This window comes from Sitophilus oryzae, unplaced genomic scaffold (assembly GCF_002938485.1).
Source record: "Sitophilus oryzae breed Bouriz unplaced genomic scaffold, Soryzae_2.0 scaffold_1500_pilon_pilon, whole genome shotgun sequence".
Taxonomy (NCBI): domain Eukaryota; kingdom Metazoa; phylum Arthropoda; class Insecta; order Coleoptera; family Curculionidae; genus Sitophilus; species Sitophilus oryzae.
This window is the reverse complement of record NW_022146171.1, coordinates 2,220,997-2,365,175: the sequence shown is the minus strand read 5'-3', so window position 1 is coordinate 2,365,175 and position 144,179 is coordinate 2,220,997. Positions and strand designations below refer to the sequence as shown.

The following is a 144,179-nucleotide window of genomic DNA, read 5'->3' as shown; positions in this document are numbered from 1 at the left end:
TCATTGCACCGAATTTACAAGCCGATGACTGGATGATCAGAAGAGAGCAATGGCGACAAGGAACCGGAAGGCGGATCACGCTGTAGAACCGGACTTGCTCTTATATATATATATATATATATATATATATATATATATATATATATATATATATATATATATACTGCTATATATATATATATATATATATATACATTCTTGAAAGATTTTTTTTGTTCTTAAAGTGTTAATTTCGTTTATACTTTTTCAAATTTCCCTACAGTTTCAGAAAAAAATGTAAAAATTAAAAATAATCATACAGAAAGTTTGGGGCTTTTTGGTTTTACCTTATTAAGTAATTGTTAGCAGGTAGTAATTGTTAATTAAGTTTAACTTGATATAATGTCATTTTAACGGAACGTCGACGGTTTTTATGAACAACCGGCTACGTCGCTTCACATCGCGTGGCCGTGGTGTGGCTCGAAATTCGTTCGTTTTAAAAATATTATTAGATTTGGCTATAGGCGCCCTCTGTGTCATTAATAGGGAACTGTCTCATCGAAAACATGCTGTTCCGTAAGCAATGGCCATCTGGATTATGTGTTATCTGTGTTCGTTAGGCAAATTTCTATATCTGGAAACTTAACTTCTGACAAGTAGTTTCCGTTTGGATTAACGCAGAAGTGCGTTTACAAGAAAAATAACTATTTTATTTTGTAGATTTTCTTGCAGTGGCGAAATACCCATGTAGAATTTTTTGGAGAGAAAAAAATGGTAAAATCAATTTGTTTTCAAGACATTGTAAAAACAGAGATTAAGAAATATAAAGAATAATAAATCAAACGAACATAAATAATATCTTAATTAATAATAATCGAAAAAAACTAAAACTTATTCCATTCATTTTCCTCGCATCACCAGTCTCAAAAACTTTTTAATATTTAGTTTAGAGACTCTTGATACAGGAAGGTTATGATATTTGTCGTGGTGACATTTTTTGACAACCACGCGATAACTATTATCACCTCACTTTTGCACTGAACTAAATAAATTCTCTGCCCCTTAACATTTAAAACAGTCAAAAAATTAACAATAATTGAAATTAATAATAACCATCTGTCAGAGTGCCTTTTATTTTTTAGGACCGAAAAAAATTAACCATATTTTAATGTGGATTCATTTTTCTCTGAACAGGTACCTATATATAGCAATTTGACAAAGTATATGAAAAATGCATTTTTCTCAAAATGGTAATAATAAAAATTATAAGGATATAATAAGAATTACTATACACATTAATTGACTAAATTGAATTTGAAAATTATGAATATAATTTACAAACTAATACATCTCTCGATTATTACCATCATTATGACCGTACTCTTCGAAACGTTTCGACTTTTTTACCCCCCATTGTTCTCAACTGGCCTCCCTCGCTCTATATACCGCAACATTGCTGAAAAGATGATCATTTTTAAGAGGCCACGTGACCTGGCACGTGCCATACGACCGTCGGCCATTTGGCGCCCAGTGATAAACCGACTTCCTGGAAAAATTAGATTGAAAGCGTCGGGAAATTTATGGTGTTTTTTAGTGGCCATACCATAATATGGATACTGAAAGGATCAGTTAAATAATAGGATAAAGCACTTTTTATTTTGTGATACCAATTAATATGATATCATTACACTGTTAAACATAGAAAAATATAAAAATGTAGGAAAGAATCTGAAAACAGGCATATTATCCAGTAGCCAGCGTAATTCTTCACTCTTCCCTCTTGCTATAGAATCACAACTCGATGGATTGTTTAAAACGTTCTCCTGACCAATAAATACTCACATCGTCTATAGTGATTAGCGAGAATGGTCTTGGTCTTGCGGTCTTGGCCATGGTTTTGTACAAAAAGCAAGATTCAAAACTAAAACCAAGACTAACCTTTGATTTGCAAAACCAAGACAAAGACCAAGACCGAACAATGCAAGTCTTCCGCAAAACCAAGATTTTATTTCACGTTTACATGATATAAAAAATTATTTATATTTTCAAAATTATTGTTTTGATTAATTATAAATAGTGTTTTCCCGACTAATGCATAAAATTTTAAAGAAAAAAAATGCTGATTCGATATACAGGGTGCTACAAATTCGAGGTACGACCATTGGTAACCGTAATAGATACGAACACGGTTAAATTGGGGCAAAGTTGCGCTTTAGGATGTTCACCAAGATGCCATCAAAAAATATTGGTTTGGTTTTTATTTGGGTAATAAATGACCTAAATACAAAATATTTTCATGGTGTCTGTCTGTCTATCTGTCTGTCCGTCTGCCGTCTGTAACACGATAACTCAAAAACCGCTGAACCGATTTTAACCAAATTTGACACAAAAATACTGTGGCACCCGAGAATCTGGCCATTAGTTTTTGGTGGGGGTGGGGGGTTGGTAAGGGGATATGAAAGGGGGTTAAAAATTTTAAAAAATCGTAACTCCAAAATTACAGTAGCTAGCGAAACGCGCGGTTTTCAAATTAAGATTAGGAATAATATTTGCAACAAAATTTGTAATAACATCAAAATCGGTCAAAGTTGCAGTTTTCGAGATATTAACATATTTTCATCAGGTGGCTATACGTGCCTCCCGGTGCGAATTTTTTAAATACGGACCTGCATTTTTTATTTCAGGTTTTGAAAGAACTCGGTCCCCTGAGTACAATGATATGCCACATTTGTTAGTTTTTTTTTTGTTTTGGGTACCATAACAATAACAAAACTATTTAATTGGTATTTAAAATAATTTCAAATCCGGCTCTGTTTTTTTAATTTATTTAATCTGATTATATTCATCACAACAATATTGATCAGGGCTAATTAACACTGAATAAGGAAAATCAATAAAAATTGTTTTGGATATTTTAAATCAATACATTTCAACATTAAGAGTACAAAAACAATTAACGAGTAATAAAAAACAATTAAAGAGTACAAAATGCATTCGAAAGTATAACAGCGCTTTCAGATGGAGCGGACCGTCCGCGCTGGAGCGTCCGCAACTTCGATCAAGTACCATATGAGTTTATATGAACAATTTCACATGGTCGCGTATGCTCCGAACGGAGTTCGTCCGACGGCTATCTTGAAAAAACACGACGGACGGTCCGTCGCGGACGATCCGCTCCATCTGAAAGCCCTGTAAGAAGATCTGTTCAAAGAGTTTTAAATAAGATTGAACGAAAACCAAATGTGTGCATTATGGAGGGTGGTAACCCCTTCGAACATACAGAGCATTAGAAACTAGTTTGTAGAATTTGATTTATTTTTAATAACTACGATTAATATTATGCATATTATTAGATCGTTCACTGAGATAAAATTCACAATAAAAAAAATTAAAAATAATAGATATCTTTAAATTGCTGACCTGAATATTAATTATTTGAATCTTTTAATTGGCGTGAGTTTCCTTATTCAATGTTAATTAGCGTTAATTAGTCTTATTCAATGTTAATTAAAAATCTATTAAACAAAGACTTGCAAGAGTCTTGCAGCAAAACCAAGACTAAAGCCAAGAGAGTCTTGGTCTTGGCCTTGATCTGTTGCTCTTCATTAACCGTCTAACATCGCTAAACTTCGTTGATCGATCAAAAATCGCAATTTTGATGTAGCTGAGCCGTTTTGTATAAAAATATTAATTTAAATTTTAATCTTAATTCAACTACTTCTGTTCATAAATTTGAAAAAAAATTAAACTAGAAAAAATATATATGTTTTTACGTTTTTACTAAAAATACGTATTTGGAGGTATTGTTCATTGTTTCCAAAACAAGTGCATTTACGCGTATAAACGGTGGTAATATTTAAACTAAATTCAAAATATTAATTGTGCGTATCCAAATAAAACAAATAATTCGAGTTAAATATGCGTTTGGAGTGCCGCTCTAACGATTTTGCATGCGTTCCATGTCCATTTACGTTATTCCTATATAAACAAACGATTGAGAAATTAAATCTATTGTATTACAACTATACCGGGTGCGTCTCAAAAGTGGCTCACCCCTATAACTTTTTTATTTTTTCAGTTAAAAAAACGAGATTTGGTAGGTTGATATATGACATAAATTAGGATTGATTGACGTATTCAATTGTTTTCGGTCATGACATGTCGTTTTGATTTTTAAATGTCACCCTCGGTATCTTTTACTTTATTCGATACTCTGATCAACTCTGAATAGAATGACATATCATATGTCAACTTTTGACATTTTCGCATATGGTTTATTTGAAATTATAACTTGCGGTTCGTAACGAAAATTTGACTAGAAATACCAAGTGTGTGGTATCAAATTATTCGTAAAAAAATGCTTTTTCCAAATATGCTAATGAGCCACCCTCGTTCCATTTGAAGAAATTGAATTCCATTTGACATATGATATGTCATTCTATTCAGAATGTCATTTTTATCGAATAAAGTGAAAATACCGAGGGTGCAATTTAAAAATCAAAAGTTCTAGTCATTTTCGGTGAAACAGGAAGTGACCAAAAACAATTGAATACGTCAATCAATCCTAATTTATGTCTTATACTAACATACCAAATCTCGTTTTTTTATCTGAATAAATAAAAAAGTTATAGGGGGTGAGCCACTTTTGAGACCCACCCGGTATAGGACGTGTGGTAATATGTATATAGTGTTGTGATGAGTGCGGTTACTACTCTGTGGAATTGGACAAGGACGCAACAGTGAGAGCGCGGGAACGTAGTGGAGGTTAGGTGAAGTCCACGTAAAGTTAAGTTTATGCTACCTGTACATAAGTTAATAAATAAATATAAATAATAAATCAACGTGTAATTAATATCACAAATAATACATGGCGCAGTCGGAAAACCAATAAGAAAATAAATAATGGAATTGAAACCGCCAAATTTTGATGTTAGACAAGGTAATGCGGCTCACCTGTGGCCTAAGTTCAAACAAAACTTCGAGATATTTGTAAACGCATCAGGGATTGCTGCAGACGAGAATAGAAAATGCAATCTATTACTACACTGTATGGGAAGTGATGGAATAGAAATATATAATTCATTCGAGCTGAAGCAAAATGAGTTTACATACGACAATCTCATTACAAAGTTTAATGGATATTTTGTGCCTAAGACCAATCTAACGTTTGAAAGACATAAATTCTTTACAAGAAATCAAACAGCAGGTGAAAGTTTTGACGCATATGTAACTGATTTAAAAGCATTATCTGCAACTTGTGATTTTGGAAAACTAAGAAACTCCTTGATCAAAGACAGAATAGTATATGGTATTACAGACAATAAATTAAGAGAGAAGCTACTAGGAGAAGCTGATTTAAATTTAAATAAGTGTATTGATCTTTGCCACGCAGCATTAATTACTATAAACCGAACCAAGGAAATTGAGTCCGATGCACCAGTACAAATGGACAAGATACATAAGAAAGAAAAAGAGAGAGTAAAGAGAAATGATAAGAAGCCAAGCACTTCAAGCAAAAATGAGGAACAATCCACAAAAAAGACTTTATAAATCAGTGTACCAGATGTGGAAATTCGCACAAGATAAATGAATGTCCAGCGTATGGAAAAGTGTGCAACAAGTGTAACAAGAAGAATCATTATGCAAAAATGTGTAAAATGAAGGGAGTCAATGAAGTGAGGTCACAGAAACCAGAAAATAATGATATGGATGAAGACGATTTGTACATTGGAACAGTGGGAAAAGCCAGTGAGAAGGAAGATTGGACAGAGGTGTTAGAGTTACAAAATAAAGACAAAAAGGTAATTATGAAGTTTAAATTAGACACAGGGGCGCAGGCAAATATTATTCCTAAGTGTAATTTAGATAAATTGTCTGATGTTAAATTAGAACCATCTAAAGTAAAATTATATAATTTTGATGGCCAAGAAATAAATAATCTAGACAAAATTACGTTGTTAGGGAATGTAAAAAATAAATCAGGGAAAGTTAGTTTAGATTTTTACGTGGTAGATACGATAAAAGTATGTTCAGCTATTCTTGGTTTAGAAACATGTAAGACTTTAAAATTGATACAAAGAATTAATGAGGTTAAAGAAAATAATTTATTGAAAAAATATTCTGATATTTTTAGTGGAATTAGGTTCTTTAAAAGATACACATAACATTAAAATTAATAAAGACTCAACACCAGTAGTATTTAATGCAAGAAAAATTCCAATGTCAATTAAAAATGAAGTTAAATCTGAATTAGATAGGTTAGTACGTCTTAAAATAATTGAACAAATAAATGAACCAACTGACTGGGTTCATCCCATGGTAGTTGTCAGGAAACCTAATGGCAAAATTCGTGTTTGTTTAGATCCGGTTGAATTTAACAAAATAATTAAACGTGAGTTTTATCAAATACCAACAGTTGAAGAAATATTAACACAAGTAAATGACGCGAACGTTTTCAGTATTTTATATGCCAATAGTGGTTTCTATCAAATACCATTGGATGAGCCAAGCAAGAAATTATGCTGTTTTGCTACTCCATTTGGTAGATATATGTTCTCAAGGTTACCTTTTGGCATAGCATCAGCACCAGAGGTTTTTCATAAGAGATTTCATCAAATTTTTGAAGGTATTCCTGGTCAAATTTCATACATTGATGATATGCTTATATATGGAAAAGATCAAAAAGAGCATGACGAAAATTTAAGCAGGGTATTTAAAAGAGCACAAGAATCAAATATAAAATTTAACAAAAATAAATGTAAGTTTAACTTAAAGGAGGTCAAGTTTTTAGGGCATGTGATTGGTTCTTCAAAAATCAGGCCAGATCCAGACAAGATTAAGAGCATAGTAGAAATGCCACCACCAAAATGTAAACAAGATGTTGAACGTTTCCTGGGAATGGTAACATATGTATCAAAATTCATTCCACAGCTTTCAGAGTCAACAGCTGACTTAAGACAATTAATAAAGAAAGACACTGTTTTTGAATGGAGCAAGATACATGCAAAAGCTTTTTGAAAACCTAAAGAATATACTATCATCAGCACCTGTACTGCACATTTATAATCCTAAATTACCGATTACTCTTTCAGCAGATGCTTCAAAGAATGGATTTGGAGCTGTATTACTGCAAAACAATTTACCAGTAATATATGCCTCCAGATCATTAACAAAATGTGAGAGTGGATATGCTCAGATCGAGAAAGAGATGGCAGCAATAGTATTTGCATGTTTAAGATTTCATCAATATATTTATGGTAGAAAGATAAATGTCGAAACAGATCACAAACCATTGGTTAGCATTGCTAAAAACCTTTAATTAATTGTCCTTTAAGACTTCAGAGAATGCTAATTAAGCTACAAAATTATGATCTGGATATTCAGTACAAACCAGGCAAAGAATTACTATTGGCTGATTGTTTATCTAGACAATTCATTAAAGGACAAATTAACGAAGATGAATTAAATTTGAAAGAAATTGAAGCACATATTAATTTAATTGATAAAATTTTGCCAATGTCTGATACAAAGTTCAAAAATTTTCAAGCTGAAACTAAAAAAGATTTGGTACTAAAAGAATTGCTAAAAATAGTCAAAGATGGATGGCCTGAGAAAAGAGAAAATTTAAAAGAGGAACTACAGAAATGGTGGAATTACAGAGAGGAAATAATTGCAATAAATGATGTTCTGTTTAAAGGACAAAAAGTAATAGTACCAGAGAGTCTTAAACAAGAGATGTTAAAAATTATACATTATAATCATATGGGTATAACAAAATGTCAGTTAAGAGCAAGAACATCTTTATATTGGCTTAATATCAATAGTGATATTGAGAAATATATTTTAAATTGTGATACATGTTTAAATTTTCGACATAGTAATCCAAAGGAACCTCTTATATATATTTAATTTTAAGGGAAAAAATTATATTATTGTAATTGATTATTTTTCTAAATACATTGAAACATCACTTTTAGAAAAAATAGATAGTTTTTATACTATAAGATCGTTAAAGTCATTTTTCGCAAGACATGGAATTCCTAAAATCTTAAGATCAGATAATGGAACTAATTATAGTTCAGAACAATTTAAAGATTTTGTGAACGCTTGGGGTATAAAACATATAACATCAAGCCCAACGCATGCACAGTCAAATGGTATGGTAGAGCGTTGCATACAGAGTTTTAAACATATGATGCAGAAAGCAGACTATGATAATAAAGATTTGTACTTATGTCTGTTAGAGTACAGAACAACTCCTGTGGATAACGAACTACCATCACCATCAGAAATTTTATTTAATAGAGAAGTGACTAGTTTGATGCCAAAATTTTGTAATAATGTAAATTATAATAAGAATAATGTCATTAAACAAAATTTATTACAGAGACAAAATAGACAAAAACAAAATTATGATAAGCATGTTAAATTCAGAAATGTTTTATTTAAAAAGGGAGATAAGGTTAGAGTACAAAAGCAGGATAAATCTGAATGGGTGTCAGGGAAATAATTAATAACTCGCATAAGCCTCGTACTTTTATTATTAAGCTATGTAATGGTTCAGTTATAGAGCGCAACCAGATATATTTAATAAAAGATACTAGTCAAAGAAAGCAACAAAAAATTAATAACAATCATAACTTTATAATTAATGATAAAAGATCTCATAGAATTAAGAAAACACCAATTAGGTTTAGTGACTATAATTGTACATTTGAATAGATTGTATTAACGTATTTGTTAACTAGTTTAAGAGGGGAGATGTGGTAATATGTATATAGTGTTGTGATGAGTGCGGTTACTACTCTGTGGAATTGGACAAGGACGCAACAGTGAGAGCGGGGGAACGCAGTGGAGGTTAGGTGAAGTCAACGTTAAGTTAAGTTTATGCTACCTGTACATAAGTTAATAAATAAATATAAATAATAAATCAACGTGTAATTAATATAACAAATAATACAATACCCAAATTGATGAAAGCTTCCTATGTTTTGAAAGATGTTCAAAATATGTCAGGAGAACCTTTTCGTTACTACTATTCTTGATTCCTTTCCCTTTACACCAATCTTCAAGTTTTACATAGGCTTGCTCGTACGTGTGTCTTGATTTTTCGGGAAGTATATATATACAATAACCGTATCATCGGCATATCTGATATTGTTTATTGGGATGCCATTGAACTTGATTCCGCCCTGGATTCAATCCAGTGCTTCTCTAAATATAGTCTCCGAGTACAGGTTAAACAGGAGCGGAGACAAGACGCAACCCTGTCGTGTTGTAACGTTTTTAGTTCGTTACATGTCTTTTTTATATATAATATATGATGTCTGGCCTATCATCACCGGATTCTCTCTCGTTCAGGCCGGATAGTTTATTTGACGCGCTTGACGTAATTTTTACGTTCTCTAGTCAGCAACCCTGCTATCGTTTCACTGTTCTGTGAAGCGCTGTCAACATGGCTTCAAGGCGCCTCTCCGTGCTTAACTTCACTTGGCTTTGACCGTCCTACTGTCACCATCAAAAAATCCTTGCTTCGAGAAATGGCAATTATAAAAATCTTGCTGTATAATTTAAATCAGCTGCTATTTCGAAGTTACAGGTAAAAATGAGATATTATCTTTTTTGGTTCGTTATTATTACTGCGTATTTTTAGGGTAGAGTTATGGATGCCCCAACCTAACTTGTATTTGTATTTTGCTATATTGGCACGTTGGCGTCCCTTTTCTTTTGTCCTTCAGAATGTCACATGGAAGAACGGACATGTTCTTTATTATTTAGTGAGCCCTCGGAAGTAATTCGAGGTAGGTTCATTTTGTTTATTAGACCTTGTTTGATTTTAAACAAGACTTTCGTATTTTTAGGGTCTTATGGACGGACTGTGTCCAAGGTTATGGTCCAAGTTACGGACATTATCCAAGGTCTTAGTAGTGTTCCAAGGTACGGGTAGTGTCCCCATATTGCCACAGTATGGATACAGCGTAAGCCCCATGCTGCTTCGCTCCCATTTCTAAGCTTAGTCAGTAGCTACGGCTGTATTGATTCATGGTGTCCCCATTCTGGTCCCTTTTGTTGTTTTGGCCAACAGGATCGCTGACAGACAGTACAGAGATATGAGCCCACCTCACGCTGCTACTCTTCGAAACAGGATTGCCTCAAAAACAGCGTGTAGATTTTGGTTCTGGTTTTCAGTCGATTTTCAGTCTTAACGTAAATTTTAAATAATATCGTACAGACTATATTTAGTGGTTAGATTATTAAGAACATTTATGTCGATTTAGTAGTTACAATATGATTTAGATTTTAGGTTTCATTACATTACGCCTTGTAATAGTATTACTTTCTATATATATTATTATTGCGCTATATTAACAGATGAATTACGAGACATAGATTCTAGAATCTACAGGTTGCAACATATCAGATTTAACACCGCATAAAATTTAACAATTTAAATAAAGTAATGCTACCTTTCTTATATTTTCTATAACGTTACACGCATTGTATTTTTTCATAGTCTTTTCAAAGAACATATTTAATATAATTTACATACATAGCTTTTACTCGACATATAACCACTATAATAATTATTAAAATTGTACAATGCTATTTACCATCAGGATACATCATGAATGAATATAGTCACTAGTTTTAAGTAATAAGCAACTGTGTTTTCTTTCTCTGTTTATGCCTGGCGCCCAATATTTATAATTTCGAGTTATTATTGTTAATTAGTTCTTTCCAGTGAAATACCTTATCCACGACTGCTCTACCAACGAAAAGCTGCCGTTCGCAGTGGTAATGTTTAAAAAACGCTATAGTGTGCTTCATACGCGTGTTTAAAACTTCCGAACCCAATAGAGCATTTCTTGCGCGCTATTTATAATTATTTTAAAAATAGGTACAAGAGAATAAAACATCTTGAGGACTTTCAGCATTTTGTTAATGTAAAACCTCATAAAATCTTGTATCCCAGCCAGACCCCTTGGTTTTCGTTGAAAACGGTGGTAGACAGGGTTTTAGAGCAATACAACGCTCTGAAATTATTTTCTCAAGGCGAATCATTAGATCCTGATAATGTCACAAAACAAAGGTCTGAGATAATCTTCGCTCTATTCCATGATCCCGTACCTCAGTTATATCTGCAGTTTTTACAATTCATATTGCCTTGTTAATCTTAATAAACTTGCAATCTGAATTGTCACAGATTTATAAATTGTAATCCGAAATTGAACATACAATTATGAACTGGCTATATTGATATTGATGATGTAATCTTCGTGGTCCTGTGCATACAATTGATTATAAAAAGATACTGAGTATCGAATACTCAAAAATACTGAAAAATTATCACTGGAGGTTTCTTCTGAAGAGTTAAATTAGAGGATATAACGAATAATTGTTTAAAAGAGTAAAATAAGTTTATGATATATATAATATTTTTTTGTTTAATATGTTTTTGTAATATTACCGTATGATCGAAAAAAATAGCGTCCAGTTGGCTTAGAAATGACGATCGATGACAAATGACAGCGATTTTCATTTCATAGCCATCGCTGATGCCGTTTTTCTTTCGATCATATTGTAGATACTGAAGAATAAAAATGTTAAGAATGTTAATTTTTGTTATGTTTTATAATTTAATGAGTTGTTTAAAAGAAAAAAACACGTTTATGTTTAATTTTTAATTTTTAATATTAAATATAAATGTCAAATGTATAAATACGGTTTTTTTTATTCATCTACGGATATTTCGACAAACGAAATACGGGTTTTATATTTTTTCATCTGGCAACACTGACCAGCTGCGTTGATAGTATTGTTGAAAGTATGAAAAATAAAGTTTTTAAAACACAATACATCTTCGTGTACTGAGCGTATTGACTGTACTCTTCGTACACACGAATATCGGTACTTACAGTATAACCTTGCTAATCATGTATATTATTATAATAAATCTGTTTTTGTTTCATTTTTAGTAGCTACTAATATCCTTTGTTATCTAAATCCTTTCAATTAAAAATAATTATCCTTAAGTAGTTCGTGTAATTTTTTTGTTTAGAATGGATATGTATCCTGCAAGTGACTGTGACGTTAGATGTATGGAATATTTTTGAATTCTAGTATCTTTAAAATTTCATGCAAATATCACATTCTCATTTTAGCTTTTATAGATATATAGATAATAGAAAGTTAATTCTGTTGTCTTTCTATGATTCGAAAGTGCCTTTCTTGAGTGTTTTCTATTAAAATACTTTTAGGTCTTGATAGATTAGATATAAGTGCTATTCAAAATATTCTTAACAATATCTGAACACACGCACTGCTAATAGATTACGTAAAAGCAAAAATGTATCATTTTTGAACTTCCATGTTGCTCATAAGGGACAAGCGATGAAGCATAGGCTTCATCGTAACATGTTTAGAACATTGTAACATGCTTAGAAGCCCCAAATACAGATTTTTGAGACTTTTTCATTTAAGCATTTCTTAAGTTACGGCAACTATTGCTGGATCAAATTTCAGATATTTATCTGTCATCGGAAGATGGAGCTATAAAGATTAAGATGATTAAGAAAAAAGAATATAACTCTGATGACAGTACATCGACTACAGTCAGTATTGTTGAAAATTTCTATTCGAAAGAATATCAGAGTAATTATCTCCTGCCGATGTTGACAATATTCCGCAAATTTTTTGGAAAAAGTAAAATTTCAAATGAAATTCAACTGAACCTACTGTTTGACCAGCGGATCTGAAGCTACGGAAGGAATGTGAGAAAAAAAAAATCGATATTGCCACGTTTATCTATAAAATTGCAAAATTGCCAGACATGAACCATAAATTTAATATATTTTTATTATATATAATGTGTTTAGCATATATTCTGACGTATATTACTAAGGAATTTTAACGTAGTTCATATTGTTGGATATGTTTTATTTAATAACTTATTTCTTTAATTCTGTATAATCTGCTTATTACGAAAGGTGAAGATATTTCAACGATATCATTGGCAAACCGGCATCGCCGCGCATGGCCGCCTATTCATCGAACATGATTGGCGAGAGTACGTCACAGGATTTGTTACCACGCGATTGCCATGGCTTTTACGCCTTTCCTATTCGCTAGCCTTATCCCCAACTTCACGGTTACTTCTGAAAAGATTAGAAATATTGAATACTATTGAAATATCCAGTGGCGGTGTCATTCTTTTGATCATTATTACTTTCTTTCATTATTTTATACCGGTTATCCTAAACTTTATTCCTATATTTTTCGTATATTTAATAGTTAAAATGTGTTTTATTGTTTTGTTATCTTGTTATAATATTTTTCGTTCGTAGTTTTTAATTATTAATATTAAGTTTGATCGTATATTTGTGTTTTAAAATGAATAAATTTGTTAAGGGTAAGATGCTACATAGCCAGGACAAGAGAAATAATAGCTAATTTATATAGGTAAGTAGAATAATAATAATGTAATTATTATATATAAATATATATAAACGGGATTTGGTTTAAGTATTTAATACTCATTTCCAACTACAGCCTATTGCTGCCTTCCCGTTACCCTACGCCACACATCTCGATTCAGAGCGTCATCAGCTTCTAGGTTACGAGCTTCCATTTCTTCCGTAACCGTTCCGTTCCAGGATTTTCTAGGTCTACCTCTCTTTCTTCTGCCCTGGGGAGCCCATTGAAAAACTCTTTTTGGCCACCTGTTCTCCGGCATACGCAGAACATGTCCAAACCATTTTAAGCTGGATTTTTCGATTCGATCCAGTACTGTCTCCCTCGATGCATTCATGATACGCCTGACCTCGATGTTTGTCTTTTTTTCCATCCTAGATATACCTGCACTTCTTCTAAGGTAGTCCATTTCAACAACTTGGATTTTGCGCTTCGCGTCTGCACTCAGAGTCCATAGCTCTGAACCATAGCAAAGAACTGACTCCACCAATGTTCTTCCAAGTCTCTTTTTAGTTGTGGCAGATAAGTTTCGGTCCCACCAGAGGCTGTTAAGACATCCAATAACTTGTTTGCTCTTCTGAATTCGGGTTTGTATTTCTTCTTTGCCCAAACCCTCGTTGTTGATAGTAGCACCCAGGTATTTAAATTTGTCTACTTGTTGAATCTGGACGTTATCATTAATGAAGACTTCAAAACAAGTGTTGGAATTGACAGCTAAGTATTCGGTCTTCTTTAGACTAACCTGAAGTCCCCATTTGTTGTATACTTGATAAAGCCTCTTAGTCATGAACTCTAGATCGTATGAGTCCTGCGCAATCACGACCTGATCGTCTGCAAAGCTCAGGGTAAATAGTGTGTTGTCCCCAATGGGTATTCCCATACCTTGATATTTCGTCTTCCATTCCCTAAGGGCTAATTCGACGTAAGCGTTGAAGATCAGAGGAGATAAGCTGCATCCTTGTCGCAACCCTTTTGTGGTGTTAATTGGATTAGATAGCCTGTGTCCTATCTTAACGTACGATTCATTTTCTTTATATAGCTATTTTATTATCTTAAGCAAAGGTCTATCTACTTCTAAGATATTCAATACTTCCCATATCTTGCTGCGGGGAATAGAGTCGTACGCTTTCTCCAAATCAATAAATGCTAGATGGACTTCTTGATCTACTGCTATCTTTTTTTCCATCACCTGCTGCAGGACAAAAAGGTTATCTGTGAAAGATTTCCCCGGTGTGAATCCGCTTTGGTCTTCCGAGATTTGTCACCAATACTGTCCCTGAGCCTACCCTGTAGCACCTTTCCAAAAAGTCTGCTGACCGAACTGTTAATGCTCTATAACAAGTGGGGTCGTTACGATTTCCCTTTTTAAAGATGGACACTATGGAGCCACTCGCCATTCTCGGGGTAGTTTACTTTGCAGGCAGCACTGGTTAAATAGCTCTGCCAGACGCCAGCGCAGTCTTTGGGTTCCACACTTTAACAATTCCGCTACAATATTACCAGGACCTGGTGACCGTCCATTTTTCATTCATTTTTGAGACTTTGATGTACTTCTCTTTCGCTTATCATTAAAGTGCCTGCAAGGTTGTTCTCATCTTCTACTGCTTGGAATTCTGGTCGGTTTTCTGTCAGTAATTCTGCATGGTAGTTGCGCCATTTTTCTATATCCATTCTATTCAAGAGCTTGTCCGTTTGATTGGTTTTCGTTTGTCGGATTTTTCTCCATACCTCAGTACTCCGTGCGCCCCCTATTAGGCTTTCCACTTGCTGGCACCTTCTTTCCCAAATATCTGTTTTTCCTACCTTAATGGCGGCTCGTACCTCTCTATTTTTTTGCTTATAATGACTCCAGTTAGTATCTGTTCGGTCTGAGAGCCATCTTTGATTGACTCAAAGATGTAATTATTAGAATACTAAAATTAAATATTGGCTAAAATGAAAAACACACATTTTACCTAAATATTTTAGCTAAACTAAAATAAATGTAATTAAACGTGGATGAAATCTCATTTGGTTTATTTCCTTGTGTTCATAACAGGGTTTGCGACGAAGAAGCTACAGAGAGTTCGCTTAAGTTGCCGCTTAAACATAAACTTGAGCGGATATCTCTTTATACCGGAGTTAGCCGTATCGGCTATAAAAAATTCACACAGAAGATAAAAAAAGACTGGAAACTTACTCCGATAAAATGACATCCAGCCCTGGAAAGGAACGGCTACGTGAGCTCGACGACTTTGATTTCCAAGTGGTCAGGAATTTGATAAATAGATTTTATCTCGAATTCAAAGTCGTCCCCACAATTAGAAAGCTTTTGCAAAAATTGCAGGAAGATTCGAATTTTCCTTTGGCAGGGAAACGCTTAGGGGGTTATTAAAATCAAATGAATTTTTTTGGCGTAAATGTCAAAATAACAGATAAATATTAATGGAGCGGCCCATTATACCTATTGCAGAGAGAGATATAAATATATACGCGAAATTCGAAAATATCGCCAAGTATTATCTATTTGGATGAAACATGGGTAGACAATGACCTAACCTTTAAAAAGTGCTGGCGGAGCGATACCATATCTGGTGTAATAGGCAATATTGGATCTACTGGTGAGTAAAATTATGTTTTGTTTGCGCTTCTAAAGTTAACTATTTTCAAGATTTTTTTGCTAGAAATAGTTATATCTAAAATTATGTATTGTAGAAAAAAATATAGTTAGTACAGATACATAAATAAATATACCTCAAGACTCAGTCTTGATCATCTGCTGATGATGTTAACATGGTTAGCGAAACGTGCGCCCAGTGTAAAAGTAAAAGTGTTTTGGTGTATTGTGCTGATTTAGTGTTTTATTTTGCTGTGTAACACCAAAGGTTAACACCCAGCTGTAATTATTTCTTCTATTATATTAACAACACATAATAATAAAATTATTCAAAATATTTAAAGGAGCTTTAATAAAAGCTTTTAGTGTGTTTATCTGCTAACTCAACAGTAACGATTCAAACAGGATAAAGTTTTTTGAAAAAAAAAATATTAATCAGAATTTATATTTATGATACACATTATTTTCATAAAACACCGTACGCCCATGCCTATTTTATGAATGAAATTGGGCGTGTCTTGTTTACAACTGCGTTCCCCTGCCGATACCCCGTAGCTACAGATCCGTTGGTCACACTATATAGTTTAAAAGTTAAAAGGTTTTTTACACCACTAAAAAAAGGAGATAGACGCAAACTAATATCGGTGTCTGAGCTAAATTTTTATCGAAAACATGATGGGGAAAACCGCACATCGATATCTGTTTCTGTTTCGGAGTTAAGTACGGTTTTTTTTCAAAAATATGCATTTTTAACAAATCGCTGTTTTTTCGCAATTTTTTTTTCTATGGAAAATTTTGTATTTTTGCGAAAACATTTGCAAAGCACCTTTTTACGTAGAATTTAATGCTTAAAGTATAATTTTTTTTAAAGTAATAATTTAAGAGTAATCAACAGAAAAATTGATTTTTTATCAAAGTATAATATTATTAAGTATATTTTTAATTGAGTGAAAAGAACTTAAAATTACCTTTCCAAAAATATAGCACACTTGATATTTTGTTATAGTTTCTTTCGAAATACATAATTTTTAAAAGTTCATCACTTTTAACTAGTAGGCTTTGGATTCCTTATTGATGATCTGCCACTAATTGAACTCGAAAACATATTTTTCCAGCAAGACGAGGCACCGCCTCAGAACGCTGAAGTTATCAACAAATTTTTGCAGCCAATTTCGAGAATAATTGAATAGCTAACCAAGATCCCAGCCGTTGGCCGCTGGACTTTGTGACTGTTATCCTTAGTGGATTTTTATCTTTGCGGAAGAATAAAGGTGCTTATTTTTAAATTCCGTTATATCTAGGCGATTATGCGAGGGTATCTTTCACCCCCAATGAGGATTCTGCAAGAAATTTTCAAAAACGGACCCGTTTGCCCATGCATAACAGAAGCGACCGTCGCGTCGTCGAGACATGTCGAACACTTGTAGCAAAATCTCATGCCTTGGTTTGTTATTTATTTTTATTGTTATTAGATTTAAATGTGTTGATGTTAAATATAGTTTAAATTGTTATAAAATTCCGCATCTCTCATTGCAAATATTATTTTCGTTTTAACTGCCGCTCACAGCTAGATTTTTTTTGCATTCCAGCCGGCGCCGTTCAAAGCCTACTTCAAAGTGGGCGAATTTTTAAAAACTTTATATCTCGAAGAGGAATCAAACAAAATATCAAGTATGCTATATTTTTGGAAAGGTAATTTTAAATTCAATGAATTAAAAATATACAGGATCCCATATAAAAAATCAAATTTTCTATTGATAATTCGTAAATTATTAATTTTAAAAAAATTAAACTTTAAGTATTAATTTCTACGTAAAAACTAAAAAAATACAAAATTTTCCATAGCAAAAAAGTTACAGCGATTTGTTAAAAATGCACATTTTTGAAAAAAAAAACCGTAACTCCGGAACGGTAATAGATATCGATGTGCGGTTTTCACCAATAAAAATTGAGTTCCAAACACCGATATTAGTTTTCGTTTATCCCCTATAGAAAAGGGCGTTTCCCTTTAAAAGCGTCCAATTTGGCCCACCCTGTACAGAAAATAAAATAAAGAAATATTTATGTACACAAAATATTTGTGGAAAAGATAAACATGTTTAACTATTTGATGTTTACTTACTGTTAGCTTATGTTTTGAAAAAAGGTTTGGAAAAAGAAAATGGTTTGTTTTATTTTAACAAGTTTTGAGTATAAATATTTTTAAAAAAGTAAGAAATATCATACCGTTCACATAAGTTTTAGGTGAATTCTAGACATTTGGGCGAGGTTTCAAAAAATGTTTCCCCTGTGCCTCTTTTTTACCCTCTCGTCCTCTACTTTTTGTTTTGAAAGTTGACAACTCTAACTAAATATCCTCAGATAGGTTGATTCTTTTTAGTAGTCTAGTCAAATTGTATCTTTTGCGGGAAAAGTTTTGGGGTAGTTCTAATTTATTTTGTTCTGAATGTTTTTTGAGGCGCTCAATCCGAATTTTATATTTGCGATCAAGATTTCGTGATGGAACATTGCAAAAAATGCAAAAAAAACGTAAAAAATGCAATTTTTGCAGTTTTTTCTTATTTAACTCCAAAAATGTAAAATTTTCGGAACTAATACCTCTATACAAAATAAAAGTAGACAACATTTCCTACAAATTCAGTTCTTTGTATTTTTTTTTTCAGACAATCCGATTAAGCTCTAGCGCTGGTTCAAGATTAGCGTATTTTCAGCTATCGCTTCAAAATTGACATTTTTCATTTCAAAACCGAAATTTAACCGATTTTCTAGTACTTTATATGTATCCATTGCAGATTGATGTCATCGAATACATGTCTATTAAAAAGGGGTGATGTGTTTTGATCACTATGTAATTATATCGATGGCATAAGCTAAGGGCTGAAGGATTTTAACGTACTCTTCAATATATTTTCGAGATAAATTTCTTTCGTTCGTCTTTCGGGCTACAAAACGGAGTCGGGGACTCACTTGAAAGACAACAGGCTCACTACGCATGCGTAACAACACATAATCAAAAGCGGTTCCGAAAAACTTTTGACCTAGGCCTTTTATAAAAGTTTTCTGTGAACTTGCAGCTCTGACTGCGTTTAAGTCGTCAAGTACAGAATATATTTCTTGCGAAATAATATTCGTATAAATCGTATATCTATGTTAAAAAGATGCGGTAATCTCTATTTACTTTCATATATTAAGAACTTCACTATTATAAAATCTGCAATTCAAATATTAGACGTTGCAAATTCCTATATCACTAATCAAATTAATTTAGGTACATAAACTTTATTACAAACCAGTTAAAAATGGTATTTTACTATTAAAACTACATTTTATCAGATATAATTAAGAGATAATTCTAAAAGTAATAAAAAAAACCTTGCTAAATATATGCATTATCATTTTGTAATAGCATGCCGGTAATATATTAACTGTATAAGTTTTTCTACTTTTTGGTGTATAAGTTATTTATTACTATTATATATGCTCACTTTCTCTTTTTTTTTCTGTAAAGTGTGAATCCGTTATTTAATTTCGCTATTTAGTCTAGTTCTGATTAATTATACTTTTGACCTACAGTAGATCATATTTGTATTTGCTTATTAGTGGGCTCCGCCCGGGAATAAAACTTACAACCAAACTTCTACAAAATTTTAAAATTCAACTTTGCACATTCTGATCAATGCATATAAGGTCAATACTGATGATGAATAAATTCCGCAAAACGTTCGTTATTGTAGGCTTGTTTAGAGTTTGATGTATGGTGACAAGATCAGATGAAGGGTGTCGGGAGAAAACCATAGACGTCACAAAATTTTTAAAATTGAGTTAAACACTCCATTTTGTAGATTACGGCAACTAATGTTAGCTCATATATTAATATAGGAAGAAAACGCTGAATGTCTCGAGATATTACACTTTTAAAATATCCTATATAGGGAGAAAACCGGGGATGTCCGCGCGTAAACGGCGAAAACAGTGTATGTCCACTTAGGAGGATCTGGTAAAGTTAAATTTTATTTCTGTTGGCACCCCTGGTGTTTTCTAACCGGAGAACGTATGCAGTAGGCTGGATGACCCTGGGATGTGTCGACGAGTGCTGGCGGCTGGCGTCAAGTCACACAGAGAGGTGTGTTTGGTGCCATATTGGGCAATATATAAACATTTTGCGAAGCTGTATGTTTTATTTAAACTAAAACATACCCAAGTTCTCATTTCCATATGTGATTTGTTTTTAGTTGTTAAGTGTGTATGCACGTGGTCGGATCGTTTTCGTAGATATACTAAACAAAGTGATACAAGAGGTGTTTAATATTGTTTACAAATAGTTGAATTATAATGGCAGAAATCAAGGCCATTGGTTTTAAAAACGAAAAAGGAAAGAAAAAATGGGCAGGTTATACGAAGTAATGAAAAAAATCAGGCTCCAATCTCACGAATTTGGTGATTTTTGCAAATGCAAACGTTTAAGGTGCACTGACAAAGTAAGTGACGATAAGAGAAAAGAAATATTAGATCATTTTAATTCCTTATTATCCCACAATGAACAAAACGCATACTTGTGTTCTCTAATATCGTTAGTAAATATTCAGAGGCGTTGATCTAGAGCCAAAGATCAGCATAATGCAATGTTCCACGATTCGGTTTATATGTACAGGGTTAGGATCAAGTCGGATATATGAGACAAAATGCGGAAGCACTATATGAGGAAGTACAAGTATGCGCTAAGTTTTTTTTGGCAGTACATGGTATTACGGGGAGTAAACTTCAGTATTTACAAAAACAGTTAAAAATGAGTGGCACAGCTCCTAAAGATCGAAGGGGTGGAGTAAACTATAACAAGTTAAAGCCGGATGTTCTAGATACTGTCCGCTGCCATATTCAGTCTTTTAAAGCACGAAAGAGCCACTACAGCTTATCTGACAATAGTGCCAAAACATATTTACCTGAAACTTTGAATATAACGAAAATGTTTTCCATGTTTAAAGATAAATATCCGCTAGTTATAAAGTTTCTTATCAAACATACAGAGAGATTTTTAAAAGGGACTTTAATCTTAGCTTTGGATATCCGCGGTCTGATACATGCAGCCAGTGTGACGAATTTAACGCAAAAATGAAAGCAATACAAACTCACGATGGAAATGAAAATAGAGAATTTGAAGAACTGAAGAATCTTAAAGAACTTTATCTCCGTAAGGCACAAGCTTTTTATGATAGAAAAAAGGCATGCAAAAGAAAGGCAAGAAAACAAAATGATTTTGAAGCTATAAGCATGGATTACCAAAAGAATGTTTCGCTACCAAATATTACGACGAATGATGTCTACTATCGTCGACAACTCTCGATGTACTCCTTTAACGTGCAAGTTTTATCAAGTGCTGACTCGTACTTTTATACTTACCCAGAGTTTATTGCTAAAAAGGGCTCTGATGAAGTATGTTCGTTTCTTTTCCATTTCATTATGAATTATTTGCCACCAGAAGTCCGACATGTCCACATTTTCTGTGACGGAGCAGGAGGGCAAAACAAAAACTACACGGTTGTAAGATTTATTCACTATATGGTTACGGTAGTTAAACGGCTTCAATCAATTACCATAACATACCCAGTTAGAGGTCATTCGTACCTTGAGTTAATTGCCTAATTAACCTTAGAAACAGAATGGAAACACCTACCGATTGGGAGGAAATAATCGCATTTTCTTGTATAAAGCCGACAACATTCCATGTCATTTCCGTATCTCAAAGTTTGGTGAGAGAATGGTGTAATTTTTTTAAAGAGAAATATGTTCAAAAATGTCCATTTGCGATGCAAAAAATGAAAGAAATATTTTGTATAAATACACATATTCGAACTATTTTCTATCGAGACTCGTACCATGGCATAAAGTTTGAAGATCCAATCCGATCTCGTGCCCAAACCCTAAATAATAAATTACAACCTTTCGAATTCGAATTACCTAGCCAGTCTTACTTCACATTCATTCCTATAAATGAGGAAAAATATAAAGACATACTGTTCTTATCAAAATTTTGCGAATCAGAAGACGCAAAAAAACTGTATGAATCCATTCCTAGCGAAAAAAAGAAAACTAACTCAAATAAAAATCCAGCAATACCAGGTTCATCGAGGGTAAAACCACCCACTAAAAGATTAGATATTATTGGTAAGAGATATTTCTAACATTGAAAGTCTAACAATAATAATGTTTTTTAGGTGGAAAAAAAAGAATGGTAACCGCGCAAAGAAAACTGAAGAACACAGGGTTCATCCACGGTAAAATCACCCACTAAAAGATTAGGTATTATTGATAAGAGATATTTCTAACATTGAAAGTTTAACAATAATAATTCACTTTAATAATATTTTTAGGTGGAAAAAGAAGGAACCGCGCGAAGCAAACCGAAGATCTAGCAACACCGGGTTCATCCAGGGTAAAGACATTCACTAGAATATGACATATCACAATATTGAAAATTTGATAAAATTCAATTCTATATTATTTCTAGATGTAAAACAAACACCGTTCGCGGTGCAGTTATTTGGCGAAGATATAAAAATAAAAAAGTGGCACTTCTTGTGAATAAAAGCACTTGTATGGAGACGGACACTCAGGGTTTTCTCCGTTAAAAATTGAACATAACCTAGATTTTTTTGTGTTTAATTAAGAACTATGTTATAAACACGCTTAGCTAAAACTGGCATTTAAAATAAATACATGTTTGCAAACTGTGTATTTTTTATAGATTTTTAAACACATTCATTCAAAACTTATAATATATCAAACTTTAAAATTCATTTCTCTCGAAAAGAATATTCTGTGACATCCATGGTTTTCCCCTAAGACCCTTCAGATATAATACAAAGTGTAACTAAACAGATACCTTGACGACAAACCAAATGCAAGTACTTTGAATGCAGCCAAAAGAGTTCTGAGATACTTTAATTCAACTAAAGAATATGGATTACTATTTACTAGAGCAGATAGAAGTGACCTTGTTTCTATGTGCGATGACTGATTGGGGAGATAGTAAAAATAGGAAAAGTGTAAATGATTTTAGAGCTGTTCACAATAACAACACCATTGTATAGTTTTCACGCAAGCAGACAGGTGTAGCTCTAAGCTCTATGGAAGCTAAATATGTAGCAACAGCGCAAGCTGTCCAAAAACAAATTGTGAACTTAAAAGGACTTTTGAACGAATTTAGTAAAAATGAGCAAAGTTTATTAGTGCAACAGTTTAAAGTTTAAGTGCTATATTATCTACTATGAGAAACCGAAAATTCAACAAGGGACACATTGTTATATTTCATATAATTTTTTTGAATGTGGTAGATAATGATTCAATACTGAAACTAAAAGAATTTCGGACTTTTATTGTCTTTATTTTAACATATACAACACTTCGGTTGGTTGGTAGGTAGATGTATCACTGAGATATAGAAGACTTAGATATAAAAGGAAAACTATATGAACACCTTATCCTTACTAAAAAAAACTAAATGAAGAACTCGATCGAAAAGAGACTCTTGCGCGCCAATATGGTTTCCGAAAAGGTAGACAAACAACACATGCGATCGAACATGTACTTCTTATTGCCAGATAAGTAGCAGATTGTGCGCCAAATGATGAAAATTATGCGCAGTAATTACTCTAGATGTGCAAAATGCGTTCAACGGTGCTTCGTGGCAGACCATTCTGGACGAAATGCAGAAATGGGGTATAAGTTTGTCTCTGACTAACAGATGGCATCTTATCTTTCTGAAAGAACAATTTTAATTGAAGATGATACTGCTAAAAGGCAGATTAACGTCACCAGCGGAGTGTCACAGGGGTCAGTACTTGAGCCAACACTATGGAATATCCAGTACAACGACCTACTGGAAACAGTTATGCCAGGAGTAACACTAGATGACGTAGCCATGGTGATAACGACCAAATACACTCATGAGTGTTGCTAATGTAGGACTACAAAGAATGGATTGAGCGCAAAGGTTTAAAACTAGCACCAAAACTGAAGCGGTTTTATTAACCACCAAGAGGAAACTCTCTCATATTTCATTTGAGTTTCTCGGTACGACAATTGCACCAAAAAATGCAACAAGATACCTTGGAGTTTGGCTTGATTCAAAGCTTACATTCGGCGAGCATATAAATCAAGTCATACGAAAGGCAGAAAGAACTTTAACCGCACTGGGTAGGTTGATGCCTAATATAGGAGGGCCAATTGCTTCTAAACATAGAATCCTAGCCTGTGTAGCACACTCTCAACTGTTATATGCCGCACCAGTGTGGAACTTCGCAATATCAAAGGAGCCTATATTTTGCCTTATATATAAGGCAAAAACTTAAAGCTATAAACTGACCTCAAGATCTGCAGTGCATATAGAACCGCCTCCGCTGAAGCATTAAAAACCATATCCGGGGTGCCCCTATTCATCTACTTGTAGAGGAGAGAAGAGAGAGAGATACAAAGAGACATGGAGGTAAGAAGCATACTGATGAACGAATGGCAAAAGGGGTGGGATTTAGATGGATATGGTAGATGGACAGATATCTCAGATCCAGACATTAATACCTGGTTGAACACTGGCGTGGTAGTGGCACTGTGCAAACACCTTTTTGTGCCAGTCCGCGCCAGCCTTGTGGATACGTCTAAGTACGTTGTGACAGTCACTGGTGTACCTAGGTATTGGCACCAGGCGTTGGCTTACTTCCGTAGTTTGTTGTTTAATTATCTGTCTTCTATGGTTTTAATTAAATTATTGAATTTGTAGTATAATGGCCAGAAAACTATCTAAAAACGACACTCTCAAATTTATTCAGCTTGATAGAGGATAAAAATGCTTGTAGGATATTAAAATATAAAAATAAACAAATGGCGTCAGAAAAAAAATCAGGAAGAAATTGAAGGAATAGGAGTGAGTATGGATAATATTAAAGCCAAAATAAAGAATATTAAAAGTACATACTATTTAGAAACGGACACAATTTAAAAAAAATACACAAGATCTGGTGCTGGGGGACACGTCTATGTATACAAAGTAAACGCCATCCTGTATTCAACGGGATCTTCCAATCGTAATTGTTTCATGAGTAAAGTCGAACCATAATAACGACTCCCTAGTAAAAACCTTTAATAAAATCTCCAGTACTAACGTAGACATTTTATGTATATGTTGCAGTAAAAGTTGGAAATTCAGTGATTGTTAACATTCACTAGGAAATGCTAACAATTACGCATTGGACCAGTGAATGTGGTATTTTAAAGAGATTTGTCGACTTTTCCTAGTAATTTCTAACATTCACTAGTGAAAGTAACATTTACTAAAGGTTGCCAGTAAAAGTTAAGCCGGAGTCTCATGCATCCGAAATCCGATGACACGACGATCCGACGGTGCTCCTATTGGTCGAAATATTTTGACAACAATTTTTATCCGATAATTTTAACTAACCATCCGACGTCGTATAATGTTAAATTTTGTTTAACTTTTGTACGATATCGTGTGTTTTTTAACCTCACTTTTTTGAAAACATTTGTTTTTAAAAACAAGTTTAGTGGGAAGTGGGCAATTTCGGGATATTTGGCGAGGAAGTTATTTTTATAAGCGTTTCTCCAATAAAACATGACATGAATCTCTATTGAGCGCAGCAGAAAAATGTTAAAACTGTCAAATTTCGGAACGAACTTTCGGATGTATGTGACAGGCTTTTTTTATTTCACACGATAACTTCAAATTTCGGATGTCGTACCATCGGATTTCGGATGCATGAGACTCCGGCTTTATTCTATTGCACAGGGCGAGTGTGGCGAGGAAGAATGTTGGTGAAAGTTAGAACAAATAAAACTTTTAAGAATATTTTATCACCTCAACATTCAAGGTGATCCACATATTTTAAAATTACAATTTACTTTTTTAGTATGTTTATTAAAAATTATAGAAAATCACGACATAACCTTCTAAATAGTAAAAGGGAAAACATAGTAAACATTCTAAAGCATACAAAACAATTAAAAAAAACATTCATAAATATAAGATTACTTATTGGTACAATGTTTTCTTCCAAACCAAACCAAACTTATCCTTATTTACTTTTATACTTCACAACATGTGGCAACCGCGCTAATGAATCTTTTAAACTCTACTAACTGCTATCGTCCAGGGAATGTTAACATTCACTAGTAAAAGTTGGTTTCAAAAATAGCTGTTGAACTTTTACTCACGTAGTCTTAGAAAATCAGTGAATGTTAGATTTTACTTGTAAATTGTTAATAATCACTGATTTCCAACTTTTACTGTAACATATATGGAGAAATTAAAATAATTTTGGTTGCACACAATCTAAATACGACCACCAGCAAACTCCATAAGATGACGCATGGTGTCATTGATGACGTGCAACGAAAGTTGTTTTAATTTCCCTTTTACATGGAATTTTTAAGGGTAGAGTTTTTTTGGAATTGATTTTTTTAAGTGACAAGCATGTGACTCCTCACAACTGACCACCGATAAAAAAAAATCAACTAACTGAACGCGTATAAACAACCTGAGCCATCAGTTCTGCCCGAGTCAAGAGCTGGCGTACCATTGAAACTGGCATCGCCTACTGTAGCCGTGTAAAAGACATAGTCCAGCGCAGCACCAATGGAAAGCTGGTGTACCAGTGGGACAGCTACTGGATAAGTGTAAATCTGCCTTTAGATCCTAGTGACAACTCTCATACCGTGCTGGCAACTGTTACTTTTGGGTCGGCATTTACATGTGTGGAAGTAAATCGCATAGGGATCTTATTAAGTCGGAGTGAGAGAAATGCGACCGACCGACGCGACGCGCAACGATGTGCTGTTGCGGCGTTGCCGATACGCCTTTCCCTATCAAGTAATGTAAAATCACGATCGCGAACCGCTTATTTTTAAAAGACTTTTTCAAGTGATAACTAGATAAAATCATTAGACATGTTTCTGAGCATCTGAAATGGAATTATAAGGATATCGTTAGGATCGTTATCGCGATAATTTAAAAACTCAACTTTTTAACACATAACAGGCCATAACTTAAGAACCACTTTAGATATTGAAACTTTTTTTTATTTTCAAGATCGGATATTTTACAATATGTTTACTTAAGAAAAATTCGATAAGGTTGTTTTTTCCATTCAAAAATTGTAAACAATACATCCATTTACTTTTAGAGCATAGCAATTTTCAGCAATCGTGTAATTTTTTTATTGATAAAGATTTTCACATACTGTATAGAAAGAAAATACAGCAGAAATATTAACAAAGTTCTTGAAAAAACTACAATCTATTATTTCTAATAGATCTCGAGTTATCGATTTTTGAATTCAGAGTTCTAATAGCGCGACCACTATCGAACACCCACTCAATTCCACTTATTTTTACCAAAAACGCAAGTGTTTCTAGCTTGCACTTAAAAAAATTCAAGCTATAGGGAAAAATACAACGACTCGTTAATAAATAAACAATCAAGTATCACGAGACGTAATTAAATCGTGAAGCTGAACGCATGACGTACACCTTTCCCTAGAACTTTAAGTACTGACAGAGGTATTGATTGGGTCGACCGGTCAACTGAGACAAATCTGCTATATCCCCTTCCCCGTCTCTTAGCGATGTGCACAGTTTCTCGGTTTATTTCATATGTTTGGCAACGTATTTACTGTCCTCTCTTTGTTCGGTACATTATAACGCATTGTACTCTTCTTACATACGGAAATCTCGACCCAAGACTAACCTTTGCCAGCCCTTAGTATATTAAGGACATTAAGTATAGATGATGATGCTATATAGATCGAAGACGCGTTCGACGCAAATGGGTTGCCACAACAGGTGTCCGATATATTAATGGCAACACTGTCGTTTTGTATGGTCAAAAACGTCAAAAGCGGGCAAAAATCTCTAATACTGTTAAGAGTTTTTTCTTATCAGGGTTTAATAAAAAGTTCGTTTTTATCCAAAAACCTTAGCGATTCTTAAAATATGGAGTACATATTTTTAATTTTTCTTCTCTTTTAAGTATAGTTATGACTATTAAGTGATGGCTAGATTATTTCAATTGCCACTTATCTTATTCATTTATCAAACATTTCGTCACAATCAGTACTTCATTACATCAGTCTGATAAGCATACGTAAAATATTTGTACATTTTCTGCTGAACGTTTATGTTCGATAATATTGATAAAAATATATAATTTATAGTATACCGAATATTTTAATTATGAAATTACAATCTCTTAGAGTCTTAAATAAGGGCAAATATTTTTAGGGTGGTATATTTCGAGCCCAGGAATACGCCTATGAGTTTTTTCGCAAAAAAAGTTGAAAACGTGCATTTTCTTTGAAATTTTCTTGTAAATTTTAAAAAACTTTTTAGAACTGCCTGCTCACCGCAAATTTTTCCAAGGTATAATTTTTTAATCTCTGATATTACCATGGTTACGGCTTTACTCTATGGTTACGGTACTAAATGGGATGCAAATTCAGAAAAAAAAATACCCTCTTGTATTAATACATTTTTCGAAAATATTAAATAACTAACCATTATTTTTGTTATTTCATGCAGGAATCGGAACACAAGATAAAAAGCCGTGATTTCTAAATTTTTAAAATAAGGTTTAGAAATATGAATATTAATAGGTATACATACAGTATAATATTATATTTTATTGGAGACAAAGGGAACTAAGAAGTGCTTTACAAAAAAAACTCACCAATATGGGCTGTTGAACAAGTATTTAACACTGAATTCTAGAAAAATGGTATTTTTTGATATCAATGTGAAAATAATTCGTAGAATATTGACACAATTATTTATATAGAAGAATATAGAACTTTATTCGAAATTAGTTAAAAAAAATGTTCAAAACGAAATAATTTTTCAAATAAGTCTTCCACTATGTATAAAATAACACCAAACATAATTCCATCATTTATTATCAGAGACTGCAAAACACCTCAAGAACGTTTTCGTGCTTGTCACTCACTTAAAACGAAATGGCAGGATGAACATTAAAATTTAGTTAAAAATTGATTTCAGATTTATCAAAAAGGGACAAATATATGGTTGTTAGTAATAAATTAAAATGAGATAGTAAATAAAAGCTGGTGTGCGACCGCGCTATTGGATGTACAAGCTACACTGAGAAAAATAATTATTAAATGTCCCGAGAGTAGATCAATAATAATTAATAATAGTGATAAAATAATTATAGAACTAATTATATTGTAACATTTTAAAAATGCGTTACGTTATTTTTTAATATCTAATGTAAAAGATCAATCATTGATATATATCGGATATATATCATTGATATATATTTTTTTATTGAAGTAATGCCGAAAGGTAGTTCCTTGGGGAGATACTCAAAGCGGTTTGTGGAGGTTTTTTAGTCGGTAAGGTACCTCAACCACCCCGACAGTACCACTTACGGTCTCTGGTTTGCAGATTTTTCCCCCACGAAAAAAAAAAAGTAACTAATGACTGTATTGTTTTGAATTGTGTTGTGTATTTTTAATATTATTGATTTTTGATGTTTTTTATTTTTATAGTACATACATGACAAAATTTATATTTCTGTATGACACATTTTATTATTTTTTATTGTTAGTTAAGAAAGGAAAAACGAAAAATTGTGATATTTTATATTTTTTTAGAATAAAGTGCCTGAGAAAGCCCACCATGATGAGGCGAAACGTCGCATAATAAAAAAAAAGTTTCCATTTTCAATTAATAAACCCAACTAACTCATACCCAAGAAAGGAAAAAAATATATATATGGATTTAAACATAAAGAATCTGTACTGGCTAGCGACTAAAAATTTAAGAAATTTACTGAACCTTATACTAAAATTAGAACTCTATAAATCGTAGCTTCATCGACTCCCGTGATATTTGAACTTAGTTCTTTTTTCTAGTTCACTTTTAGCAACATCTTCCCTTGCATAGAATATTTAAGAGAAAAAGACATCGTTATTGAGAACTTGGGTATAGTTTTTTGCCCTGCGACAGGTCATTTGCTCTAGTTGAAAAAGGAGAAAGGAAGTTAGATCTGACAGAAGAATGAAGTCGCATGATTGAAAACACCAGTAAGAAATTTACAGTTAAAACCGTTAAACAAGATATCATTCTAAACTATTAAAGAAGTTCTTGAGTCCCCTTTTTAATGAATGACAAAACATATTAAAAATACTTCTGGCATAAAATTCACCCTAACGAAATATTAAGTTATTGAATTTAGTAATGAACATAAAGAAACTGTTACATGTTCAGAGTTAGTGAATGGTTTACTGACTGAAGATTTTGTTCTACTACAGAAATTTGGGGTATCGACTTTTCCGGGTATACAAAATAAGCCCCTAAATAATGACCCATTGCCTGTAAAAAGGAAAATATATGTTAAATGTCTTGGAATAGACCAGGCAATATGTTGGTGATGCTAGTTACCAACAAATTGTACCTGCAGAGATACAATATTCAGAAGAACAGAAACAGATGATGAAGGCCAGTAACCTATGAAGAAAATTGACATTTTATTTAGTTTATTAACTTTTTGTATCAAAATTACTTATAAATAACACAAAAATATTTTTTTTGTATATTTATTGGCAAAAAACAGGCAGCTCCAATTTTTTATGTTTTTTATTAAAATATGATATTGACAATATTTAAAAAGGTAAAGGTGTGGATCCGGTGGCTGACCTTGAAGCCCATATTTGCTGCTTTTGATCATCGATACTACGCAAGCGCACATCGTCGATGTTGCCAAATTGCAGTTTATTTTCGAATTATTTGCAGTTGAAATTTTTTTTTTCGTGTTAATCAAATAATACAAATTCTATAATTTCAGATTTATCTTGATATCCAAAATTAAGGTAAGAAGGATAATGAAGATTGTGAAATGAAAGTATTATAATATATAAAATTGTAATAATAATAACATTTATTTATATGTTTACATTAGAATTAAAATTTATCATTTACGGATTTTTTCTTAATGGTTTTAAACTTATTAGAATTATTTTATTTCTTTCAAGTTATTTAATTTCTAGTTATTTACAGGCAACAATATTTTTTTGATTATATGCATGTATTGATGTTTGAAGTACTACCATGACGGGTCTTATTATAGAACAATAAACGTCAATCGGAGATAGAGTAACATTTTACCTATTATATAATGTTACTAATATAATATACTTTGATTATAATTAATGTTTGTATCATAATTTCTTAAAATATCAAGCATAGATATCAAGTTAGTGGATTTTATCGAAGAGTGTGTTGATAAGACTAAAATAAGCTTTATGTTTATCTTTTTCTCTTTAGAAGGGAGATGGTTGTGTCGTAAAATACATTACAGTATTTAATATCGTGTACTGTTATTCTTTTCTTAATTTACTGTAATTTCTTGTTTCCTATAATGCCAAATCTTGACAATATGGTGAAGGTTGAGTTTTGATCTTATTAGTTTTATAAGAATAATAATAATAATAGAAATACAAGACTAAATTAAGACTTAGTTTGTGATTTATATTAAGATCTTTCTTATAATATTTGTTATGTCTTCATCTTAATACTATATTATGCTTGGTCTGGAAAATAAATGTTAAAATATCTTAATTTTGCATATCCTATTCATCCTTCCATTAGGAAAAATATGGTTTATAAATCATATATGCTAAGAAAATCACATAAATTAGGTGTAAGAATAGAGAAATCTTAATGTAGCAGAAAAATTAATGCAATATATGTATAAGCAGAATTAAACAAGGTAACTGTTAATGTTGCTGAAGCTGATTCTACAATTTTAATTACGGAGGCTAAAAGGCCTTTTAAGGCCTCCGTAGTTTTGATGGAATGTTAAAAAAATCTATTATGAACATGACATGGAGCTACAGCATTTAAAAATTAAAAAAAAAGAAAAAATTTGGACATATCCTTTTTAATTTCCCGAATTTTTAATAAAGCACTTTTTAAACGTAGCATAATAATCTTTTTAAACGTATCATAATTTTATAATTTCAGATTTATCTTGATATCCATAATTAAGGTAAGAAGGATAATAAAGATTGTGAAATGAAAGTATTATGAATATATAAAATTGTAATAATAATAACATTTATTTATATATTTACATTAGAATTAAAAATTATCATGTACGGATTTTTTCTTAATCGTTTTAAACTTATTAGAATTATTTTATTTCTTTCAAGTTATTTAATTTCTAGTTATTTACAGGCAACAATAGTTTTGATTATATGTATTGATGTTTTGAAATACCGTATGATCGAATAAAAACAGCGTCAACGATGGCTATGAAATGAAGATCGCTGTCATTTTATATGTAAAATTATACAGGGAATGGCATGAATCGTCATTTCCAAGCCAACTGGACGCCGTTTTTTCGATCATACAGTATCACCATGACGAGTCTTATAGAACAATACACGTCAATGGGAGATAGAGGTAACATCTTACCTATAATGTTACTAATATAATATACTTTGATTATAATGTTTGTATCATAATTTCTTAAAAATATCAAGTTAGTGGATTAATAGCAATTTTAGACATATATTTTATCGAAGAGTGTGTTGATAAGATTAAAATAAGCTTTATGTTTTATCTTCTTCTCTTTAGAAGGGAGATGGTTTGTGTGTAAGAATACATTACAGCATTTAATATCGTGTACTTTGATATTCTTTTCTTAATTTACTGTAATTTCTTGTTTGCTAATGCCAAATCTTGACAATATGGTGAAGGTTGAGTTTTGATCTTATTAGTTTTATACCTGTGTTTATACAAGACCAAAGTGATTTATATTAAGATCTATTTTATAATATTTGTTATGTCTTAATCTTAATACCATATTATGCTTTGTCTGGAAAATAAATGTTAAAATATCTTAATTTTGCATATTCTATAGACCTTTCCCGTTAATCGGATTTTCAGCGGTCATAATGCGCGGACAGATTTGGCGCCGTTCAAATCTGGTTATAAACGGAGTCTTTAAAGGCTAGGGATAAAAAGAAATGTATCTAAAGAAATGACGGAGCACGGATGTCGTAACTTATGTCTGTAGGATTTATGGTATACATAACCCTACTTATTTTGTTTTCAATTTTTGTTATTTATATAAAATTTATGGAAAACTGGTTGTTTTAAAAGAAAACAAGAGGTAGAGGAAGATCCAACCATCAGTCAAGATGAAACTGTTGAAGGGATTTGGAGTAATGCTAGCAGCGATGAGCCGTCAACTTCAAGTTTTGTTCCCGTTGCGAATAAGAAAATTAAAATTAGAAAATATTGCCCAGAATATTTATCCTATGGTTTTGCTTCCACTGGGGATCCTAGTGCGCCAAACAGCCAGTGTGTAATTTGTTTTAAGACTTTCAGCAACAGTTCATTAGCTCCAGCGAAACTTCTAAGACACTTACAAACAAATCATAGTGAATACAAGGACAAACCTGTGGATTTTTTTCAACGCAAGTTAGTGGAAATGAATAAAAGTAAAAAGAATTTATCGTCTTTAGTGGGTAGCAGCATTAATGAAAAAGCATGTAAAGCCTCATTTCAAGTAAGTTACCGCATAGCTAAGGCTGGAAAAGCGCATATAATTGCCGAAACACTTATTAAACCTTGTTTAATAGATGTTGTCGAAACCATGATTGGTGAAAAGTTTAGTAATAGTGTAAAAATGCTGCCACTTTCAAACGATACTGTTCATAGGAGAATTTATGAAATTAGTAACGAAATAGAAAATACAGTTATTCAACGGATAAAAGGTAGTGGTTGGTATGCACTACAGCTTGATGAAACAACAGACGTGGCAGGGTGTGCAGTATTGCTTGTTATTGTGAGGTACATACACAACAACTCTGCAGAAGAAGAAATGTTACTTTGCAAACCTTTGAAGACCCATACAACCGGCGAGGAAATTTTTAAGATGATCGATTCTTATATCACTGAAAAAGAACTTAATTGGAATCAGTGCATTAATATCTGCACTGACGGTGCAAAAGCAATGACTGGTAAATATTCTGGATTTGTTGCACGTGTTAAAAATGTCGTTCCAGAAATTGAAAGTAGCCATTGTATTATTCATAGACAAGCATTGGCAGTAAAAAAAATTCCTCCCGTTCTTAAAAACGTTTTGGATGAAGCAGTAAAAATTGTAAATTTTATAAAGTCCAGGCCTCTAAATTCACGAATTTTTGCTGTTCTTTGTGAAGAAATGGGTAGCCAATTCACCACGCTTTTGCTTCACACCGAAGTGCGATGGTTATCGCGAGGAAAAGTATTGGTTCGCCTGTTTACTCTGCGAAATGAGGTGATGGTGTTTCTTAATGACTCTTCATTTGAATTATCATCAAGAATAACTGACATCAAGTGGTTACAATGTTTGGCATATCTTGCCGATGTCTTTTCAAGCCTTAATGAATTAAATTTATCACTCCAGGGAACTTCTGTAACAGTAATCTCCTTATATGACAAAATCCAGGCCAAGTTAAATAAAATACAGTTTTGGGAATCGTGTATAAACAGAGGAATCTCGGAGTGCTTTCCTACACTGCATGATTTTGTGTGTGAGTCGAAGACTGCATTGTCAGCAGAAATCACTTCGGAGATAATAAACCATCTTCAGAACCTACAAGTTTCAATCAGAGAATATTTTCCAAGACGAGAAGAGGATCTTGATTGGGTTCGCAATCCATTCTCAGTCCCAGTCGAAAAGTTTCATCAAACCCTAACTGTAAAACAAATTGAACAACTTATTGATGTTGCTGCCGATGGAAACCTTAAAACTACTTTCAACTCGGCTACATTGTTGCAGTTTTGGGCCCAGCTTAGAAGTGAATATCCAGAATTAGCCAATTTTGCTGTTAAAAAATTGTTGCCGTTTGCTACAACTTACCGTTGTGAAGTAGGGTTTTCGAAGTATGCTCTTACAAAAACCGACTTAAGAAGTAAACTTAATCCTGAAGCAGATATGCGGATACAACTTTCAAACATTGAACCCGATATCGACAAACTTGTATCAAACAAACAGGCCCATCCTTCGCATTAAGCTCATAAAAAAATATTTGTAATGAATATTTAAGTGTTTTACTGTTTCTGAGTTATTAATATATTATGTACTTAATTCTTACATTTTTTTATTTACTCTTAATTTAGAAGCTCAATAAGTAGTATTAATATCGATATATTGACACAAAACCAAACATGCACTATGTCTTATATTTAAGAATATAGTGTAGGGGTTCCCTAGAAAAAAAAAGTGCACTCTAGGGTTCCTCACTCTACAAAAGATTGAGAAACACTGCTCTAACCAAACTTTATCTCCAAAACAAAACAAAATTGACAAATACGGATGACAAGCCACATGCAACAAGCTAGGACCTACGATCTTTCAGTCTAGCAAACTTAACTTCATGCGCGCGCATTATGACCGCTGTTTTCGATTAACGGGAAAGGTCTATTCCATCCTTCCATTAGGAAAAATATGGTCTATAAATCATATTATGCTAAGAAAATCACATAAATTAGGTGTAAGAATAGAGAAATCTTAAGGTAGCAGAAAAAATAATGCAATATATGTATAAGCAGAATTAAACAAGGTAACTGTAAATGTTGCTGAAGCTGATTGTACAATTTTAATTACGGAGGCTAAAATGCCTTTTAAGGCCTCCGTAGTTTTGATGGAATGTTAAAAAAACTATTATGAACATGACATGGAGCTACAGCATTTAAAATTTAAAAAAAAGAAAAACTTGGACACATCCTTTTAATTTCCCGAATTTTTAATAAAGCACGTTTTAAACGTAGCATTATAATCTAGAGCAATTAGATTAATTATAGGAATCTAGAATTTTATTTCTATTTAATTTTATTGACTATGAAAATACATAATAAGCATTCACGTTTCATATGTTGTGCGAAATATTAAAATAATAATAGAAATAATATACCGCGTACTATGATTGAAAAAAATAGCGTCAGCGATGACTATGAAATGAAGATCGCTGTCATTTTATATGGGAAATGTCCTCAATCGTCATTTCTAGCCAACTAGACGCTGTTTATTCGATCATACTGTATATATTGACAAAACACACTGAAAAGCACATATTTGTTTTCTACTGAAAATAATTCCAAAATAACTTGCAATCTGGCAACATCGAAGATGTGCGCCTGCGTAGTGTCTGTGACTATATACAGCAAAAACTCGTTTCAAGGTCAGCCACCGGATCCACACCATTACCTTTAAAAAAAAACTACGTAAAAACTTCTATTTTTAATCGAAATAATATAATAATTTTAGTCAAATGGCTGTTACCCTGGGTCTGATGAACTTAATGCAGAGAATAAGCATATATGTAGGGGTTTCAAGGCCTTAATTTTTGCTTCTTTTATTTTGTTTATTTATGTAAATCCTACCAAGCCTCAGCTCCATCTACGGTAACGTAGATAAAGTAAGTTTGTTTGTCCAGTAGGCCGCTGGTTTTATTTTTGGCGGTACGATCTGATTGTCACAGCTGCCGCTAGATGGCGTAGAGCGTCTAGCACTCGCCGTAGTAGTACGTTTGGACATAGCTCTAACAAAAATTATACTAGCGACAGCCGAGACAGCAGTTCAGTTGAGTACCGCGCTTCGTTCAGTGAACATCGCAGCCCTCACCAGTGTTGCCAATCTGTGTGGAATTCCACAAAATGTGTGGAATTTCCTCGAATGTGTGTAATTGGTGGGGAATACTCAAATGTGGGCGTTTTGTGGGGAACTTAAATACTCAAAAAGAAGAAAATTGTAAAGCGAAGCAAATAGAGTTTTAAAATCAGTGATAAAAACAAAATATCGATAAATATCGCCCGGCTCTAGTTTAAAAACGCGAAACGGGCCGCGTATGAATAGCATGTACTGCCATCTACCGTGCGTGCTATAACTATGTATAACGAAATCGCCTCGTCTCTTTTTAATAACACTACTTAATAAATGATAGAAATATAACTCAGTGCCCAATGCACCCTCTAAAAGAATTTTAAATTTTAAACGTTAGACAAAGACGTATGGTGTTTTGGACGTATGGGATCCACAGGTTAGAGCACTCTTGGTCTGTGGAGCACTCCTGCTGTGCACTCCTGTGGAGCACTCCATAGGTGTTAGGTTCTAGGTTGTACGTGTTTAGCACAGGTGTTTAGCTAAAAATTGTGTGGTAAGTGTTTTACTAGGTCCTTTATTTATAGGTAATTCTAGTTTAAACTACATTATTCCAATCGAAAAGTAAGTGAATCTAGTTTTTGTTTTATTTTTCTATTGCTATAAGGTGACGGCGCGGCGTAGAAAAAAGGGAACGGGTGTAGGCATATACTTTACTTAGCCTTTCTGCATTTTAAACATGGATAACTGGTTAATTAAGAAGCCAAAATTAACAATTAATAGTCTTGAATTAGATGCAGAGAATCAGAATGTAATGGATGTGGAGGTTAGTTTTACCTGGCATTATGGGTTAGCAATATTAGCATTGCATAATAAAGTGGTATTGGTCAATTATAATACAATATGATCGAAAAAATACAGCGTCAACGATGGCTATGAAATGAAGATCGATGTCATTTTATATGTAAATTTCTATGGGAAATATCATCGATCTTCATTACGCAGCCAACTGGACGCCGTTTTTTTCGATCATACGGTATAATAAATTCAATCTTTTAGGATAATGGAAACACTGCAAGTAGGCCTGAATTAGACGATCAAAATCTAATAGATGTAGAGGTTAGTTTAATATGGTTATTAGGTATGACATGGTATTTTATATTTTATAGTTTTGGTGTACCTACTTTTAAAAAAATTATAAACATTTAATTTGCATTGAAAAACCTGTTAACAAGGTATATCCTAAAATCAAAATAAAACAAAATTAACATTTTTTAGATCAGTGACAATGAGAAGATTGCTTCATGTAGCTCAGTAGAATCGACGTTAAAAACAACTCAATTAGAGGTGTCAAAAAATCTCATTTAATATAACAAACTTGGCTTTTACTAAACTTGTGTTTTAGGGCGAATCCCAGAATAAAAAACCTTCAAAAAAGAAATTAAAAACTGGCGAAGCAAAAAGATATTACAAATTTATTAATTCATGGTTGCAGGAGCCAAAGTTCAAAGACTGGCTTATTAAACTAGAAACCACAACCAATAATAAAAACGAGTATGCCTTTTGCAAGGCATGTAACATGTCTTTAGTTGCCCATAAAAAAGACTTATATAGACATGAGTCAACTGAAAGGCATCAAAACAATATTAGACAAATTGCGGGTAATTCCAAAATAACAGATATATTGACAAAGCGGGGAGGAGAGGCCACTAAACGAGCTGAAATAAAATTATGTGGTCTTCTTGCCTCTAACAACCTGCCATTTCTACTTATGGATACTCTTGCGCCATTATGCTCTAATATTTTTCCAGACTCGCAAATCGCTAAAGACCTCAACTTAAAAAGGACCAAAGCAGCGGCGTGTGTGAGGGAAGCATTAGGCAAACAATTTAAGAAACAACTTAGTGCTGAACTTCAGAAACCCGGCTGTTTTTTTTCCATAATTATGGATGAAACTACGGACAAGAGTACTTCTAAACAATGTGCCTTTACCATTATATTTTTTAAAGAGTCAGTTGAAACTAGATTTTTTGATATGGTTGAGGTTCCAAATGGAGATGCAGAAACTCTCTTCAATACATTAAAAGATGTAATCGCTAAAAAAGATATACCGTTTTCAAACTTGGTAGGATATTCCTCCGATACTACTAATGTAATGTTTGGAGAAAATAATTCGGTTGTATCGCGATTAAAAATTGAATTTCCAAATATTTGTTGCATAAAGTGCTCTTGTCATTTAATTCACTTGGCATCATCAAAAGCCTGTCTTAACTTACCGAGGTCTATAGAGGATCTTCTGCGTAACGTGGGGGCTCATTTTAGTAGGAGCGCATGCAGGCAAGAAAAATTTCAGGAGTTTCAAAATTTTTTTAACGTTCAATTCCACAAAATAAAACTCCTTTCTAATACAAGATGGCTTTCAATGCAAGGCTGCGTCGATAGATTCTTAGAACAATTTGATGCTCTAGAAGCCTATCTTACTGATTTAGTATTTACGGATCACTCAAGGACAACTGAGGATATGCTTTCTATCATCAAAAACAAGTTTACCCGTATCTATTTAGAGTTTATGTCCTACGTGCTTGGTATTCTAAATAATTTTAATATTTTATTCCAGACCGAAAGCCCCTTGTTACATAGGCTGAAACCCGAAACAGAGTCCCTTTTAAAAACTTTATGTTCAAATTATATAAAGATGTCAGTGGTGAAAAACACAAAAAATATTTTTCAAATTAATCATGAAAATCCACATTCTTTTGTGGAGCATGAAAACATGTATTTAGGCATACAAGCCACAGAATCTTTAAGTAATGTTAAAGATCATGTTTCTAAAGAGGACCTGTTGCGATTTTATACAAGCTGCCTCAATTTTTATATTAAACTGGTTAGTGAAATTAAAAAAAGGTTTCCTTTTGATGATAGTGTTTTTTCTTTATTAGAAATACTAGATCCGTTAAGAGCACAATCATTTGAAACTAAGAGCTTATATAAGGTCTTGGAAAGGTTTCCCATTTTAAGAGAATATGTGGACCCCCAGGAGCTCGATAGCGAGTGGAAGGCCCATGCATTATTGAATTTTGCAGAACATGGTTTACAATTACCCATTGAAAGTGCCGAAAAATATTGGGTCAAAGTGTTTGATTTAAAAAATACGATCAACGAAATTTTATATCCAAATTTGAAAGTGGTTATATCTTTTTTACTTATTCTTCCATTTTCTAATGCGTCGGTAGAAAGAATATTTAGTTCTTTAAATGACATAAAAACCGATACCAGGGTAAATTTAGATAATTCCACTATGGAAGCCCTACTACATACTAAACAGGGTATCAAATTAAATGGTGGAATTCTTAAATTTGAACCCGATAAAGAAATGTTATCCACTAACATTTGGAAAAAATAAAAATTATAATGTTACCATTTTTTATAACTTTTTTAGGATTAGTTATATATGTTTTATGTTTGTTTTTCCTAAATAAATCTTAAAATTTTTATTGCAATTTTAATACGTTGGTCATATGGTCAATACCTACTCAAGACTGTCAACTGTCATTAGTGTCAATGTTTCAAAATCGACCTAAAAATACATGTGTGGAATTGTGTGGAATCACCCTAGGTTTGTTGGGGATAATCGGTTCAAGCAGTTGGCAACGCTGGCCCTCACAGTAAATTCGCGCTCGGTTTGTACCGCGCCGGCACACAATGGATCGAAGCATAGGAAGATAGGGACATTGGCTGTTTTTGAAGAGTTCCAAATTTAAATATTTTTTTACATATTTGTGTTAAAGAGATATTCTAGTCTTGTAAAACATATACAGTATGTCTGTTTGTTATTTACTTATTGAGCATATGAGCACCATTTGAAGTAAATTGAAAAATCATTCAAATTGGTAGATAAAGAGTCTTACATTTGATTGTAATTTTAAAATGGATGTAAAAGATATTTGTTTGTTATATATAACGACTTATTAGAAGCGTTCTTGGGCTATAGTATTGGATTGTTAAGTTTAAAAAAAAGTGACACCAGAAGTGAAAAACTCATTTGTTTTTTATTTATGTCATTAAGACTTAAAAATATAAAGTTTTCTTGAATTACAAAAAAATGTAAGCGGATGTAAGTGGAGATATTACGTGCAATGTAAAGAGCCACCTTTACTAGCACATATCATAAAAAAATTGGCTGCCCCAAAGTGCCACTGCAAAAAATATAATGTTTTTAATGTCAAAATCCTTGAGTTTATGCAATGCACGCACTGTGCACCATCAAACAATTTGTAATTTGCCGATATAGGTAAGTATATTCGTCGAAGAACATTGGAGTGGGACTGAATTACAATACAATACATAAGGCATATAGGTTGAAAGGCCCAGAAATGTTTTCGTTTTGGTATTCGGTATTCGGCAATTTGTCGAGTTTGCCGTGGACGCGCATCACGCGTTGCTTTGCAGAATATATTTGCAATTTTATTTTAGATTTAGAGAGGAAATGGGTTTGATAGTCGATGTCCTTAAACAGGGACGGGGCACAACTAACGATGGAAACACTGCGAGAAGATTTTTCCGAAACTTCGAAAAGTCATAACAAATTACAGGAATCGATGAATTGATTGCTGGAAAGACTATATACATTACTCCAAGTTTTGGTTTCAGGAAAAAAAAATAAATGCCGAAAAGTTTAATAAATTTGCAAAAGAGACTGCAGAAGAGTTAACCTTTATGGATGGTATTACATGCCATCTTCTCTACACAAAATTTTGATACATGGAGCAAAAATCATCAGCAATTTTTGGTTTCCGATAGGGCATCTGTCTGAAGAGACCTCAGAGTCTAGGAATAAATACTTTCGGAAATATAGAGAATGCCGTTCAAGAAGGTCTAACAGAACTTTTTGCAAATGAAGACATTTTTACATAATCTTTTGTTGTCTTCCGATCCATATATAACTGATATGCGTAGCTGTGATAAAATTCATAGCGATTTAACAGAGAAAGCAATATCTCTTTTGTTATAATATTTTTGTTTTCTTTTTTATTTAGAGATTAGTTCTTTTGTGAGTCACCCTGTATATTTTGTTAACTATTTGGCCATATTAATTTAGATTTAACAGAGAAAGTAATTTCTCATGTGTTATAATGTTTTGTTTTCTTTTTTGTTTATAGATGAGCTCTTTTTGTAAGACACCCTGTATATTTTTTAAAATATCTGGTACAAAAGGCCATATTAATTTAGATTTAACAGAGAAAGCAATTTCTTTTTTGTTATAATATTTTTGTTTTCTTTTTTGTTTAGATATTAGTTCTTTTTTGAGACACCCTGTATATTTTCTAAATTATATGGTACAAAATGCCATATTAATTTAGATTTTTGTTGTATTTATTGAAGTGGTACATAAAAAACAGTAAAATAAAAGTATTAATTACGAAATAAGTCAATGTCCCTATTTTCCTATGCTTCGATCCATTGTGCGGCAGTGTAGTGTATTAGTGTAGTGATTTATCCCCAGGAAAAATTTTCGGGTAAGTGAATACTTTATATTATTATTATTCTGTCATCGAATAACCTCTCCACATCCCTGGACATCGTCCAGGGACCCACAAAAATGAACCCTAGTGGTTCAGTAAATTCATCCCAATCTCCCATAAATGACATTTCAATGGAATCAGACGATTCCTCTATTACTCCTTATATATCAGATTCGAGTGAACCCACGTTCTCCCGTCCTCCCAGAGAAACTAGACCAGTATGAGGCTCAATTCCTCGAGCTCATGATCCAATTAAATAACCTCCGCGAAATTCTCGAATCAAATGGCCGTATACCCCCAAAAACAAAAAACTTCGTCTGAAAAGCCAGAGGATCCTAACGTAAAGAGGAAGGTCCTTAGAAAGAAGAGGGCACGTCAGAGTAATTCTGACGACTCCCTCTCATCAATCCAAAACAATAAGAAAATAGCAGCGAGGGCTGCTTCCCCCCAACGAGAAAACTTCCCCCCACTTCCCACTCCAGGCCCATCTTCCACAGGTCCATCTTCCTCTGGTACCCCTGTGGTTGATCCTATAATTCCCCCCAGCAGTCCTGCTAGCCAGGTTCCTGCTGTAATTACTCCCTCTGCTGCTCCTCAAACGCAGCAAGAAAAACCCACAAAACAAATATCCACAAAGCCCACTCCGATAGTTTTGAGAGATACTCGACTATGGTCTAGTATAACTCGCAGACTAAAGGAGCAAAAAATTGTCATCAAAAGCTCCAAAACCGTGCAACACGGTATACAAATTAACCCAGCAACCATCGCCGATCACAGGCTAATAACAGCTTATTTTAGAAATCAGAAAATAAGCTATTATTCCTTCTTTCTCCTGAAGAAAGGGACTTAAATATCGTCATCAAAAACTTGGAAACTGACATCGAAAATGAGATGATCATCGATGACTTGACCTCGCAAGGGTTCGAAGTCAAAGAAATTCATCGACTTACCCGTAAAGGTAAGCCCCTTCCCGTAGTCAAAATTCGTATCCCGCGTAGCCAGACTCACATCTTCCAAGTCCAAACCGTGGCCGATCTCAGAGTCACAATCCAACCCCAACATCGTGGTAATGGCACTCGCCAATGCCACAACTGTCAACTTTTCGGGCACTCTGCCACGAACTGTTTCTGTCCACCCCGCTGTATTAAGTGTGACGGCCACCACAGCACCAAATCCTGCGAGAAAACAGCAGACACTGCCGCAGTTTGCACGAACTGTGGCGGTCCACACCCTGCAAACCACATCCTATGCCCAAAAAACCCCAACAACCCGGAAAATCGACCCTCTTCTAATAGGGACCGACCAAATGACACTAGTAAACCCTCTGGCTTTAGCTCAACCACCCAATCCTTTTCCTATGCAAGTGTAGCTAAAGGTAGCACAACCCCGCAGTCCGGACCTCCACCTCCCAGTCCAGATTTCCAAAAACTTCTAGCTGAGCAAATCTCAGCTCAAAACCTCTTCGGCCCCGCATTCCAGCGGCTTTTACTCGAGCAAATCCAAGGTCAAGTCCAAGCCGCAGTTGCGAACATGCTTTCCGGCATGCTCGCTACCCCCCTAAACCCCCAGCCTAAGCAATGACTTCCACTCATGCCAAAGGCCTCCTCATAGTCTCTTGGAATGCAAATTCCGTTTTTCCCAAACGGCTCGAACTTCTCGACTTCATCACTCAATCCAGTCCCGACTTAATACTAATCCAAGAGACTTACCTTCGCCCTCACACTTCCTTCAAATTTCCCAACCACCTTGTCTACCGCAACGACCGCCCTGACCGACGAGGCGGAGGCACCGCCATACTCGTCAAAAACACACATCGCCACACTCCCCTTCCAACACCCCTGCTCCGTTCCATCGAAGCAACAATAGTCCAAATACAAACATCCATCAGCCCCGTCGTTGTGGCATCCATCTACATCCCCAACCAGACCTCTCGCGAGGACACAAGACACGATCTCGAGGTACTTCTCTCCTCTACCAACTTCCCAATCCTACTTGCTGGGGACTTTAACGCCAGACATCGGCGTTGGGGATCCCGGCAAGGAAACCCCCGAGGAACGGCAGTAGCCGAACTCCTCAACGACCTCCCCATTCAGGGCCACTTTCCAAGTGACCCGACATGTTTCCCCTCGCACGGCCTACCATCGACCATAGACTTTGGACTTTCCCAAAACATAACGTCCCACATGTCAGTTTCAGTGCATGATGAGCTTAGTTCTGACCATTCCCCGGTGTTCTTTACTATCACTAATACCCACACTATCTCCACCCATAAAACACGAAAAACCACCAACTGGCAAAAATTTGCCAAAACTCTCCAAGAACACCCGCCCACCCTACCGCGCATCGCGGACGCCGCCTCGCTCGAGGCGGCGGTCTCCACCTTCACTTCAGCCATAACCCAAGCCATAGATCGAAGCACTTCAACAGTGCCAAATAACCCAAACAACCCCTTTCTAGCCCCCCCACATATCCGAGCCCTTATCCGAGAGAAAAACTGGCTCAAACGCCAGTATCGTGCCCGTCTCGACCCCAATCTAAAGCGACAGATTAACAGTCTGGTACGCGAGATTAGGAAAGAGCTCAAACTTTTCAGAGATGAAAGGTGGGAGAGCTTCCTATCTACGCTGGAGGACGATAAAAAGTCGCTTTGAAAGGTTCAAAAGCGAATGAGAAACACAAACTCACGCTACGTCCCCCCAATTCACGGCCTAAACGGAGTAGTCTATTCCGACGAAGCGAAGGCAGAGGCCTTTGCCGACTCGTTAGAACGCCAATTCCGTCCAAACCGAAACCCCGACGACGACATCGAATTCGATGAAGTCGTAGAAGATTTCTACGAAAACTTCGTAGCTCCCATTCCCCCTCTCCAGGCCCCTATCCCCCCAGCAACTCCTAAAGAAATTTCGTCCATCATCTCCACACTGCGCAGCAGAAAAGCCCCAGGTCACGACCAAGTAAACAACATCGCACTGAAACACCTCCCTGAGGTTCTTATAACCCAATTTACCACCATCATTAATCTGATAATGTCCCTTAGATATTTTCCGAACGTTTGGAAACTAGCCATAATTATTCTAATCCCAAAGCCAAATAAGAACCTCACTTTCCCAGAAAACTGGCGCCCCATCAGCCTCCTCTCCTCCCTCTCGAAACTGGCTGAGAAAGTTATTCTCTCCAGAATAAACGACTTCTTGGCTAGTGCCGAGATCATCCCCCAGGAGCAGTTCGGATTTAGCCAATCCCTCTCCTGCGAACAGCAAGTCGCACGCGTGGTGGAACATGTCACGCAGGGTCTGAACGCCAAGCGGGGCACTGGTCTTGTCATGTTTGACATCGAGAAGGCCTTTGACAAGGTTTGGCACGAAGGCCTTGTGTACAAACTTCACCACGTTCTCCACTTTCCCCAACAGATCACTCTCATCATTAAATCCTTTCTTGTCGATAGGAGATTCCGGGTCCGCATCGGAGACTCCCTTTCCACTCCTCGTGCTATAGAGGCGGGGGTACCGCAGGGCTCTGTCCTGTCGCCCACACTCTATAATACATTCACATCCGACATCCCTAAATCCCTGGAGACTCGTCTTGCGTTATTCACAGACGACACCTGTCTCTACTCCACTGCCTCGAGCAATGGAATTCTGAGCAGGCTCCAACCCCACATCGTCCAGCTGCTTGATTGGTTTTCCCATTGGAAAATCAAAATCAATGCAGCAAAAACCCAAACCTTGTTCGTCTTCGGACGAATGAGGCTCCCACTACCTCCTCCGCTAGTCATAGACGACGAAGAGAGATCCCTTTGGGGAAAACCGCCAAGTATCTCGGAGTCACACTAGACCGACGGCTATCCTGGATCCCTCATATCGACAAGAAAATTTCTGGTGCCCGTGCCACTTATGCTAGCCTTCATGGCCTCCTCAGCAAAAAGAGCACCCTGTCCCTCTCAAACAAAGTCCTACTGTTCAGAACAGTCATTCGCCCCCAGCTCCTCTATGCAGCCCCAGTATGGTGTAGAGCTTCCGACAGCCAAATCCACAGACTCCAAGTCTGTGAGAACAAAATCCTCCGCTATATCACCAGAGCTCCCTGGTATATACGAAACTCCGACATACGTACTGACCTACACATCGACCCCATCCCCAAATACCTTCGGGATCGTGCCTTGAAGTTCTACGAGAAAATCGGTACTATCCCCAATAGTACCCTAAAAATCTTCGATTACAATCCCGAGGACTATAGAAACTTCAAATACTCCCATCTTAAAACCATTCTTCTAGACAATTAATTTTGTCCTCCCCCTTCTCATAATATAGTCCTCCCATTTCCCCACACCCCCCCCCTTTTTTTTCTTCCCCACATATTAGCAGGAATAATAGCTGACCATTCTTCGGCGGCTGTTTCCTCGGAGGTGGACTTTTTTTAGTGGGTATCAACACGAGTCCCACACTGTCTAGGGGTTATTCCTCTGACCATCTCTCCCGAGATGGTCGTGGAAATGATCACTATTCGTCTATAAAAGATTTTTCAACCACCCCTCACCAAAAAAAAAAAAAAAAAAAAAAGACAGCCGAGACAACCGAAGAACTGACTTCCGATCACTTCCCAGTTGTATTCCACATCCATAACAAAATGAAAGTAAACCCACCAAGAATGATCAATAATTACAAAAAGATAGACTGGAAAGAGTTTAGAAATAATATAATTAACAGAGAACTGAAAATGGACAGGAACATAAATAACAGGGAGGACATAGAGAAAACTGACAAATATAATAGAACAGGCCAAAGAAAAAACCATACCAAAAATCGAAAAATCACTGAAAATCAAATTTCCAGAGGAGATTACCGAAGCCATAAAAACCAGAAACCAGGCCAGGAAAATGTACAAAAATAACAGAACTCAACAAAATTTAAACAAATTACAAGAACACAACAAAACAGTAAACCAACTCATTTACTAAGAAGATAACAAAAACTGGAACAATAGACTAACCAACGCAGAAAAAGACAATAACATTTGGAAAAACATCAAAAAAGTAAAAAACCTAGGTGTTCAATATAAAATACCACCAATAAAAACAAAAATCAATGGTAACACAGTCAATATAATAGATGACCAGGGGTGGATGGGGAAGTGGAAACCGGCCCGGGAATAACAGGCAACCGGCCCAAATCCACAAAAACAAAATGACCATAACGAAGAAACATATTTTATTTATTAATATAGAGGGTGTCCCAGCAATAAGTGCAAGTATTTTAACTGGTAGTATATTTTGGCTTCAGAAATACGCCTATCAGTTTTTTTTGCGAAAATTTGGAATTTTTTGAAGAAATTTTTGAATTTTTTTTTAGTTTTAAGTTAAGAAAACATCATTTCTTGATAATCTCTCAACATAGGTAGTGGATTAAATTTACATGAAAGAAAATACAGAAAAGATCCAGTGGTTCTCAAAATTTAAGCAAAAAAGCATTTTTTGTTTGTTCAAATTTTCAATGTAAAATAACTCGGTTATTTTGGACTTACTTGAAAAACGGTAAAGAGAAAAAATGTTTCTTTTCACCAAATCTGCTCCTCTTAAAATACTTGCACTTATTTCTGGGACACTGGGTAAGGGTCAAATTACCCCAAGTAAGGGTGATTTTCGCTGGGGCGAAAAAATCTCTTTTCCCTCCAATTTTTTAAAAATATTGAAATTGTCTTGATCAAAATTTTTAAAAGATCAATATCGAATCGGACATCTGAATTTTTACTATATAGCTCAGTTTCACAGGATTCTACTCTTTTATTTCCATTATATCGATAACGGTAATTTGATCTTGAATATGCTACGGTTTTCAATAACGGTTTTGAGAAACTTCATTCTTGATAGAAACTTCAACTCCTGATTCATTTAGTTCAGCTGGCCCAATCCTCTGCGAAAAACATTATTTTTAACTTTTCAGATATATACTTTCTTACCGATTGTAGAAAGAAATTCTCTCTTTTCTGGTACAGCAGTAGCCTCGTCATGTATACGTATTTTAATTTTGGTATAATTCTCATTGCGTGACTTTTCCTAGTTTCTACATTTGATATTTTGTATAATAATGCCATGACTCAAACGAAAAAAACTTGGCATAACCTAAACAGTGGATATAAATGTGTTTTAATAAAAGAATAGTGGTAAAACTATACAGAATGAGTCTTAAATAAGTGCAAATATTTTCAGGGGTGGTTCGACCCCAAGAACACGTCTATGAATTTTTTTTTTGTAAAAAAAAAGATGTTGAAAATCGTGTTTTTTCTTTTAAATTTTCCTCTATATTTTAGAAAAATTTTTAGAACTTCCTGTTCAACGCAAATTTTCCCACGGTATAGTTTCTTAATCTTTGATATTACGGCACAAAAAGAGATGCAAATACAGAAATATTTAGGTAGTAGATTTTTTTAAAATAAATCAGTTTTTTGTTTAAAAATTCAAACTTTAATAACTCGGTTATTTTGGACTTATTTGAAACACGGTAAAGAGAATTTAATATTATGTGTTTCTTTTATTCATATCTACCTGCCCTGAAAATATTTGCACAAAGCAGCATAAATAAGGTGCACTTATAGACTCACCTTGTATAATAAAACATTTCAAATGGAACAACAAACAACAGATGTTTATTAAAATTATAAGTGTCTCAGAGGAAGACATAACAATAGTTATTTCACAAATTGGTGTTTATGTTTAAAAGCAACTAACGATTATATTGATGCAAATTGATTAGTTAGTTAGGCAGTCACTAAGAATCTTACGTAACTTTAGTTAGAAGATTAACCATTTAATTTTTGCTAAATCAATCTTTTTTGAGCTCTGATTAGGACCGGCCCACCGGCCCATCTTCCCACCGGCTCACCGGCCTATCTCCCCACCGGCCCACCGGGACTTTTCCCGTTTTCCCATATGGCCCATCCACCCCTACAGATGACTACGGAAAAGCTAATATGTTCAAAGAGTCCTTAGAAAAAATAAATAGACAAACTGAATACCACGATACAATTAACGAAATCAACAATCAATATTCTAAATGGGAAAATCTGGACAACCCAACACCAACAGAAACTTATACAAACCCAAGGGAAATATACTGGATAATCAGAACCTCAAGACCGTTCAAAGCAGCAGGCCCTGACGGACTCGTTGGAAAAGACTTAAAAAAACCATCCCAAAGAAAGCAATAGTCCAACTGATGTACATACGCATGCTTAAATATCCAGTATTTCCCACAGGCATGGAAACTATCAAAAATAATCATGATCAAAAAACCCAACAAACAGCCAGACAACCCAGAAAGCTATAGACCAATAGCATATTGCAAAAATATCAGCTAAACATAACGGTATTATAAAATTCGCTGAATATGTTTATTTTTCAAAAATAATTACCTTTCTGACAAAACATCAGTTAATAAATTAAGTGATATAGTTAATTTAATATAACAAGTATATATTAACTCAATTGTAGGTATCTGACTTAGTAATAAAATGTCTTTCTTAATATTTAACACATTCTTAATGATATGCAATCTCATATTCTTTATAATACCGAATTACCTTTTTAATTACTTAATTACAATTTGGATATATACACTCGCCAGACAAAAGATGAGGGACAAAAATGTAGAAGTAGAAAAGATAATGTAATTTGTTTTGCCGGTTAACTATAGATTATTTAAAAATTAATTGATTTTTTTGGTGCCATTTAAAAATCAAAAGTTGTAGTTATTTCCGGTGAAACAGGAAGTGACCAAAAATAATTGAATAGGTCAATCAATCCTAATTTATGTCATATACTAACATACCAAATCCGTTTTTTTATCTGAAAAAATAAAAAAGTTATAGGGTTGAGCCACTTTTGAGACGCACCCGGTATTCCTCCAAGAACAGTGTTTATCACTTTATCACGATCCTGTATTCCTCTTAAGTTTCAATTCAAAAGATTTCTAACCACAAAGTATGTGCTTCTGTCGCAGGCACAATGGATAAATCGAGGTCTTCTCCCCTAGAGTTAAAAATGTGTAAAAATTTGCTTCATTACCAAATCAAAGGAAAATTGCTCCCAATCTAAACACAAGTTGCAATTTATTTAATGCATATAGTTTGCACTAGGGTTCAAAACCGTGAAATCCCGGTACTTTCTTTACTTTCCAGGTACTCGAAATTATTAATTCCCGGTTCTTTCGGTACTTTCGGGACTAGGCAACAATAAAAAATATTCAACTCCTCTTCGAAATCAAACTCCTCCAAATACTTTCTTACTTTTGAAGTTCCCTTGAAGTTCCTTTGATATTAATCAGCAATTATTGAATTTAAATATGTTATTTTATTGCTAAGTACCTATAAATCTGCTCAAGGTATTAGTTATATTTTACATTACGTTTTTATAGGTATTTGCATTTTTAATTGAAAATGTAAAGCTTTTTTTCTAATTTAGTTAAGTTGGTTTATGTTTGATATAAATTTTTAGTTACTTATGTTTTTGTAATTTTTTTTCTTTGTTTGTGATCATTTGTGTTCATGTTTTTTCTCGTATAACTGATTACTTGATGTTATTTCCAGTTAAAAGTCTAATTTTTATCAATATTACTTTTGAAACGCATCCCTTGTTTGCTGATTGACGAACTGTCCCACCATTGAAAAAAAAATGCTAGTACCGAAAGTACCGAAAAAATCGGGAAATCATGGTTCCTGGATTTTTCCTTGGTACCGAAATTTCCGGTTCTGAAAAACAGCTCCGGTTCCAGAAACTATAGTTTGCACATTATCAAAAATTAAAAAAAATACAGATAATAATATGCCGAAAAATATATTAGATATATAATACCGAAATAGTTTCAGTTTTTCGTTAAGCAGTGTATAACAATTTTAAATTATTTGTTAAGGAATTAACAATCTGATTTTATATAAAACGCTGGGAAGATCTCTATTAATATTAAAGTACGGGGGTTAACCTAATCCAGCTAACTTATTCTCTTTGGATTAAATCCTGATTAAATTAACAATGTTGGACAAATCTTGTAATACCAATGGACAGTGCAAAAAGATAGACAATGGACAAACCAGAGAGCAGAAACCTTGGAACGTCGAACCATCTACTATTGGAAACAACTGCATAAATCCTATTAGACTTACAATCGAAAAATTGTTTTCCAAATCTGTAACTGAAAAATCTATTATAAGTTTGGCTATAGGTAAGTTTTTATTGCATTAAATATTTCGGTGAATCTTATTTAATTTCACGGTGAATAAGTGATTCAATTTCGTAAAGTTTAAGACCTAGACATGAAAAACTGAATTTTATGACCATGCTACCTATCAGCTAGGTCTGTGGAATTTGTTCCCATTCTTCAATTGCAGCAATTCTCAATTTTATCTTGGCAACAGAAGGCAGCTTGTGAGCATTGGTACGTCTATGTCTTCTTGTAAGCCTATAGAATGTGGGGTCCCTCAGGGTTCAGTACTTGGCCCTATTTTGTTTCTGGTGTTTATTAACGACATTGCAAATCTAGACATTAGCGGTAAAATCTGCCTCTTTGCGGACGATACTAGTTTCACTTGGAGCGGCCCAGATGTTACGGCACTATATAATACTATATCCAGTGACTTAAATCATTAACGCGCCATTAAATCTTGGTGCGATTCTAATCTCCTATGCCTCAACCTATCAAAAACTAAAGTTTTGTCATATAAAAGTACTATACAACCTTTTGTACTTAATAACACCACTAATGACGTCGTCGACTCTCTGAAATTCTTAGGACTTGTTGTAGACAATTCGTTAAAATGGGACTTTCACATCGAAGCTCTATCAAAGAAACTAAGCGCTGCCTGTTTTGCGCTAAGATCAGTTTCTAAGGAACTTAACTTATCAACCTCTAGAATAGCCTATTATGCCCTTTTTGAATCACATCTTCGTTATGCTCTTCCATTCTGGGGTACTTGCTGCGCAACAAAATTTGATCGTATTTTCAGACTTCAAAAGAGAGCAGTTCAATATTTATTGGGACTGAACAGTAGAACTCACTGCCAGAATTTCTTTAAAAATTTCAAAATACTGCTCTTCCTTCTTTATTCATTTTTGAATCCGTTTGCTTAATCCGCAAGCATATATCTGCTATTCCCGAAAGGCCATCTCATAACTATCCACTTAGGAATGCGGAGCACGATCTTTATCTGCCAACCCCGAGCTTAGAACTAGTTAAAGATTCAATACTGTACAATGCCAAAAAATGTACAATCATCCTCAAAAAAATGTTGCACTTCCATTGTCCGGTGTGGTGGTGCATTATCATCAACGAAGACAAAATTTGCCCGAACTGTATCTCGGAATAAACGCACAACTAAGTTTAACACCTCCTGAATGTAAACTGCTGTTCAATCGCAGCGATTTTAAAATCCCAATCGCAACTTGCGATTGGTTTTCATAGGAAACTGCAACTGCGATTTCTTCTATCTGCGAGTTTCAATTTAAGCAACCAATATTCTATAGCTGCGATTTGCGATTTTGTTGCGAAAATTGCGGTTTTGTAAAGTGGGACTGGGATTTAACCTTCTATCTGCAAGTTTGAATTTTTAAGAGTTGCGATTTTGTTGCGAATGTAATTTTTGTGGTCTACTGAAGCATTTTATAGTAAACTGCGATTGAATTTTCTCTCTCATATTATTATTTATTTATAGTGAAGGTATTATCTTCTAGTGCCAAGATCATAATATACCGGGTGTTTCTCAAGAGTGGTTCACCCCTATAACTTTTTTATTCTTTTCAGAAAAAAAACGAGATTTGGTATTTTAGTATATGACAGAAATTAGGATTGATTATCGTATTCTATTCTTTTCGATCACTTCCTGTTTCACCGGAAATTACTACAATTTTTGATTTTTAAATGACACCCTCGGTATTTTTTTACTTTATTCTATAGAAAATGACACTCTGAATAGAGTGGTATATCATATGTCAACTTTTGACATTTTCGCTTAAAAAATCGTATTTTAACTTAGAGTGCCATGGCTGGAAAAAGAAGTCTTGAAAAAATAGATTTGATCGTCTATTGTTTTCCGTGTGTTGTCCTGGCCGGTAAAAAATAAACTTGGTATTTCGAGTCAAATTGTCGTTATGAACCGCATGTTGCAATTTTCATTTAAATCATATGCGAAAATGTCAAAGCGAGTGTCATTTTCTATCGAATAATGTAATAAAAATACCTAGGGTGTCATTAAAAAATCAAAAAAGTTATAGTCATTTACGGTGAAACAGGATTGAATACATCAATCAATCCTGATTTATGTCATTTACTGACGTACCCAATCTCGTTTCTTTATCTGAAAAAATAAAAAAAGTTATAGGTGTTAGCCACCCTAAAAAAAAATAATTCCTTTAGATTAAAAAAAAATGATAAAGAATTAGATAATTGAAAATTGTAGAAAGAGTAGGTATGTGTAGTCGCAGCACTTGCAGGATATATAAAGTTTTAATACCTATAATATGTGTTGAAGATGTTCAAAAATCCTTAAAAACTAAACAACTGATTATATTAACTCTTTTTAACTGTTAAAGCTCTAGGTATCTTCTTCTTAAGGTGCCGACTTCTTGCGAAGGTTGGCGACCATCATGACTAATTTTATTTTGTTGACTTCTGCCCTGAACAGGTCGTTTGATGTACAGTTGAACCATTCTCTGATATTTCGAAGCCACGACATCCGTCTTCTTCCTATGCTTCTCTTCCCTATTATTTTACCCTGGATAATTAGTTGTAAAAGCTTGTATCTTGTACCTCTCATTACGTGGCCCATATATTGGAGTTTTCTGATTTTCACCTCTTTGGACAATTCTAGATCTTTTGAGACTCTTCGTAAGACTTCTTCATTGGTAATTCTGTCAACGTATGATATCCGGAGTACCCTTCTGCAAAGCCACATCTCGAAGGCATCTATCTTTTTAAGCATTTGTTTTGTTAGAGTGGCAGCTTCTATTCCATAGAGCATTATTGTAAATATGTAGCATGTTAGCATTCGTATTTTAAGGTGGTTACTTAAAGTTTTGCAACAAAAGAATTGCTTCATTTTAATAAAGGTGTTACGTGCTATTTCAATTCTCGGTTTTAATTCTGATGAGTAATCATTGTTGTCGTTGATCAGGGTTCCTAGATATTTATATTTATAGACTCGTTCTATTATCTGATGGTTTATGATCAGTTGAGTATTTTTATTTGGTTTTTTGGTAAATATCATGAATTTTGTTTTATTAAGGTTCATATTCAAGCCATAATGGATACTTGTTTCATACACTTTTTAGACCATTCGTTGCAGGTCCTTTATACTTTCTGCTAGCAGCACAGTATCATCTGCGTATCGTATATTGTTTATAGGTACTCCGTTTACTACTACTCCAGCTGCTTCATTGTGTAATGCCTCCCTCATGATGACTTCCGAGTACATATTAAACAATAGCGGGGAAAGTATAGCGTGTCGTACACCACGTTTGATGTTGCTGTTTTCCGTGTATTTATTGTCTATCTTGATGTTTGCTGTTTGGTCGTAATATAGGTTTTCAATAATTCTGGCATCTGTGGTATCTATTTGCTTTTCTCTCAGAATTTTGATAAGTTGTTCATGACGGACTGTCAAATGCTTTCTCATAGTCCACAAAGCAGGCGTACACATCCTTGTTAACATCCAAACAGCGCTGAGTCAACACGTTTATACTAAACTAGCGTGTACCAGCGACTTCATTCGCGTCGAATTAATCATTTGTAATAGTGATGATAAAGCAAAGCAAGAATTTCCATTAACATACAAACTGGATAAAATTTTCTCACATTTATGTCAGCATGAGAAAAAACAATATGGCGATATTATTATATAACTTTTTTAAATTTGTTTGCCAAAAATAAGCTTTTTCCGTCAAGCAGTTTAAGCAGAATCTTGGTTAAGAAATAACCCAACTTTTTAGAACACCTTGTATGATTTTTAAAAAACTTCATAATATGTAAAAAACCAAATAAATTATGCTTGTTCAAACGTTTTCCCGAAAGACTAACCGTTTTTTAAATAACAAATATTGTAATATTTGAGGGGCGTTTTCACCCTCTTGGAATTTGAGATTCGAGAAACCCCTCCTTATCGAACCTCTACACCCCACAGTCAATCCGTCAAAAATCAGCTTTAAACGTCAAAGCAGTTTAAGTAGAATCGTGATTACTCAATGGTCATATTTTATGTAACACCCTGTATAAATTTATAAAAAATCTTAAAATATGTAAAACAACAAAATCAAATATACGTGTTTAAGAATTTTTCCGAAAAACTCACCGGTTTTGAAATAAAAAATATTTTAATATTTGAGGGATAGTTTCACCCCCTTAAAATTCGAGTTTCGAAAAATCCCTTCTTATCGAACCTCTACACCCTAAAGTCAATCTGTTTTCCAAAAATCAGCTTTTTATGTCAAGCGCTTTAAGCAGGATCGTGATTAATCAATGACCAGATTTTTCGAAACACCTTGTATACATTTTTAAAAATTCTTAAAATATGTAAAAAAACAAAATAAAATATACGTGTTTAAGCGTTTTTTCGGAAACTTGACTGTTTTTTAAATAAAAAATATTGTTATATTTGAGGGGTGGTTTCACCCTCTTAGAACTGGAATTTCGAAAAATCCCTTCTTATCGAACCTCTACACCCTAGAATCAACCTGTATGCCAAAATTGAGCTTCTTACGTTGAGTGGTTTGAGCAGGATCGTGATTAATCAGTATGTCAGTCACTTAAGGATTTTATATATTAGTATAGATAATACTTCTCTCGTGCCAACTCCATTGCGGAACCCGAACTGTGTATCGCTGATGTCGTTATCCAGTTTTGTATACACACGGTTGTGAATTATTTTTAAAAATAATTTGAGTGTATGGCTCATTAGGCTTATGGTCCTATGATCTTTACATAATCTTGCGTTGGCTTTCTTAGGAATCACAATGAAGGTCGATACCAACCAGTCTTTTGGTATCGTTCCTGATCTGTAGATCGCATTGAAGAGCTCAGCACGTGCATCCAAGCTATGTTCCTTAAGCAGTTTTATCATTTCAATGGGTAGTTCGTCTGGGCCAGGTGTTTTCCCGTTCTTCATGTCCAGCGCATATTCTATTTCATCTGTTGTTATTTCTGGTCCGGTTTCTATATCATTTTCTGGGGGTAAAGGTCTATTTCTGTCATCTTCGAACAGCGTTTCGATATATGTTTTCCATGTCTTAAGCTTTGATGTCAGCTCCGTTACTATATTCCCATCATCATCCACCAGTATATTTGAGTTCCTCTTATAATTTCCAGTGATCTCCTTGACCTTTTTATGTATATTAAAGGAGTCATGTACTTCTTGCAGTTTTTCAATTTCGGCACATTTTTCATTCAACCAGTGTTCTTTCGTCTCTTTTACTTTCTTTTGTATTTCCCGATGTATACTTTTGTATCTGTTGTTTTCAGTGGTTTTAGCTTCTCTTCTTGTTCTCATTAATTCGATAATTTCATCGGTGATCCATTCATTTTTCTTTTTCTCATTCTTACAGATAAACTCATTGTTTCCTATTTCAAGAATTGTATCTTTAATTTTCCCCCATTCGATGTTTATGTCTTCCTTATCTCTACTGTGTGATGTTTGCAACTTTTCTGTAAGTCTTTTTTCAACCCTTGATCTAGTTTTGCTGTTTCTTAATCTTGTGACATCCATCTTTGTACTCTTCTTGGACTGTTTGATACCTTTTAAAGTTAGTCTGAATGTTGCAACTACAGGGTTGTGATTCGATGCCATGTCTGCTCCTGGGTATGTCTTGGCTGAGAGTATGCTATTTCTGTATCGTTTATTAATCAGTCTATCTGGTTTCTTACTATTTTATCTTTTGTGTCCTGTGGTGATTTCCACGTGTATAATCTTCTTGGTGGTAGTTTGAATAAGGTGTTTGTCACTACTATATCTTTCTCTTGGACAAATTCAACCAGCCTGTCTCCTCTCTCGTTACGCTGTCCCAGTCCGTGCTCTCCAATGACATCCACAACTCCTCCTCTACCGATTTTGGCATTGAAATCTCCCATTACAATTGTCACTTCGTGTTTCTTAATGTTCTTCCATAATTGTTCTATTTGTCCGTAAAATTCATCAATTTCTCTGTCTTCACTTTGTGCCGTTGGGGCGTACACTTGAATGATATTTGTTCGAATCTTTGATGTTTCTAACTGTATCATCATTACTCTCTCTGAGAGGGGTACAAAACCTGTAACGGATTTATTTGTTTCTTTGTCTACCAAAATTCCAACACCGTTTGGATGCTTTTGTTGATCGTCACTACTAGAGTAGTAAAATTTGCCAGCCTGGAAAAGGTATCTAGGTATATACACAGACAATTATAGACCTTAATACTTAGATTTAAGTATTAAAATCGCATTCGCAGGTTACAGTCGTAGCGATTTAAAAATCGCAATCGCAGTTTCAATTGCGATTGGAGAATCGCAGTTTTGCTCATCTCTAATAACAACTAATGGTGTTCGAGCCCCTCTCATTATCCCAGCCCAAAACATTACCCTACCTCTATGAAATGGGAGGGGATGCTGTGCTGTAGCTAATCTGGCTAGTCGTCTGGGAGCCCTCCATACATGGATTCGTCGAGAATCCGCTACTAGGCCAATTCCTGTTTCATATGAAAACATGACACTTTCCCCGTTTTTATTTTGTTCAGCCATTTCCTGTATCCATTGTTTGTAAACCATGTAATATGCTGATCTGTTAATTTTGGAACTCGCAAAGGTCTCCGAAGATGTAAATTAACAGACCTTAATCGACGTGACACAGTTTGCCTTGATCAATAACCCCCTAAGTTCTCTATTTAAAGAGCTCGTTGTACACAATAGGCATATACCCTTCTAGTAATAATTGACACCTGACGAGCTTGTGCCGCTTGTAAGCTTTTTCCGACCTCTTGAACCAACCAAGGGTTCAAGGTTTCTTAACATCTTAACATCACTGGTTTCGCGAAACTTTTTATTTAAAAGTTTGTGCAAAACATGTGGACAATACTAACATACTGAATATTTCTTGACGACATTGCAAATCTAGACATTAGCGGTAAAATCTGCCTCTTTGCGGACGATGCTAGTTTCACTTGGAGCGGCCCAGATGTTACTGCACTATATGATACTATATCCAGTGACTTACGAACCATTAAATCTTGGTGCGATTCTAATCTCCTATGCCTCAACCTTTCAAAAACTAAAGTTTTGTCATATAAAAGTACTATACAACCTTTTGTACTTAATAACACCACTATTGACGTCGTGGACTCTGTGAGATTCTTAGGACTTGTTGTGGACAACTCTTTAAAATGGGACTTGCACATCGAAGCCTTATCAAAGAAACTAAGCTCTGCCTGTTTTGCGCTAAGATCAGTGTCTAAGGAACTTAACTCATCAACCTCTAGAATGGTCTATTATGCCCTTTTTGAGTCGCATCTTCGTTATGCCCTTCCATTCTGGGGTACTTGCTGCGCGACAAAATTTGATCGTATTTTCAAACTTCAAAAGAGAGCAGTTCGATACTTATTGGGACTAAACAGTAGAACTCACTGCCAGAATTTCTTTAAAAATTTCAAAATACTGACTCTTCCTTCCTTATTCATTTTTGAATCCGTTTGCTTAATCCGCAAGCACATATTCTCTATTCCGGAAAGGCGTTCTCATAACTATCCACTTAGGAATGCGGAGCACGATATTTATCTGCCAACCCCGAGCTCAGAACTAGTTAAGGGCTCAATACTGTACAATGCCAAGAAAATGTACAATCATTTGCCTTCGAATATCAAGTCACTTTCATTCTTTCCCGCATTTCGCAAAGCTCTGAAATCATACTTACTGGAGAGAGCCCTATATGCGGTAAACGACTTTTTTGTTGATGTTTAATCATGAACAATTTAGAATTTTAATTTTAATATTTTGATCATCTCACACACTGGTTAAAGGTCTAGTATTTACTCGTAGTATAACTCTTGATTTTATGTTAGTATAACATGATTTTATCCATTTACAGTTTTCCTTTTGTAAAATTTTCTAGATACGCCTGTGTTCTGCAATGTCCATATATGTTTTATTTGTAATTTTATGACGTAATTTTTTTTTTTTTGAATTGATTTGTATTGTATGACATTTTTTGTATTATTTGTATATTTGTTTTTGTGCTTTTTTTGTTTTGCTTTGTCGATGAAGCTGTTTTGGGTTTTTGTACAATAAAGCGTTGTTTTTTTTTCTTTCTAAAAATACGCTAATAGATGCTGTATTTATCGATACGTAATAATTTTGAACAAATGTGTATTTATTATGCAGCTCCATTTACAAACTAACTAATTTATAAACTAAAAGAAAATTACACAAATTAACACGTGTCATCGGCTAAATACAAACTAGCCACAGTATTTTGATAAAGTGTTAATATTCCTAATAATATATAGGGTGGTCCAAAATGTATTCCGGAAACTTTGGCAGGATATTCTGCAGATAAAAATAAGTAAAACAGCTCGTATAAATGTATGTCCTAAAATGGTTAGTTTCGGAGATACAGGGTGTAGAAATTTCATTTTTATTTCGATTTTTCCAAATAATTTTTGAAGTAACGTCAATATTTTGATGAAAATTGGTGCCTAGGAGTTTTTTGATATGAGAAATTTGATTTTGATGACAAAGCGACTCCTAGTTATAAGGAGCGCCACCTACATGTGTAACTGTTTTGAAGAGTAATAACTTTTCGTCCGTACCTGTATAAAACTACTGGGTGAAAAAATATACATGTGTAATCGGGAGATTAATATATTTAACAGAAATTGATATTTAAAATATAATTCTAACTAGCTTGACAAACAATGTCTTCTCTCGGCCGAAATCAACAATCTCTGACATTCAACTGTTTCCAAAGCCTACCACTCCGCTACTCCCAAACTTCAGCGGTCACGGGGTGCAGGCGCGGCGTGAAAATGACTGCCTATCATAAGGATCATAGGCGTCGATAACATTCGGCCATTCCTGACTTATGAGTGTCCTCACTCCTCTCAATCACACTAAAAGGACATAAATAATCAGAACCTTTTAAATGGCATTTTTAAATGCTGAAATAAAAATATTTATTAGTTTTTTTTTTGCTGCTGGGCCATATCTTTATCAGCTAATTGCTACCATTGTTTCATCACACTAAAAGGACAAAAATAATCACAATCGTTTAAAGAACATTTTTAAGTGTTGGAATAAAAATATATTATGTTAGATTGTTTGCTGCTGATACTAGACAATTGATACAAAACCAATTGACAAAACCTTATCAGCTAATTGTTACCATTATTACAACACACTAAAAGGAGAAACATAATCAGAATCATTTAAAGGACATTTTTAAAAGCTGAAATAAAAATATAGTTAGATTGTTCACTGCTCATACTGGAGCTACGTCTTATTTGCTACTTAAGTAAATAAAAATAAAATATCGTAACTCACTCAGAAACAATACTCAAAAAGTCATGATGCACAAATAAATTATTCACGGACAAAATTTCATAAGGTAAAATAAACAAATTACTTATTATGAACTGGTGTTACACGCAATCTGCAGCTTGCGTGCAACAAAATAAAGTTAAATATCAACTCTAAAATCTTAAACCTAAATTCTAAAATATAAATCTAAACTCTAAAATGTAAATTGTAAAATCTAAATCTAACTATGGGCCCACGCCTATTCCAGCCACTGGAAAAGAGAGCAATCCGGGTCGAACTAACCAGACCGAATACCGGGACTCATCCCTATTCGCAAGTCTTGTCCGCCCTACTCACAAAGCGCCCAGGTGGTAAACTCATACCTTAGCAACCACCACACGCCTTTTCCAGCTATCATACTAACGTATACCTTGAAAAAGAGAGTACCGGGTAGAACTAACCCTACTCCTTTTTCCAATCCTAATTCCCGTTTGAATCTACCATAACCAAAATCCATAGCTTGCCAAACCTAGCTATTCCACAGTACTTGTTCTTTGACCGTGCATATCATCCTAGGCATTCTAACTTCATATCAACCAATCCTCAGCTGCTTAGAAATTCAAATGAACCTGTCTACCTTGGATATTGATTGGATCCTATTAGCTGTGTCGAAGTGATCCTTAATAGATCTAACGCTAAATATAGTAGTATAGTAACGCTAAATATAATAATATATATTCTACGCATCCAATTTTTCTTTATTCCCTTGATATTTCGCATAATTCGCTACTAATTTACGCCAAAACTCGCTAACGCCGACTTTATCATTTACGCCCGGAGGGATAAACGCAACTTGTCCAGATACGCTCATTTTGCTCCTAGTGCTTAGTTCCACGCAATCCAAACTGAATGTTTGAAACATTTTCAACCTAGATATCGTAATGCAACTTGTTACACTTACTAGAGATTATGCCTCTCTATCTACTTGTCCCATTCCACGTGGATGTCCAACAGTATTCAGGTAGTGAGATATGGCTAGTTTATATTGAAAGTACTCGTTTTTTTAGGTAAAAGGGTACCCCTAGATAATTACTTTATTCGGGGTTGTAAAACTCATATATTTACGCATAAAGATTTAAGTACATACCTAGGTAGCTTAGTTTATGTATTTTGAATTAAAATAATATTACCGCTTTATTTATTTTTGTTAACGCATAATATGAAAAGTGTATGCATTTTATATAAGATTAAGATAATCGGATTTGCTAGTTGTATATTAACTATTAAACATTTTTGTTAAAAACTATTTAAACATGTTTTTACCGAAACAATATGTTATTTCCGAGAATATTTATTTTATGTCGTCCTTTAGTAGTTTGTTTTCGAAATATCTACAGCGTGTTGTGAAATCTACTACATAATAGTACTCTGGCGCCTAGAATTTGACTCATCTGGACATTTACTTTTATTTCTAATTAAAAGAAATTACGCTTTTATTAAAAAGTAGCCCTGTGTACTTTAATAAACGCTTCGTTCTCATCTTCTACAAAATTTTACACAACTATTTTAACACTCACAATGTGTCAATTTATTACAACACTATTCGAAGGGTTATTTGCTATTAATTACGGCGTATACAAAGATAAAGTTCCTGAAATACTGGCGAAATGCCTGAATTAAACTGAAAAACTCTGAAATATAATGAGGTGGTTAAAATTAATTATAATAATTGAAAAACTAATGTAATACTTATAAATTATGTGAATTTTTGATATAATTCTCAAGTGAATTTGCAAAACCTGAAGTTCGGAACATATTTAACTATTCTACAACCATGTATTTATTCAACTACATAAATAGGTACAAAACAAAATAACTTTCTTAAAGACTACGTTAAAAACAGCATCTTAAAACGAATTTTCAAATATTAGATCGAAAATGCGTGTATACTAGGAGGATTATGAGTCTATAATGAATTAATATTAGATATGCCTTAATAAACGTTTGATTTCATAAATATTCAACTTTAAATTTTACATATCTACTATTTCTCTCTTGTATTTCTAATCACTAAAGATAATTACCCAGTACATTCATGTAATACCTAGTATATTACTGATATACCTAGCAATACCTACTAGACTACCTAAAGTTGAAAGTTTCAGTAAATTAAAAATATAGCTGAAATATTAATAACATCTATAACTAAACTTAAAGTAATGAAATAAGTAATAAGTAAAATGGGGTATAATTAAAAATGTATATATGAAAAATATAAATTATACATTTATGAAACAATCGATAGTAGGTACTTCTGAAAAACTGAAAAACTTTTGAAGACTTTTTTTTACCTTTCCACATAAAATGTCTTGAATATACCTGTATATACTTGATATATTTTTTTATTTACCTAATAAACAATGAAAATATTAAATTAGTGTTCGACTTTTGTTTAATATTTTTAATTAAAAAGAGCAACAAAATATTTCTACGCACAAAAATAAAAATCATGTTTGAAAACCACCGTTCCACGTTTCGGCTTGATCAAGAAGTTTAATGAGAATAAAATAACACATACTCAACATAACTAAATACTAAATAACACATAACTCTAGAAATTTTATTCCTCAGGAGGACCATAGATAGATATTTATTTAACTGTTAATTTTAACAATAAAATTTTACTTTTACGTGAAAAACTGTCTGTTTATGCCGAGGTTCGCATCCATCTTCTTTCGCAAGCGAAATCGACCCTTATCAACAGGCTACGGTAGCGCCCTCTCTTCGAGACCTCTTGAACCACAAGGCGATTTATATCACCGAAATCCGAAATCGAAAAATCCGAACAATTACTTTAAACTCAAATCTGTCTCCATGACAACTTTTTTACTGTATAAAAATACTACCTTAGAATTTATATCGTAATTACCTTAGTATTTATCTCGATTTTTTTCTAGCCATTTTTAAAATACCTTTTAGAAGAGATTTGTTCAGATAATGTGTTGGCTCACTACCTTTTCCTGTTATCTGCCGGAGTCTGTAATTTGTAGGGGTGATATGACGCTGCTTTTTTTTCGCTATTACCTTCGAGCACTAGACCTAGCAGGATGATCCCTCCGGCTTTCTTTTCGCGCTTCGCCGATCCGACGACGGTATCCCAAATCCGACGGCGACGGGTACCCGTATCTGAGACGATCGATCACCGAATCGATCCTCGAAACCGACGCATTTACGAAACGATATGGTCAAAGGTCAAAGTCAAGTCAATAGTCGTCAGTAAGTCAGAAATACGCCGTTACGGCCTAAGAACGCTGGATTAAACTCATCGTCACTTCTGATGTAATCGGGAGATTAATATATTTAACAGAAATTGATATTTAAAATATAATTCTAACTAGCTTGACAAACAATGTCTTCTCTCGGCCGAAATCAACAATCTCTGACATTCAACTGTTTCCAAAGCCTACCACTCCGCTACTCCCAAACTTCAGCGGTCACGGGGTGCAGGCGCGGCGTGAAAATGACTGCCTATCATAAGGATCATAGGCGTCGATAACACATGTTACTAAATTTTTTACCGAAAAATTGTCTCTTGGTAAAAATCGCTACGATCAACCGTTCACAAAATATTGAGAATGGAACAGTATTGAGAACAGTCAATACATGTCATTATTGACGAAAAATAAATATGTTGAGTATAACTCAAAATATTTATTTTTTACCGCTACTGCTTTTGCGGGACAATTTTAAGTTAATCTGGTGTTGCAAAATCACAGTCTCCCAATGTAAGAAAAATATGTTTTATTTATATAACTTTCGTTCGCGCTAAAAATTCACTATTTTATTCTATAATATTTGACTGAAATGATAAATTTGGGAACTTTTTATTTTTTAAATTAATTATAAATTTTTCTTCGAAAAAATTATGATAAAACTCTAATAACATGTTTAATTTATGTCAATGATGACAGGTATTAATAATTTCGGTTTCAAATATTTGGAGGGCCATTACTCGTGGTGATTTTTACCAAGAGACCCTTTTTACATAAAAAACGTCGTAAATGTAAATTTTTTTACTCAGTAGTTTCAGATAGGTACGGAGGAAAAGTTATTACTCTTCATACTCTTCAAACCAGTTAAAAATATGGTGGCGCCCTCTACAAGTAGGAGTCATATTGACCTCTAAATAAAATTTTTCATGTCGAAAAACTCCTAGACAAAAATTTTCATTCAAATATTGACGTTACTTCAGAAATTATTTGGAAAAAATAGAAATAAAAATTAAACTTCTACACCGTGGATCTCCAAAACTAAGCATTTTAGGACATACATTTAGAAACTTTTTTACTTATTTTTATCTACAGAATATGCTGCCAAAGTTTCCGGAATACAGTTCTGACCATCCTGTATAAGAACCAACTCGTTGGTTGCTATGCTAATTAACCAGTTTTCTTTTGTTAATTTACTAAAAAAGTTCTGTCTTGAAACGAGCCTAGGTATTTCGCCACTGGAAGAAACATTTCCAGACTTGTTTCAAGGAAACGAACCTGTCACAAAGGCATAGACATTATTTAGAAAGTTGTGGTAATGTTAATAGCACTGGTTAAGTCCCCGACATTATGCTTTTTAAATTTTGTTTAGTTCTCTAGTAACTGAAAAATGAAGCTTGAACACTACAACACATAAATCAAATTAACACAAAGTGAAAAGCAAAGAAAGACCAAAGCGGTTAAAAGAGTCAGTAATGGTACGGAATTTTTTGTTGGTCACAAACAGATTACTAGAATTTCCGCTAGAATTGTGAAATCTTGCAACAAAAATCAAACAGCGCGGATATATTTACCATAGCTTTAGACTTTGATTTTAGCTTAGCCCGAAACCACGAAAATGCGCAAGCTTTTGATCATGAGTATTGCGCATTGATTCAAGAATTGCGTATTCTAAAACAGAATTAAACAAATTTTCTTGCAACGGTACATGTGGCTTAAAGATACACAATAATTAATTAATATTTTAATATTTCAGGAGATCCAACTTTATATGGAAATTTGAATCCGTCCCAAGAATCCATCGACGCCCTAGTAAAAGTTGTACAACAAGGAAAACACAATGGTTATTCACCAAGTATGGGACTACAAACAGCCCGACAAGCTATTGCAGATTTTATCAGCGTAGATGGAGCTAAATTTACTTCTGACGATATATTTATTTGTAGCGGATGCGCGTCATCCTTAGAAACGTCCATCACTGCATTGGCGGATCCATTTAAGGGCCAAAATATATTAATACCAAAACCTGGTTTTGGCGCTTACAAGTGAGTTTATATTTTTAAATTCGTTAAAAATCAGTTACAATCATATTTCCTGTAAGGGAGGTGGAAACTTATTTTATCTTAAAAGGGATAATTATATGCTGATATGTTGGTTTTACAACTTACAAGGAAGTTTACATTACTCAAACATCTTGCTTGTTAGAAGCAATTTGCCATTATTTGCTTAATAATATCTATTGTGCAAGGGAGAAACAGAGTCATACATAGTATACTGGAGTGTTAATGTAGATGTGACATTGAGTCATTTAGGCTTGTTTCTAGTAAGTTCTCTTAGGATCTTTTTAGGGCTATCTCGTTGCTATCATATTTTCTTTTGCTGATAATTTCATCTCCTAGATTATTAGGAGTCAATTCAGGAATTAATATTGTCGCGACCTAGCTGGGGTTGTTTGCTAGGGTCGCTATACCAGGTTCTCTCTCTCAATCAAAACAACCATTGAACAAAATACACATTTATTTAACATAAAGTTCACAGTATAATACAATTTTGGGGAATGCCAAGACTTAATGGTTTAGTTAACTAAGTACTTACAGGAACATCTTCAACCTGCGCTGTCTTCTGCTAACGGACTGATGACGCGAATTACTAACTGTATAATACGACTCACATCGATGGACTAACCCCCGACTCTCTTTAGCATACATTTTTATATTTTCTATCCCTCGTGGTCATCGCCGGTTACGTCGTTCAATCTGTTTTCGTCTAATTACATTCACCCGGCTATGACCATGAGGAAATCGAACTTTGGTAGCCTGCGTTTGACTATCGACCCGAGATTGTTGTATTTTAATTGTTTAATTATCAATGTTATTTAAAAACATATCTGTGTCGATGTCATGCAGGTAACCGATCTCTTGGGCCTATATCAAATTGTTTTTTCCCAATTTGATCTAAACCCAAGTTGACATCTATTTAAGTCTTGACATATCCCCCGGGCTTGGAGAGCTGGTCCCCAGCGATAAAAAAATATTCTATAAAGACTTAAATAGGAAACACACAATAAATTCTTTACAAATACAAAATAAAAGTTAATTACAATGCTACACTGATCCTGAAAGTCATGAAAAAAAAATAAAAAAAAAATATTTTTATCGTTTACTCTTTAGTCCTGTACAATAATAAGGGTCCTACTCGATACCACCCGTATTGAAGAAGTGCGTCGTCTTTGTACGTTGCGTCCGGTTGCGTCCATTTCAACCATAGACTTTAACCGTAGCTTATATCAGTTAAGTAATGCACACACCAACACTGCCTTTGCCTTTGTTTGACTGGTTGCCTTCTTATCTATCGCATACTTCTGTTCGTCCGCGCGCTTGGTTTCAATGTCAAACGGGCGACGGCCTTTTGAAATTGCTGGGATCAGCGGAATACTGGACAATTATTTTTCTTTTCTTCATTAGTGTACTGTTTTCATTCGAACCAAGCGAAATTTATTTGTTAATATTTCTTGGTTTTCTGGCTTCTCTGCGGTATTATGGGTTCAGTGGCTTGTTACTTCAACCATCCAAATTAGTTTTTTCTCCAGGCTGGTTATTGCTTCCATATCCGTATCAAAAATTTCCATACATCTCCAATCCATTGAAATTCGAGGCAAAAAGGCGAGCGGCGTGTTTAACATTTACTCAACTGAACAAAGCTTGTGATGCTGGAACGTTTCATCTTACTGGTGTGGTTGGTACGTGTTTCCAGACAGCAACTCATTTCTTCCTCCAACTTCTTAGTGTTGATTGTGGTATCGGCAGGTGTGATACAAATATTCATGAAGGATCAAAGAGTAAGTACTATATTTTATTCACATCTCTAATATCTAAAACAGAATAACATTTACGTTATCAACTATTCTTATTAGTTCCCTATTAAATATGTACAGTTTATGTTTGTCTTAAATATTTTTTTGAATATGCATTTGCTCAAAAAAAAATATATATATTAAAAATTGATAGTTCTAATTATTTGCTTAAGTTCCTTATATTTATAAGAAAAATAAAGATTTAAATTATGACTTTACTTATTACTATTTAATTAGTCGAGCTAAGCACTTTGTATTATTATTTATATTTTAAAATAGCCTCCAACTATTTGTACTTCAGCAAAAGTAGAAAAGTAAGTATTTATTATAACGTTTACATTTTCTTTTTATTTAGGACGAGGGGAAAATTATATATATATATATATATATATATATATATATATATATATATATATATATATATATATATATATATATATATATATATATATATAATATTCATCAAATATCTTATCTTGAGAAATTCAAAATTCGTTACAAAAATCGTTACGTATCTTTTTAATTCTGCCTACTACATTACATGTCCTTTATCTCCTAAGTGATGAAAGGTTGTTTGGAAAAAGTCGCGTGGCTTCTAATAACATGTTTTGTCAACATAGAAACATATACAATAAACAGTCTATAAAACAGAACAACATACATACATATTGACAAAACTATCGCAGTTTATTTTTCTTTTTTATTATGCTATAATATACTAAATAAATTATAAATAATATTGTTCCTGACTCGGGAAAAAAAATAATCAAATTCAACTAGTACCTCTAAAACGATCACGGCTTCCTAAAAAAAATAATGGGCATCTTAGGCCAAAATAGTCACGTGACGTTGATACTAGGAATAAAAATAACAACAAATCAACTAACAAAATATCATCCGAGCAGTAGTCTTTAAAACCAACGTAGCTATTTAATCCCTCCACCAGGAGCTGTAAATGTAGTAGGTTTGAGTATACTTTACCTCAGCTTACCTTGAAGTATTTCTTTTCTTCCTTTTTTTTTAATCCTTATTATTGCTTATTGTTAGAAAATAAATGTCACCTAAAAATACTCAAAAATAAATTAGTTTCTGTCTTTTATTGCAATCTTACAACTAAAAGTTAAAAAAAATAAATACTAAGTTTATTAAATAGTCTTTATCCGATCCTTTATACAATCATGCGTTTCTTGATTCTAATTTCAACTCTAAATATGACTCATAAGCATCGAGTCCAGGGAGGGTGGCTAGGGTGGATAATGATATCCTTCGCCATCTTGGCGTTTGGTCTTTTGGTCATCCAGGTATCCAGTGTCCTAGTTGTGCAAGAAATGGCTTGCTGGGGTCTAAATTCATCACGAGTTTCTTCTCTTAGAACGTTTGTTTTATGATCAAAATAGTCAAACTGTCGTCGGTTCCAACAAGGGTTGTCTAATAGACGTATACTTTTGCTTCTTATATGCGTAACTTCTTGTGTCGGAGGTATATCTTTATCTTCCACATTGTTAAAACAAAACATTGGTACACTTGAGGAGTTGCATTTCTCTTCTTCGAGAAAGAAAGGATTCCATTTTTCTATTTCATTTTCCCTAACATTGCCAGGGAGGGTATTCCACTCATCCTCAGCCGGCATAACTTCACTTGCAACAGGGAGGGCATCATCTTCCTCTACCTGTGCGAACTCTATTGCTACAGGGAGGGTATCATTCACTTCCTCTGCCTGTGCGTATCCCATTGCCACGGGGAGGGCATCACAATCTTCCTCTATCCGTGCACTTTCTAAATTGAGGGAATCCAAATCGTCCTCTTCACAAATATTCACACAATTCTCCTCTATCTCATGCTCCTCTGACACAATAAATATACCATCCATATCAGCTGTTTGTCTCTCAAACAGGGGTGGGTTTTGTTCAAAAATCCTGCTCTGGTAGTCCTCAACTAAGGGTGGGTTTTGTTCGGAACTCTTTGTCCGGTTATCTTCAATCAACTTTTGTTGTCTTCTCTCATAATTCGTATTAAAATTATATTCGTCTGTATTGTTATACCTATAGTTTTTATTCTCATGTCCTGATTTGCCTCTTACATTATCAATATCTTCAACCCTATGACCATTGTACGAATAGTCATGCTCTACCTGTCTTTTATTTCTTTTATTTGAATTTAAATAATCCGAATGTTGGACATAATTGCTATATTCATACTTATTTTCACTAGCTGAATTATCTATACTTGTTTTATCTTCGTAGAAATGGGACGAACGTGCCAACGTGTTATAATCTGAACTTCTGTCTTTTAGATCACTCACCTTGAAAATAATACTTTTTAACGCGGTAAAATCCACATCACGGCTTGACAACGTATAATAATATTTGTCATAAGATGGATGCAAACCGTTCTCAAAATAGTCTCTGAACTGATCAAAATTAATTTCATCATATATTTCTTGGAACATTGAAAGTAAGCCAAAGTAATAGTGTTTAATATCTTCGTTTGCATCCTGCTTACGTGAGCGCAATTTGGATTTTAGTTTTCTTATTGCTATATCACCGCCAAAATTTAAAATAAAATCTCTTTTCAGATCCGGCCAAGTTTTATGTAAATTATTTTTATTTTTCGCGTATTTTTCAAACCAAAAGACAGAAGCGTGTTTTAGATAACACTGCAAATATCGAATTTTATATGCACAATTCCAACCATTTCTATCAGTAATTTTATGGTAGTTAGAAATAAAAGACACTGGGCAATCGTACCTAGGGTCAAATGTAGGGGGTTCAACAAATTTAGGCAGAACTGGAAGTCTTTGAAATTCCATCATGAAAAATTTTAAAATAAAAAGTTTAGCTTGTTTAAAAATAATTAGTTAGAGAGTTTATGACATTGAAATATATCAAGAAATATTTAAATATAGACAAAGCCATTGGCATTTGAATGAAATTTGAACGTTAGAAAAATAATAAACAAATGTGGATGAGAATGTACTCATATTTCAAAATAAAACATGATGTGTAGGTCAGGGTGAAAACTACAGTCGTCAGCATTTTCCAGCACTTGACTTTATAAATAAATGTAATAAATAATATTCAAATAATATATAGGGTATTAAATTATTATGTGATACTTAATAAAAACTATAAAATAAAATATTCATACTATAATAGTAGATATAGGTTATTTAAATATTTATCAACTTAAATATACTAAAATTTAAAATCATTTCGTATATTTTACGAAAGCAAAAATCGGGCGACAAAATTGATATGCAAAAATTTAAATTTGACGAAAATTGCATATTGGATAATATTAATCAAAATAAAGAAACTATGTTAAAAAGCAAAAAACTAAATATATTTAAACCAATTCATTAAGTTAAAACTAGGACATTCTTGGCATACCCGGCGCCTCCACCATATGTCGCTACCTAGCTGGGGTTGTTTGCTAGGGTCGCTATACCAGGTTCTCTCTCTCAATCAAAACAACCATTGAACAAAATACACATTTATTTAACATAAAGTTCACAGTATAATACAATTTTGGGGAATGCCAAGACTTAATGGTTTAGTTAACTAAGTACTTACAGGAACATCTTCAACCTGCGTGTCTTCTGCTAACGGACTGATGACGCGAATTACTAACTGTATAATACGACTCACATCGATGGACTAACCCCCGACTCTCTCTTTAGCATACATTTTTATATTTTCTATCCTCGTGGTCATCGCCGGTTACGTCGTTCAATCTGTTTTCGTCTAATTACATTCACCCGGCTATGACCATGAGGCAATCGAACTTTGGTAGCCTGCGTTTGACTATCGACCCGAGATTGTTGTATTTTAATTGTTTAATTATCAATGTTATTTAAAAACATATCTGTGTCGATGTCATGCAGGTAACCGATCTCTTGGGCCTATATCAAATTGTTTTTTCCCAATTTGATCTAAACCCAAGTTGACATCTATTTAAGTCTTGATAATATTAAACATTAAACAATCTTAATTCTGTTATTGTTAGGAAGCCTCGCCTCACTAGATGTTAAATTTACACTTTCAAACTATAAGAACTTCTTGCGGAATTGTGCCATACACTAATTATTTATTAACTAAAAAAATAGGATACAAATACTAAATTACGTCATATTCCGAAGAACTAGCTGATTATAATGTACCAACACTTCGCCAGTATTTTTTGTTTCAAGCGTCAGTAACACCGACGTCTTCCTGAAGTAGGAAACTGCCTCTTAGTATTGAAAGATTTATTCGATGTTGTTTATCTCGAGATAAATTGACAATATAAAATACAATAACCTCTAACGTTAGAGCATTCAAAAATTGTATACTGATTTATTTATTTCCAGAACCTTAGCTGTAACCATTAACGTAAAAGTGAAAAGCTACGACTTGATACCTGAAAAGAACTGGGAAGCAGATCTTAACCAATTAGAGTCACAAATCGATGACAAAACCACCGCTATTGTTGTAAACAATCCTTCGAATCCTTGCGGAGCAAATTACAGCAAACAACATTTGCAACGCATATTGGATATAGCTTCACGGTAAGTTTGTATTTACGTTAGTTTCTTATTTGTTATCACTTTCAATAGTCTGTCTTTTGCCGTTATATGATTAATTAATTGAAGTAACGATATCCACTTATTTATTTATTTATTTATCCCAAACACACAAATCGTGTAATTATATGATCAAAGTGAGATATCCTCTGTGGTATAGGAGTTTTTAAAACCATTTGTTTTTATATAAAGTATTGTCTGTGTTATTATTATTATAGCGCCTTTTCTTTTGTCATAGCTTTTTTATAGCGACTTGTTCATTTGATGTTACGAAAAAAGAAATACTACACTATATTCTTCATTCCCAGCTAAATATCTCAAAGACCGGTAACGCTAGATTTATGAAATTTTGCTTATGTGGTATGTTGACAATCGCGGATTCAAAAACAGCTTAAACCGGTATATTTTGTGCCTTTTGGATTCTACAGTATTTCCCCGGATTCTCTACAAGAGGAAAACTTTTTCATTATTTTTTGGAGAAAAATGCATTCTTCATAAAAGAATGTTTCAAATTCCAAATTTCTATACTACTGTTTTTGAGAAAAATAAAAAAATATAAAAAGACAGTTGATTTTTTTGCAAAAACTCCGTTTCTATGGTAATATCATTTTTAGGATTTCATTCTTCGATAGTTGGTTATTATATTAATCTTTACTAATGTCATATTGTCAAAAAAGTCCTATGGGTATTTCGACACTGTAAACAATTCTGCAAAATAAAATAGTTATTTATGGTAAACACTGCTGCGTTAATCCAACGGACCAGTTTGTCAGCATTTATTTACTAATAAACAAATTTGCCTAACGGACAAAAAAATGCTTTCAAGAAGTATCTCTTCCCGTCGTCCGTCGGAAGCAAAAAAAACACAAGGAACAAAGAAAAAATCTATTTAATAATTGAAGTAAAGATTTCAGTTAACGTCTCCTTTTTGCTGCCAGGGCTAATCTGGACGGGGCCTGTTTTGTTTACGCGTAATCCGAACCGCGGCCCTCGGCCATATCATGGTCAATGGCCTACCGACTTCGCAAGTGTCTAAGGCCCGTATCTATAGTTGCGTCTCGAGACGCCAAGACGGTCTTGGGCTCTTGAGAGCGGAATCCACAGAATACACGAGCAAACGTCATTTTGGAGATTGCGATTTTCATTTTGGAGATTGTCATTTTGGATAGTTTATGTGATCTGTGGATAGTTTCTTAACCTAACTTTTTTAGTAAACAAAATAAATCCCTTGTAAATCCGTTTTGTCTGATTAAACAGTTTTGAATATGTTAGATGAGTTTGAGAATATTTTGGACCATGTGGAAGAAGAAAATCGTCTTCGAGTTCCAAAACGATATATAAGGTATGCAGGAAATCCAAGAGAAACGTTTAGCGAGGGGAATTTAAATATCGATATAGGTTTAGCAAGGCTACAATTACAGAAACTATTTTACCTCTTGTAATTGAAGACTTGCAAAACCTACCAATCGTGGTTTACCTATTCCCTCCGTTATTCAATTACTAATTTGTTTACGGTTTTATGCGACTTCTAATTTTCAAATAGTAAGTGGAGACTTGCATGTTGTTAGCCAACCTACAATAAGCCAGATTATCAAGAGGGTGTTCATTTTAATAGCAGAACATTTGAGTGAATTTGTGTGATACAACCATTAATGGTTGAACAGCATTATTATTCCAATGATACTGACTTCGGCTTGTGCAAATGATGACAACAAATGGGATACATATATTAAGAATCTAGAAAGAGCTATAAATACATCTGTGAATAAATTCACTGACGAAAAAAACACCTGAATTATTATATGGATATATTCCGAGGATTGAAGATTTATTTGAAGATGGACAAGTGAGGTTATTGACAGTAGAGAATGAAAAGTACTCGATTACCTGAAAAATTGAGAGAAGAGGTCAAAGAACATATAGAAATGGAACAAAGGAAGTATAAAAAAAATTTATAGGCTAGCAGACTAGCAAAAAAAGAAGAGAGAAGAATGTCATCTAGACGAATGAATCATAGAATGTGTATTGTGAAATATTATTTAAAATAAAACTATGAAACATGGAGTATCGACTTTATATAGAAATCTTGAAAATTATAGGTATATGGTGTATACATCCAATATTGTATATTATGTGATATGATATTTATGTAAATATTCATAATGAAAATAAAAAGACAATTTTTTTAGTTTTAATGTATTAGCGGGAAAATTCTGTATGACCAGTTAAAACAAGCACTTAGCTGTCTGGTCATAGTGAGCATAAAACTACTAAGAAATCATATATTATTTAAGTATAGAAAAACAGTATTTTTAAGATAACTAATAAAAGACTATAAGAAATTACTTAAATTATTAACACTAATTTAACACTAATAGAAAAGTAAATAAAATTATTATATAGGTACTAGTTACCTGGGAACATCACTTAACATATTACATAATTACTAGATATACATATGTTAATACAATAAATACATTAATTTACAAAATGTTGAATAAGATTTCTTCAAAAATCTAACCCTCTTCCTTTTTATTTATAATTGGAATGTGTAAATTAGCATCTTCAAAATTATCTAAATTTTCCCTTAAACCAATATGAAGAACAGCTGTTGCACAAATAATAGCAACAGTTGTTTTGTAAACCTTGGAGACATGGAAGATGTTTTTTACAAGTCCCAAATAGCCTTTCACATTTCGCATTCTTCTATGGGCAAAGTTATACCTGGTTTCTTGTTGATTACCTAGCTGTAGAACAGGAGTCAATAGAAATGGCCTACATCTATATGCATTGTCTCCAAGAAGTAAATCAGGAATATCACCCCTTTCCATTAGCATTCTCAATTACTTCGATCGAATATAACACCTTGACCCTGGATATCCAACTATAATATCCATAATTTCCCTTTTGGGACCTGAACATTTAGACTAAAAAAACGTTTGCGATTTTGAAATACTTCCACATTATTGCATTATTCTTGATTATCTGGCTTATTGTAGGTTGGCTAACACCACACAAATCTTCATTTACCATCTGAAAATTACAATTCGCATAGTATTCATCAGTCATCATAGTAATTGAATAACGGGGAGAATGGGTAAACCACGATTGGTAGGTTTTTGCAAGTCTTCAATTTATAAGAGGTAAAATAGTTTCTGTAATTGTAGCCTTGTAAAACCTATATCGGCATAAATCCCCCCTCGTTAAACATTTCTATTGGATTTCCTGCATCCCGTATATATCTTTTTGGAACTCGAAGACGATTTTCTTCTTCCACATGGTCCAAAATATCCTCAAACTCTTATAACATATTCAAAACTGTTTAATCAGACAAAACGGATTTACTTTGTTTACTAAACAAATTAGGCTAAGAAACTATCCACAGATCACATAAACTATCCAAAAAGACAATCTCCAAAATGAAAATCGCAATCTCCAAAATGACGTTTGTTCGTGTATTCTGTGGATTCCGCTCTCAAGAGCCCAAGACCGTCTTGGCGTCTCGAGACGCAACTATAAATACGGGCCTAAATCGATTCTTACTCACGAGATATCGTGAGTAAGAGCCGATCTCAACCGGCCTCGAACCGGCGTGAATGAGCAGTGTGTGTCAATAGATTTTACACTTTTGCCTTATTTGGACAACAGCACGATACGAGTTTCGAACCGGTCACCCGTCCATCCACTAGTATCGCCCTAACCTAACTAACCTAACATGTGTTTCGACGTAGCTGGGCCGTTGCCCTAATAATATCTAGATACAACTATTTAATAATATCTAAATACAACTATTTAAGAACACTTTAGTTTTTTTTTCAACAGATACGTCTATAAAAATCGTTAACGTTCTGTTAAAATTATACAGGGTAGTCCGAACTGTATTCCGGAAACTTCGGCAGCGTGTTCTGCAGATAAAAATAAGTAAAAAAGTTCGTATAAATGTATGTCCTTAAATGCTTAGTGTCGGAGATACAGGGTGTAGAAGTTTCATTTTTATTTCGATTTTTTCCAAATAATTTATGAAGTAACGTCCATATTTCGATGAAAATTGGTGGATAGGAGTTTTTTGACATGAGACATTTGATTTTCATGTCAACATGACTTCTATTTGTAGGGGGCGCCACCTACATGTATTTTAACTGTTTTGAAGAGTAATAACTGTTCTTCCGTACCTGTATAAAACTAGTGAGTAAAAATATACATTTACGACTTTTTTTTACGTAAAAAAGGTCTCTTGGTAAAAATCGCTACGAGTAATGGCTTTCGAGATATTTTAAATCAAAATTATCAATAGGTACCTGTCATCATTGACATAAATTAAACATGTTGACTAAATAGTTATTAGACTGAAATCATGTTTTTGAATGTTTTTGTGCCAAAAGTTCAACAAAAACTGTTTTATCATATCATTTTTTCGCAGAAAAAATTATGATTAATTTAATAAAATAAAAATTTCACAAATTTATTGTTTCAGTCAAATAACTATCTACTCAACGTGTTTATTTTTTGTCAATAATGACATGTTGACTATTTCCATTCTAAATATTTTGAGAACGGTTACTGGTAGCGATTTTTACCAAGAGACATTTTTAACGTAGAAAATCACGAAAATGTATATTTTTCACTCAGTTATTTCATACAGGTACGGACGAAAAGACAAAAACACATGTAGGTGGCGCTGTCTACAAGTAGGAGTCGTCATATTGACATCAAAATCAAATTTCTCATGTCAAAACACTCCCAAATTGATTAATGATCCTTTTTCAGGCATCGCGTTCCTATAATAGCGGATGAAATATATGAAAAATTGGTTTATCCAGGAAAAAAATTCGTATCCTTAGCTTCTATGGAAACAGATGTGCCCATACTAGTCTGTAGTGGACTGAGTAAAAGCTTATTAGCACCTGGATGGCGACAAGGTTGGATCGCGGTTTGTGATAGAGCAGGCGTAATGACGGAAATAAGACGGATTTTGGAAAGTCTGGGCCAAAGAATTAATGGAAGTAATAGTTTGGTGCAGGTAATTTTACACTATTAATGTACAGGGTATCCCACTAAGAATAGCTCTCGGCTGTATCTGGGAAAGTATTAGCCGTAGAGCCTGCGGAAAAAAATATTTATAGCTAAAGAGGCTATTATAAATTGCTGGAAATTATTTTCAAGTTTGTAGAACGGCCGCTAGAGGGCGCAACTGCTATGGAAAATAATTTTTTATTTTCTTTATTTAAAGCAAGTAATAGCTTTATTTAAAGCTATTACTATAAATAATAATAGCTTCATAATCTTCAGTAAATTTTAGATTTTTTTTTTGTTAGAACCATTTTCCCCTACCTGCTAAATTAAAGTGGTGGGGGAAGGTTAGATCTGTCTCTATTTAAATGTAAATAACTCCGGACTGGATGATCAGAATCCAACAAACGAGGGCTCGTTTAAAAGAGAGTTCCTTACTATATATACACCATAAAAATAATAATAATAAACTTTTGAACGTAGACACTAGGGGGCGCTGTCTTATAATTTAACAAACATTCCGCGTTTTTTCAAACAAATTAAATGCGATAGTATATTATGATATTTTAGTTGATAGTAAAGAGTAATAAAAGCTTAAAAAGCTATATTATTTTAGCTGATAGCTTGTTATAAAAATAAGATAATTAAGGGATTATTTTTTCGTATTTACTATAATTTTGTTAATATCTTCGGTTTGCAAGAACATATCAAGATGCGGTTTCCGCTGACTTTTTAAGCTTTTATTACTCTTTACTATCAACTAAAATATCATAATATACTATCGCATTTAATTTTTTTGGAAAAACGCGCAATGTTTGTTAAAATGTAAGATAGCGCCCCCTAGCGTCTACGTTTAAAATCTTACTATTATTATTTTTATGGTGTAATATAGAGTAAGGAACGCTCTTTTAAACGAGCCCTCGTTTGTTGGATTCCGATCATCCAGTCCGGAGTTTGGTGGTTGGATACCAAATTAATAAAGCTATTATGTATATAGTCTGTCCAACGAGAAGATCCTTGACAGTGATAGATGTGTCTGTCATTTTAATTTCAAAGTAGTTTATTTTATTTTACAAAGAAATAAGTTGGTACAACTGGAACGCATAGCAGGAAATTATTATATTTAAAATTTGACTGACAAGTGATTACTTCAAAATATTGTGAAAAAAACTGTATAAACCTGAAAAAATGTAATAGAGTTATTTAATTTAATAAAAACGGTATGTGTTAATACAAAACAAACAAGAACAAGACACCACATACCAAAAAAATATAAAAAAGAACTACTTCTTACTATCAAGCTTTATGAAACTTCCCGCATTTATGATTATATTTATCAATATAACTTATGAACAAATATAAATTTGTAATATTCCGCAGGAATAAATAAAATAACATAAATAAAACAAACTATTTTATTATTAATAACACTTACCATATTTTATGGGTACCTTAAAAGTTGATTAATTAACTTTAATCTTATTTTTTTAAACCAGTACCTTTGGCATTATTTTTCTTGTGCAGTACTAAAATCCATTATTTACGTATCGTGTGATGTCGATATTTTACAGCTACTCCAGTTTTTAGTATGTATTTAGTTAGTCCTTCTACCATATTCGAGATGCACTTATCTACGACGAGATGGTATACGAACTTTAATGATGGTAACTTTATTGGTGTATAAGACTTTTTGCCTGGGCAGCGAGTATTAAGGCTGATTCATGGTACACCGGGCCGTACCCGAGCCGGGCACGTTCCGTAAAGTAGACACGGTAGTAGAAGCTCGGCCCGTGCTCGGCTTAGCATGAATGCATAGGTATAAATACCATTTGACAATGTTTGGCCGTGCCTTCACCGTCGCACGGCCCCGGCCCGTCACGGTGTACCATGAATCAGCCTTTAACCATAAACTGTGCTCTGGGTCTAGAGTTAATTTTCACTTGATTTTTCCTCCACTTGACTTCAAAAAACACAAAACACACGTAATAACACGAATCAAAATGCATCATCTTCCAAAACGCAGGGTATTTCACAAAACTGACAAAAGTTGACACAAAATTATAACCTCTAATTTGGCAAGACTTTGATAAGCGTCAAAAATCTAAAGGCGAGTTTATACGCATCGGCGTCCGTTTGTCGTTCATCGTTCCGTCAAACCTGGTCAAACCAGTAAAATTGAAATACGATCTGTCATTTTTGAAATAAACCAATAAAACTGGTTAAAAACAACAAGAGACGACGCATGACGGATTTATATTTAAACCCATCCATAGTTAACTTAAAAATTATTAGAAACTTTTTTTAGTAAAATAAATAGATTGGTATGGGACGTCATCTGCTTTTCTTCTGTCATCGTCTGTCGAAGTCTTACCTGAGAAAAAAAACAGAGTATAGTACATCTTATCTAGGCAAAATTCTCTAAAAATTCTATTTTCTTATTTTCCATAACAGTTGCGCCCTCTAGCGGCCGTTCTACAAAGTTGAAAATAATTTTCAGTACAATAAATTTCTCATGGACTCGTTAGTAACAAATATATTTTCCGCAGGCCCTACGATTAATACTTTCCGAGATACAGCCGAGAGCTATTTTAAGTTGGCGAGCTATTCTTTTCTTATTCCAGCAATAAGTCCAAGTATTTTAAGGGGTAGTAGATCTGGCCAAACGAAACATATTTTCTTTACCATTTATTTTACCATTTTTAACCCGGCGTTAGTCGCTAAACATATTTTCGCGCCGTTAGTCGCGCGTGAGCATTTTGCTCACACCGCAAAAAACGCGTTTTTATAAAATATTTAGAAATTTTTATTAAAAACGCATGATCTTATTGAATTCTCTATTAACAGAAGGTAATGTAATGTCAGAGTTGAATAACCTTAGACATTTAAACACTTGATTTATCTGTGTTTATACAACCAGACAACCACCAAATCGGTTGATCTGTTCGAATAGTCCAAACGTTGACACGTAATAGTAATACATCAATCTAGTAAAGACCATAAAAGCCACAAAACAATTTAAAAAATTAAAAACAACTAACTGATTCACTGATAACAGACTGCGACCTTTTCAGATCTATTGTGGTCCTGTTCTCATCCTTAGGTTACGCTCCACATTCCTATCCTTTTCAAAAAGTCTAGCAACTTGGAGACCGAACCCTCCATAATAGCTCTGTCATTGCCTAGTACAAAGAACCTTACATTTGTCAGGCGGTCGCATCAACATAAAATGTGTCCTGTCGTTTCTTCTTCAGACTGACAGAACCTGCAACTGACTTCGTCTGTCAATAACATTAGCTTTAGATGTCTATTTAGCTTGCAATGCCCTGTTAATAGACCCACTACCATAGACTAATGTCATGTACTAGAGAAAGATTGGACACTGATATAAAACAAATAGGTCTGTCGTTTAGAGCCACCTGTTGATCCGGAAGAAACTAATGGAGAGTTTTGGCATTAGATAATTTTAGCGTTCCGTTACTTATTAACGCTAATTAAAACGGTAACGTTATTCAAGCGCAAAACAATTTATTTAAACACAATTTATTTACACTAAGTAACAAACAATAACGATTAAAAGACTTAAAGAACTATATACCTCTATGAAGCCGGTTCTTCATTCTTCTCCTTACAACGGCTTTGCACGTGTCCTACCTGTCCGCAGTTCCAGCAACGAATCGGTCCCTTCTTGCCCATGTACTGGTCCATTACTTTCCGAACAATCCTTTCCACGGATTCGTCGGAACACTCGTCGATGGCCCGTACTCTCCCTAAAGACCGAGAACTTTGTTTCGCGGCCTCAAATTCTAGGGCACGTGCTAAAGCATCCACCAAGTGCGTTGGATGTGCTAGAAGAAGCGCTTGCCTTGTCTCCTCGTTGTTACGTAAGCCATCGGAGAATGCCTGTACTGCCAACCGCGCCATAACATTCTCGGGCGTAGCAGGGTACACAAGGCGAACGAGGCGGGTTACATCGGCTTCAAACTCCTGCAAAGACTCATTTGGCTTCTGAATGCGATTTTTGATCTGGGAATGGTAAACATGCTCTAAATGAGTCTGGCCGTACCTCATTTCTAAATGTCGTACCAATTGCTGATAATCTCCCTGTTCCGATGGTGAGAGTTTCTGCAGGATGTCAGTCGCATCTCCTCGTAGTGCGATAGTCAAAGCGGTAGCTTTTCAGCGATTGTCCAGTCGTTCGCTCTTGCAGCGGCTTCAAATTGATAAAAATAGTTGGCCCAAGCGGTTTTTCCGTCAAACTGTGGAGGTTTCATAACTGACTTTGAGGCATACTTATTTTCGGCTATTTTGGAGTCCTCCGATAATTCTTGACATTTTGGTGAATTTGCTTTCGCTATTTCTTCTCTCAAAAGTTCTATTTACATGTTTCTCAATCTCTGTTATTTTGTCATGTAGTTCCGTAGAATTCTCTATAATCTTATTGTTTAAATTTTCTTCTAAATTAATTATTTTATTATTAAAGCTGGCCTGTAAAGCTTTAGAATTTTCTATGATAATATCTTCTAATTTTTGGGAATTCTCACTGATTTTATTATTTAAACAATTCAAATTGTCGTTTAAGTTTTGTAAGGACGAGTCAAGGTCCAACTCAAAGCAAAATGTCCTCAACTTCCTCCACCAAAACGTCTCTCAGTCTAGCTTGCAAAATGCTTTTCTTTCCATCTGTCTCGCACTCTCTCTCTCTTCCAATATGCATTTTAGTTCGGACACTTTCAAGTTTTTCAACAATTTTTTCGGAGCCATTGTCAGTTTTTTTATTTTTCTAGTCTATCACACACACCACACTTGACACCAATTGTTACATTTTTCGTCGGTTTCGTGTGGATAGAAAGTCACAATTTATTTAAACACAATTTATTTCACTAAGTAACAAACAATAACGATTAAAAGACTTAAAGAACTATATACAAACTATTTATAACTATTTATCTAGAAAGAATTTATTTTTGAATTTAGCGCGACAACTGTATTCGTCTTCCTCAGGCCCGGGCCGTCGACTTTTATACCCACAGCTAAAAAGTTCTCGAATAATCCATAGAACATTAAGTGCATAGGGTATATTGGTGCAAGGTGCAAACTTATTTATGTTTAAACTATTTTTTTATTTGGTTCATAAATGTGTTATTTCTAAAATGCCAAAATTTCTTTAATAAAAAAGTTTAGTATCTAACACGAAAATGATGATCGACTGTAAATATTCAAAATGCATAAACAGAAACTACAAATCGCTTATCTACCCACGCATCCCTTTGGCATGGTCTCGGATTTAAGTTTTTGTAGAGGTTGTCTCCTGTTGGTTCTGATTTGGTTCAGAGGGGATTCCCTCTAGCACCTGACTAGGAGCTTCCCTACCAACGACATAGACTGACATCTCCTAGAGAAAATGCCGTTAAATAAATGCTATTTTTAAGTTTAATAATAAATTAGATTATTCATTTCCAGGGTGCCATTCCAGAAATACTTCAAAATACACCACAATCTTTCTATGACGACGCAGCGGCTAAATTGGAGAAGCAAGCCAAAGTCGTTTATGACAGACTGAGTCACGTGAAGGGCTTAACACCTTATATGCCGGAAGCGGCTCTATATCTTGTAGTTAAGTTTGATTTAGAGAAATTTCCAGATCTTCAAAACGGTCTTGAAATCACAAAGCAACTGTTGAATGAAGAATCCGTGTTTTGTTTACCAGGAGAGGTAATATTTTCATTTATAATTAACATAAAGAAAAATTGGTTTTAAATAATAATTTTCATAAAAATGTTTTATAATTCTACCTAAATTGTGCTTCTTATTTTAAAATTGATACAAATAGTGCCACGCCTTTTCTAATTTGAAGTTCAATAAAACACAAAGTTTACTTAATCTGAATGAGTTGCATAGAGGCCACTAGCTTTTTAATTTTAACAGCCGGGTGGTCGGGGTTCAAAGATATTAATAAAAGGGCGCCACGAGATTATACTCTATGAACTCGGCATAAAAGATGTTACTATTAAGTAGACTTCAACACTAACCTCGAACTGTTGAGTGCAACTATCATGAACTTCAAATATTCTATAACTATTTGTACTTAAGTGACTCTAACTTAACTATGAGACTAGACTGTAAATAATACTACTAACTATATTTAAGCGATTTATTAAAATATTAAAAAGTTAAATATTTAAAGAAATGGAAATGAATAAACGTTGAAAATTAGAATAAAATTTAAATCAAGAAAACTAACTAAAAGTATGACGTCATAATCCCCCTTACTTAAACTAAGTACAATATCCTGGGTGGATTACAAATATCAAACTAAATCTAAACTAAGACTCTACAGTCTTACTCTATTCGATTGTACTTGAAAACTTCCTCCGGCTGAGCTACGATGTATAGCTACAGGGTGGCTACAGCGGTGCACAGCAGCTCGGTGTACTGTCACTGGAGCCCACGGATGTCAGCAGACGTACGGATGCCGGGCAGGTGTAGGGCTTTAAAAGGTGAACATAATAACCCTCGACGAGGCTTTATAATGTCCAACGGGTAACTCTACACACGGGCAACAGGAACGGATGGAATTCTGGACTGTTCTGTGCTGTACGGTCTGGATCGGTCTTCTTGCTCTTGGAACTATTCGGGGACTTCTTGGGCACGTGGAATCGGGATATCGGTCGGAAAAATTAGGCTATTTTAATCCCATTGCGGAAATTGGTCGGCGGTCCATAAAAATCATGAAAATCCAACCACGTCTCTGACCAAAGGTGTTTCGGAAGCCTTAATCCTTCTTTACGAAGACCTGCTATTCACCAATAGGGAATGCTTCATGAAACGGCAGCCAGTTCTTCACGACGATATTCTCGGTCGGGGAGTACACAAGAAGTGATGCAAGGATTCGATTTCCTTCACAAAATCAGATTTCAGCCGGAAATCTCCCTCCAGGATATAGATAGAGAACTATATATCTTGACTAGTCCAACTCACTCACAAAAAGGCATAAATAAAAAATGTATGTTCTAGAATATTTTCTTCTCAGCCATATTCCATATCCGGTCAATGAACAAACTTAACTCAGAAATTCCACAATTAAATGAACGAATTGCACACTGCGATCCACATCAAAAATAACCAATTTAACTACGAAATTTTATCTGATAATTATAAAATTTCAATAACCAAAACAAAGGATAAATAAATCCAAAAACATCTGATTTGATCTGACAGTGACAAGTGATGACCAAAGATAAAGAGAGGTCGACAAAAATTCTAATGCCGGGCGGCCGTTTCCAGTGACGATATTGTTGAGCTTATGGAGTGTAGAGGTAGTTGAGCTGTAGCTTGTATAATATCGCGGTGTATATTCGGTTGCGTCATAAGTAAAATACTAAATAAAATAATATTTAACAATAAAATTATAGTAAACATGATGCAAAAATAATAGCTATTTGCGATATTTTATGAGCTAGCACACAGAGGTCGTTGCGAGGAAATTTGACTGTTACAATAGCTAAGATTCCAGAAATTTAAAAGTATCTAAGGAAAAAAATTACAATTCTAGATAAAAAATGTCAACAATAATCAACTTTATTTTTTCTTATAGGCGCCATATTACATTTTTTCACATCAAAATAGATTAATTCTTTGCGATTCTAAGTTCTAAGGATGTATAACAAGTTAAAAATATTTAGTGACTTTAACGCATTTAGAGCCCAAATAATTCCAGAAAAAGTAGAGTTAATGATGATGGAGAAAAGACTACCACAAATCTGAAAACACTGTATATCCTGTAGTTAAGCCGGAAAAGAGTGAAAAAGAACGCGAGACAAAAATAAAATCGTAATCTTCAATTTTCGGTTTTTCTCGAATATTTCCGGAACCACTTGGAATTTTAAATGTTTCTAAATGCAATGTATTATTAAGCACATTAATGCACAACTTTGTCAATTTTTGAATGTTTGCCATCCTCGTATCTTCTATAGTTTTTGAGATTCCAACAGTTGGTCGAATATGAATTTTCCTGTAAAATCTTCAGTTTTTCAATCAAATTTCGATACCAAGCCTGGTATACCTACCGTGTGGTACATCGGAACGCGGGACATAGGAAATCCCATGTAAATTTTGAAAAGGTCAAATATTATCCCCCCAGATGATTTTATGCAAAAATTGTATTAGTGGACGGCCACACAGAAAGCGTTTTTTGAGTTTTTAGCGTGAAGCGTCTTTTGCGTCTAAAACAAAATAACAGGATTATATAGGAGTGGCCCCACCAAAAGCGTCTAGCGGTCGGCGTGTCTCGCAAAAAACGCAAATAAAAACAAATCAATTTGTTTTCTGTAGCGTCTTTAGCGTTTTCTATGAGACCCCGTCATAGGCGAACGTAATATTTAATAATACAATAAAAATAAATTAAATAGCAATAGCATTTTTTCCAGTTTAGGATATTATCTAAAAATATTTTTATAGAGAATATCTACGGTTTAGGAAGATTCTATTAATGAAATGTTGAAAAAGTAATAAATTAAGGGAATATTTTCTTACGCGTAAAAAATAGTTTTTTATGCGTAAAAAGTGTTTTTTTCCTGCGTAAAAAAGGTTTTTTTTAACAGAAACAAATGGTTTTGACGCGTAAAAATTAGTTTTTTACGTGTAACAAATAGTTTTTTACACGTAAAACATATTTTTTTTGTGTAAAAAAGTTTTTTTACCAGAAACAATAAGTTTTTGACGCCTAAAAAAATAGTTTTTTACGTGTAACAAATAGTTTTTTAAACGTAAAAAATATTTCTTTTTGCGTAAAAAAGGTTTTTTACCAGAAACAATAAGTTTTTGATGCGTAAAAAAAATAGTTTTTTACGTTTAACAAATAGTTTTATACGCGTAAAAATAGTTTTCTACCAGTAAAAATAGTTTTATACGCGTAAAAAATAGTTTTTTACATATAACAGTTTTATTCGCGTAAAATAATAAAAATAGTTTTTTACGTGTAACAAATGGTTTTTTACAAGTAATAATTTGATTCATTTTTTAAAAATTTGTATTAAAATATAAATATTTTTGATAAACACGTAGATTGCTCACAAATACACGTCGCGTCACTACGTATTTCTAAGCCGTTAACACGTTTCGTTAGAAGTAGCTCGTCTGTCAGGGCCGTCTCGCTGGCTCGTATGTCACGGCCTTGAATGTTTACTCTCAGCGCGCGTAAAGAAGTTTTACTTCAAAAAGTTTTATAAATCATGTCCTAAAATTGCGTTAGCAACTAGTATTATATATTTACTATTCTATTATATAATTATAATTCTTTATTATATTATATTATATTATATTATAATTACAACAAGTAACCACAACAATACAACATAAAATAACTATACACATATAAACTAAAATTCGTAAAATAAATGGCAAATTATTATTTTTGCACACACCACTGGCACTAGCAGTAGATTGTGTTTGTCGCCGAATATATGCCCCGGCGTGTCCACAATTCAATCCCAGCATCTTTTATCTTCGTCTCTTCAACGCTAACCGCGCCGATCTCGCCTATCTCTTTCTCACAGGATTGATTGTTGAACGGGCCGGGAATCCACGAGCTTGCCGCGTCTTTTGCGTGTTTTTAATGGACACAAATCGAAAAAAACGCTTAAAACGGTGAAATCGCAAAAAGCGCTTGAGACGCAAAAAACGCAAAACGCTAAACACGCTTTCTGTGTGGCCGTGGGCTTAGACTTTTTTGAAGAGGCGTTAAACTGTTGTACTGTCGTCTAGTTAATATATGTATACCGGGTGCGCCTCGAAAGTGGCTCACCCTTATAACTTTTTTATTTTTTTCAGATAAAAAAACGAGATTTTGTATGTTAGTATATGACATAAATCAGGATTGATTGACATATTCAATTGTTTTCAATTATCAAATTATTCGTAAAAAAAATGCTTTTTCCAAATATGCTAATGAGCCACCCTCGTTCAATTTGGAAAAATTGAGATATGATTAAAAATACGATATGCGGGCATCTTTTAACCGGCCAGGACAAGACACTAAAACATTAGACGTTCAAATCTAAATAAAATACAATTTGTTTTTGTGTGAATATGTCAAAAATTGGGCTACTTATTTTAATTTGTGGCTACTTTTTTGGCTATTTGCTTTTCTATATCTATTTAAACTAAATGTGATAAATAAGCTGTGTGGCATGTCCTTGCTCCGTTTCTCTGAACCTGTAACCATGCCATAACCATTGCTGTTTACCTATAAAAGTAATGCGGGCCGTACACACCTAATAGCTTAAGGCCGTTAAACGAAAAAAAAAGAAGAAGAAAGAAGATGCAGTTACTTTAACCTAAAACCTTTTAATTAAATTGAAATCTTAAAATTAATGGATATTGCAAGTCTAACCAAGAAACTAAGAAAAAAGAAATTATTTTGGCAAGCTATGTATCAATGCATACATCCATACGCAGCATTGACCATTTGACTGATATTATTAATATAGGTTGGAGTTCACCTTCAACTTCACAAGATGATGATATAATTCGGCTTCATCGAACCAAATGTACAGCTCTGATTCGGAATGTTATAGCACCATCTTTATTATTAGAATTAATTAAAGATGTAGGAGACTCAGCATTTTCCATTATATTAGATGAGTCTCTTATGGTAGCGAGTAAGTACTCATTTATGGTCCCGATAAGTGACAGATCTACTTCAGGGATGCGCCCCTGCCTATGTGAGCCTTGGTTTATCTCCAAATTCCATACAGGGGAAACCATTGTCCTATCCTCAGTTCCTGTCCAAACCTAAAAAAAAATTCCCTGTTTATATCAAATCCAATCTTTCAAGACGTTTGGCCAACGTGGAAGATTTTGGCTAAAAACCCCAAAGACATGGCGAATTCTAAAACAGAAAAGGAAAGTGTACCCCAGGTGGGTAGAACAAATGTCAACTCCCACACCTTGAAAAAGGTCTGCCTCGAGGATTCTGGGGGAGGCAAACATTCGCTTGCACCAACAACAAAAATAACGAGAAGCTGCCAAAGACCACACTCACTATATATTGCAACATACAATGCCAGAACACTGTCATCGGACGAAAAACTTCTAGAACTGGAAGAAGAACATAAGAATATAAAATGGGGACATACTGGGTATAAGTGAAGCCCGCAGAATAGGAGAGGGACAGGTTATTTTGAAGTCCGGAAATACATTATGCTACTCAGGTGAAGAAACTGCCATAAGAGGCGTTGGAATCCTAGTCCACAAAAAACACAAAGATATGATTGTAGATGTCAAAAACATAAGCCCACGAGTCATATTAGCCACGTATAGTTACAAATTATTTACTAAAATATCTCCTACCAAGCGTTTGACAAATAAAATAAACTTTTTTTTCTTTCGAGCGAACAAGCAGGTTTCCGATCAGGTTACGGAACAAATGACCATCTTCTAACAGTCAAGGTCCTTATCGAGAAATGCATTGAGTATAATAGACCACTAATGCTTGTCTTCGTGGATTTCGAGAAGGCCTTCGATTCGGTAGACCAGCGGAAGCTTCTAGAGACACTAAGTGAGAGTCGCATCGATCATCGATACTCCTCAATCATAAGACATATATATGATAATGCCACGGCAAACGTCAGAATATCGACAAATCAATGCACAGATAAATTCAATATCGATCGAGGGGTAAGACAAGGCGACACACTGTCCCCTAAACTATTCGTTGCTGTGCTAGAAAGTATGCTAAAAATGATAAACTGGGATTCAACAGGAATTAACATCGATGGCAAATTGATAAATCATCTCTGTTTTGCAGATGACATTATTTTAATAACAGACAACATACAGGAGGCACAGAATATGCTGGATATGCTGAATGATGCTTCGGAAAAAGTCGGTTTGAAAATTAACTTGTCAAAGACACAATACATGACAAACCTAGTACTAAGTGGAAATTTAAACATTAATAACATACCTTTGGAACAAGTGCATATATATAAATACTTAGGGCATGAGATCGGTATTAGAAGGGATAATCAGACCCACGAAATTCTACGAAGAATAGGTTTGTCGTGGGCGGCATTTGGCAAACTAAGGCATATACTGAGATCTGATATTCCCATATGTTTAAGAAGAAAGATCTTTAACCAGTGTGTCTTGCCTGTCCTCACGTATGGAGCTGAAACGCTTACTTTGACAAAAAAGAACATACATAGAATACAGGTCATGCAACGGAAAATGGAAAGGTCTATGTTGGGAGTTACACTCAGAGATAAAATACCCAATCATACAATACGAAATCGAACAGGTGTAAGAGATGCGATGATATTTGTCTTACATCTTAAATGGAATTGGGCAGGACATGTGGCTAGGATGACAGATGGACGGTGGACAAAGAGACTTGTAGAATGGAGACCGAGACACGAGGCCTATAGAAGCAGAGGACGACCTCCTAGTCGATGGACAGATGACATTAAGAGGGTGGCTGGAAACTGGATTCAAGTGGCACAAAATAGAAGGAAATGGCTAGAGTTAAGGGAGGATTTTGTTCAGCAGTGGACGGTATAAGCTAAATGATGATGATGATGATGAGATGAGTCTACAGACATATCCACTGAAAAATTACTAAGTATTTGTATAAAATACTATTCTAAGTCAAAAAATGATGTCTTCACACAATTCTTAAGCTTTTTAAGTGTTGTTTCTTGTACTGCTGAAGATCTATTTCAAGCTGTCACAAATTATTTAAAATCAATTAATTTAAAAATAGAAAACTTAATAGGAATTGGCACGGACGGCGCAGCCAATTTATACGGAAAAAAACACTCATTTTTTACCTTGCTAAAGAGTCGTTTAAATTTAAATCATTTAGTTCTCGTAAAATATATTTGCCACAGTCTACATCTTTGCGCTTCGAAAGCGTCAGCAGTTTTTTCTGACGAAGTGGATTTTTTATTAAAAGAAAACTATAACTGGTTTAGGAATAGTTCTCTTAGAATGAGTAAATATAAAGACATTTATAATTTAATCAATACTGATAGTGGTAAGACATGTAGAAAATTTACACAACTATCCTCAACTCGATGGCTTTCTAGATATAAAGCTATGGAAAAAAGTCAATACTTGGAGTTAGAAACCTTTTTTTTTATAAATGCAGGAAAAGAAAAATGTCACTCTGCTAAAATATTAAGCGAGACCTATAAGGACAAAAAAAATAAAAGTATTCTTACTTTTTTACTTCCGTTTTTAAAGCAATTGCAAACTTTGAATTTATATTTTCAGAAATCCAATATTGAATATTACACTGCCTTCTGACTCTGGGATATGCAGACGATTTGGTCGTGTTAGTCAGAGGTAAGTTTAACACAACAGTAAGGGAGCGAATGCAAAGGGCCTTGAAGATTGTGGAATTATGGGTGACACGGGAGGGACTAAATATTAGTCCTACAAAGACCGTAATAATCCCCTTCACCAAGCGCAGAATACTTGAGGGACTAGGCCCTCTGAGACTCTGCGGCGATGAGATTGCTCTCTCGGGGGAGGTCAAGTATCTAGGAATCACGCTTGATACCAAACTGACCTGGAACCGACATTTGGAAAATGTCACAAGGAGGGCGGTGACTACACTAGCGGTAGTCAGACGCTTTCATGGAAAAATCTGGGGCCTTAGACCACAGATGGTGCACTGGCTGTACACTGGAGTAGTGAGGCCTTCAGTAACATATGCATCCTTGGTATGGTGGCCTAAGGTAATGCAACAAACAACAATGCTCAGCCTCAGCAAGGTGCAAAGACTTGCTTGTCTGAGCATAACAGGGGCCATGAAATCAACGCTCACTGCATCAATGGAGGCGCTTCTGGACCTTCCGCCTCTTCACATAGTGATCTAGGCGGAGGCAAGAATGGGACTTTATCAACAACAAAGTGTCTTGGGAAATAGGACAGAAACAGGACACTCAAAGATGGGAAATCCTATTGAGGGACCTCTACTCCAAATGAGATCGGACCAAATGACCCCTCTTTATCACTACCACAAACCATTCGAGGTAAACAAAATGGATCGAGGAATGTGGACAGATATAACATTCCTTCAGGATGGACTAACCTGGTATACAGACGGGTCAAAGACCGCTGAAGGAACAGGAGCTGGAGTATTTGGGGAAAGACCAAGGGCAAGTTTATCATTTTCCTTGGGTAAACACTCAACCGTATTCCAGACAGAAATCTTCGCCATTCTACAATGTGCGAGAGAAAACAATAGAAGAGCTTATTCAGATAAGCTCATCAATATATGCTCAGACAGTCAGGCGGCACTTGGAGCGCTTATGAGCCCAAAGGTATCGTCGAGACTCGTCTGGGAATGCCTAGGTGAACTGGAAGCTATGGCTCGACGGAACAGAATTAAATTATTCTAGGTGCCGGGCCACAGCGGCATCCAAGGCAACGAAAAAGCCGATGAGCTAGCTAGGCAAGGATCATCGGCATCTTATCTTGGTCCAGAGCCAGTACTGGGAATACCCAAATGTATGGCCCGTAGTGCACTAAAACTCTGGATCAGGAAAAAGCAGAATGTCCACTGGAGAAACCGACACGGGCACAGGCACAGCAAGGCTTTTATCCAAGGACCTAGCTCCAAAACCGCAAAAGAACTGCTAATGCTTAGCAGGAATAAATTGCGGATTACAACAGTCCTCTTGACAGGACATATGGCTGTCAAGTGTTACCTGAACAAGCTCAATCTGTATCAAGGAAGTCTTTGCTGCAGACTTTGCGCTAAAGATCCTGAAACAGCGGAGCACATAATATGTCACTGCGAGGCTCTGGATCGCAAGCGACACTTTTTATTTGGGAAAGCTAGGCTAGAACCGGAGGAACTATGCTCCCATCCTATCAAGGACCTGCATAAGTTAGTGCAGGGCACAGGGATAGGAGAATGGGTGCAGATATAGAAAGGGGACAAACACAATAGGCCTCACAGGTCGCAGTGTTTCCGGCAGAGGACGGCCCCTTATTGTGGGAAAAAAAAAGAGCGATGGAATTTGAACGGAATTTTTTAAATATCGAAGATTGTGATCTTGGTTATTATTTCTCTATAGAATTAGATGATAGTAATTTACTTCCAAACGAAATTTCTGATGTGAAACACAAATGCTTTCTTTTTATAAAAATCCTGTTACAAAAAGTAATAAAACGAATGCCCGAGCATTTAGAGGTTTTTCGTCAAATAAAGAATTTCAATCCAAACATAATTTTAAATCCCATTACACCAAAGTTTTCATACCTGCCATTGCTATTTACCAGCCCCGGATCTAAGGGGGGGGGGCAAACCGGGGCACCAGCCCCGGGCGCCAATGTCAGGGGGCGCCAAAATCATAATTTACTTAATATGGTTGAAAATCAAAAAAATTGCTCCACAAAGCGCCTAATATGCACCTTACGTTCTTCTAGCAAGTATTAATTTTATTTTAAAACGCCCAGTTAGTTTTTGAACACATTCTAAAGTTTCATTCAGAACCTCGCAATTAGTGGAATAAATTAGCAGTTTTAATAATTACACTTTTTACTTTTTAGTTTACGATGATTCGCAATGTTCAAAAAACGCAACTCATAGGTTTATTCGTTTTCCTGTTATTATCGATTCTGAATCGTCCTAGAACTCTCCAGCGCATGCGCAAATGAAATAATATCTTCATAATTCCTTCTGCGCATGCGCATCACAATTCTAGGACGGTTCAGAATCGGTAATAACAGGAAAACGAAAAAAGCTCATATTAAAATTATTATTATTTAAATTATATCCTAGCAACAGCTTGCGGTAGTCAGTTGTCAGTTGTATCCATAAAGAAAGCCAAATATTTAGCTTATAAAACAATAAACTTTTGATTTCTAACCACGATTTCTCTTGACGGATGCTAATCAATGGCCAAAATGACATTTCCCGCAAAATTTGAAGTATAATTAGTGGAAAAGTCAAAAGTTTGTTTACTTCTACTACTAATTGAAAATGACTACCATTAATTTAGACGTTCTGAATGCTTACATTAAAATTAAAGGAACAATCTTCTTCGCTAATTGAAACCACTAATTTATTCCACTAATTCGGAGGTTCTGAATGAAGCTTAAGGGCGCATTCTGTCCCGTTTACGAAAAATGCCTATCTATATCTAGATATTTGTAAGTTTTTTAAATTAATTTATTGCAAACGTTGGAGAGAGGGGGCGCTACTATCATTTTTTTGCCCCGGTTCTAAAAAATTGTAGATCCTGTGCTGCTATTTACAGATCCCTCAAAATTGGCAGATATAGAAATTCAATACCGAAAAATTTTAAATATTGATTGGCAACCTGTTTTTGAAGGAAATGTCCCAGAAGATAGCATTTCATTTTGGAAGAAAGTAATCACATTAGAAAATGCGGTAGGTCAAAAAAGGATTTAGCAGAATTTGCATTCACCCTTCTCTCATTGCCCTCTTCAAATGCAGTGGTTGAGCGTTCGTTCTCAATTATGAACATAGTTAAATGCAAAATACGGAATCAAATGATGCTTTATCTATTAAATTCAATAATGATAATAAGGAACCATTTTATCGTGAATATGTTGCGAACATTTTAATCCTAGTATAGATATGTTAAGCAGATTCACATCAAAAATGATGTATGAAAATGCAGAAGATTCTACATTATCAGAATCAGACGAGTTTGAAGAAATCATAGGGCGCAAACATAGTGAGGCATCTCGATGCGATGCTCGCCAAGATGCTGGCCGCGCTGCTCGCCAGGATGCCATATTTGAACTTCTAAAGGGTGGCTCAAAAAAGTATGAGTGGATCGCGAATATTTTTTTAAATGGAACACCTATATACAGAGTGGCGCAACTCATTCGCCTTGGTTGATTATACGAAAACGGAAATATGTAGAAATAAATGCACTGATGAAAACGCGTTAATAAAGTACTCTCCAGAAAAGTTTTCTGGGTATTTCGCCACTTGGGGGCCCTGTAAGAATAAAATAGTTATTTTTTTAACACCTTTGCGTTAATTCAATGGAGATCAACTTGTCAGCCGTATTTTACTAACAAAACAAATTTGCGCTCCCGTTATCGGAAGCGAAAAAAAACAGAACAAAGAAAAAACTATTTAAAGTATCTAACTACAACTATTCAAGAGCAGTTTAGTTTCAAGAGGGTTTTTTATCAGATACATCTATTAATTTAAGTTGGTCTCCGTTGGATTAACGCAGCGGTCTTTACAAAAAATAACTATTTTATCTTGTTGATTTTCTGGCGAGATACCCAGAAGACTTTTTTTTGAGAAATGAATCCGCCAAAAAGGTATACCGTATACAAAGTATACTGTTGAAACTGGAGTTACTCGTTGAATATTGGTATTTATTAATATAACGAATAAAATAACTTTATTTTCACATTATTTTTATATTAGTAGTTTACTCTGAGTTGAGTTTTTTCTTTTTGTTTCAGTGTTTCGAAATGACGGGATTCATAAGGATAGTTATTACATCTCCATGTGACGTACTAGCGGAAGCTTGCGATAGGATTGCTAAATTTGCGGAACGTCATTACGTTGAATAGTACCTCAGAAGCTAAGTGAAAATTATGAAAATAAAGTAGCGAATTTTTTATGCTGTGTTTAATGTAATTGTTGAATTGATATATTAAGTACTGATTTATGGGAACGAATAAAGATTTAAGTTATATCCGTAGTGTATTTATAAGCTGTTAGTATACTATAATTTTATTGATGTTTTTTAGAAGACATACTATCGCTGGCTATCTATATTGCCAATATGCCTAGTAATTATAAGTCATAGTTTATGAATTATCACCTCTCAAATTTCTTTAATTTCCACAGTGACTCACTTACCGATCGACAAAATTCTAAAGTACTTTCTAAAAAAATTCTAAAGAACTAAAGTACTAGAAATTTCACAAACTTCAAATTTTGATTTTTTGGTAGATTTAAGCTTATAATGGAAGGAAAAAATTAAAAATCTCGAAATATCCTTATGAATTAAAAGTTAGTTGTTTAGCCGCTAACGATAACGATAACGTGTCTTAGCGCCTCTCCTATTCAACATATTCATGGCAGCGCTCTCCATTATAGTGGACAGCAAACTGCAGGAGAGAGGATTGGGCATTAGATACAGATATGACGGTGGTCTGTTCAACATAAAAAGACTCAGGGCAAAAACACGTACAAAATTTATCACAGAACTTCAATACGCTGACGACTGCGCTCTAGTTGCAAACACGGTACAACAATTACAAGAAATGTTGAACAATATACCTGGGCATACGAGGCTTTGGGCCTTAAGCTGAACATCGGCAAAACTAAAATCATGTGCACTCCCCCGGAAGATCACAACAATGCTATAAAAATCGGAGAAGAACTATTCGAATATGTGGCGGAATTCAATTACCTTGGCAGTTTGATTTCGGAAAAGGCCAATATTGACTCTGAAATTCAGCACAGGATTAGTAGCGCCTCAAGAGCATTCTGGAAATTAAAAGACAGGGTTTTCTACAATCATGACTTGAGTACAAAAACAAAACTTGCAGTATACCGAGCAATTATAATCCCCACCATGATATATGGGAGCGAAACCTGGGTGCCTTACCGCCGACACATGAACGCATTGAACAAGTTGCAACAGAGACACCTTAGACAACTCTTAAGAGTCCGGTGGTTCCATCATGTCTCAAACGTATCGGTCCTTGAAAAATCTAACTGCGAGAGTATTGAAGTCATGGTCACAAAATCCCGCTTAAGATGGGCTGGTCACGTATGCAGAATGCAAGAAAACCGCATACCAAAATCTCTGCTTTACGGTGAGCTTGTGGACGGTAAGAGGAGGCCGGGTGGACAACTGAAAAGATACAAGGACATTTTCCACGAAAATTTAAAGGGAATTAACATGCAGAATGAGTGGGAAAAAGCAGCTCACAATAGAACTCAATGGAGAAGGGTTGTAAACTCAGTTAACAGCGGCAACCAAAAAGTAGAGAGGCAACAAAGAAATGAGATTTTTGAATGTCCGGAGTGCGGTAGGCAGATAACATCACGTATCGGGCTTTTCAGTCACAGAAAAGCTCATGAAAGAAAACGCCTTGCGTGACCATTTTCTTTATGTGTGTCGAATACTCGTCAGCGAGTAACGGCTGTATGTATGTATGTAACGATAACGAAGAAAAAAATAGAAAACCAGAATTAATCGATTTGATATTGACTGATTTTATTTGTATAACAGTGTTGCTTTCTGAAATATAATTTCCCACGAAAACGGTCTAAATTTTCCGTTTTATTTCCTAAAAACTCCCACGAGTTCTCAAATTCACACAGTGTTGTCAACAAAATACAAATTTTATGTTTTTTAACTAAAAATTTTAAAATTTTCCAAATAAATTTCGAAATATAATCCTCAATTTTTTTCTTCAATTCCGAAAAAAATACTCCTAGGCCTGTTCCTGGGGTCGAAATACTATCCCTAGAAATATTTACACTTATTTAAAATTCACCATGTACTCGAGGGGATAGTATAATGTCTCATGTCAACCGAAAATGTGTATTTAGTTGCGAGTGTTGCGATATGTATTATTATGCGAGTTTGAATTTACTCACTTTGCTGAGAAATGCGTATATGATAACTAAACTACTCAAAACAATTATCGCCTATTTTCTAAAAAAAATATTAATTTGAAAAACAAGACACTTTGAATCCCCTGACTTACGATTTTAAATAGTATGGATACTGTGAAGGGAAATACCTGGTACTGTCTGTTTTCAACTATGCTAATATTATTTTTTTATCCATGTTTGGATCTAGTTTCAAAAAACAGATTGCAGTATGTACAAAACGTTTGCTGTCGCTTCATTTTTGGTCTGAGGAAGTACGATCATATCTCTGCTCGTATTAATGAATTAAAGTGGCTTAAGATTTCAAACACTGTCAGGCTGCATTTCGTCATGTTTCTGTTTAAAGTTCTTAGCACATCCACCCCTATATATCTGAGTGAAAAACTTATTCCTCGTAATGTCATGCATAATTGTAATATAAGACACCATAATCAACTGACCATGCCTCAACATAGATCCGCCCTTTTTCAAAGAAGTTTTACCTATATGGCCGTCATTAGTTACAATTCCCTTGATAATGATTTCAAACAATGTAATTTTGGTCAATTGCGAAAAAAATATAAAATGTTTCTTTTATCTTCACAGGAATGATGATGGTTTTGTATTTTTTGTTTATTTTTTAAAATAATTATGCCATGTGTATAAGAATTAGCTATGTATATTTTTTAATTTGTTAGTTTATAGAACATATTTTTTGTCTTTTTTGTCTTTTGAACATATTTTTCAATAAATATCTTATGGCAGCTATGGGTGGTTAAATGTAAGAATAACTTTTTTGTTAAATTTCGCCTCCCTTGTTGCATGATGTGTAATAATATATGTAATGTTACACATCGTTTTTTCTTCAATAAAGACGATTATTATTATTATTATTATTATTAAACGCGCTGACCAGTAATTTTTATTCGGCCGACTATTTAGTTTGCAAAAGTAAAAACAATACATACTTATACATATAGTCGATCGGTCGATTATTTGATTGCATGTGAGCGCAGCTTCATAAGGATATATTGGTTACAAATATGCAACTAAATAGTCGCCCGACTAAAAATTACATGTCAGTGCGTACACTAATTATCCTAAAAAAACTCACAAGAGAAAGACAGAAAAATGCATGCTTCATTTGTTTTGGGTTAACATTTCCCTTTTCCTTCTGGATCTCGAAATTTCCCACGAGTTGGCACCACTGTTGTATACCAATGTAAAAACAATAATTCAAAGTTTATGAATTATTGCAAGTCGAACTTATTTAATGACAGTGACTCACTCACCGTCATTAAAATTCTGTTATAGATATTTATAGTCCCACAAACTTCAAATGTTAAATTTTCGCTAGCTTTATGCTTATAACGGAAACAAATTAAAATTATCAAACATCGTTATTTTTTATTTAGGCGTATAGCCGCTACCTGCAACTGACTACTGTCGACAAAATGTTAGAAGTTATAGAGTTCATTTTCATAAAGTGGTGGCTGTTGATAAAACTTATTGTGATCAACAAAATCAATGTCAAACCATTATAAAATAAAAAAATTGGCGCCAGGAGGCACGTATAGCCGCCCATACTAAAATATGTTAATATCTCGAAAACTGCGACTTTGACTGATTTTGATGTTATTATAAATTTTGTTGCAAATATTATTCCTAATCTTAATTTGAAAACCGCGTTTCGCTAGCTACTGTAATTTTGGAGTTACGATTTTTTATAATTTTTAACCCCCTCCCTTACCCTCTTACCAACCCCCCACCACCACCAAAAACTAATGGCCAGATTCTCGAGTGCTACAGTATTTTTGTGCCAAATTTGGTTAAAATCGGTTCGGCGGTTTTTGAGTTATCGTGTTACAGACGGCAGACAGACAGAGAGACAGACAGACACCATGAAAATATTTTGTATTTAGGTCATTTATGACCCAAGTAACTCATTTTGAGTGAAATTAAAAAAACTTTTTTTTGTCGATCCTAATAGCCTACCATCTCAGTGCTCCTGAAGGGTCGGCAGGTTTCTCATTAGTGGCAGAAAAAACTATTGACATATTTTGAAGTAAGGACATCTTCCTGAAAATATATCTAATAACCCTTAAATCGAACCTGCTTCTTTTAAGCGATTTTGTAGTTTTTAAGGAAATGGTATATAAAATTAAATTCTATGAGGGTTTATTTTTCCAAAAAAAATCCTGTATGAGTATTTTGCCACTGCACTGCAAGAAAATCTACAAAATAAAATAATTGTTTTTTGTAAACACTTCTGCGTTAAACCTAAACGGACGCTGCTTTTCAGAAGTTATGTTTACGGTAATACAAATTTGCCTAACAAAGCAAAAAAAAATGCTTAACGTTTCGGAAAGTTATCTCTTTCCGTCGTCGGAAGCAAAAAAATACAAAGAATAAAGAAAAAAACTATTTAAAATATTTAAATTCAACTATTCGAGAACACATTACTTTTTTAAAACAGATACGTCTACAAGAAACCGTTGACGTTCTGTTAAAATGACATTTTTTTTAACAAAAAAATATAATATTATTTAATAAAATAAAAAATTATATCGAGAATTATATCAACAATAACATTTTGTAAAACTATATTATAAATAACACAAACATGTAATTCTATTAGAAAATATCTACATTATATTAAAAATATAGTTATCCCAACAACGTTAATCAATTAATTCTACGAATATAACAAAAATATGAAAAAAAACGGCTTTGACTCAACAGCGATTTGATGAATACTCTATAACAGCCTTTAAAAGATTTTTTCCATATTGTGTATTCTCAAAAGAGTTTATTTTATATTTATTCCAAACAATTAAAAAATCCCTGTGAACCAACTTGACTCCTCCGCCTGCTCCGACCATAGTCCTAGCTTTGTAGTCCTGCTTTGTAGTAACATAACTGTTTCATGTAAATGATTTAAAATTATATGGATTATGAGCATTTGAAAAATTTCTAATTGTCTCATTATGCTTCTTAAATGCTTTATATCTGTGTGTAGGTCAACATACCATACAGCAGAAGAGAAACTTTTCTCAACAATTTTATTAAAAGCATTAAAAGCAGCGACATACTGTAGAATACAAATATGATTGCTTGGATCGGTGTTTAGCGATATAAGTTCATTCCCGTGTTTCACTAAAGTTCTGCATGCGTTGCCTTCAAAAATATCACCCTGGTAGTTTTTAGAAACAAGGTGCAATTTTTTTGGCCACGTTAACGCTGTTTCTCGCCCAAGGAGTAGTACTAAGCCTTTCCAAAATAAATGATTTACAAAACCTTGAAGCAGATGAAGCTCGGGACTGATACATTTCTCTAGCACCTTTAAATCGTCCTCTTCAGTCAACAAGGGTTTATTGATTGTACTGAAGCAGTTTTTAGAGGATTTGGGATTATCGTTGAAGATTTTTTCAAATTTAACGTGATTTTCTCTTAAATTGCCCATAGGTGGTTCTCAGATATTTTATTTTCGTCAGATATTTTATTTATAATAAAAAAATATGTCCTTGAAGCTTATCAATAAAATAAACCATCATAGAATTGATTTTTTATACAACTTTCCTAAAAAAATACAAGATCACTAAAAAAACACGGTAAGAAGCCGGTTCGATTTAAAGGTTATTAGATATATTTTACTCAAGATATGTCAATACTTTTTCTGCCACTAAATAGAAACCTGCCGACCCTTCAGGAACACCGTGATACCTATTGGTATGGTCGGCTAAAAAATCTTTATTAGCCGACCATACCAACAGGTATGGTAGGCTATTAAGATAGGCAAAAAAAAGTTTTTTTAATTTCACTCAAAATGAATTATTTGGGTCATTTTTTTTTGTTAGAGAAGAGGGGAAGCGATTTACCGCCGAAGTGTGGGGCTCGATGCGACAATGCGATATTAGCCGCATAATATACCCACTAAACCCCTCTCCTATGCTAGGATACGGATGTGCACCATCCCCTCCTACCTTTACTAGTCACTCCGTCGACGTTGAATCACTCTAGTAGCTCGCTTAAACTTAATCTTTATTATCACAGAATCGATTATCACTGACAGGGACCCATGCAGGAAAATTTACATAGTTCTATTACGTCTTGCGGCCACTACCTCGTCGACTTCAATAAGAATGTTGAGACACAACTGGTCAACAGCCTTCCAGCAGTGCTCATCACGCAGCATAACCGTGTCTCAGTTCTCAGTGCCGCATGTCGGTCGCATTTCAATAGTACGTGCCCGGCATCCTCTACATCGCAACAAGCTCCGCAGTGAGGAGAGGCAGCTTTTTCGATGCGATGCCTGTAGGCAGCGAACGTACCATGTCCGCTCAGAAACTGCACCAAGCAGTAGGTCAGTCTCCCTTGGTCTCTCCGTAGCCATGGTCTCAGGTCTGATATCCAGCGCCGAGTCCATCCGCCCCGATCGCTCCTTTGCCATCTTCTATTCCACAGCTCCAGGAATTTTTCTTTTTTTGCCTTGATGGCACCTTTTTCTAACCCGTAAGATTCGCTCCTATATCTAGCTTGTAGGTCTCCGCCCCGATCGCTCCTTTGCCATCTTCTATTCCACAGCTCCAGGAATTTTTCTTTTTTTGCCTTGATGGCACCTTTTTCTAACCCGTAAGATTCGCTCCTATATCTAGCTTGTAGGTCTAGAGGCATTATCCCAGCGACTATCAGATAAGATGACTATTTCTTGTTTCCGATAGTTCCTATCTAAGATAAGTTGTACGCATCTCTCGATAGCGTAGATTTCTGCCTGTGTTCTACCCTAGTATCCTACAGGCAGAAATCTACGCTATCGAGAGATGCGTACAGCTTATCTTAGATAGGAACTATCGGAAACAAGAAATAGCCATCTTATCTGATAGTCAAGCAGCGTTAAAGGCGATCAACTCAGTATCAATCAATTCGAAATTGGTCAAAGAATGCATAGAGAAGCTGAATAAATTAGGCAAAGAAAACAAAGTCCTCCTACACTGGGTGCCTGCTCACCAAGGGATAGAAGGCAATGAAAAAGCAAATAATCTAGCTAGGAAAGGAGCGAACACTCCACTAACTGGACCAGAACCGTTCTGCTTTCCAAGTGGGAACCAACTCAAGGCGGAACTCAAGAACTTGGAAGATTCCATCCGCAACCTGGAATGGAAATCTTGTAATGGTCTAAGACACTCGAAGAAGTTTCTGAGGGCTTATGATCAAGAAAAATCACAGACCTTCCTGGGTCTGAGTAAGAACAATCTTCGGATTGTCACGGGGTTTTTAACAGGACACTGTCTCCTCAATGGACACCTCAGTAGATTGAAACTAAGAGGAAACGGCGAATGCAGATTCTGTGGGGAAGATGGGGAAACACCAGTACACCTCATCACTGAGTGCGCCGAGACGACAACCATTCGTGCCATGAATTTTGGTACGACTGATATTGGAGATGGAGAACTACCCTCTATAAAACCGTCCCAGATACTGGCTTTTGTCAAAGCCCTGGGACTGTATGATGAGTTATGATTCAAGAAAGGGGGACACAATGGATCTGTAAGGTCGAAGTGATTAACCTCCCTCCCACTCATTCTAAATTCTAATTCTAAATTTTCCCAGCGAGCACTTGTAGTGCTTCTGTGGACACTGTCCTGTTTGCCCTGCTTACATATAGGAGCACCGTCCTCTGTGCCCGGTTTAGAGCGTCAACATTCTTTGCCAGCTTTAGAGCTTTCTGCCCATGTGGGTGCAGCATACAGCACAGCCGACGCGTGTGCAGTTGCCAGCATCCTGCGTGCCCAATCGCCGGCGCTACCATCGGGCGGCATGAGTCTTGTTAGAGCTCTTGCACTCTCCGCTGCATGCTTTGCCTTTGTCTGAGTGTGGTAGATAAAGGTGCCATTTTTGTCTAGCCAGACGCCCAAGTATTTAATCTCGTCCTTAATTGGCACTTGTACTCCCAGAATGTTGACCTCCAAAGCCCTTACCAGTTTTGCTCTGCCGGTCAGTCTGCAAACACAGGTCTTTTCAGGAGCTAGTTCTAGCCTTCTGCTTTCTATCCACTGTTTTATATTTTCAGCGGCTATCGCTGCAAGTCTCTTGGCTTCATCCAGACCATTACCTATAGACACAACGGCTAAGTCGTCCGCAAAGGCTATCGTGTAGATGCCACTGGGTAGATCGATGGCGAGAACCGGATCATACATGATGTTCCACAAAAAAGGTCCTTATTTGGGTCATAAATGACCTAAATACAAAATATTTTCATGGTGTCTGTCTGTCTGTCCGTCTGTAACACGATAACTCAAAAACCGCTAAACCGATTTTAACCAAATTTGGCACAAAAATACTGTGGCACCCGAGAATCTGGCCATTAGTTTTTGGTGGGGGTGGGTGGTTGGTAAGGGGGTATGGGAGGGGGTTAAAATTTTTAAAAAATCGTAACTCCAAAATTACAGTAGCTAGCGAAACGCGGTTTTCAATTTAAGATTAGGAACAATAATTGCAACAAAATTTGTAATAACATCAAAATCAGTCAAAGTCGCAGTTTTTGAGATAATTGATTATTAACATATTTTAGTATGGGCGGCTATACGTGCCTCTCGGCGCAAATTTTTTCTAACTGGTTTCGGCCATTCAGCACTCATCAGTTCTTTATCAAAAACCGATGTTTGTTTGACTTTATATTAATATACTCAGATGCAAAAAAACGCAACGGAGACATTTTTAATCAAACTTAAAGTGTTATATTTCTGTTATTTTCAGCTCTATTTTTGTCTGTTGCTCTGTTATTTTTAGCTCTCTTCGATTTTTTTAGCAAACTGTATATAGGGGAAATAGGGGTAAAATGGCGACGCGAGGCAAAACGGGGATGTGATATATACAAATGATACATGCAGCACCATCTCTCGCTTTTTGCTGCAGTATGTAGTTTTGCTAACGGACGCACTCCAACAAAAGTTTCAGCGTGTCAGTTTGTGCAGTAATGGTGAAATGTCTGGTTGAAGAAATTGTTCGATTATTTAAAAAAATCTACACGGTATGTACTGCTTGTTAACTGGCTTGTTTTAAATTCTGTATTGAAGTTGTTTAATTTAGAACGTAACGTAATCATTTTATTTTCTGGCTGTGAATGCTATATATTGGTTATTTGAGGTTAGCTACGTGTTATTTTAGTTAAACATTTCTGTACATAAATGGGGCAAAACGGTGAGTTTCGATCGGGGTAAAATGATGACCTCCCCATTATGCCCCTATATAAATTTAATATTTTTTGCGGATAGGTATAGTCATAAAATTTATTCTTTATTAATTTCAGTGCTAATTATGGTTCGCAAATATGTGCGAAAAACGGAGCGACAAGCCTGGTCGGGTGAGAGCATGCAGGCGGCCATAAACGCTTTAGCCAATAAGGAAATGGGTGCCCCAAAAGCAGCTAAAAAGTTTCGCGTTCCCCAGACAACTCTTGAAAGAAGATTTAAGGTTTTCAGAGAAAATGCAGAAACATCCGTTGCTGAAGCATCTGCGAAATCCTTAGGTGCATTCAAGACTGTCTTCAATACCGAGCAGGAACAAGAACTAGTTTCTTACATCTTACGAATGGAGTCTTTATTACATGGTTTAACAGGAAAAGAAGTTAGAAGCATTGCCTTCCAATTAGCGGAAAAAAACAAAATTCGACATAATTTTAACAAGGAAGAAAAATTGGCTGGGGTAGATTGACTCAAAGGTTTTTTGAATAGGAATCCCAACTTAAGCATTAGAGTTCCAGAATCTGTCTCAGTTGCCCGATCAATGGGGTTTAATGCAGTAGTTGTCAATAAATTTTTTAAATTGTTGGAGAATACTATTGATAAATATAACTTTTCTCCCGATCGAATATTTAACTGTGACGAGACTGGTATTTCTTCAGATGGAAAGTGTAATCCAAAGATAATTGCCCAAAAAGGGAAAAAACAGATCGGAAGCATAACCAGTGCCGAGCGAGGAAAAACAGTAACAATAGAAATTTGTATGAGTGCCTCTGGCAATTTTATGCCACCAATGTTTATTTTTCCTCGTGTTCGTATGAAAGATTGTCTGCTAGATAATGCACCGCCAAATTCCACAGCTATGTGCCACAAGACCGGTTGGATGCAGTTAGATATATTTTTTGAATGGTTCAAGAAATTTGTTTCTTGGTCTCGCGCGTCTAAAGAAAATATGGTGTTGCTTCTGTTGGATGGCCATATGTCCCACACCAAAAATATCAAAGTTATAGACTATGCACGGGATAATGGGGTTGTTATCTTGTGCTTCCCGCCGCACTGTACTCACAGGCTGCAGCCTTTAGATGTAGGTTTTATGAAGCCTCTAAGTACGTACTACTCAGAAGAGGTAAAGAAATGGCTCCGAGTTCATCCGGGTCGAGTCGTCGCTCAAGAAGATATTGCTGGTTTATTTGCTGAAGCTTTCTATAAAGCGGCCACTATAAAAATCGCTATGAATTCTTTTAAAGCTACGGGTATATGGCCTACAAATCGTGACGTATTCGACGAAGAAAGCGATTTCATCGCTGCTTCAGTAATGGACATCGACAATGAAAATCCACATATTCAAGATCTAAATGGTACAAATAAGGATACAGTCAGTAATGCTGAGTTGCCGGGATCTCATATGTTGAATGCAAAAGGATCACCACCTCTACAATAGGATACTGAGCTTTTACAAGGATCAAGACCTCAACGAAGCGTTGATCCCATACAAATGCCAGGCCCATCATATCAAGATGAACAAGTTTTGCAAATGACACCGCATAGAAATATTGGTAACAACTCTGTGGCTGTATTTGCTATTACTCCCGAAGACATCTCACCCTCGCCAAAATCTACTGTGAAAAAACGGTCCTCAAAAAATCGTGGAAAAACGGCAATAATCACAGAGTCTCCATACAAGCAAGAGCTAGAAGCAAAACTACAAGGAAATAAGGTCTCTCAAAACAACGTTAAAAAAAGTGCGAAAAGAAAAGTTACATTTGAAACTAATTTTTTTATAAACTTTTGTATTTTACTTTTACAAACTTAACGTATTTGGCATATTATACAGGGTTAATCGAGGGGTTGTTTTTTACCCTAACTCTAAAACACCCCGTGCAATAATTTCGTGTGTAAATTTTCCTAAAATATAATTTTACAGTTAGAACCATGATTCCCGAGCATTTTGTTTTTTGATTCATGTCAATACATGCTTTGGTTAATTTTTAAGTGTGAAATGACCTGATCACGATCAATTTGCAATTTTTTAAATTATCATTCCTTTTTGATGTAATTTTTTAATATAACGAGATGGTTTTGGTATTTCTCTACTAAATTTAAAGACTAACAACAGAGTCATGGTTTTAATAAATCATTAATAACGATAACATAACTAATGATATTAAAGAAAACATCTGTAATATACTGAAGTATACAAACAGAAAAAAATGTAAAAATTACCCCAATACTTTGTATAGCCTCGCTTGCTTCTATAACTGTCTATATGCGTCCGTTCATACTGTCATTGAGGCTGCATATACATATATCATATTGCGGTTCTGCTTTCCCATTCTTTTTTAAGAACCAAGCGAAATTCATTTAATGAAGCTGGTACCGCTTCGTGACCTCTAACCCTTCTGCCAGTTTCCCAAACGTCGAATATGATCGGCAGTTCATAGTGGTATATAGTTTACAATAATCACCAAAGCCGACTTTTCATATTGAAAAATAACTCAAAAAGAAATGTTAATTGAACAAATTGCAAATTCAGTTCATTTACAAGTTCATTTCGCGCTTAAAAATTAACCAAGGCATGTATTGACATGATCCAATAAACAAAATGCTCAAGAGACATGGTTCTGACCGTAAAATTATATTTTAGAAAAATTTACACAAGAAATTATTGTACAAGGTCTTTTAAAGTTTATAGGTCTAGGGTAAAAAAACAACACCTTCGGTTAACCCTGTATAATATGTCAAATACTAAAGTTTATAAAAAACTGAGTTTACGAAATAAAGTTAATATCTATACTAATATATAAAATCCTTAAGTGACTGACTCACTGATTAATCACAATCCTGCTCAAACCACTCAACATAAGAAGCTCAATTTTGGCATACAGGTTGATTCTAGGGTGTAGAGGTTCGATAAGAAGGGATTTTTCGAAATTCCAGTTCCAAGGGGGTGAAACCACCCCCAACACATTTTTTATTTTGTTTTTTACATATTTTAAGATTTTTTAAAAATGTATACACGATGTTTCGAAAAATCTGGTCATTGATTAATCACGATCCTGCTTAAAGCGCTGATACGTACGTAAAAAGATACGTAAAAAGCGTTACTGATACATACATAAAAAGCGTTACTGACGTAAAAAGCTGATTTTTGGAAAACGGACTGACTTTAGGGTTTGACTTTTCGAAACTCGAATTCTAAGGGGATGAACTCAAATATTAGAATGTTTTTTATTTAAAGACCGGTGAGTTTTTCGGAAAAACTCTTAAACACTTATATTATATTTTGTTGTTTTACATATTTTAAGATTTTTTAAAAATTTATACAGGGGTATAGAATATGACCATTGAGTAATCACGATTCTGCTTAAACTGCTTGACGTTTAAAGCTGATTTTTGGCAAACGGATTGACTGTGGGGCAGGGCCGTATCGGGGAAGGGGGGGGTTGGGGGTTCAAACCCCCCCGAAATTATGACCGAAATTTTTTAAAAAGTAATGATCATTAAGTAAGTAAGAACGAAAGAAAAAAAGAAGAAGAAGAAGATAAAGTCAACGAAGAAGAAGATAAAGTCAAACTTCAATAAAAGTTTCAAATAAAGTAAAGCAAGCTTATATATATTCTCCGGCGCAATCGCCAAATTTTTTTAAATTAGTTTGTCCTGTTGTCACAGCAGCGCTAGTGAATGCGATTCCAATTTTTACTATGCAATCTGCATCTCTCTTTTTATTACTTTCTCTATGCCTAACTTCACTTTTCCACTTTGACAGCAAATGTCATTTTCGACTTTCAACTTTCAAGTGTTTAAAACAGCAAAAGTTTGATAAGGTCAAAATTTTGAATGTTGTGTGTTTTGCTGGTCATTAACGTGACTAACGTTTGTTATTGTTCTGCTATTCATAGAAGGTGAGTGAATTGGTATTTTGTTTTATGATAGCGGTTTTTGCCGTTTGTGAGGTAATATGTACATTCTTGATAGTATGGGTATAGTTTCAGGTAGTTTTAGGCTTCGTCCTACGTGGGCGACAAAAGCGAACGAGCGACGCGTGCGACAACAGAGGGCGATGAGCGCGACTAGCGCGACATATTTAAATTGCCTGCGATGCCGCTTCAGTCGCGCGACTCTCCTACCTAGGTCAGCTTCGTAAAGCCGCGTACACACCTAGCGAACGCATAGGTTCGACCAAATCCGCACACATGCCGTGATTTTGTTTGAAGTATTTTTTCGCTGTTCGCTGTTACGTACACACCTAGTGAACGCATCATACATCTGTTTGCGTGCGGTAGTATTCCCTTTGAAGTACCGCCAAGTCAGCGAACGTAACCGCACGCGAATGTATGCGTTCGTTGCTACGTACACATTTCCCAAATTCGTTCGTTCTAAGCGATGCGGCCGTATGCGTTCGCGGCTTAAGAAAACGTTATTTGATAAATACGCGTCGCTCGCACCGCCCAAATCGCGCGCTTTGGTCTCCCACGTAGGACGAAGCGTTAGTTTAACTATAGTTCTAATCTACTGTCTTTGTTTCTCTCGTGTAACCTAACGAGTACATTATCGGCAGATGATGTCGATGTTCGATGTCGATATTCAGTTTAATATGAATTTTTACTTTATACGTTTTTACTTAAATTTCTCATTATACCAATTCAGCAGCAGCCGCCACTGTACAATGATGCAAAGCCAAATATTTTATATTTTCCTAATAGCGCACTTTTATTGCTTGTAGAATTTAAAATGGCAAAACGTAATGTCCAGAGTTCACTGACGGATTTTTTTTGTAAAAAAAGCAAAATTTCTTCTGAATCTACCGAAGAAGCTGCTAGTTCTAGCCAAGCAATTTGTACAGATACTCCCGCTTTAGAAGTTGCACCAAATTCTATTCAGACTCTGATAGAAGTAAATACAAGGAATCAAACCAAATTTGATAACTCAGATATCGGCAGCTGTTATACTGAAAAACTAGATAACGGAGTAAAATTTAGACTTTTGACCTCTCCGTGGGTTCCAGATGAAAAAAATAATTTTCCTGTTTCAAAGAAAAGGAACCTAAAATTTCAAATAGGTTGGCTAAAACGTTTTCCGTGGCTTAGTTACACTGCTCATGGTGATCAAGGTGCAGTGTGTAAGTACTGCGCAATATTTGCGTCTGAATTTAGTGGCAAAGGTAGTCACCAAAAGTTGTTTGCCTTGGTTGTAAAACCCTTCAATAACTGGAAGGACGCCATAGAGACATTCGTGCATCATAGTAATACTGACTATCATAAGAAGAGTACCGTCTTCGCTGATAATTTTGTAGCCACTTTAACAGATCGGCCCCAGATATTGTGATGCAACTTGACTCTAGTCGTGCAAAACAAATAGCGGACAATAGAAAAAAATTAAAACCTATAATCAAGACTATTATACTCTGTGGATGCCAAGAGTTGGCTCTACGTGGAACTAACGATTCTGGTCCATTGACTTTAAATTCCATAGAGCCTGTTTATAATGATGGGAATTTCCGGGCATTACTGCGTATGCGCCTATCATGTGGGGATAAAGATTTGATTGAGCACATTGAAGGTCAATCTTTAAATGCCATGTATATAAGTCCAATCATTCAAAATAATATAATTCAAATTTGCGGAAAAATGATACAAGAACAAATTGTTTCCAGAATAAATAAATCCAAATATTTTTCAATTTTGATGGATGAGACTACGGATATTTCCCGGATCGAGCAGTTATCCCTTTGTGTGAGGTACATTGACTCCAATGAGCAGAACGGCAATCCAGTCTATATTATGCGTGAAGATTTTCTACAATTTGTGCAAGTTCATAGTACAACTGGGAATGATTTAGCGACGGTAATGTTAGAGTGTTTAGAAGAACTCAAGATAGATTGTACTTATTTGGTTGGGCAAGGTTATGATGGGGCTGCAGCCATGAGCGGCAGCTTTAAAGGCGTACAAGCAATAATAAGAGAAAAACACCCAGCAGCATTATACGTGCATTGTAGTGCACATTCTCTAAATTTAGCTCTGGCTCACTGCTGCAATGTCCAAAGCGTCAGAAATTGTATTGGAACCATCAAATCCGTTGCAATCTTCATAAAAATGTCAGCAAAGCGGACTGATATTCTACAAAATAAAATTAAAGAACATGCCCCTGATAATAAATGGAAGAAGTTGACAACCATGTGTGAAACTCGATGGGTGGAAAATCACGACGGATTAATTAGGTTCACAGAAATTTTCAAGCCTATTGTTGAAACACTGGAAGAACTACAAGTAGTGAAAGATATAGAGACGTCATCAAAGGCTATACAGTTACATCGTGCCATTATGACCAGTGACTTTATTATCAGCATGTTAACCGCAACTACTTTATTCGCATATACCCTACCTTTATGCAGAATTCTTCAGACAGTTAACATCGATCTCTTTTCAGCAACGGAACATGTTGATACTGTTTTAAGTCAACTTAAAAGTATGAGAGATAACATAGATCAAGTGTTCAGCAACATTTTTGAAAAAGCCGAAAAACTATTAAAATCAATAGATGCACAAGAGCATATTCAAATTCCGAGAATAGTTGCACGTCAGAAAAATCGTTCTAACATCATGGTAGCCAGCCCAGAGGAACATTTTCGAATTACAGTTGCAATTCCTTTTTTGGACGAGTTCATACATCAGTTGACTGAACGATTTGCGAAGCACAAAAAATCATTGTCCTCTATACATTGCTTATTACCAAATGTATGTGTTGTACACAAAGTGGAACTAGAGGACCTTTCCCTATACAAACAATTTTTGGACTATGACACTTTAGCGGCAGAACTAGATTTGTGGCGGCAGAAATGGAAGCAGCTATCTGCAGTCGACCGACCTAAAAACGCCATCGAAACGATATCGGAGTGTAACCAGTGTATATATCCAAATATATACATTTTATTGAAGATCCTAGCAACTCTACCAGTGTCAACAGCTACACCAGAAAGGTCTTTTCAACCCTAAGACGATTGAAGGACTTCCTACGTAACTCTACAGGTCAGGAGCGATTGACAGGACTTGCTCAATTGCTTTTGTCTATTAAGCGTACATAGAGAAATAAATGTTGATATAGAAGAGGTAGTCAATCGTTTTTCCAGGGAAAAGACTAGACACGTGCAGTTTATCCTTTAAAATTCATGATTTTTACCTGTTACTTTTTTAAAGTTTTATTTTCAATTAAAATTTGAGTGTAGCCCAAAGCGATTTTTTTATTATGCTTTTTTCCTAGTAGCTTTTGAGCCCCCCCGAAATTTTGGTCAAGATACGGCCCTGCTGTGGGGTGTAGAGGTTCGATAAGGAGGGGTTTCTCGAATCTCAAATTCCAAGAGGGTGCAAACGCCCCTCAAATATTACAATATTTGTTATTTAAAAAACGGTTAGTCTTTCGGAAAAACGCTTGGACACGCATAATTTATTTTGTTTTTTACATATTTTGAAATTTTTTAAAAAATCATACAGGAAATTCTTGCTTTGCTTTATCATCACCATTACAAATAATGATTAATTCGATGCGAACGAAGTCGCGGGTACACGCTAGTAATTATATAAAGCTTGCTAAAAATTCATGAAAATAGGGTTAAAATAACAAGTGCAGGTATAAAAAAGTTAGAAAACTAGAATTTAATCGATTTGATAATTGTCTGATTTTATTTGGATATCCAAATAACAACAATAATTTAAAGTTTATGAATTGTAGCTAGTCAAACTTCTTTAATATTATCAATATTAGATATCTTCATTTCTGTATCTAATAATTATAATGACTTGGTAATTCCACGGCACCATAATTATAAAAGAATAATCTACCATTTCGATTACTAAGTAAATTTAAACAGTGCACTTATAAGAATAAAGTATTTTAATTAGTAGAATATCATACCGTGCAATTGCCAAGTCGTTATAATTATTACAGAGATAAGGATGTGTAATATTGATACTAATAATTTATAACAAAACTGTTGAATGGGTGCTTCCATAGAAACTAAACTGACTTGGTTTTACATTTTTCAAATTTTTATGATTTTTTTCCTACTACATCTTCCTGAATTTTTACGAAATTACACCAAGTTTTTGAGGTTAGAAAAAAAATGAGATGTGATGGCGTAATTCTGATAGCGGATTCGTGTTCAGCGCCTCGAAAAATACTATAGGATATGATCGTCTGGTAAAAAGCAAAGACCACTTTTTTTGTGTGGCTGTGTTATTATAACTTCACAGATATTTGTTGAAATCATAAAATTGAAAAATTTCCCATTACAGTTATTAAAATTTGAGATGTTTGTTATATGTCTAAATAATACTATATTATTTTAAGTGCTTTCTTATCAGAAAATGTACGCACTACTTATGTATCTTGTTTATTTTATTTCTGCTGATCCACTGCTCATCCACTTATTGACTCGACTCGTGATAGATTGATTTTAAAAACGACACTTAACTAAAGGACTTTTAGAGATATCCTGTTTTAAATCCTTGTTAAAAGTAGGTACATCAAATTTGTAGAAATTGAAAAAAAATTAACATTATTAATTTCTTAATAATCATATACATTTTCAACAAAATTGATCTCTCGAGTTTTCTTGTACATTTAACGGTTTTCGAGAAAAAAAATATTAGGCCGAGATATTAGGAGGCTGGGAGATTTGCAATGTAATTGATTTATTTTCTCGAAAAACGTTCGATTTACAGGGTGGGTCAAATTGGGCGCTTTTAAAGGGAAACGCCTCTTTCATAGGAGTTAGACGAAAACTATCATATCAAACATATCGGTGTCTGGAGCTCAATTTTTGTGCATTTCTAACAAATCGCTGTAACTTTTTTGCTATGGAAAATTTTGTATTTTGTGAAAACATTTCTAAAACACCTTTTTACGTAGAATTTAATTGTTTAAGTATATTTTTTTTAAATAATAATTTAAGAGTTAACAACAGAAAAAATGATTTTATACTTGGGACACCCTGTATATTTTTAATTAAGTGAAAATAACTTAAAATTGCATTTCCAAAAATATATAGCACACTTGATATTTTGTTATAGTCACCTTCGAAATATAGAATTTTTAAAAGTTCGCCACTTTTAACAAGTAGGCTTTAGACCCTTTATTGATGATCTGCCCCTACTGGATCTCGAAAACAGATTTTTCCAGCGCGACGAGGTACCGCCTCTGAACGCTGAAGTTATCAGAAAATTTTTGCAGCCAATTTCGAAAATAATTAAACAGCTAACCAAAATCCCAGCGGTTGACCGTCGAGGTCGCCGGACTTAGTGCCTATGGATTTTTACTTTGCGGAAGAATAAAGGTACTTATTTTTGAATTGCCCATATAATCTAGACAAGAATTAGAAGTACTTGGCGGTTATGCGAGGGTATCTTTCATCCCCACTCAGTTAAAAAGTTCCGCGATAAATTTTAAAAACGGTCCCGTCTGTCCATAACACATGTAGCAAAACCTCATGTCATGGTTTGCTATTTATTTTTATAGTTATTAGATATAGTTTAAGTGTGTTGATGTTCTTAAATATAGTTTAAATTATTATAAAATTCTGCATCTCTCATTGCAAATATTATTTTCGTTTTAATAGCTTGTCACAGCTAGATTTTTTTTGCATTACAGCCGGCGCCGTTCAAAGCCTACTTATTCAAAGTGGGCGAATTTTTATAAACTCTATATCTCGAAGAGGAATCGAGCAAAATATCAAGTGTGGTATATTTTTGGAAAGGTAATTTTAAATTATTTTTAATGAATTTAAACATACAGGGTGTTATAAAAAATATAAAAAATCAAATTTTCTTTTGATAATTCTTAAATTATTAATTTAAAAAAAATACACTTAAATCATTAAATTCTACGTAAAAAGATGCTTAGGAAATATTTTCATAAAAATACAAAATTTTCCATAGCAAAAAAGTTACAGTGATTTGTCAAAAATTGCATATTTTTAAAAACACCCCGTAACTCCGAAACGGTAACAGATATTGATGTGCGGTTTTCACCATCATGTTTTTGATGAAAATTGAGCTCCAGACACCGATATTAGTTTTCGTCTATCTCCTATAAAAAAGGGTGTTTCCATTTACCTCGTAACTCATAGACGGTAACAGATATCGATGTGCGGTTTTCACCTTCACGTTTTTGATAAGAATTGAGCTCCAGACACCGATATTAGTTTTCGTCTATCCCTTATAGAAAAGGGTGTTTCCTTTTAAAAGCGTCCAATTTGGCACACCCTGTACAAGAAAAACTCAAGAGATTAATCTTGTTAAAAAAGATGGACAGTAAAAAAAATGATTTCTCGAAAAAAGCAGTACCGTATCATTTATTTGAATTAAATAATCTAGGGGTGTGTACATACCGATGCACAGTGGTTCCATGTATATGTTAAGCGGTGACAAAAATCAATTATTTCAATTATATGTACAAATTTGTAAAAAAATACTATAAAGTTAATTAACAGATGTCCTACTACCCCGTTAGAATGAAATTAGATAATAGAGTTTAGAATTGATAATTTTTTAATATTGCTTCCTTTCTACTGTTTAATAAAAAAAAACTATACTAAAATACATTTTATTTATATTAGGTATATTGTAATTATATGCTTTGGTTATTTATAACAATTTTAACAAATACTAAAATGACAACAATAAAATCGAAAATAAGAGAAATCGAATTACATCATGGATTTTTTTAAATTTTAGTATGAATATAGGTATATAGGGGTATAGGTTATTCAACTATCAAATTTAAAGAGGAAATATTAATACTTAAATAACAACAAACAACAAAATTTTATATACTATTCATCTAACAAATCTAGTACTGCCTTAGGACAGCTATTTTTATTTTTTGGCGGCAATTTCCTTAATTCTGTTACTAAGGGATCTGAACTAAGTAAGAGTCTATTTAAAAGATCCATATTACACTTTGTACGAGACATTTTTCGAGTATGATTTAGTCGAAATAATTTATACTCTTTATTTTTGGCCTCAGCAGCTTCTTCTGATAATTCTCCAATGGGTAATATGGCGCTTTCTATTACATCAGGACCATGTATAAGTACCTTGTGGATTGAAGGGGGAAGATTATACCAGGGATATTCAGCCACCAGTAACCGAGCCGTACTTAAAGAAAATTCTTTAAACTTTATAATATTAATTTTGAATCCTGATAAACTGCACCTTAAAATTACAGAACATCTTTCTAGAAGACTCTTGCTTAAACCTGTAATTTCAGAGGATTCATCTAATTGTTTAAAGAATTTTCTTGCGGTATTTCCGTCATTGGAAGTACCGCTTCCTCCACATTTTGGCTTATCCACTATCAATCCTAATTTATTTCTAAAGTCAGATTGAATCTGGCCTTTCCTTTCAGAAAAAAGTTGCTTTTCTTCTTTAGGCCGTATTTGCCAGTTTTTTAAATTTAATCTATATGAAAGATGTAAAAAATATTAATAAAATATAATAATAAAAATAAGAATCGTATATACGAATGTAAAGGTGACAAGCCAAATTCAAATGTTTCTGGGCGAACTTGTTTTTGAAGGCACAAATCAATATCGTTCATTTCTTTGGGACTTGAACCACATATATAACATCTGGCTGAAGACGATTCCGTTAAACTGCTACAAATCTTCCCGTCCACCATAGTAAGCTGCAGTTTGTGCTTTATGGAATAGTTCTTGTCATTAAATGAAACTACTGTGGGCTTCAGGGAATTAATTTTTTCTGTAAAGTATTTTTCTTCGTTAAGAGCTGCTTCTTTAGTTTCTTTTTTAAATTGGAATCTAAGCGGTCTACAATAACGTGTAGAGGAGGTTCGGGGGTTTTTCCACACTATTTTTTCAGGGTTATCTTCAAAAACAAGACGAAGTGGTAAATATGAAGTCACAAATAAACTTCCGTCTTGGAATGTTGGATCTTGAAAAGATTGCTTGTATTCTGAGTGACCACTACTACCGTCAAATCCCCATTTTCCAAACAAAACCAAATTTTGGTCTTGATTGTCTGAAGTAGAGTTTATCACCTCTTGTTGTGATGACCATATTCTGCTTGCTGTATGATCGAGTAAGTTTTGTAACTCTATCTCAGCAGATGATTCGGTAATTTTAATGTAATCTTCACTGGGGTAGCACTTTTTCTTGGACTTTTTTCAAACTTTTTGATACGAAGGAAACATATTATTTATTTTAGAATTAATAAAATTTCTTAACAATATATACTGGTGTTTAGTCAGTTTAGCTTCAACTAGAAGAGATAAGACTTCATCGGCATCAACTTTCTTGTAATTAACGTTAGATGAAGGCCTTCGTAATATAGTTACCAAGGAGTTATCGATGACAGAAATTTGCGACAGTTTTCTCTGTTGTGACCGTCGACAACACTCATCAAAGTTTTTCTTTGGTCTTCCGCATGTACGAGTAGATGGTTTGTTGACTTGGGTTAATTTGGACACCTGTATGTTAACGAAGATATCATCGGTCTTTATTAACCAATTAGAATTTGTTTTTAGAAAAAAATCTTTGTTGCGCCTGGCTTTTGCCCAATTTTCTGCTATTTTTTTGCACAAATAAAAAATTTTCTTTTCCAAATTAGCACAATTCAAATTTTCAGCGTCAGGTAACTGTTCTAATAAATTACTAAATATTTGTTTTGATTTTGTTGAAACAGACCCAGCCTTTGCCAACCATATCTCAAAAATACCCGTTCTATCCAATGAACATCGATATGATGTAGCTGAAAGGAACGGAATTTTTAAGCCTTATTTTGCAATACCTCAGTTACTTCAGATCTTAATTAAAAAGGGAGTAGCAAAAACTGCACACTAATATTTGTCCTATAATAGGTCAAGGCATGTATCTACTTGACACTATGGAAATCATTTCGGGAAAAGGCGGGAAACATATTTGAAAGGCCTAATTTTTCGATAATTTTGTATTACTAATGTCAAAGTAATAATAAAGTAACTAATTCTAACACAATATATAATGGTTTTACAAAAAAATTATGTTATTGATTTTGGCGAATTTTGTCCATTTGTGGAACCACAGTGCGATGCCACTGGTTTAAGTAGAAAAATGAGTATCGACACCTGGAAACAACGACGTAGTTTACGACATATTTAGAAAAAAATCCATTGTTTTTTTTTTAATTTTTAACACACTGTAGACCAGAAATGAAGTACTTTTAGACCCCATATTTGTATAAATTTGTTTTCTTAAAAACAAGAGATGCATCACACCTTGAATTTTTCTACTTTGGAAACAGCCTGTACATACCTAAGTAGGTACGTCAAATAGGTTTTTAATAAATTTCTGACTCCAAAGTCAGGTACTTGATTTGGTATAAATGATATAAACATAAAAATAGTAGTATGCTTGTAAAAGAAATAAACATTATATATCATTTTTAAGTCAAAATTACTAGATATTTTTGTATCCAAATTATGTGTAAAAAAATTGATGCTTTTTGCAATTTCGTCACCTTGAAAATTTGCTGTTTTTATTATTTTTCACCAACCTTTGTTAGATTAGTGATTGTGCCAGTAAGCCAGCTACTGGTGGTTAGGTTAGTGATTGTGCCAGTATGCCAGCTACCACCAGTAGTCAAACAAATTCGATTAATTTGTATAGTTGTGGATAGTGATGAGCAAATGAAATTGCAGGGTCCAGTTTTGATCTTGGTCTTGATGCAAGTCTTGTGTGTTTTAATAGATTTTTACTAGAGACACTTATTGCAGTTGAGGGTTGGAACCTTTCGTATTAACAACAGCAAAATACAACACTAATTCACCACAATACATCAAAACACTTCATTTTTGCACTAGATGCGTGTTTCGTCAACCTTGTGCATCATCAGCAAATGATTAAAATAGTATTTCATAAAATTAAATTATATAAACTAATCAAAACGAATTAGGGATCACATATATGTGTATCTGTATTTACTATGTTTATAGACCGATCTTCGTATATTTATAGCAAAAAATCATTTTTTTGTGTTTTTTCATGCATAAATTGATAAAAAACAATTTTTTTCCGTCATAAAAAGTTGTTTTTACGCACTCGCGAAGACGCATAAATTCCATAAAATCAGTTTCTTATTTAATGTGATTTTGCCTTCTTGATCGTCAAAATTGGTTTTAAGTTTGGCAAATTTTAATGTTTTAGAAAGACCAAACGGTGTTAGAAAACGTTTAAATACTGAAGAAGTCTTCAGAGCCACAACTTTATTGCAGGAGGGTCTGTCGTAAGGATACGTGTCGGAGCTTTTTCATATTACACAATCGGTCATTTCCAGACTATGGAATCGACACAGAGAATTTTGTTGTCCGCAGACCGTATCATTAACGAGTAAGGCGGACAAAGAAGCGGGAAGATCGGTATCTTTTTCAAACCGCTCTTCGTGAAAGAACACTTACCCCAAAAAACCTACAAACTCTTCTTTCGATCGCCACAGGAACTCGAATTTTAACTCAGACTGTAAGAAATAGGGTGCATGAAGTTAACATTCGATCAAGGCGAGCAGCTGTTGTGCCAAATTTAATTGCTAATCATCGTAGGTGACAAAGGATAATTGCTCAAGAACGTCTTCACAGAGGCGTGGATCAGTGGACGGACGAGTCCTGTTTTCGACGTCATAATGATGCCCGGCGGAGGGTATATACAGAAAACCGAATGAACGGTATCTGGACACAACAGTCAGAGAAGCGATTCATTTTGGTGGAGATACCTTCATGGTATGGGGTGGCATAACTTTAAATGGGCGTACGGACTTGCATGTGTTTCTCGACGGCATAATAAATGCTGAACGATAAAGAGATGCCAGGCCTCATACTGCAAGAGTAGTTACTCGATACCTTTTTTTTTGGTAAGGAGGTGTGAATGCAATTTACGCATATCGGACTCTCTTAATAAATACCGACTAAAATACCTCCTTTTATGTCTTGGACTCTAGTTCGGGACCGTTTAGCATATTACTTCGAGCCTAGTCCGTTTTTTTATCGCCCTCGGGCTCGCTTCTGTTTATGGTATCAACGGTTGTCCAGGTCGCTTTTCTTTTCCCTCAGTATCTTTTCCACATACCTTGATATGCGGTTCCAGTTTTCAGGGCTCTGATGCATTTTTTGGACGATGTTATCAGGGGATAGTTGTCCTTCAATTTCCTCCTCGATATTCCTTCTGTATACGCTCCACTTGTCGCATGAATTATATGATGGTCCAGTGCAGATCCTTATGGGAGCAGCCCACCTAGCGGACCCCGTCATCCCAAGCGTCAGCGTCAGCAGTTCCTTCCTTGGGAACTCAACCGTTATTCTCAGGCAGTCAGATTCGAGCCTTCACACTGTTAACTTGTAGTTCAGTAAAAATAAATTTTTTTAAAAAGTAATTTTAGTTTTAAGAAACCAAAACTGGCGCAGTCGGTAGGATACTTTCGGGTCATTATCGTATCGAACGAGTGATTTTTGTTTCACCAATTAACTGAAAGTGTCGAGATATTTCGGAGTGTAATCGGACAGTTTTCCTGAGAGGTTTCAAGAAATCCATTCATCGCGAACAAGAAGACAACGATTCCACAACGATTTATCGAGAATTGGGACCCACATTGCCCAATTTTGCAAGGACGTTGGACTGGCGGAGACAAAATAGCGAAACCAGCCTGCAGCCTTATAGAAAAGATGAAGATAGCAGTCGTCTTTTTAATGTAAGTGCAATTCAAATGAATATAGAAAATTTATCAGATATATTTGAAAACTTATCGATTGAAAACGATAACCCTTTAACTGACTCAAGTCTTGACCTAAGTTTTGCAAGTAGTGAAGCGGAAATCGATCTGACTCAAAATAATTTTAGTAATTTTAATAATAGTAATAATCAAAATAATTTAAAAATGCCTTCTCAATTTAAAACTGAATATTTGAGCTGCGTACCACAGTTTGATGGCAACGCAAATGATTTAAACAGATATATACAAGTTTGTGATTCTTTGATACTAAACTTTTACGACAGAGAAAATCCACAAAATTTTCATAACACTTATTTGTTGAATTCTTTGATTTCCAAATTAACGGGAAATGCCAAATTAGTTGTAAACATACAAAACTGCTCGACTTGGGAAGAGTTAAAGCAAACTTTATTAAATAATTTTGGTGATCAGAGAGACGAAAGTTGCTTGAATCGTGATCTGGTTATGATGAGACAACAACCGCAAGAAAAACCACAAATTTTTTACGATCGAGTTTTAAACATTCTTAACCTTTTATGTAGCTATATAGACGCACATGAAATTACCAATGAATCGAAAATTTTAAAAAGAAATCTATACAATAACCTAGCTTTAAGAACATTTTTGTCAGGGTTAAAAGAACCACTAGCGACTACTATTAGGTGCATGAAACCTAACAGTTTAAACGAGGCAATGCAATTTGTTACACAAGAAAATAACGTTAATTATTTCCAAAATTTCTCCTATCGTTCAAATCAACCTCAAAATAATCAAAATAAAAATTTTGTTCAGCCAAAACATTCTAATTTTAATAACCAATTTAATTCTAATACAACCCCTAACAACTTTTTCCGGCAGCAGCCAAACTTTCCCTCACAGCCTATAAATATTCAACCTAGACCTAATCCGAAACCACAAAAATTCTTTACTAATTCTGAAGTATTTAAACAACCCCAACCACAAAAAAATGTCAACGTTTTTAAACCCAATCCAAATCAGACATTCCCTAAACCAACTCCAATGAGCGTTTCGACTAGAAACACCTCGCATAATTATAGACAATATCAACCTCCTATAAAAAACATTTTCCAAGCCACAGGTCCTCGAAATTTCATCTCGGAAGAACTATTTAATACGGAAACAAATAATTCTGACCAAATAAATCAAAATCAATCTATCGATTATAGCGAAATACCTTCTACTAGTCACGAATATTTTGAACAACCTGAAATGTTCGAACAAGACGAAAATTATACGGAAGAAAATTATTACGAGGAAAATTTTTTCTACCCAGCCTCAAACCAAAGACCAAACTTAGAGCAAGAACCACCAAAATATATTTTAACGCAGTAAATTACAGCGAACTACCATATATAATATTTCCTGAATTTAATATAAAATATTAATCGATTCCGGATCAACAAAATCTTTTATTGACCCAGAAATTGCCAAAATTATTTTCCAAATTTAATTAAATATGATCCTTTTGTAGTTTCAACTGTTTTCCAAAATCTTCTCACAAATTTAGCGCGACATTACCAACATCAAAAATATTTAAGTTACCAAAACAAAAAGAACTTAAATTTTTCCTTTTTAAATTCCACAACGTTTTTCACGGTCTACTAGGGATAGACAATTTAAAAATTCTCCAGGCTAATTTAAATTTCGACGATGGATATTTAATTACTCCATCTTCAAAAATTAAACTTTGTTATCATTCTGTAGGAAGCGATACAAATTTAATTAATGTTTCTCCTAGATCTGAACAAATAATAAAAATAAAAACTAATATCGAAAACGGCGATATAATAATACCGTATCAAAAGCTTAGAAACTGCGAAATACCAGAAAGTCTTGCAACAGCGCAAAACGGCGAAGCAGTGACGACCATTCTTAATAGCAGTACGAAAAATGTAACTCTAGATCTTACACAGCCGATACATGTCGAAACATTTAATGTTAATGACCTACAACAATTTAATCTTAATAATTTTAACGCCGAAAGAAAACAAAAAGAAAATTAAATTTCTCCAAATTTCGTATTGACCATTTAAATAAAGAAGAAAGAAATAGTATTTTAAAATTATGTAACGAATTTTCCGGATATTTTTATGACGAAAATTTACCTTAACTTTCACTAGCAAAATCAAACACCAAATACGTACTAATGATGAAATTCCTATCTATTCCAAATCCTATAAATATCCTTATGTTCACCGTCAAGAAGTTCAAAATCAAGTTAAAAAAATGTTAGATCAAAATATAATCCGACCCAGCAATTCGCCATGGTCATCCCCTATTTGGGTAGTCCCTAAAAAGAGTGACGCTTCAGGCAAACAGAAGTGGCGTGTTGTTGTAGATTATAGAAAATTGAACGAGAAAACTATTAATGGCAAATATCCATTACCCAGCATAAACGATCTCTTAGACAAATTAGGCAAGTGTCAGTATTTCACTACACTAGATTTAGCCAGCGGATTCCACCAAATTGAAATGGACCAAAAAGATATAGAAAAAACCGCGTTTAACACAGAAAACGGTCATTATGAGTATCTTCGTATGCCATTCGGACTAAAGAATGCCCGGCAACTTTTCAACGTATTATGGATAATATACTACGAGGTATTCAGAATGAAAAATGCTTAACATACTTAGACGACATAATAGTTTTTTCAACTTCGTTACAAGAACATATTGATAGGTTACGCACAGTATTTCAAAGACTTCGAGATTCTAATTTTAAAATACAACTTGATAAATCGGAATTTTTACGCAAGGAAGTAGCATATTTAGGCCATATTGTTACCCCAAGCGGCGTGAAACCAAATCCAGACAAAATTAAAGCCATTAAAATTTCCCTTTGCCAAAAACTACGAAACAAATAAAAGGTTTTTGGACTCCTTGGATACTATAGACGTTTTATTAATAACTTTGCCAAAATTACTAAACCTCTTACCAAATGCTTAAAAAAAGATGCCAAAATCGAACATAATGAAGAATTTATTTCATGTTTTGATCAATGTAAAAATCTATTAATGAATGATCCCATTTTACAATACCCGGACTTTTCTAAAAGTTTTAATCTCACGACAGACGCGAGTAATGTAGCTATAGGTGCGATTTTATCTCAAGTCCCTATTGGTCGAGATTTACCAATAGCATACGCATCTCGGACATTAAACGATTCCGAAAGAAACTATTCCTTTTCGGTAGACAATTTACTATTATAACTGACCATAAACCCTTGCAGTGGCTTGTGTCATTAAAAGATCCAAGTTCTAAATTACTCAGATGGCGTATAAAACTTGAAGAGTACGACTATAAAATTGTATATAAAAAAGGAAAGCTTAACACCAACGCAGACGCCCTATCTCGTGTCGAAATTCATGTAAAAGAAACAGATCAAAATTTAACTGAAAACCAATCAATTATTGAACCCACGAATATCGAAGAAATACCCAACGACCCAATCGATTTAGATCAATTAATTAGAGAGGAAATAAATAAACCCGAATATCGTGATATTGATAATATATCAATGCAAGTACAGCTTGACGAACGCGAAAATCAAATCGAAACCATAGATAATGTAGAAAACCAAGACGAAGACGCTACTGTTCATTCTAACGCAGAGCAACACCCTGTAGTAGGTATACCAATAGTTGATTATGCTGTAAATTACGGACAAAATCAAATATTTATATCATCTGTTTTACATTCTCCCGTAAAAACAAAAACAAAGATTTTATTCGGAAAGAAAAAACGACTTATAGTCCAAATTTCAAATAATAACTTTGAACAAGACATAATTTCATTTCTTAAGAGCTATATTGTACCGGATGTTCAATATTATGTTCATTTTGAAAATCCCGATATCTATGAACGTTTTTCGACAACTTTACAAACATATTTTCGATGGCCCTCAATCAAATTTAAACGTTGCATGAAAAAATTGATCGATGTAACCGATAAAAACGATATCGACGAAATTATAGAAAACTACCACACTAGTAAATCAAATCATCGCGGAATTGAAGAGACCCTATTAAAAATAAAAGATAAATATTATTGGCCAAACGTACGTAATTCCATTCAAACATTTATAAATAGATGCGATATATGTCAACAAAGTAAATACGAAAGACACCCTGTAAAAATAAAAATGAATATAACACCCACAGCGTCTAGACCATTCGAGATAATACACGTAGATACGTTTACGCTTGAACATAGCAAATTCTTTACCATTGTTGATAGTTTTTCGAAGTACGCACAAGCATATTCGCTAAATTCGACCAACAGCACCGAAGTAGCTGATAAATTAATACAATTCTTCTCTCACCACGGAATTCCTAAACAAATAATTTCAGATAATGGCACTGAATTTAAAAATTCCCTTATAACCGAACTCCTAGGGCTACATAAAATAAAAATACATTTTATATCCCCAAATCACCCACAATCAAACGGCGTCATAGAAAGATTTCATTCTACTCTAAAGCATATCGCGCACTTATGCGCAGCGCGGCGCGGCGAAGCGCGGCGAAAAACCGTGCAACGGATTAAATTTGTGTTATATAATGCACGTCCGCTGACTCAAGCGAAGCAACCGCTTGCACCGCGCGCCGAAGCGCCGTTCGTTGCAGACCTGGAATCCAAAGCGAGGAAATTCTCTTCGGCGCTTCGCGTGCCCTAGTGCGGTGGTCTGCGGAAACTATCTCTGTTTTCGGTCATTTTCGAAATCTATTTCGGTGTCTTCGGATGAAGGATTCTACGATTAATGTATTACTAATTGGCATTTAGGTTACGTTTAATCAAGAGCCGTTTTGTTTCGTTTGAGTTTGTTTAGTACTTGTAATTTAATTATTGTTTTATCATGGATGATGAAACGTTCATTTTAATTATACAAAGTTATAAAGAGATATATGATATTGGAGATCCCAATTATCATAATCAATTGAGAAGGGACAATATTTGGGAAGAAATTGAAGAAAAATGCGGAATAAAAGGTATGAAATTTTAATTATTTCCCAAGTTTATGGAGTGGGTAGCGGTACATAAACGTAGTACGAATTTGTTGTACAGGGTGAGTGAAGGATAGACTAAAGTTCTTTGTTCATTATCTCATTTATTTTAACAATTACAACAAAAGACTACAAAGAACAAATTTTAGAGAAGTTTAAGAGATGCCCAATTTAATATTTCTTTTAAATGTAGAGAGCACATATTTTACGCAGAGATTCTGAGTAAAATTCTATAATTTTTTGTATATAGTTTTATATACCTAAAACTATTAGTTATCTATCTATACTAATATATAAAATCCTTAAGTGACTGACATACTGATTAATCACGATCCTGCTCAAACCACTCAACGTAAGAAGCTCAATTTTGGCATACAGGTTGATTCTAGGGTGTAGAGGTTCGATAAGAAGGGATTTTTCGAAATGCCAGTTCCAAGAGGGTGAAACCACCCCTCAAATATTACAATATTTTTTATTTAAAAAACGGTCAAGTTTCCGAAAAAACGCTTACACACGTATATTTTATTTTGTTGTTTTACATATTTTAAGATTTTTTATAAATGTATACAGGGTGTTTCATAAAATATGACCATAGAGTAATCACGATTCTGCTTAAACTGCTTGACGTTTAAAGCTGATTTTTGGCAAACGGATTGACTGTGGGGTGTAGAGGTTCGATAAGGAGGGGTTTCTCGAATCTCAAATTCCAAGAGTGTGAAAACGCCCCTCAAATATTACAATATTTGTTATTTAAAAAACGGTTAGTCTTTCGGGAAAACGCTTGGACAAGCATAATTTATTTGTTTTTTTTTTACATATTATGAATTTTTTTAAAAAATCATACAGGGTGTTCCAAAAAGTTGGGTAATTTCTTAACCACGATTCTGCTTAAACTGCTTGACGTAAAAAGCTTATTTTTGGCAAACCGATTTTTCGAAAGTCAAATTCCAACGAAATTTAATCTACAACTTATGCTGCCATATTATCAAGTTATATTATGATTTATATGAAAATTAAAAATATTTCCAAAATTCTCTTTGAAAAACAGGGGTTGAAATACACTACCCCTAAAATAAATTGCACTTATTTAAAACTCAAACAACCCTGTATAATTAGTCATCGTTATAATCTTATTATATATCTAGTTTTTTCTGCCTCTTCTAACCATTTCGACTTGCCAAGGTAATGAACCAGTCTCAGAAACAAAGTAATTCTTAAATTTTTCCCTGACATCTACTGCATAAAGAGATGGATTTCCACCAATTCCGGGGATATCTATTAGACCTTGAGGTATTGTTCTATCATCTTCTTGTTCTTCTTCTGAGATCCCACCACTTACATCACAATCTCTCAAAAAATTGTGAAGACAACATGTTGCAAGAACCACTTTATCCAAATGTTCAGGTGAAATTTGAAGCTTTCTTTGGTACAAACGAAACTTTTTTACTAAAATGCCAAACGCGTTTTCGGAAACCCTTCTTGCTCTACTTAGTCTATAATTGAATATTTTTTTGTCTTCTTGTCCTGAAGTTTGTGAGCCAGGAAATGGACGCATTAAATGTTCATGGAGAGGAAAAGCTTCATCTGCGACAATTACATGAGGCATTAATATATTTGTTCCTGGTAGATTTCTTTTTTCAGGAAAATCTAGCTCATCTTTAAAAAATTTCCTTCCAAATTCTGAAGAAGAAAATACTCCACCATCACTATTACGTCCATAAGATCCAACATCAATTGCCAAAAACCTATAATTAGCATCGACCAAGGCCAGAAGTATAATACTAAAACTTTTTTTGTAGTTAAAATAACGTGAACCGCTATTTGGAGGTTTATCTGTAATTACGTGTTTTCCGTCAAGGGCACCCACGCAATTTGGAAAATTCCATTTCCGTTGGAACTCTTCTGCTACATTTTTCCATTTTTCTTTGTTGGGTACTGGCAAAAATTTGGGGGATAGTACGCGCCATATTTCTTCACACACTTGATAAACTATCTCTCTAACAGTAGTTTCACCAAGTCGATAGCTCATTGCTATTGTTCCAAAGGTGTCTCCAGTTGCCAAAAATCTGTAAAAAACATAAAGTTATTTACTCGTTACTTAAAATTATCTTCTACATTTTTGTCTAAATACTCGTATAAGGTGAATAATAATGTTACCTTATGGTAAATTATCTTTTCAGCCGAAGAATGCCGAAAAAGATGGCGCAATTTGAGGGAGTGCTACAGAAAAGCACAGAAGTCCAGACAAACAAAAAGTGGACAAGCCGCTACAAAATCAAAGCCTTGGCGACTAGAACAGCAAATGAGTTTTATGAAACCATTTTTAGCAGAAAGGCCCCAACAATCAAATTATTCAACACAAGACATAATCAACACAGAACCTGAATCAGATGGTATAGTTGATACAGTTGTATCGGTTCCTTCACCGGCGTCACCATCATCCGCACCCAGCCCTTTATCTTCTATTTCACAAAGCAGTAAAAAAAGAAAGTATAGTTCTGTAAAAGAGACACCAACTTCAGTAGCACTTCAGGAATATGTCAATTATAAAAAATCAAAAATTCATACTCCCAAGGACCACTTAACAAAATATTTTCAATCAGTTGAGGAATCTGTCAGGACTTTTCCACCTATATTGCAGATTCAGGTTAAATCTAAAATATCAGAGATAATTCATGAAGCAGAATTAAAAAATATCACCTCGCCTACCACCTCAACATATACTCAAGTCGATGAATCCCCTCCTTCAGCATATCAACAGACTCTGTCTTCCCAAAGTACAAATATACATACACTGCCACCATATAAACCACATGTTTCTCAGCAGCAGTCATCTCAGTATAATTTAAATTATTCATCAGGCACGTATGGCATTCCAACACGACAGCATCAGCAGTCACTCGAGTGTCTTCCTATGCATACAACTCCAGCCCATTCTGAGGAGAATTTGCAATATTCACCTCAAAATTATAACAGCTTTTCTCTCAATGAACCACCTCGAAGTTATAACAGCTTTTCGCCCGATGAACCCGGACAAAAGTAATTTTTATTTATGTATTGCTATTTGTACATCACATATAAAATAAAGTATTTTCTACCAATGTACAGACTACTTAATTTAGAATAATGAAAAAATCTATCCATTTAAAAAAGCATGCATTACATAAAATAATTAAATTATTCTCTATTAATTTTATTTAGACAATATTAAAAAACTTGCCTGAGACAAACTGAAAGTCTTTCGATAACGTCAATTGAGCAGCGAAATCTAGAATTTTGACGCTCTATACTTGGTCTTAACAAAGAAAGAAGTTCACTAAAATTTTCGTGGGTCATTCTATAATACTTGAAAAATTTTCTTTCGTCTTCCAGAAGATCTGAGTGAAGGTGATGGAATTCTCCGTACGTATTTCTTTTTATATTTATATTATGAATCCAAGATTTTCTTTTTTTTGTTCTCACGCATTTCTTCTTCCTCAGCTATTGTACATAAAGTAAGAAAATCTCCCTCTGAACTGCTGCTAGAACTTGAGCACATAATGAAATTTTAACACACCTTTATCAAACCGTCATAGAGATAACACTAAAATTAAAACGGTCAGCTCAAAACAACTTTAAATACCAACCGCGTACGCAAAACCGTGCATAAGTTAGCGGACCCATCAAAAATTCGCCGCGCTGCGCCGCGCCGCGCTTCGCATAAGTGCGCGATATGCTTAATAGAGCATGTACGCTTGTTAAATACTAGAGGATTTCAAAAAACACCTATAAGAATGAAAATTGTTTACGCAATTCTCGCATATAATCATTCTATACATAGTGTCACAAAAGTTAAACCAATAGATGTCATTCAAGGACATATTAGTAAAGACGATCCTTTTGATATTGAAATAGACAAAATTTTATTAAACGATTATGTAAACGAACACAAAGACCGAGCAAAAATACTTTATTCGCAAATTAATTCTAGAATCATGGAAAATAAAGAAAAAATAATTTCTAAAAGAAATGAAAATCGAGACGATCCGAATATATTCGAAAATAGAGAAACGGCTCACATTAAAAAGCATATAAGACAAAAACACGCTAATAAATTTACAAAGAAAGTACCTTTAAAATCTAAAGATACACAGAAAAAAGTAGTTTCGACAGAAAATCAAAGTAAAATTCATATGGATAATCTTAAAAGACCTCTTAAAAATACATAAATACTTTTATATAACAATATATTATTTCGTTGTTATTTTTCTTTATAGATTACCAATAATCTTCGGATTAGAGGACAAAATAACGATTCAAAATTTAAAGGATAATCCAGGGATAATTCCAATCAAACTAGGGACAGCAAAAATCGAGCAATACTCTCATAAAATAATTTATTATAATGACTTGAATCCAATCTTTGATCAAGTAAATAAATTACACAATCAATCAAACTTATTAAGAAATCATATTAACGAAAATAATGATTATGTTTATGAAACTTCTAACTATATTAAAATGTTAAATTTTACCGAGCTCAGAGTGATAGAAAAGATGCTAGAATTAGCACCACAAAAAAGAAATCGCAGAGGACTTATTAACGGTTTAGGTTCTATATTTAAATCTATAACCGGAAATCTTGACGCATCAGACGGCGAAAAATATAATAAATTAATCGAAGAATTACAAGAAAATCAAAAATCATTATCTAATAATATTTTAAATCAACATTCTTTATCGATTAAACTGATACAGAATTTTAACAAAAGTATTGAACAAATAAGTCATAACGAAAAGCTTTTGGAGACAAGGCTTAAACAAGTTTCTTTAATAGTTAAACAACAGACTATGAGAAATCACGTAGACACCATAAAGGATACTATCACACAAATTATAAACTTGTATGACGTCATAAATTCTATACTTCAAGACGTTGAGAACGCATTAACATTCTCTATCTTACAAGTAATGCATCCTAGTATAATCAAACCTTCAGATTTACTTGAAGAATTAAAAATATTAAAAAATCATTTAAATGATAAACAATTACCAATCGAACTCAAATTAGAAAATATTCATACTTATCAGAAAATCATAAAAATCAAATGTTTTCTATTAAATAATAAAATAACTTATATTTTCGAAATTCCAATTGTATATAAAGAAACTTTCTCTTACTTTCATTTGTATTCAATACCTATATTAAACGAAGGTCAGTTCAAGGCTTTAATACCTAGAAAAAAGTATTTATTAAGCAATGAATTGCACCACGCATTTATGAACGACCCTTGTGTCGAAATATCTTCGAACGAATACTTCTGTCAGAAGAACGATCTACAAGATTCCCAGAAATCCAGTCCTTGCGAGCTCCAAATATTAAGCTCCAGTACTACTACAAACTGTCAAAAAGTTATAGTCCAAATCTCCGAGCCGATCGTCAAGAACATTGCCGAAACCGACCAATGGATCAGCCTAGTTCCAGCTGAAGAAACACTGAAGCTAAGCTGCAGACAACAAGAAGATATCCAAGTGCTACAAGCCGGTACTTATATCATAAACATTCCGCGAAACTGTCAAATATCAACTTCGCGAGAGACTATTAGTAATATCGAATCAATAAGCAATCAATATCGTATGCTTTTATTTCCCGATATCGAATATAATAATGACAATATTAATAGTGCCGAATCTCGCATAAAACTTGGCGAATTCGAACTAGATGAACTTAGCCTAATAAAAACACAAATTTTCGAGAGTGAACCGAAACTTAACTTTGGTCAAGTGTCCAACCGTCCTAGTTTTTGGACATTAATCATTTACGGACTTTTAATCATTTTTATTGTCTACGTTTTATGGAGAAAACATTTCAAAACGATGCTTCATAAGACGTGTGCCACCTCCAGAGGAGTTACCAGCTGTCCAACTCCCTCGTTAGCCCTCATCGTTGGATCTTCGGGGGGAGGAATTATATGATGGTCCAGTGCAGATCCTTATGGGAGCAGCCCACCTAGCGGACCCCGTCATCCCCAGCGTCAGCGTCAGCAGTTCCTTCCTTGGGAACTCAACCGTTATTCTCAGGCAGTCAGATTCGAGCCTTCACACTGTTAACTTGTAGTTCAGTAAAAATAATTTTTTTTAAAAAGTAATTTTAGTTTTAAGAAACCAAAACTCATGTAAAATAGGTATGTTCTCCGTCGTCATAACCTTCGCAGTAAAGGCATACTGATGATATTACCAGTGGCGTGTCGTATAGGGGGCCAGGGGGGGCAAATGCCCCCTCCGCTCCTATGAACTTAGCGCCTTTGGCGCCCTTTTAAAAAAAAGAGAATAGAAAAACTAAATTTAACGCAAAAACAAACGGTGGCCTACCGTGCCCTTGCCCTTAGCTCTTCAAGATAAAAAAATTCACAGTCCTTTACAAAGATGCAACCGGGGGGGCACTGAAAATGATGAATAAAAACGTAAAGATATGATTAGTGTTAATATGAGTGTATTACATACATATGTTTAAATAACGAACTTAACAAAAAACAACAGATTTAAAGATTCACTGAAAAAGTAGTAATGTTAAAATTAAATAAAACATTATCAATAATAATTATGCGATCGCACCTATCCGTAAAACAAGAAAGCAAAAAAAGAATTCTTACGGAAAGTTACACTTTACGATATAATTTTTAACTGTTAAAGGCAAACCCCATTTAAACACAAAACTTTTTAATACCCACTACTGTATCTAAAATACTTTTTTTAAATTACTAAATTCTTAGCCACGCTTCTGTTTTTTCTTGGCTGTTGTGCGTCACGTCACAGATTAACAGGCCCACGTTTGCACCACAAGGCGATGCTGCAGACCACTAGGTAGACCGGTCGTAGAAATTTATGTTATACAACTTGTAGTCAATCAACACAAATATTATCAAAAACTTTTTTCTTTTAAAATGTGTTCAGATTTTGTAAAAAGTATAAGTCAAAATCGCAAAACTTAAATTTGATATGAGTTTCTTAGTTTTTAACTAATACAGTGGCGAATTACAAAAATTCCTTTTCAATGAAAATTAATGAGTTAAATAAAATAATTTAATAAATTACTAGCTTTTTCTCGCGACTACGTTCGCGTTACACCTCGAATCGTTCATGCATTGATTTAAATGATTTTTACTTCTTTATAGAGAGCTAGTGAGCATAGATGTTTTTTATTTTTCATCTTTTTTTATTTATTAAGAGCACTAATACTCTCTTTATAGGTTATTTTTTATTCTTTGAAGGATAATTGAGGAAGATATATTTCGTTATGATGTCACTAAATAAACCCTTGTATAAAATTTTGTACTGTCTGGTTTATAATGTTATAATATTGCATTTTCGTACAGTAAACTTTCATTCCCTATTCTACTCCCTAAGGGTATAAATTTCATAAATTCGCTTTACCTTTGTGCCCATTTTTATGTGTATAATCCAGAGGTCACCAAGTTTTATATAAATTTTTACTAACTTTACCCTTGGTTGATGAATTTCAAAAATTTCTTCTAATTCTTTTTGTAGGATTTCATTCTTCTAAACCAAATAGTAAGGAATTTTCATACAACAAACTGTTCCGAGATAATTTTACTCTCTAAGAGGATGAATTTCCTAAAATCGCTTTGTGTAGCTAATTCACTAATGTCATTTAAACGAACCTTTGTGTTAATATTTATGTATGTAAAGCTGGCGGCATGAACTCACTCTAAAATATCTAAAAACGTAATATATAATCTAACTGACACACCACTGACAATGACAAATAATTTATTTCTGGAGGTATTGTGTGTAGGTGTTTTTCAGGTATGTTTTAGTATTTAGTCGTTTTACACAAAGAAATAGCCATTAAGCTAATTATAAAAATACTTCATAACAAATCTACACATATATACCTTTCATTTAAAAAAAGAATCATCAAGATTGGTAAAGCGGTTTCGGCGGGATTGATGCAACAAAAAAACCCTTTGAGCTTTTATATATGTATGGATTAATTATTTTTCCAACATATTTTACTTTGCAAATTTTTATAAATATTCAGACTCGCCAATATCGTACTCCACCGTGTCCAGTCTGTTTAGCCAAACGTAGGCCGATTCCTCTTCGGCGGCGTCGTGACCCTGGCTGAAGGAAGAGTCTTGAAGACGCTCATCCGCGCATAGGAATAAGTTGACTGCGTAGCGTATTGCGTATTAATCGATTCTGAAACTTTCTATCTCGTGTATAACACGTTACGCAAGTTTATTATTTTAATCTCGATTTTAATAGATAAATATGTGAAATGCCCCCTGAATATCTTCCGCCATGATATGTTTTTACTTTTTTGTTATGGTAAAGTGATTTGTATAAACTTTATTCAATAACGTATATTTTCCTCCATTTGTGATTTTTTAATTTTAAGCGAAAATTAAGTATAACATTTTAGGAAAAAGAAACACTGTAATATTTAAAAGAATAAGAAGAAATTAGTCTTATTTTGAAAGGAAAATATAGAAAAAACTCTTTCTATAGAAAACGTCTTTATACTAACCAGAATCCGGTGACATATACGCGGTCTCACCGGAAACATTACTTATTACTTCGCATAACTTGAAGAATATCTACTTTTAATAATGAACACTTCAGAAATACACCAGTAAAAACATTTATTATTTGAGATTAAAACTCGAATTAAATTATAAATATTAGTTACCTATGTAGTTACAGCTTTTATAGGCCTGTTTAACGACTTAATAAGTTACCTAGCGAAAAAATCTGTGCGCGTACCTACCGCTATTGTTACAGGTTAATTCGTTAAAGAAATATGTTACACAAGTTAAAAACGCTAAAATTTTAATGGTATTACTTGTGCATTATTGGCCTTATAATGTAATTTGTTGGAATTATATCTTCTTTAAATATAATTAGACTTTTTAACTTTTAAGTTACCTAGGAAAAATCTGTGCACGTGCCTACCAGTATTGTTACAGGTTAATGCGTGAAACAAATGTGTTACATATTATTCGTAGTATTAGTGGTATTATATTGGAATCAGCTTGGCATTAGTGGGGCATTATATGAGAAATTTTGGTATTTAATTTGAATTTTTGGCTTTACTTTGGCATTAGTACACAGACATTTGTTAGCGGTTTACTCCTTGTAGATAATCAAAAAGTTTTTGATAAAGTTTGCTTTTTATGTCAGATCATTTCTATGAAAAATTACATTAGATTTTTATTAAAGATGCTGGGTAATTAAAACATTGACTAATAAAGTTTGTCCACTTTAAATAAGGGGTCACGAAATATCCTCCTTGGAGTGTTTGGGTTAAGGGGTGTATAATAAATGAATCGTTGTTTTATAATAAAAACCATAAAACATTTATTTGTGAGTAAAATAATGCAATGGTTGGATATCTCTCCTTTATAATTAGGTGACTAAAAATACACTAAAATAATTAGAAAAAAAAGCTTGTACTTATTTAGTAATTACGTCAATATTAATTAATTGACTTTCTAGCCTATTTTATTTTATGTACAAATATATTATTAAACTTTAAGCATTAAGTAATAAAACACTTTGTGGGGGGGCCCTCTTATATCCTAAGAGGTTACGAAATATACTCCTGGTTACACCCCCTACAGAAAACAATGTAAGGGGTGTAAATAAATTGTATAATCACTGTTTTTTATAGTAAAAACTATAAAACATTTCTTATTTGTGAGATTAAAAAAACAAAACAATGCATTGGTTAAAATAAGTACATTCAATACATATGCATGTGTTATAACCTAATATAGCCATTACTATTATTACTATTATTATTAAAATAATATGTGTGTAACATATTTCTTTAACGAATTAACCTGTAACAGACATTTATATGCCCAGTATATTTTTGTTTAACAAACCAATCAGGAAAAATCCAAAACCTACCGTTATGGGAGGTATAAGATGATTAAACTTATATAATGACAACTACTTATCGGATAACAAATTAATTACTACTGTCAGCTAGTTCAGCTACTGTCTAGGTAGAATATACCTAGAGTACCTACACCTACCTATGATGTAGGTAGATTAAAGCTTATTTTGACGTTACCTCTCACTTCGGTGTCACAAGCTGAATTTTTCAGGGATGGAAGTACAGTACATGATATGGGGACCCTTATTCCGAAAGTAGTACAAAATTAGACCGGGTAAAGGGCACTATCATCAAAATCGATATATTAATACCCCGTATAGAGAAAACAAATACTTATTTTTTTGATCCAGTACACAATAAAGTCTTCGTAGGGAGTAATTTTTTATAATTATTTACGAAAAACATTTCCATTAGCGCTTATGACCAAAAAAAACTTTAAACATGAATAATCATTTCAAACATGCGAAAATTTGGTTTAAAAATAGATTTTTTTATTATAACTTTCATTTAACGAAAAACGAAGGCCTAAAATGAAAAAGAAACAATTTAAAAGTTTCGCTTATGTCTTGGCAAGGTATCAAAGCAAACCCCATATTTTTTGATTTTAAACTAATAAAGATATATCAATAAACAATTAGCGATGTAATGGTTTTTGTGCGCGCTGGCCGACTGCCGCCGCTGCGCCGAGACTTCCTATACCCTTGTATATATGACGTCATGGTGTGGCAAATGTAGCATTTTAATTCGATTTGGGCTCCCTTATATAGGATAACAGAAACATTTTCAATGTTAAAAATGACGTATATATTTCTTACATTTTATTTTTGTTTTTTAATGTTTACTTATATTTAATAATTTAAATCTCTAATGAAGGCATATACTTTGAAATTACGCTACCGCTAGACCATTGTCTATAAATAAAAATACAATGGCTAGACATAACGTTGCGCCGACTCCGTCAAAGAAGAAGACGAACACAGTCGCGATGGAAATAAATTCGGGGAATCACCGACCGAAATATTATCGATTATAATGAAGTGCTGAATAAAATTAATATATTGTCAAAAGACAAAGAAGAATAAAAAAATTCATAATGAAATCCACAATGATTACCGACATCAAAATTCTGAAGATAATTTCAAGATATCAGTGTTTTATGGTACTTTAGACATTTTAACTGGTACTCTAGAGAATCGGTTTGAAGACTTCCTTAATATATGCCAAAAATTCAATAGTTAATTGGTTTGGTTTGGATGTCATGGACGTCAATGATGACAATTTAAAATGTCTTATGGATCTACAGATATTGTACCAAGCGGATGTTAAACCTTCTTTAGTTGAGCAATATAAACATTTTTGCAGTTTATTAAAAGAAATTAATGCTGATGACAACAAACTTGCACCTGACGAATATTTATCATGTTTAATTTCCACTGACCTAGAGTCTTCATTTTCATCTTTATGTGCATTACTGAGGATTTTTTTACACTATACCCACCAACAGTGCTGGTGCAGAATGATCTTTCAGTAGATTAGGAAGAATTAGTAATTATTACTAGAGGTGCACCAGCACACAAGATAGAACCAATTATTTATAACTTCTCAGTATTGAAGCAGATACAGCCCAGTATTTAAATATAGACGAAATAATTGATTCTTTTAAATTGGTTAAAACAAGAAGCTTGCATCTTTGATATAACTTTTTTAATAAACAAATTTATAATAAAAAAAATAAAAGTTTTCATGTAGTCTTATTATTTAAAAAAAAGTTTGTTATTTATTTGATCCTTTATTGATCATTGCACCCCTTAAGGTCTTCGCCCCCTCTGTCCTTTTATCCACGACACGCTACTGGATGTTACCTTTCTCATTTGTTCAAGATATGATAAAAAATAGCCGTGGCCGCTAAGAAACTGGGTCAAGAAATAGTTTATTTCCCCGTGTTCCCTTTGTGTCCAGGTTTTCACCGATTTAATAAGTCGCGCAGTCCAGCGACCCCTACTCTCCTGTTCCCACAATCTCTGCCATGCTTCATAAGCCCTGTTGATTTCCTCCTTTTTAACTCCTTTTTGGTTCAATTCGGTTTTTCTTTGGTATATGGCATACCGTTCTCTGGCAAGAAGAACTATAGGCGCTATCCCTGAGATAACCAGTACTGCAGGTTCGGAAACTGTGCGGTAAGATGAAGCTACTTTGAGTGTTGCCTGTCTCTGCCCTTGGGCCAAACGTTTTCTATATTATTCCTTCGAGAGAGCTACTGCCCAAATCTCAGCGCCATATAGAAGGACCGATTGAACAGTCGACATCAATAATCGCCGTTTACTTGACTTGGGTCCACTGGTGTTGGCCATAAGTCTACTCAGTGCTGTGACACCTTTAGCGGCCTTGCCTGCGGTCATTTTTATCTGTTCCCAGAAGGTCATTTTACTGTCTATGATGATGCCAAGATATTTTACTGCTGGTTTTGATGTAACTATCTCTCCCCCTACGTGGAATGGGAGCACTGTGTTTATTCTGCTTTTTGTGAGAACCACAGTTCCTGTTTTCATAAGAGCCAGTGATAGTCCATGGTTCGTCATCCAATTATTAATAGTTAGCATCACACTCCTTAATTTGATTTGGGCCATCTCCATGTCTCTAGCTGCGATAAGTGCGGCGACGTCATCTGCGTATCCGACCAATACTGTTTCCTCGGGCATATTTGTTCTCAATAGGTCATCGTAAAACGCATTCCATAGATCCGGACCAAGGATAGATCCTTGTGCAGCCTCCGATGTTATCGTCTTCCTTCTGTATACCCTTCTTTAGTTTCGTAAATGAGAACTCGATACCTTGAAGAGTCTCAAATCACAATTATGGATTGACCTGCTAATATCATGTACTCAATCCTATTGAGTACATTTTTCAATCCTGTTGAGTACATATTAAGTACTGGAAAGCTTTGCCACCCTCTCCTAGTAAAGTTACGTTAGGTTAGTACCTAAAAACTAACAAAGAAATCTCTCTCTAGAGGTAGTACCTCTAGAAACTGACAAACAATGTGTTGGCTACGTTTTAAGAAAGGTAACACTTTTGTCATGGGATTTTAAGAAACTTTAGACGGTGAATGTCAATTCCTAAATTTTAAGTTACGTCGTCATTAACAAGTAACAGTTTCGTTAGGTTTTATACAGAAATTCAATTCCTTGTTTGGTTACAAAGTATCACATGAAATTCACATGGTTACAAAAAATCACATAGTACATGCAATAATAATACATGCAATAATAATGTACTATGTGACAAAACTTTCCGCAAATAAATCCATTTAAGCGTTTTCGTTTTGTTACGTCAAGGTATTTCAAAATTTCTTGACAAGAAATCTTGGTATTGACCTAACATTTCATATGTCTTGTCTTGAAATTTAAAATTACTTACGAAATTTATTAATTATTTACTTTTAAGATCAAGACTAGATCTTGAAATTTTCAAGAACTTGGCGACCCCTAACAATACATATCCATATTGTTATAATATTGTTACAATAATTGAAACGGTGAGAATAAGAACAGTACAAGAACCAAATGTCCAAATTTTGACATTTCGAATTGTTATAGCCATTTTGTTTTTAATACAAACCTGCATCAAATTGATTCCTTTCCTTATAAAACTTCACATTATGCTACGAAAGACATTAAATATTTGGACTCCAAACTTAATGTAAAAACTTTGAACGTTTTATCAAGAAACAACCTGAATTGAAGAACAGTATTAAATATGAGTTCTTATTAAAATACTTCAATGAAAATTATATTTATGTAATGGCAATTACTTACGGCCAATAACATGGCAGTTCACAAGTCGACGTATGTAGCGAATATAAACGTTTTGGTACTAGGTTGTGTATACCAACTCTATGTACGGCAGAATTCATGGTTCACTAACGAAGGACACAAAAGTTTTATAGTCAATTGCAAGTACAGACACTGTCCAAGGACCACTCTGAGATATTAGAAATCATGTTTGATTACATGAAAAATTTGCCGCTCCCAGTTTTACCCCTGTGCAGGAAATATTTTATTATAGGCAGCTTTAGGATTATTCCTTTTAAATTTATAACTTGAGGGAACAAACCATTCTTATAATATGTCCGACAATAGTGCGTCGGGGATCTGTAGCTCCTTTCCGAACCTAAAAGGATCTTCCTAAAAAAAAAGAAAAGTTCTTGCGGTATAAATGCAAAACATAATTCTATACGGTGCTTCTGTATGGAACGAGGCACTAAAATTCCAACGGACGAAAGATATATTATTTGTCAGCATTCATGGGACACAGGGCACTAAAACAGAAATAAAAAAGGCTTTTTTAATACAATTTAATAAAAATAAATGTATTGTTCATGCATCTGTAGATGTTAGTAATGTATGGCAATTGCTTCTTTGATTTTAAAGAACATAACATAAATAAACATAACATACCTACGTAAAAATTAAAAATAATCATACAGAAAGTTTGGGGCTTTTTGGTTTTACCTTATTAAGTAATTGTTATCAGGTAGTAATTGTTAATTTTGAAGTTTAACTTGATATGTCATTTTAACAGAACGTCAACGGTTTTTTGTAGACGTATCTGTTTTAAAAAACTAAAGTGTTCTCGAATAGTTGAATTTAAATATTTTAAATAGTTTTTTCTTTATTCTTTGTATTTTTTTTGCTTCCGACGACGGAAAAAGATAAACTTTCCGAAACGTTAAGCATTTTTTTTGTTCGTTAGGCAAATTTGTATATCTGTAAACTAAAAAAAAAGTGTTTACAAAAAATAACTATTTTATTTTGTAGATTTTCTTGCAGTGGCGAAATACTCATATAGGATTTTTTGGAGAAAGATATATTGTTTTCTACACAGATAAAAATGGCCCTAACGATCTGTTCAGCGTATCGTACGATATCAACAGAGGCCTGTGTTGATTATAGCATAGTATCCTTCTACTATGGTTATAGCTGCGCTGATCCAGCTGCATTTAGTAGTTGAGGAAAATCGAGATTTATTTTTGCTAAAGCAGAGATTACCGATGCGAGGGAAAAAACGGCAACGAAGAAATACGTATCAAAAATGGTAAGAGGAGTGGGATGTATTAGAAAAGGGAAGGTGGACTAAAAAGTTAAGTTGTTTGTTTAGACAATATTCGTTATTTTTCAACGAAAATTGACACCGCTTATTTTTACTAATATATTAGTAGACTAAATAAATTAAAAAATATGGTTTTATTCTCTAAAAAGGGAATAAGGCTTAGCTCTTTCGAGATAGTTCCAGTAATTTCCCAATTTATTAAGAATTAATTAATTAAAACAATCAGGCAAACAGATTTTTAAGAGTCAGGAATCTTAAAAATGTCTGTATTGGTTATGGCGAATGTAAATAATTATGTGAACTTAAAAAAAATGATATCAATCTCGCCGACCCTCCAAACTTATTTACAGTAGATGTTCATAAATACTTATAATAATTACTGACATTTTTTGCTTATATCTCTTCTATTAGTACTACTTTAGGACATAATAGTACTAAATATATTTAAAAAATGATTAAAAATAACAAATATGTAATAACAATAATAAGATATTGGTATTAAATGTCAACAACAACAAGGTGTCCCATTTTGGTGGAAATCATACAGTATCTCTCCTAAGGGAAGATAGAAGGTTTCGCTTTGAATAAACCTGTCCCACTTTATTTCTGAACTACAGGGTCTTTTTAAACATTTTCCAATTTGGGACAACTCCCGTATCTGTGTTATTGAGAAAGGCGTCGAGAAGGCGAAAACTGTTTATTGTAGAACTCTTTATGTAGAATACAGTGGCGTAGTCTGTTATCATACGAAAATATTATTTTTGAAGATATGAACTAAAGTTATGTTTTCTCAAATGGAACATCCTGAATATTTATAAACGATATGATCTGGGTTTGCCTGATCTGGCTATGACCTCAAAAATCTTGTTTTATTTTTGGGAGCCCCTAATAATTTTTTTTATATACTTATTAGGGAAACTTAACACCTACAGCTATTTGTAAATCTTGGAAGCTAACTTACAGGAACTTTTAGAGGATATTCCTTTAGCTAATTTACATGAAATATACTTTCAGCAAGATGGGGCTCCCGCTCATAACTTTGAAAGTATGAGAAATTTATAAACAACTATTTCCCATATCAATGAATTTGGACCAATGGACCCGTACGATGGCCTCCCAGATCCCCGGATTTGTCCGCTCTAGATTTCTGTACTTACGGATTTTTGAAAAATTAAATATATCGTGGCAACTACAATAATGTCGAAGACTTGCAAAATGCTATCGGGCAAGCTTTTAGATATTTGCATACCCATCCCGTTATAGTAAATCCCGTTATAAAAAAAGAAAAATATATTCAGAGATTCAGTGGTAACAATTAAAAGCAGAATATTTTAATCCCAAATAACATTTTGATTTTTTATTATCTTTCAGGGCCTCCTCATAAGAAAATTGATATTTTAAATATTGCGGTAAATAGTGGAAATAAATATAGAGTGTTATATATTTTTGAAAAGCTCATAGCAAGCCAGGTCATATATACAGGGTGTTCCGTTTGAGAAAACAAAACTTTAGTTCATATCTCCAAAAATATTGTTTTTGTAGAATAACAGACTGCGCCACTGTATTCTAAATTCGTAATAAAATCTACAACGAACAGTTTTCACCTTCTCGATACCTTTCGCAATAACAGAGATACGAGCGATGTCCCAAATTGCAAAATTTTTAAAAATACCCTGTAGCTCAGAAACATCAAGGGCTATGAAAATTTTATGTGCAGCATCTATTGTTTGACAAAAAAGTGGGACAGGTTTGTGCAATCCGCATCCTTCTATCTTCACTAATAACGGAGATACCGCATGATTTCAACCAAAATGGGACACATGTAAATGGGTACCAACATGGTTTAGGAAAATCACAAACTTTTTGAATATGTTTTTCTCCTAACCCAATTTGTCCTACGATAAATTGGCTATATATTGACTTATAACCACAAATTAGTTTGTATTATTATACTTTTGATCATTTTTGGTTTACATAAATTACATTTACAATAAATACCTTTACAAGTTGGAAAATGTTGTTGATAAAATAAATTTAAATAATTTTAATAAAATTTTATAAGTACTATTCCTCTATAAACTAATATTATTAAGTTGTACGTAGACATCGGCTAACTGACTTACTTATCTTAATATCTGAAATTTTCTTGAGTATCTAATCTGGAATTCCTTATATGCTAAATTACCACTTCAATTACTTAATTATTATTTAGATATATACACTTGCTTGACAAAATATGAGGGGAAACTGTATCATATTAGATAAAAATCAGTTTTTAAAAGTGGAATTTGAGAACACCTGGAAGTTTAGCACTTGTAGGTTGGTAAAGTGGTCGAATTCCAATTACTGTTTGACCAGCGGATCTGAAGCTACGGAAGGAATGCGAGAAAAAAAAAATCGACATTGCCACGTTTATCTATAAAATTGCAAAATTGCCAGACATGAACTATAAATTTAATATATTTTTATTATATATAATGTGTTTAGCATATATTCTGACGTATATTACTAAGGAATTTTAACGTAGATCATATTGTTCGATATGTTTTATTTAATAACTTATTTCTTTCATTCTGTATAATCTGCTTGTTATGAAAGTTGAAGATCTTTCAACGATATCTTTGGCAAACCGGCATCGCCGCGCATGGCCGCCTATTCATCGAACAAGATTGGCGAGAACACGTCACAGGATTTGTTACCACGCGGTTGCCATGGCTTTTACGCCTTTCCTATTCGCTTGCTTTATCCCCAACTTCAGGGTCTCTTCTGAAAAGAGTAGGAATATTGAATACTATTGAAATATCCAGTGGCGGTGTCATTTTTTTTGATCATTATTACTTTATTTCATTATTTTATACCGGTTATCCTAAACTTTATTCCTATATTTTTCGTATATTTGATAGTTAAGTTGTGTTTTATTGTTTTGTTATCTTGTTATAATGTTTTTCGTTCATACTTTTTAATTATTAATATCAAGCTTGATCGTATATTTGTATTTTAAAATGAATAAATTTGTTAAGGGTAAGACGCTACATAGTCAGACAAGAGAAATAATAGCTAATTTATATAGGTAAGTTAATAATAACGTGGATGAAATCTCATTTGGTTTATTTCCTTGTGTTCATAATAAGGTTTGCGATGAAGAAGCTACAGAGAGTTCGCTTAAGTTGCCGCTTAAACATAAACTTGAGCGGATATTTTTTTATACCGGAGTTAGCGTATCGGCTATAAAAAAATCACACAGAAGATAAAAAAAGGCTGAAAACTAACCCCGATAAAATGATATCCAGCTCTGGAAAGAAACGACCACGTGAGACTGCTGTCGAAAAGCTCGACGACTTTTTCGAAGTGGTCAGGAATTTGATAAATAGATTTTATCTCGAATTCAAACTCGTCCCCGCAATTACAAAGCTTTTGCAAAAATTGCAGGAAGAATCGAATTTTCGTTTTGCAGGGAAACGCTTAGGGGGTTATTAAAATCAAATTATTCTTTTGGCGTAAATGTCAAAATAACAGATAAATATTAATGGAGCATTATATTGCAGAGAGAGATATAAATATATACGCGAAATTCGAAAATATAGCCAAGTATTATCTATTTGGATGAAACATATGGGTAGACAATGACCTAACCTTTAAAAACTACTGGTGGAGCGATACCATATCTGGTGTAATAGGCAATATTGGATCTACTGGTGAGTAAAATTATGTTTTGTTTGCGTTTCCAAAGTTAACTATTTTCAAGATTTTTTTTGCTGGAAATAGTTATATCTAAAATTGTGTATTATAGAAAAAAATATAGTTAGTATAGATATATAAATAAGTATACCTCAAGACTCAGTCTTGATCATCTGCTGATGGCAGACATGGTTAGCGAAACGTGCGTCCAGTGTAAAATTAAAAGTGTTTTGGTGTATTGTACTGATTTAGTGTTTTATTTTGCTGTGTAACACCAAAGGTAACCCCCAGCTGTAATTATTTCTTCTATTATATTAATATCACAATAATAAGATGATTCAAAATATTTAAGGGAGCTTTAATAAAAACTTTTAGTGTTTATCTGCTAACTCAACAATAACGATTCAAAC

General features: G+C 34.2%; 6 protein-coding genes and 1 pseudogene across 10 annotated transcripts; all 7 read left to right on the top strand.

The window, feature by feature from the left end:
• The first annotated feature begins 24,521 nt into the window (after window positions 1-24,521).
• LOC115878059 (zinc finger BED domain-containing protein 5-like) lies at window positions 24,522-35,132 on the top strand. The gene is made up of 2 exons (XM_030894413.1): window positions 24,522-24,730; window positions 33,233-35,132. The coding sequence occupies exons 1-2, from the start codon at window positions 24,522-24,524 to the stop codon at window positions 35,130-35,132; spliced, it is 2,109 nt and encodes a 702-aa protein (XP_030750273.1).
• A 1,605-nt stretch (window positions 35,133-36,737) lies between these two features.
• Window positions 36,738-40,211, top strand: LOC115878133. 5 transcript variants are annotated; one of them, XM_030894505.1, is made up of 5 exons: window positions 36,738-37,275; window positions 37,387-37,545; window positions 37,779-37,838; window positions 37,998-38,066; window positions 38,125-40,211. In XM_030894505.1, exons 2-5 carry the CDS (start codon window positions 37,459-37,461, stop codon window positions 40,120-40,122), a joined length of 2,214 nt encoding a protein of 737 aa, XP_030750365.1. In that variant the 5' UTR covers window positions 36,738-37,275; window positions 37,387-37,458; the 3' UTR covers window positions 40,123-40,211. The 5 variants fall into 5 exon arrangements, with proteins under 5 accessions (XP_030750365.1, XP_030750367.1, XP_030750364.1 ...); XM_030894507.1 differs by lacking the exon at window positions 37,387-37,545; XM_030894504.1 differs by having other exon boundaries at window positions 36,738-37,545.
• A 10,970-nt stretch (window positions 40,212-51,181) lies between these two features.
• Window positions 51,182-95,148, top strand: LOC115878132 (tyrosine aminotransferase-like). Its single transcript, XM_030894503.1, has 6 exons — window positions 51,182-51,453; window positions 65,779-66,067; window positions 72,224-72,421; window positions 77,204-77,456; window positions 82,907-83,158; window positions 94,913-95,148. The coding sequence occupies exons 1-6, from the start codon at window positions 51,264-51,266 to the stop codon at window positions 95,021-95,023; spliced, it is 1,293 nt and encodes a 430-aa protein (XP_030750363.1). The 5' UTR covers window positions 51,182-51,263; the 3' UTR covers window positions 95,024-95,148.
• A 9,233-nt stretch (window positions 95,149-104,381) lies between these two features.
• Window positions 104,382-105,746, top strand: LOC115878058 (annotated as a pseudogene).
• A 3,883-nt stretch (window positions 105,747-109,629) lies between these two features.
• LOC115878057 (52 kDa repressor of the inhibitor of the protein kinase-like) lies at window positions 109,630-111,297 on the top strand. The gene has a single exon (XM_030894412.1). The coding sequence runs from the start codon at window positions 109,630-109,632 to the stop codon at window positions 111,295-111,297; it is 1,668 nt and encodes a 555-aa protein (XP_030750272.1).
• Window positions 111,298-120,219: 8,922 nt separating this feature from the next.
• Window positions 120,220-121,407, top strand: LOC115878056 (probable serine/threonine-protein kinase cdc7). Its single transcript, XM_030894410.1, has one exon. The coding sequence runs from the start codon at window positions 120,220-120,222 to the stop codon at window positions 121,405-121,407; it is 1,188 nt and encodes a 395-aa protein (XP_030750270.1).
• Window positions 121,408-124,810: 3,403 nt separating this feature from the next.
• On the top strand, window positions 124,811-128,243 carry LOC115878131. Its single transcript, XM_030894502.1, has 2 exons — window positions 124,811-125,063; window positions 127,259-128,243. The coding sequence occupies exons 1-2, from the start codon at window positions 124,931-124,933 to the stop codon at window positions 128,119-128,121; spliced, it is 996 nt and encodes a 331-aa protein (XP_030750362.1). The 5' UTR covers window positions 124,811-124,930; the 3' UTR covers window positions 128,122-128,243.
• The last annotated feature ends 15,936 nt before the right edge of the window (window positions 128,244-144,179 follow it).

Excerpts from the sequence above, each read along its gene's own strand:
- LOC115878059 (XM_030894413.1), top strand. The coding sequence starts at position 24,522 with ATGGAGGTAAGAAGCATACTGATGAACGAATGGCAAAAGGGGTGGGAT. Across the intron at positions 24,731-33,232 it reads ACAGTCACTGGTGTACCTAG|AAAACAAGAGGTAGAGGAAG; the intron begins GTATTGGCACCA and ends TTGTTTTAAAAG.
- LOC115878133 (XM_030894505.1), top strand. The coding sequence starts at position 37,459 with ATGGATAACTGGTTAATTAAGAAGCCAAAATTAACAATTAATAGTCTT. Across the intron at positions 37,546-37,778 it reads AGAATGTAATGGATGTGGAG|GATAATGGAAACACTGCAAG; the intron begins GTTAGTTTTACC and ends TCAATCTTTTAG. Across the intron at positions 38,067-38,124 it reads TAAAAACAACTCAATTAGAG|GGCGAATCCCAGAATAAAAA; the intron begins GTGTCAAAAAAT and ends CTTGTGTTTTAG.
- LOC115878132 (XM_030894503.1), top strand. The coding sequence starts at position 51,264 with ATGTTGGACAAATCTTGTAATACCAATGGACAGTGCAAAAAGATAGAC. Across the intron at positions 66,068-72,223 it reads CCTGGTTTTGGCGCTTACAA|AACCTTAGCTGTAACCATTA; the intron begins GTGAGTTTATAT and ends ATTTATTTCCAG. Across the intron at positions 77,457-82,906 it reads GAAGTAATAGTTTGGTGCAG|GGTGCCATTCCAGAAATACT; the intron begins GTAATTTTACAC and ends ATTCATTTCCAG.
- LOC115878057 (XM_030894412.1), top strand. The coding sequence starts at position 109,630 with ATGCAACTTGACTCTAGTCGTGCAAAACAAATAGCGGACAATAGAAAA.
- LOC115878056 (XM_030894410.1), top strand. The coding sequence starts at position 120,220 with ATGCCTTCTCAATTTAAAACTGAATATTTGAGCTGCGTACCACAGTTT.
- LOC115878131 (XM_030894502.1), top strand. The coding sequence starts at position 124,931 with ATGGATGATGAAACGTTCATTTTAATTATACAAAGTTATAAAGAGATA. Across the intron at positions 125,064-127,258 it reads AGAAAAATGCGGAATAAAAG|CCGAAGAATGCCGAAAAAGA; the intron begins GTATGAAATTTT and ends TTATCTTTTCAG.